Source organism: Porites lutea, chromosome 5 (assembly GCF_958299795.1).
Source record: "Porites lutea chromosome 5, jaPorLute2.1, whole genome shotgun sequence".
NCBI lineage: Eukaryota > Metazoa > Cnidaria > Anthozoa > Scleractinia > Poritidae > Porites > Porites lutea.
The window spans coordinates 14,490,386-14,620,275 of record NC_133205.1 but is presented as its reverse complement, the minus strand read 5'-3'; the positions used below and the strand labels follow the sequence as shown (position 1 = coordinate 14,620,275).

The 129,890-nt window shown below is 38.9% G+C and overlaps 5 protein-coding genes, 1 long non-coding RNA gene and 2 pseudogenes across 6 annotated transcripts; all 8 read right to left on the bottom strand.

Moving 5' to 3' along the window:
• Positions 1 to 12,095: 12,095 nt before the first annotated feature.
• Positions 12,096 to 17,007, bottom strand: LOC140937089 (UDP-glucuronosyltransferase 2C1-like; annotated as a pseudogene).
• Positions 17,008 to 23,202: 6,195 nt separating this feature from the next.
• Positions 23,203 to 44,651, bottom strand: LOC140937047 (UDP-glucuronosyltransferase 1A7-like). Its single transcript, XM_073386577.1, has 6 exons — positions 44,503 to 44,651; positions 38,612 to 38,618; positions 27,791 to 28,390; positions 26,154 to 26,363; positions 25,004 to 25,292; positions 23,203 to 23,703 (listed from the first exon to the last, which is right to left on the bottom strand). The coding sequence occupies exons 1-6, from the start codon at positions 44,644 to 44,646 to the stop codon at positions 23,421 to 23,423; spliced, it is 1,533 nt and encodes a 510-aa protein (XP_073242678.1). The 5' UTR covers positions 44,647 to 44,651; the 3' UTR covers positions 23,203 to 23,420.
• On the bottom strand, positions 35,065 to 37,719 carry LOC140937048 (uncharacterized). Its single transcript, XR_012165426.1, has 2 exons — positions 37,677 to 37,719; positions 35,065 to 36,329 (listed from the first exon to the last, which is right to left on the bottom strand). It is a non-coding gene; the product is annotated as an uncharacterized lncRNA (long non-coding RNA).
• Positions 44,652 to 47,170: 2,519 nt separating the features above from the next.
• Positions 47,171 to 64,675, bottom strand: LOC140939014 (UDP-glucuronosyltransferase 2A2-like). The gene is made up of 5 exons (XM_073388573.1): positions 64,515 to 64,675; positions 49,750 to 50,356; positions 49,057 to 49,266; positions 48,126 to 48,414; positions 47,171 to 47,591 (listed from the first exon to the last, which is right to left on the bottom strand). The coding sequence occupies exons 1-5, from the start codon at positions 64,656 to 64,658 to the stop codon at positions 47,309 to 47,311; spliced, it is 1,533 nt and encodes a 510-aa protein (XP_073244674.1). The 5' UTR covers positions 64,659 to 64,675; the 3' UTR covers positions 47,171 to 47,308.
• Positions 64,676 to 68,162: 3,487 nt separating this feature from the next.
• Positions 68,163 to 76,462, bottom strand: LOC140939013 (UDP-glucuronosyltransferase 1A6-like; annotated as a pseudogene).
• Positions 76,463 to 77,270: 808 nt separating this feature from the next.
• On the bottom strand, positions 77,271 to 78,705 carry LOC140938595 (beta-1 adrenergic receptor-like). Its single transcript, XM_073388090.1, has one exon. The coding sequence runs from the start codon at positions 78,653 to 78,655 to the stop codon at positions 77,738 to 77,740; it is 918 nt and encodes a 305-aa protein (XP_073244191.1). The 5' UTR covers positions 78,656 to 78,705; the 3' UTR covers positions 77,271 to 77,737.
• A 2,862-nt stretch (positions 78,706 to 81,567) lies between these two features.
• Positions 81,568 to 83,892, bottom strand: LOC140937941 (beta-1 adrenergic receptor-like). Its single transcript, XM_073387502.1, has 2 exons — positions 82,619 to 83,892; positions 81,568 to 81,680 (listed from the first exon to the last, which is right to left on the bottom strand). The coding sequence occupies exons 1-2, from the start codon at positions 83,508 to 83,510 to the stop codon at positions 81,568 to 81,570; spliced, it is 1,005 nt and encodes a 334-aa protein (XP_073243603.1). The 5' UTR covers positions 83,511 to 83,892.
• A 12,317-nt stretch (positions 83,893 to 96,209) lies between these two features.
• Positions 96,210 to 119,287, bottom strand: LOC140937940 (atrial natriuretic peptide receptor 2-like). The gene is made up of 21 exons (XM_073387501.1): positions 119,197 to 119,287; positions 111,800 to 112,512; positions 110,897 to 111,201; positions 109,437 to 109,578; positions 109,075 to 109,284; positions 106,902 to 106,992; positions 106,714 to 106,810; positions 106,224 to 106,316; positions 105,500 to 105,577; positions 105,078 to 105,182; positions 104,545 to 104,616; positions 104,114 to 104,279; positions 103,134 to 103,280; positions 102,655 to 102,832; positions 101,970 to 102,110; positions 101,291 to 101,414; positions 99,883 to 99,951; positions 98,870 to 99,044; positions 98,061 to 98,159; positions 97,259 to 97,350; positions 96,210 to 96,893 (listed from the first exon to the last, which is right to left on the bottom strand). The coding sequence occupies exons 2-21, from the start codon at positions 112,497 to 112,499 to the stop codon at positions 96,783 to 96,785; spliced, it is 3,195 nt and encodes a 1,064-aa protein (XP_073243602.1). The 5' UTR covers positions 112,500 to 112,512; positions 119,197 to 119,287; the 3' UTR covers positions 96,210 to 96,782.
• Positions 119,288 to 129,890: the final 10,603 nt, after the last annotated feature.

Genomic DNA, 129,890 nt, shown 5'->3' with positions numbered 1-129,890 from the left:
AACCCCACTGCCGTACTATCCATCCTAAAGGAGAAAGAGCTGCAGGAGCTGCAAAAACTACTGGAAAACTAGGAGCAGGAAGAGCTTTTGGAGAGAACAAAGGAGGAGGTGGAACAAACAAGATTGGTCTGCTGTGCGACTCCGTCAACCAAAAGTTAAAAAAAAAAAACTGGATCTTGCTGCATACGAATATACAGTCGCGCACTGCGCAGAGAAAATCTTTCAACGTCCCAAGAACGATCCTTTTCCTATCCCCAGTGGGGGAGGACGGTTAACAATAAACAGGAAACGAGGAAACGCCTGTTTGGGGTGCGTCTCTTCAAGAAGAAATCGAAAAAAGAGTCGCTTGGGAGCATAGAAGGGCGTCTGTATTGTAGACTAGTGCAAGAGAAGACCACAAAAAAGTAAAAAAAGTAAAGCCGCACCGCGTAGCAGTTTGCTGTCGGGGCCGCATGTGGCCAAACGTATCCAAGGCCTCTTGTGTATGGGAATTCCGAGCCACAAGACCACGAAGGGCGACGGTTTCCAAAAGCCCGACAACAATCCCAACCACCTCAAGGAGGGTATAGGCTGTATTGGTGGTAGAAACAACTTTGTCGGTATTTTCTCGCTTTTATAGGTTTACTACAAAATTTATTTAAAGAGGTTGTTGCTGAGTGAAGTCAAGAGAGAATGAGCTAAGAGAGCGAATTCCTGTGCCCCATAATAATTATTTGAAATCTGTTTAAGTAAGAATTAAGATAGCCTGTGTGGTGGTGTGAAATTCTGACGCTTAAAAGGCGTACAGCATTGGCCCCATGGGCACGTCACATTTCCCTCGCAAGACCCTCAGCGTCAAGCTTGTGGAACGTAGTTTGACCACTGCAGAATTTATCCAGTGCTTTTCACTGAATCAGCAGGCTTTCTTTATTGCTCTGCGATCCCATCCCTTTTTTAAAACAGAGTGAACTTCCTGGGGAACAACTGGGGCTTTGAATGAATGCAATATGCGAACAGTTCCCTTCAAACAGGCCTTGTAACCCTTTTTTGCTTAATCATTTAACAAATCTATCTTAGGGGATTGTAAACCTTTTTGGGGGATTTGGAGAGATGTTTCTCTTAAGCGAATACCCTTTGGAAAACCACTAACAGAGCCGTCTTTGAGACAGGAATAAACCTTTCTGAGTACCAAGTCACTATCTTCCGAAGCACCAAAGATGCTCATTGTTTCCAGCCCATGATGCATCATGGATGCACAGCTGAACTCCCTTGGGTACAGGACTGTACTGCGTGGATGAGGGCTTACCATTGCAGTTCCTCCTCCTTCTGTCTATACACCAACGATAAGTGCCATGATATCCCAGTCCTCTTAGGACTCTCGGTATCTTCAAGCCAGAAACTTCAAGAAAACATTTGTCTAACCCCCTCTCAAAATTCAAATGTTTGGGGGCCAAACATGGCATGTTTGAACCTACATAGAACCCATTTTCTCTTTACTTGTCCACTTTTGGATCCAAACGACGGTATCACAGCTCGCGGGTTTACCTGTTCATCGCCGGGATAGACCATTGTCATTTACAACAGTTACTACAGTCCTTAAACTTAGGTGGACGGCGACATAGAGGGCGGTGACTCTGGCTGCGGCGGCTTGGGGAGGGACGACGTTGACTTGGCGAGAGAAACAAACTTTTAAGTTTCAGTACAGGTGACGGTCAAATACTTTTTTTAACTTTATTGAAGGTTAGAGAGAATGAGTTCCCTGAAAGAGATCCGAGAGACTTTGGTCTACTTTTATATGGTGATGTCATATCAGATGAGGAATTCTTTCTCTTGTACAATGAAATCTAGTGAAGCGCTTTGTTACTCGAAAGCGAATGTTCGTCGTTTACGATCTACGTATTGCCACATTTCCCCACGCTCCACAGTTCTTAGGCTAACCACGGCTGGTAATCGAGCTTACACAGTTCTGGACTTGAAGCGGTAGGGCTCAGTTACAAGAATTTCTTTAGCAAGCTGAATATCGTGATCTTTAGTGCACTACACATTCTTATAATAAGAGCAAATTAATACGTTGGACAGGTTGCGCGCGATAAACAAGTTACTTCATCCTGCTTTATCAAGGGGTTTATTTCGTCCAATAAATGAACTAATGAACACGTAATTTCATTTTGACCTATAACTTAACCAGAAAAAATGAACTAAATACATCGTGAATAAAGAAAAGGGTAGAAGCCGATGTTCACATAATGCGAGAATATTAAATGTGTTATTAATGCTCTCAACCCATAACCCCTTAGATAAAAGCAAGTAACTAGACCAGAATTATTATGGAAAAAAGGGGTAAGGGATGAAGTACTCCAAATATGGACAGCAGGTCACTTTTCTCTACATATTGGTGTAACAATCCAAAATCTACAAGGGGAGAGGTGATAATCCTCTCAGGGAGTGATAATCCCCCAGGATAGTGAGAGGTGATAATCCTCTCTTGGGGTTGATAATCCCCCATGGTTGTGAGTGGAGGTGATAATCCCCATTGGGTACTTGAGAGGTGGAAAGACCTCTCTAGATGTCTAATTCCCCGGTTTAAGGAGTAACAAGAGTCTATGGGGCAAAGTGTGACCTGTATGGGAGCACTTCATCCCCACAAATACCCCAAAGGGGGTATTCCCCATAGACGAACAACAGGAATTGTAGGGCTATTTCCAAAGTCAAATGTCACTTGAAATAATGGTCACATGGTACTTGAACATTGCGTGAAAGGTTAGACTGGGCAAATGTCCCATCGACCAGGTATCAGCTGAGGACTTAACCAGGAACAGCAACAAGTTGGTCAGGGGCCTAAGACTTCCTCCACAGCAGATGAGGAGATATGCAATAACAAAGAAGAAAACAAAGGATCAGTCTGTAAATTAAGCACAATTAATTGACTAATTACACAAACTGGATGCAACTGGTGTATCTATCAAGTCAGGGCCAGATACTGAGATGTGAGAACCCAATATATATTGAAAACATTTTTAAACAATTCCTTATCGATAAATCGGAATACACATGCTCATGGTTGTTGTTTGTAAGCTACTAAAAGTAATTGTATTATTTATGGTTTCAACTCAATTATTGAAACAATGAAAACAGTACAACCCCAGGCCCGTTGGGGACAACCACAACAAGAAAGGTTAGCTCCGACAGAGAGGACTCACCAAATGAGAACATTATCACGCAACAACACAACAACCAGGTTAAAGAGAGATCCTAATCCTCTCTCGGGGGTCCTGATCCCCAGGCCCTGAGAGGTGGTAATCCTCTCCCTCCTTTTCATGAGTCCATCAAGTCCCAAGGCTACAGAGAGGTCCTAATCCTCTCTCTGGGATCCTAATTGCCAGGCCCCCTGGGGACAACCACAACAAGCCATCAAGTCCCCAGGCCACAGAGAGGTCCTAATCTCTCTCTGGGATCCTAATTCCCAGGCCCCCTGGGGACAACCACAACAAAAAAGGTTAGGTCCTTGTTACCATGTAACAAGGCTGTCTGGGGGCCCATTCTGCCACAAAAGCTGACCGTGTGAGTCTGTGGGGCAAAGGGACGACCTATATGGAGCACTTTATCCCCACAAATACACGAAGTGTATTCAATATATATATATATATATATATATATATATATATATATATTTTTGCTCTCACAGATAATCCTGAAAATTTTAGCTTATAATTCCTGTTTATGATCCGTAGAACTAAGGAAATTTCTGATTTTCGAATACTGTAAAACGCGCCTTTCGCAAGGAGCAGTCTGTACGTGCGAAGCATGAAACCGACCTTGATGATTTTCTGTCATGTATCATTCTCAACTCAAATATGTTAGATGTGAAAAAACAATTGAAACTGAAATGCAATCCATTATTTGAGAAAACCTCGAAGGCCCAGTCGTCACAGATTTGATTTTGACAGTTCGTATTCTTTCTTACTCCATAGTAAGAGCATAATAAAAGCACGGACATGCATGCTTGAATCCTCAGGACTTGAATAAAGTGAATTTCAGAGGCCGCGGCGCCAAGTCCTTCTTCGTAATACAGTAAGCTAACTCAAAAATAACTTTCCATGTCTCAAAGCGCTCAGTACAGTCACATGCACACAATATTGCAAAAACAGATGTCGTTCGAGGCACAATATAATAAGAATATTAAGTTAACTATCGATAAACCAGAAAAATACCGCACCTGAATAATGAGAGAGCAACTCTGATCCCAAAGGAAGACACATTGGCCTAAGATGATTTGCTGCGGAGGAACCTTGACTGTGAAGTGCCAGCCGAGAGAGTCGAAACGGTTAAAGTGACGGTACATGCGAGAGGATGTCGAAAGTTCAAGAAGAGGAGAAAGCAGCGACATTCGAGAGGAGGGTTGAACTATTGTAGATCAATGTTTCAAGGACGGAGTTAGACCAAGAGCGGCGGTGCAACATCTCTTCGTGGAAGGTCTGTCCAGAAAAACTCAAACGCGTAAGGCTTGTATGCAGTGGGAAGATCAAGGTAGCCCTTCCTAAACGGTGATCTCGTCATTACGGCTTAGCAAAAATTCCAATTCATGAAGGAAAAACCAGGCTATAAGTAACGAACATTTTGTTCCACGCAGAGAAGAATATGAAGTACTATTTTGCTGAGCTAGGCGCGAAAATATAAGCATCAACTGTACATGTGATAGCTCGCATCTAATTGGCTGAGCGAAACAATTAGTGTGACAGGGGTCGCCACAGGAAGTGCCCCTGAAAGGAAGTGAGCTGGTTCCATTACTGGTAAGGGTGGGTTTATGGTTATCACATTAACTCTAATTTATCCTGTTGCATAAATTAGCTTTTTCATCTCTGGGAATTCTAATCCTACAGTTGTACCATTTGAAGAAATTCAGTGTGCTATATTCCATCCTTAAATAGTGTTATTATTCATTCAAAATATTTCGCCGATTCTGATTGGCTAAAAGCACACGTTTAATTCCCCATAACCAGTTACTGATGACCAAATTTGGAAGAATTTTGACTTTAACGAGGAAATGACGTCAAAAATGCAGCGTTTTAGCAGGCTAAGGCACCGTTAACCGAGAAGACCTGGGGACGAGGTTGAATTGTTTTGGTTGTGAACTTGAAAAAATGGCGGACATTTCACTCGTTTCAAGAGTAAGAACTAGGCGAAAAAATAGCTAAAAACATGGCAAGAACAGCAAGAAGACAACTCGAAGGGCGACATCTGCTATTTGGAGAATATTTGCGGAGCTGGACAAACCTAAACGTACTCTATCGAAGATGAACTGAACATCAATGGATCGATGGAGGTAAGCATGTTGTAGCTATGTTTTTAAACTAGGAATTATTTTGAATGAATAATAAAACAGTTATTGAATTCGGCTTTCGTATCATATGAAGAATTATGGAGATCTCGGAGGGTGTTATCCGCCTCGGCCTACGGCCTCGACGGATAACACCCTCCTCGATCTCCATAATTTCTCATAAGATACTCAACCTTATTCATTTACTGTTAATTATAATAAATAATTGAAAAAGGCTTACAATTTGAAGTAAAAAAGACATTACAGAAACAGGTTAAAGCGGTATTCTGTTAAAATAAAGATATTTTGAAGACAAAAACACGGAGAGAAAACTCACGTTCTCGACACGCCGCCGCACTAAAGCCTTCTCACCGTCGCGATGTGCAATCGACGTAGGCTGGACGGGTGAGATATACGCAAATTAGCCCCAAATCTGGCAAATTTTATTTCCGGTTGTCGTACTCCACGATACCGTCCACCCTAACTTAAGGTCTGTAGTATGACTTACTCGAGGTTGTTGGTTGTTTACTTACTTATGTGTAGCGAAGACCATTATGAGCGGTTTTCGCCGAGTCGCACCGTCACCCGTTTTCTCCGGCGACTCTCGCAAGGCAGGACCGTTTTCCTCGTCGGCATGTGCTCTGGAAATATTTTTCCACGTAGAAATCTTTTGACTTGTCGGCGAAAGTAATGCCAAGTTCGCACGTCATATCACGTGCAGTGCGTAATCGGCAGTAAAATGAATTACCCGCCAAGTTTAAAATTACTTGACGCCATTCTGACCGACCAATAAGGAGGCGTTATTAAAATGACTACGCAGTATCACACATAACCAAGAAGAGATTTAAAATAATTTTTATGGAAAGAGGGCCATGTATGGGGGATTCGATCTCTTAGATCATTCTATCTTGGTGAAGTGGTTTACTGTTGAATCAATAGAAAAGGCAATGAAATATTGACGTATACTTCATTTATTTACGTTTTTCAGAGAAGATGAACTTGATCCTGAATCAAACTAAGGGCAGCTACACTTAGCAAAGTTTTCTGGCGATACACGTGTACTTAAAGAAGATATAGAAGGGCATAGAAGGGCTGGAATATTAAAAACACACGAGGGACGACTTTGCCACCATGTTGAATTTACGCTATGTCACATGGTGGCGTATCGACAAATCAGACATTTTACGCCAGTGAACAGCATTTGTTTGGACTTCCACTAAGAATGAATGGAATGCTTAGAACGCAATCAAGTCACAAGCGTTTGTACCTTCTATCACGTGTAATCTGCTCACCCGCATTTTAACGTTAAACTTACAGAAAGCACCAGTGTGGAGCAAGAGCGTTTTGATCTTCGATAAGAAGCCTGAAACTCGCCCGAAGTCCTCAACGTTTGGCTATATCTACTTAATTACTTTTCACACACGACCTTAACGAACCGTTAGCACTTGTGTTGCGTATAACCCTTAATTTTACCAAGGAGTAAGTCCTTTTTTTCATGTAATGATCGAGGGGTCACTTACGAGAACTCAAAACAAGGGAAACGACCAGCTAGTACTTCAAAAACGTGGACACCGAAGCTTACGGGAGCTTTTCATTATAAAGTTTAAGTCACAGTTCACACGGGGTTCCGATGCTGCTGTTCGTTACAACTTCAGAGCTAGTCATTGCGCCTAGAGTGGTTTGTAAGGAGAGCGTTGACTGAAGTTTCCCGCCATCTTTTCTGTCTGGAAAAAAAGGTATAATTAAGTGCTATCTTGAGTAGGAGTAAATTAACGCGAGAAACGACGATTGTCCATACATTTGCTTGCTTCTACAACTTGTTACTTCGAGAGGCCCTCTTTAGTGAGGTCAGTGTTCAGTGACTCAAGCAATTTCAAAAGTCTTCCATCAGCGTTCGTGTTGAAAGTGAAAGTTTTAAGTTTTTGCCGGAAAGTGCTGTATTATATACTTATTTTCTTGAATCCGGCGGGTCACAATATAACTGTAAAATTAAAAAAAGGAATGTTTCAGGTAAATCTCAACCTTTGATGATCTAACTCAGCTTTCAGAGTACATTTTACGTTGTTCTTAGTTTATTTAGCCTCCAGGTTAATACAATCGTTTAAAGGGGTATTGGTGAAGAGACTTTCAACATGAAAGAATGCTATAAACGTGAATTCGGAGTTAAAGAGTTGGTAAAACAAGAATTATCAACGCCAAAATACACTGGCTGCGAAAGCCGAATTCATTAATCACCTCATTTTTTAATTTAATATGTTTCTGAGCTCAGAGCATCCCAATACCTCTACGTAAAATTCTTGAAACATTTGCGCGTTCCTCGGCAGATTAAGGAAACAAAAGAGTTTTTCTTTTCCGCAGATATTCTTTAAAAGGCAGTTGTCATCCTTCGGGTGGTATTTTCTTGTGCTTCTCTTATGTTTTTGTGGCGGTAATATGGCTATTTCGTCTTCCGGGAAAGTGTAAGCTCTTCCACCATTTTCTTGCCAAAACAGCTTAGCCACCACGCCGCATTCTGCGGCACCTTTCAGTTTACCAGTTTACGACAGATGTGAATCGTAAAATAATAGGCTAAGCCCACTTCGGAAATGAGTGATAGCCTGGGACCAAACTATACGCGCGCGCGTTTATGGAATCGTTTGGGGGGGGGACAGAAAACCCCGAGCAGCCACCTGGAATAATGCCGGGACGTGTAACTTGCTGTGTGCCTTTGTGCCCAAATAATTTCAAGAACTCCCATGGTCTGGCATTTTTTCGAATACCCAAGGCAAAACGTATCCGGCGAGAATATGTACATTTGCTTCGGAACGATAATTTGAATCTGAACTCTGATAGCGCACGGATTTGCTCTCTCCATTGGGATGGTGGTGAAAAGCGCGAATTTTGAGGCTGACTCAGTAAATGAAGTGTCAGTTGAGCAGATTGACGTGGACACTCAAAGCAACAGTGTTTCACCGACTCTTTCCTTTTGTGACACTGAGACGCAAACTCGAATAAGCGCGAATTTCTCAATCGATTGGAATTTGAATTAAAATCGACAGGCGAGGTAAAAGGCAAATTAGCTAAAGAAAAAGACGAGTTGACTAGAGATTCAAAGAGACTTCAGCATGCACTGAAAAATCCGACGTTTGACATTTCAAAATTTAAGGAAAAGGATGAAGATATTGAATTTGATACTGTTCTTCTTCACTGGAATGCACTTATGCTTCTTAACGATATGTTACATGACAAGGCCCAGAACTTAAATTATGGCTCGTATGCGAAGAAAAACACCTGTCCTGAGCAAAATCTTGGAAGACCCAGATCAATGAGTATACTTGAAGAGTTTATTTTGACTTTGATGAGACTTAGGTTAGGTTAGGTTAATTAGATTCAATGTTTCAGAAACAACCGTTTCCACTCTGTTTAATACCTAGGTGCGGTTCATGAGCTGTTTCACGGTGCATTCTTCAGGTTTCTCTCGCGGTAAAATAGCCCCAGGCACATCCTCTTCCTTTAGCTTCACATTCTCATGTGTTTTTCTTTCATGGCCACCTTCTCTTTGGCTGTTTTGAGCTGTTTTAACCCCGCTACATTTCACTTTGCTTTCCGTCATGTTTTTTTCGCGTCCCCCCAAACGATCCAATAAACGTGCGCGCTTAGTTTGGTCCCAGGCTATCACTCATTTCCTAAGTGGGCTATAGCAAACAAACAAATTTAGTCAACGGTAGCTGGTTATGAAGAATTAGCCGAGGGATATATTTAAGGCGAAAATATATTTTAAATAAATCATAATTATCAATTATTGGGGAGATTATCGAGATAGAAAGATAACTGACTTTGAGTCCTTTCAAGTATGCTATAATGAACACTAACCTCGTAAAAAAAAGTTAACGTTATTCCAAACCACCTTGATTTGTTTTATTCCTTCCTTGTTTTGGTTCCTTTTCTCTTACAGCACAAACGGCTCAAGGATCTGCATGTCAGCCATATCGTCACTACAATCACAGTACCCACAGCAACAAGAAAAGTAAGACGTCAAGCAAGAAGTACTGGTACCAAGGAATGTTAAACACTTGAGGTCTAAGATGCTTGGCTCCACCATGCCTCAGGACATATTCTATCCAGTCACAAGTTTCTTGAAGAGGGGGGCGTCGCCTGTCTTTCAACAGGCTTGATATACGCATTGCAGTTTTTTTGAATCTGAAACCAAAAAAAATCACTCTCTATTTAACTGTTTTGTTATGAATTACGACTATTAACGTAAAAAGCTAGTCCATAGAACTTGCCCTAATGTATCGACGTATTAATCGTCACTTAGAGCCGTTATGCGAGAGAGAGCATCCCAAGTATGGCGCATTGGTGCTTTTGGTTGTCTCCTTCTCCACAACTTTTTTTTTTCTTTTTTTGTTTGTTTGTTAAAGTAGTGTTAGCTTATTTCATTTCATTATTTGCTTGTTATGCAGTGGAGTGAATCTGTAATAAAAGAGAGCAAATCTTAGGGTGTTGGCCGGGATATGCTAATTTCACTAAATTTATTTTTAGAGGTTTTACTTAAACGGAAGTCTAATACCTGGGACGTCCGCTCGCTTTAATCTATTGTTTGAAACGTCATCAAGTCCACGCACGATGACAAACAATGCAGAATGTTATAATGGCAACGTGGAATAATGAACATGACCTTTTCGAGAGAAATTTACAGGCGTCTTCATTTCGGCATGAATATTTTAGATTATCCTGAAGAGCGCATTTCAGTTCAAGAAATTGAACTTAGCGTTGCTACTCGCAAGCGTAGGATAAGCGATGATTTGTCCGAAGAGGACTCAAATTCTGTTTCCCTCGGCGAGCTCGAGAAAGCCGTGAGGAGAAGTCCGCTTATGAAAAGAGACAGACGAAAGTCAAAAATGCTTCAAATGCTTCTGGTTGTTCCAAATTTTTTTTCCCTTCTGGCGGGTAGATTATACTTTGGAGGGTTCTTAGTTTTGATCGAGCAAATGTGATTTTTGCCGCTTGTTCACGACACGCATATTGATTTTCTGTGGGTTTTGTTTCCTGTGTTTCTGGTCGGCAGGTTTGACCCTCTGATGCAAGAACATTGTCTTTTACCTCTCTTGAAACTTAACCCTCTTTGTTGCGGATAAATAAGGGTTTTAGGTCATTTAATTTTCTCTTAAGTTCCTCCTGGATCTGAATAACTAAAAGCAATTCCCTTTTGTCCGTGAAGGTGATGGTTTCCTGCAATGTTTAACGACGCTTGGCCCACGACCTCGAATGCCAAACGAGCTTGACGGCTTTTGTTTACGTCCTTTGCAACTACAGCTACAAGTTCCAGAAATACTGAGAAGTTCTGAGCGTCGAGTATTTCTTCGATTAGCCATAAGATTTCGACCGGTTTCCAAATTTTCATGACTTGTTGTTAGAGCTGTTCTGATACGAAGTTCTGACAGATGGGACGACGTTTACCTTCTAGTTCTTTTTTTATTAGCATCTTTGCTGCTTTCTTTTTTTTGATTTCTGCTGTGATTTGCTTGCTTTTTAGCGTTTTTGTTCCAATTCCGCGTCGATGTCGCTTCACTGGAATCGAGTCGGACTTTTAGCTGCTTTGATTGTTTTGTGCGACGATTATTCCCACTCTTCTGTTTTCTTTTTGCTGTGGTTTTTTTCTTCTAACTTTATTTGCTGCCTAGGTTCCTGTACCGAAATTGAGATTTCACCACAAGGATCGCTGTCCGCGGATTTAAATTCCTCCTAAAAAACTGATATGTCATCTAGCAAATCAGTCAACTCCAAAGAAATCATGGAATCTAGCTCCCAATCGGGAGAATCTTCCAAGATAAAACCATTTCCGTTGTTTACAAAATCGCTTTCGTCGATGAAACGCACCTCCACGCGGGACGCCGTTATCTTCTCCCCTCCTCTTTGACAGCGCTGAATAAAAAGTTTGCGGACCTCTCGGGAAACAAATTTCCGATTTTTTTTAACCGTTTAATTGGTCTAAAAATAACTTTGGTGAAATTATTATAAGGGCTAGTCTGGGCGTTTCCGTCCCTGTCCCGTTATGGCTCTTGTCTTTACCTAAGTAAAACAATATTGAAAGATTCTTACTATAGCGCAGAAATGACATGCACCTTTTAATTTGAACAAAACGACTTAAGGGATTTGTATTATTCTTATGGGCAACCCCACTCACGGACAATAATGTTTTAATCTTAAGCTGCTTATTGAGTAGCCGGAAATTTTATTTGGAAATTTTATCGTTTTTTGTTGGGGATATGGGTATTAACCTGACAAGGGGGGAGAGACATGTACAGTAAATGAACATGCCCCGGCAAATATCATAGTGCACTAACTGTTCATAAGAAGGAGACCTAAATTTCGTGCAATTCCGCTGTTGGTTTCGGTCTCATTAGAATTTCTCATAATTCTGTGGAATATATGTATCGTATTTATTCTATTAAACGCCGCATCTAATCAGAAGAATGTGGCGTTTTACTTACCCGAGGATAACAAGGAAATTTTCGGTACAACTTGGTAATTTACAGCATCCAGACATTTACGATTCTATCTCAGCAAAATGAGGGAGACATTGGAACCTTCAAATTACATAATATTTACAAACGATTTATTTTCAGTGATTTTAAAAAAGTGATTTCGAAATAAACACCGCCCTTGGAACACGCCGCATTGGAAGCGCTAAAAATTTAATAAACGCCGTGGCGTTTAATCGAATAAATACGGTATCTTTCGAGCGAGCGTAGTTCTAGGCGGGACCGTTTCTGACAATGACTGACGTTTCGACAACCTGTGTAGTAGTCATACACCATCAAATTACTAAATTGAGAAGAGCAAACAAATTTAAGATTAAATAAATTTAAAGTTGCCGCAAAGATTTCGCCGATAAGATCCGTAAATAAAGCATAATTTTTGGGAGACCATAGAGACAATAACATCGAGGAGGCTCAATACGACATGCACTACAAGGCTCAATTCGACACTACGTACAAGGCCTGCAAAAGATCGTAGAAAAATTTAGTCTGAATGGGCTGAGGGCAATAAATCTGACAATGGATTGGAAGGGAGGATAGCTATACAACTAGTTATTGTTACCAGAATACATTACACTGCATACTATCTGTATTTCGTTATCAATTAAATGAAACGGTAATTGATCACTGACTCAAAAATCCAAAGGAGTTACCTTACGCGAGCTTAGTGAATAATAATAATAAAAAGACCACCCGTATGTATTTTTATTATTACTTTGGTTCATTGATAACCAGTTCAATTGTTTTAGACAATTGCTGAGCATTAGTACGGTCATGGTACACTGCTAAGCCAAGACCAACATGTTCCGCTTTCTTGGCATTAGCATGCTGCTCTGCAAAAAGAGGGAAACAGACCAAAGGAACTCCATGATATGCAGATTCATACAGACTGTTATGACCCACGTGAGAAACAAACGCCTTGATGTCTTTGTGAGCCAATAGATCATTCTGAGGTAACCATTCCATAACTTTGATGTTTTTAGCAAGAAAGGCAGGGATGTAGCCTGCAATAAAGGACTTTGGTCAATAATCTTGAGAAATGTCATTACATTCATTCAGAGGCAGGGTTAGGGAGAGTTAGGGGAGTTTATTAAGGACGTCATGGAGTCTGTATTCTCAGCCTCGCCGTGAATGCCAAGGGCCATAAACTGGCAAATGATTCTTGTGCAGTCTTCCCCAGTCGGTCTCGCCTATTCAGTCTTTCGTTTCGAAAATATTGTTTCAAAGACCACCTTTTAAAACTGTCAAAAATAGTCTACTATCTTGGGTATGGCTTCTATGACTGCTAAAATTATTCTGAACTCATCACTTAGCCTATAATAGGTACAACTTTCTTTGGCATAAGTTAAGGTCTGTTTGGCATATTGATTTGTATGTGTATAAAGGCTCGGATAATTATTAGGATTTGGACAAAACGCAAGTGAAATTATTCCCTAATTTCACGAGTATACCATTTGATTACCTTTTAATAACATGGGTGACGAATTACCTTAGCAATCTTGGATTTTTGACATGTTTATCCTGGATCGTATCGATCGAGAACTCCACTCTCTCAAACGTTTAGACCTTAAATTTGGCTTACAAAGTTCAGACTTTTTCAGACTTTTTCGACAAAATGCCTCTTAGAATCCTTCTTGATGTTCTCTTGTGTGTTCAGGTTTTCTAAAGCGTCTTTTTGTGCCCTGACATCTTCATTCACGGCATTTGAAAACTTGGTCGCCATCTTGACACTGAGACGTACAGAGGGTTGCCATGGCAATTTTGTAATTTCACATGTGAAATTACAAATAAACGCTGAAATTTCGCGCCAAAATTAAGGAGTAATTCGTCACCTATGATATTAAACTGGAAACACTTCATCAGATAACGGCTTACATACCTGATAGGCAAATAGGAAAAAAGGATGGAAAATGGTCAGTTTGTCTATTCGTTTTCGTTTTTATAATGAGAACAAATTTGTTATTATAAGCGAATAAGTTTGACCTTTTAAAACAATAAATTGCACACGGAGGGCACGTTTATTATTATTCAGCTGCCCTTTAACTGAAATTTTTAGCCATGAAGGTGTTGGTGACGTAATAAGATACCTTTAAGTCTCCACACCACAAGCTGTTTTAGCTTTCCAAAAGCTGTTGCTAGCATGTCTACAATCTCTCGAGGAAGAATAGAAGCCACATTTGATCCAAAGGAAACAATGATAAAACCATGCCCTCCTGAATTGCTTATGAATGCTTCCAGATCACGTGGTAGAGGTTGAGCGGTCTCCCTGACATTCAATGGTCCTACCATACGGTTACCTGTTGAAGAAAATCCGATGCAATGTATTTGATTGCAATGTCTTGTGCTTCTATTGGTTTGTTTTTCGCCTTTAAGTTACATGTACCACAGCATGGTCAACTTTATAAAAAAGTTGTGCTTGCAGCTATAGGCGGGTGTCAGGTTTTACAGGACTTTGGAAGAGCGCCCAAGAAGCTAGAGTGACTAGAGTTGCTATCAACAGAACCTTGAGCAACTCTTACCCTTCTCTTGTACTCTCCAATTTTGTAGCCTAATTTAGCATGAGCCAATTGTTAAAAAAGTATATAATGTTTAGGAATTGTTTGGGTTTATTATAAAGCGCCGACGTTCTTATCATGGTAGTTAAAACACGTTATACCGACGCGAATAAGCTAAAACGCCGACTATGGGGAGAAGCGAGGGGACGATCCTTCCCGTCGCCCGGCCGCACGCTTACTATTTTTTTTTAAAATTCAAAGTGATTTTTTTTGTTGTAATACCCAGCTGGAGCCCCTGCAAAGGAGAGAGTCTGTACGCTAAATTGTTTTTAACTGGTGTAACGGAGATCAATTCTTACCTGGCAATAAAGGCTGAGGATACTCCAGTGCAAAATCAGCCGCAATCAAAACCAGTTCAGCACCAACAACAGCCTCCTCGTAACTTTCTTCAGATTTAATGTTGTACTTAACCTTGAGGTTATTCATTATACTACCGAATAAGAGATCCAGCAAAAGCTTTTCACAAAGATAGGAAACCAAATTAATAGATCGCTCCATAAACGTCATTCTATCAGTGAATCCTGACAAGTGAGACGGAACATAGGAGACAGGCATGGGAATCATGTGGTTAAAACTAAACGGGGTGTTTGGTGCAGACATCAATATTTCCACTCGCGGAGTACCAAGGAGTTCAGCAACCAACGGAGCACACATTCCCGTAGGACTGTCGTAAACAAGCAAGTCCAAATCTTTGACTTCTTCAAGCATTTCGATGCTCTTTAGAGCACTTTCGCACAAGATATTTAGGATCTTCCTTTGCCATGATATGCCCTGTAACCAGGATCCCTCAAAGTCAAGACGAATGAGATCATCGAGATAATCCGGTTTGAGAGGCACTTGGTAAATCCTGTGTGGAACCATGTCACTTGGTTTAATTTTCTGGGAAGATGGAACGAGCAGTGAAACCTGTTAGAATTAAAAACAAAAATTAAGTTAACCATTTGTTTGCAGTGAATGTACAAAATCATGAAAATCCTCAACGAAATCTGAGCCTGTAAACGAGCCAAAAGTAGACTATGAGCAACAACCAGTTGCAAAAGTACTTGAAACACTGTGCCGTATTTTGGCATAACTGGCCTGTCCATGATCTTGTGCTTGTGATCCCCCTCCACCCCTTATCAAAGTTGCTAGCAATACAAGACCATACTCAAGACTTGGAGGAACAACTTTGAATGGGAGGTAGGAGGGAGGTCAGTATTATATCTCACAGACCTGTGACCAGGAGGGATTTGAAGCAAGAAAGGTCGTGGTTCTTTCGTGGGAGTGTCTCAACTTAACATTTTTGCAACTGGTTGTAGACTTGGAGTACTTTATACTATTTCCGAAGGGGAATTAAATAGGAAACTGGGTTGGAAAATCAAATGTTTACGCTCGAACAAAACTAAAACGAACAACTTGCAAGAATAAAAGTATTTGATTGGTTTATCGAAGCGATGCAAACGCGAGCGGCGCTTGGTTGGGTTATGGGTAGCAAACATGCAATCGTTCAAGTTGGGAAAGAAACAACTCACCGTTCCATTTGAGCAGCGAGAATTTGTGAAGTCTTAATTTGGTTGAGTTCTTGTGAAGATGAGATTGTTAATTTCAGCTTCCCTTGATTCTTTACGAACAAGGTTTTTACGGATCCGCGCCCAAAGGAAGGCTTGGAAATTTGATTTCGTTTCGTTGAAAAATCCAAATCCGGATTCTCTCTCAGTATAAAAACGGATTTTGCATTTCTTTACAGAATTCTAAAAACAGGCAAGGATTTTAACCCAAGAAATCTAATCTCTGAGTGATCTTATTTATAGATCAGATAATTCCGAGGGGGAATGCAATAGCATCTAAGATCTCTCGTGACCTCTGATGTGTAGTTCTTAAAGTTGTTTTTTTTTCTTCTGTGAAACAATATCATTACCAGTAAACATATACTTGACAAAGTTCCATTGCTTTGTACGGATATTAGGATTCATAACCTCTTCGTTTCTTTTGGCACAAACAGTAAAAAGAGTACCTGACAACAGTCTGGTGAGACTCGTCACGTTCTTGCCTGTTTGCGGCAATATATTGCTGTCATGCTAACGGAGAATCCGTTCCGAATTTTTACGAATCTCCTAAATCATACCTAAAGACCACCCCTGATTGGTGAAGTGGTGAAATGGATTCGTTTGGAATGCGGTTGCTTTATATAATATTCAAATCCATGTTTTATGTGATTATAGCCAAAAAAAACCCTTTAAATTATTTTCCTTAGTATTAATCAGCTTGTATTTTCAGTACGTTAATTTAAAATAAGGCATTACACAGCGCCCAGTTTGTCTGGAGATCGCGTCAACAACCTTTGCTTGAACGTGACACAAAAATAAAGGACGTAGATTATATTAACTGTTTATCTACCTAGTGGCCCCGAGAAGCCAGTTCTTCCATGATTTGTTTCATGTTAATATACTGGGATCCTCCAAGGGCCATGAAGCCAGCGATACGTGAAGATGAAACGGAGCTAACAACCAATGCGAGCAAAATCAGTGGTGATAACAACGCCATCATTTAATTTCGTACATGATCTTTATCACGGATGAGGGAGATTTTTCTCGGATCACATGACCAAAACTGATCATTTGAGTCGGTAATTATATTATTAAGAGACAATAACTAAAATTATTATTCATTCAAAATATTTCCCTGATTCTGATTGGCTAAAAGCGCACGTTTAATTCACCATAACCAGTTACCGATGACCAAATTTGGAAGAAATTTGACTTTAACGAGGAAATGACGTCAAAAATGCAGCGTTCGTGCAGGTTAAGGCACCGTTAACCGAGAAGACCTAGGGACGAGGTTGAGTTGTTTTGGTTGTGAACTTGAAAAAATGGCGGACATTTCACTCGTTTTAAGAGTAAGAACTAGGCGAAAAATATCTAAAAACATGGCAAGAACAGCAAGAAGACAACTCGAAGGGCGACATCTGCTATTTGGAGAATATTTGCGGAGGTGGACAAACCTAAACGTACAGTATCGAAGATGAACTTAACATCGATGGATCGATGGAGGTACGCATGTTTTAGCTATGTTTTTAAACTAGGAATTATTTTAAATGAATAATAAAACAGTTATTGAATTCGGCTTTCGTATCATGTGAAGAATTATGGAGATCTCGGAGGGTGTTATCCGCCTCGGCCTACGGCCTCGACGGATAACACCCTCCTCGATCTCCATAATTCTTCATAAGATACTCAGCCTCATTCATTAACTGTTAAGTATCTCACTGCACGTCCACCATCCCTGTCCAGCCAGCTCTGAGACAGAATGATTCTTTACAGTAAATTCTGACGCGAACTGGAACACTTAAACAGAACTTTGTTTGGCCAGTTTTGGAGCCGACGGCCATATAATGCATGGTTCAATTTGACCGGTTACCATCCCCCAGGCGGCTCCAGCCTTTCGGGCCCGGGTGTGGGGAATTGTTAGAAGTGGTCCTGTCCGTGGGGTAGGGGGCTGGGGCAAATAAAAAATAACCTCTCTTTGACTTTTGCGAAGTACGTGTTATTTCTCACGTGTTTTGCACGAAGCTGAGGAACTTAAGACTACGTATATTCAAGGGTGGTGAGTTAACTCGCCGGCAAGAACTTGAACTTTCCAAATCTTGCCGCAAGATCTTGAATTTTCCAAAAGTGAATGGTGTTAAAAAATAGGAAAAGAGCAAGACCGATTCGTCATGTCGAGTTGGGATTCCTGTGCAATGCTTGGGAAGAAAATCAAACATGGCGGCTTTTTTCTCGGAATTCCTTTCTACCTAGTTTTCATGAAAAAGTAAATCGAAAACTGTGCCGGTAAATCGACGAGAAGCAAACCAGTTTTATGGGGATAAGATGCAATAATCGTTGGCACCACCAAGTTGCTGCTGTGTGAACCGTCTGAGGTGTCGTTTCCAAAGGATATAGCTCCAGATGATCTCGCCAATGGTTTCGGAAATTTCTTTATGCAGAAGATCGATAAAATTAATCAGTTAATTGATATGCAGAGCTCTTCGGAGATGTCAAAAGCCGGAGGAAAGGGGTACGCTGATTCTGATACGTTGTCTCAAGAGCAAGTCTCTGACATGCTCTGAGGTTATCAAGAAAGCTGCCAAGAAATCATGTCCGCTGAATCCAATGTCTACTTCGGTAGTCCTAGAGGTTTTTAACTTGTTTTTCGAATCTGGCGAATTCGCTAGCGATTGGAAGGAGGCTTTACTAAAACCGCTGCTTAAAAAGTGTGGACTTGACATTGCTTTCCATAACTTCCGCCCAGTAAGCAACCTCCCTTGTGTTTCCAAACTGTCAGAGAAGGCAGTGGCTAATCAGCTCATTGACCACATGACAACTAATGATTTGCATATGCTACTCCAGTCCGCGTATAACCAAAACCAGAGCACCGAGTCAGAACTGTTCAAAGTAAAGAATGATATTTTGTTGAATATGCATTTGCATAATATAAGTGGGATCCGTAGGTTTTTAAGTACAGATACCAGATACCCTCGTACATCCGTTTGTTACCTCGCGCGTAGATTATTGCAATAGTCTTTTATATGGCTTGCCAGCTTCTCACCTGAATAAGGTTCAGCGCGTTTTAAATGCCGCAGCAAGACCAGTTTGTCGCGCGCCACGCTACTGTCGCATAACGCCGTTGCTGTACGAGCTGCACTGGCTACCGGTTAGGCAACCATTAGTTTTAAGATTCTACTATTTGTTTTTAAGGCCATCTATGGATTCGCGCCAACGTATTTAAGAGAACCTGTGTCAATTAAAAGATCAGGAAATTATAATTTAAGATCCTCCTCGGATGGTTTGTTGCTTGCAACGCCAACTTATAGAAGTAGGGTTACATTAGGAGACAGATCATTCCACGTCGCAGCTCCGGCACTCTGGAATGTATTACCGCGTGAGATTCGTTCTATTACAGATCTAAGGATTTTTAAGTGCCATCTGAAAACGCTCCTCTTAAGGGAAGCTTTTTATTAATTTTTATCACGATAATTACTAGTGCCTTAACATTTCTTTTGTTTCATTCCCCTAAGCCTCGCAGCCAAGTTTGAATTTTTAATTTCTATTGCGCGACTCGACGTGTTTCAATAAAAGGCATTTCCAGCAAAGCCATTTCGTCTCGTGACAAGAGCAATTTCGTTATCTTCCTGAAAATTAGTGCTTCGAAGTCTTTTCTTCCAGAAATAGTATAAGTAACGGAACTGGCTCAAAACCCTTCCCAGCACTTGCGTTTCATTTAATAGCGGAGCTCCCGCGCGCGCTTCGCGCGCGCGTAGCGGAGCTACATGGGTAAGAAAATTTGGTAAACTATCCATCCGAGAAAATTTGGTTATGACGTAGCGTACGCCCGCCCGTCCGTACACACACTTCATGTAAGCCGATGTCAAATGTCACAATAGATCTTGCACAACTTGACTAGCCTCTTAGTTATGTAAGCCATCCGTATGAGTACGATTAGATTGACAGCTGTCAAAATCAGACATCCGCTGACAATTATCACATGACCGTCTCGCGGGCTCAGATAAAAGACCGGTCGTTTTGCTCCTATATATAAGCTGATATAAGTCACACTTACCAATTCAACATAAAAACGAAACTACGCCGGGCAAGGCTGTCAGTTGGCTGACAGTTGTTTAAAGTTACATTGGCAAGCCAAATTAAGGTCAATTGACAGCTGTCAAAATGGGACATGTGCAGACCACCATCAGAAAACTAATAACGAGGGCTCAGGTTCGCTCAGGTACACGATCTGGCATTTTCCACTACATGCCGGACGAAAATGTCCTACTCACACTTGTAGTCTGTTAATTCGAATATTCCCCCTTCTAATGAAGGTTAATTGACAGCTGTCAAACTAGAGTATACGCTGACTATCATCACCTGAGTGGATCGCGGGCTCATTTTTCTATCTATTGAGGTCACGTAGTGTTTAAAGTTTTGCGCTGATATTTTATTTGATCACGGGCTCAATTCGAAGCCCCATAGCTTTATAGAAAATCTATCCATCCTAGAAAATTCGGCAATCACGTGACCGTACACCGACCACCCGACCTTCCGTCTGTCCGCACCACAGGCATACCAATGTTTAATCTCACACTTTCTAGCTAGTCTGGGAGCCTGCGACCTGATATTTTACATCCATGTTTTGATTAACTGACAGCTGTCAAAGCAGTGTTTCTGCTGACCAGTATCGCCTGACCGAATCGCGGGCTCAGGTATCGACCCTCTGAGTTCGAGTAATATTTTGAAGGTATCCGCTGACAAGTTGCTACTTTTCAAATGATCGCAGGCTCAAGTTCATTTTTTTTAAAATGCATATGCAATAAGTCGTGTTTCATGAGCCACACTTTTAAAATGTTGATTTCGAACTGATCTCGGACACGAAAATTCAACCGGCTTTTACATTTACATGCAGGGAAGGCAATCGCTTTTGACTTTTCTCACTGTCACGCGTTGATCACGCTCTACTTCCAACTTTTATGTTCTGATTGGTCAAAATTTGACAGGTGAGTTTATGCGGAAAATTTATGCAGCGTCTGGAAACTTGCTTTCTGATAGCTGGAGCTGACAGAGTTTTGTGTCATCTTGTGATGTTTTAAACTGTCTTTTTCTACTTGGTGTACAAAATGAAATACAGATGCTACCAAGATTGTTCTGTAATTCGTGGCTGGTTTGTTTATTGCACTTTTTGTTGACAAATGCACCGCTTGTCAAAGTCATTGGAAATCCGATTTCGGATGGCATCGTTTTCAAAAATGAGCTTACCCACTTGCCCTTGCTTGAGGCGTAAGAGGGTTGAAAAGTCTCAAGCGATTCTGGAACACTTGATGACCTTCAGAAGCGGCATCTCGACTGGTAAGCCTGAGCCATTATTGTTTTTGATGTTTTTTTTTTTCGGTTTCCTGAAGTCGAGCGTATGGTTTATGCGGCTTAAGTTAAAACACGAGCAATGATCTAACCTACAATAATATCAGGTTTAAAAAGCCTTTAGACATTTTTTGACCCGCAAATTCAAAGAAAAGGTTCCGAAGATTATTTAGTTATGATTTTGCCTGTAAACAGAAAGCTCTGAGCGATTTTCTTGCCTCGAGTTCATCTTGAAAAAGAGCGAACACCGGGAAGCCGGCTTAAAACATAAATAAGCTTATGCTTGCCTGACTCATGATTTTCTGAGACACTTTACTCTCAATACTTCTCTTCGTGAATGAAAATTATTGTCTCTGTACATGTTTCACCGAATTAAACTTATTTTATTGATTGTTAGTAGTCCCTCTCGCAATTTTCATCGCTGCACCGGTTGTTTCCAGTCGAACATAAACATCGCATGTAGGAATACTCAAAACGCCGCGGGTAAATATCACTCGCTTTTAAAGATTACACATAACAAAATCATACACAGTTTAATGAATAAAGGGAAATAAAACCTAAACATAACAATTTCTCTATCATGTTGAAGCGTAAATGGTAACTCTATTAATCGCACTGCAAATTTGGTGCCTGTCAAAAGTGAGAACCCGTCCGGCTGGCCGAAAAGTGATTTTGGGAATTTTTTTTATGGTTTTCATTAAAAGCCCATAATTATTACCCTGCATATCACATAGGACCAGATTTTTCTAACAGAAAACGTTTTATAATTCAATGCTATAATTTGTTGTGCAAAGGAAGCGCGTGCTTTGATCGTCGTGGATATTGAATGAGTGCAAATTCTCTTGCAAAATTGTGAAAAACTGCAGAATTATAGGTTTAAATAGGGCAAAAAAGAACAAATTCTGTCCGAGGTCTGTGTACTGTTTACCTGAGACGTGATGAGAAAAGCATGTTTAAAAGGCTGGTTTACACGCCACCAGATTCGTCGCCAAGATTTACTAGTAGACTAAACTTGTCGGACACAAAAATCCGGCCTGATTTTTATTTTGGCCTCTCTTTTAGACAGAGGAATGCAACGTGTAAATTGGCTGCCACCAAGGACTATCGTGGCGCATGTGTTTCTTAAAATTATATTTCGGGGTTGTCCAATTATCCATAGTCTCTCTAACGGAGCAATGTTGGAGACACTGGTGAATGCCACATTATGATGCTACAGCTAATGCAAATACTATACACGAATAGGTCTATTTGTTTTCCAGGCCTAATCTACTGTGATCGCACATGATTGCTATTTTCGGTGTACAAATAAGACTATTTAATAACTCGATGTAAAATTTGTTTCACTCTTGGACGGTCAAATTCTGATTTTTCTCTTAAATCACTCAGCCTTTGCCTTAAAAGTCAAATGAATGTGCCCTGATCCGTGGATTACAAGTTTATTGTTTGATTTAAATTATGAATTTATTAACGGGAGCTTCGCTTTTAGCCCTGGCTAAATCTATATATTAATGGATTCTCTGCAAAACTTACTTTTATCATATTTGAGGTCTTTGTTATTTGTGCCTGCAAGATTAAATTAAGATAGATTTTTTTGCTGAAAGCACAGGAAACTCACGACAGAAACACTGGAGACAAATTATGCAAGATATACGTACCTCTGAAAAGTCTTGATCCATTTTAAGTGGTTAAACGGTCAGTGTTCAGATTCAAGTTAAGTTTTTTGGTAGACAAAATTCGTACTAGACGAAGCAGCTCCCAGTTCAGCTCTTACGCAATTTGACATCAATCAGGAGCTCGGGGGTGGGGAATTCTTTCCTTCTGCTTGCCCGGGGGTAGGCAATAGACCACCAGAGAAGGAAAAAAAATGCAAATCCCCAGGGGTATGCCCGGGGGGCATGGTAACAGGTCAATTGCACCATGCATTGTGCCGTCTATTTTAATCAAAACGCGACGAATACTACTTGTTAGGTAAATATAATTGCAGTTTAATTTAAAGGAACAACAGTGCTTATACAATGGTATGAATATACAGGTGGATATGATCGAATCAATCAAGGATATTTGTTTTCGATTTTATTTTAGTTGTCTGTGTTTTCCCTGTATGTAAAATGCCTTGATATTTTCTAAGTGTCATTTTCCATTGCGCATGTTCGTTTAGATTTCTGGGAATTGATTTTTTTCACTCCCTCTTCGGTTTCATTCCTTTGCTCTTGCAGCACAAACGGCAGAGGCTTCTACATGTCAACCATATCGCCACTACAACCACAGTAACCAAGGCAACAAGGAAAACAATGACATCAAGTAAATAGTACTGGTACCAAGGAATGTTGAACACTTGAGGTCTAAGATGCTTGGCTCCTCCATGCCTCAGTACATACTCTATCCAGTCACAGGCCTCTTGTAGAGGAGTGCGTCGACGGTCTTTTAACAGGCTGGATATACGCATTGCAGTTTGTTTGAATCTGAAAGACAAAGAGCCACTTGAAATTCATTTCAATCCCTAAATCGATAAAGTCAGGTTTCAGAGCTTCCTTTCATGACAATGTTTCATATGAAGTAAATTGAAGCATTACTTTCGAATATCATGAGTGAAGGATTCATTAGATTGCGCTCTGACAAAATTAAAACGAGCAAATTTAAAATGACACAGACATGTACAATTTGCATCTTTCAAATTTAACGAAAAGACTTTGGAACCAGCAATTCTTATGCGCCACTTCGAACTGTCGACTGCATTAATCTCAAGCTGATTAATGAGAGTTTGGGTATGGAAATTTTTCGGAGCTGGACATTAACTTAGCAATTCGAAGGGAAGAGACTGTAAGTAATTGCTGCTAAAGAATAATGTAAATGTAATAATCGTTCATCAGTGTAGGATGCCTAAAATGCGTGCAGTTTCACAATTCCTCTTGTTATAAACTTTATACGCTTAGCAGTTTGTTAAAATCTAAAAGAAACGGGCACCGATAATCCAACTACAGCTCTGTGCCATTTACACTCCGTTGATAAGGATCCAGAGAATTTTTTGAACGGACAAATTTTTAACCTTTGCAACCCGTTTACACGAAACCATGCAAATTCTGTTAAAGACTGCAGTACTGTTTGGCGTTCAAAAACTTGCACGTTTCCATCGGTCCCGTGTAAACGAAAGGCCGATCCGTGCAAGTTTTTGACCGATCAAAAATTTTTCCGGAACCGTCTAAACGGCACGTTAACCTATAAAGCTTGCCCTTCTGAAAAACAACACTAAAAGATTCACGACCAATTAATTAGCAATATAGCGCCTGAAAAACGTCGGAAAATTTTCTTTTCAGAAACTTAAATGTTTTCAGTACTTAAACTCGACATCATGCAGTCAGTTCTCTGTTTTGGTCCGAAATATTGCGAGATTTTTGGGAGAATTTGTTTTAGCAAGACTTAATATAGGTGTGGATTTGCAAAGGCAAGGTTTTTTTTGTTGTGGTGGCGGGAAAAATATGAATAACAAACAATAGAAAACAAGCGTACAGACTTCACTCAATGACGTTAACTTCTTGGTTTGGAAACGTTTTTCCGAAAACGTTAGTTACGTTCAACGGAAACTTCAATCAATTGTGCAAGGTACACAAAAATATCCCTTATATCTGCGATTTAAAGCCATTTTTGAATAGCACAGTATTCAGCACATTTCTGTATAGGTCTCCGAACAATCCAATAGAGCCATCTAAAAAAAAGGCAATGGTTTAAAGATCAGAAACAAGAGAAAACATGAACTATCAATACCTTGGTTCACTGATAACCATCTCTATCGTTGTAGACAATTCCTGAGCATTAGTACGGTCATGGTACACTGTTAATCCAAGGTCAAAATTTTCCACCTTTTTAGCATTTTCATACTGCTCTGCAAACAGAGGGAAACAGACCAAGGGAACTCCATGATATGCAGATTCATACAGACTGTTGTGACCCACGTGCGAGAAAAACGCCTTGATGTCTTTGTGAGCCAGTAGATCATTCTGAGGTAACCAATCCATAACTTTGATGTTTTTGGCAAGGAAGGGAGGTATGTAGCCTGCAAGAAAGTAATTTGTTAACAACCTTTTATAAGAACTGATCACCACCTAAAAGAGGCAATGCCACGTTTAAGAAAACCATTTATCCCCTATCTTGACCCAAGGAGTGAATGCTTATGCTGAGGGACCGCGAAGGGGGTGGGGCCCTTGTCCTTATTCCACTTTTTGACTCGGTCAAAATTAATCCCGGTTTTTATCTTGTCACATTCGTCATTACGAAACCTGGAATTGACCGAGACAGAAAGAAAGAAAGAATATCAATTTCAGTTAATAATAGGGAAAATTATAGGATATTGCATTTTAAGCCTCATAATAAATGCAAAGGCTTATAGGCCTCAATATATTTCCTCACTGGGGTCTGTGTAACAAAGGCTACCTTTCGAAATTGACAAAAATGATCAAAACTAGGACAGTTCCTTCTTAGGTATGGGGTTTTAACACACGTCTGTTAGTCTAAAACTGTTATAATCTGTAATGAGTGCAGATTTTGTTATTTAAACCACTTTGCCACTGTTAGTGTAAAACTATTAAAAACTGTAACGAGTGGTTGTGTTAGCCACTTTTTCCTCATCTGGGGTTAAGTTTCTTTGGTGGACTTATAATCAATAATGGAAAGGACTTCTTACGTTAACCGTTTTGTCCATTTCCTTAAAACGTGTTGAACACTGGAAATGAAAACAACCCCAAATCAAAAAGAAGGGACATTAAACTATCAAAAGAAGTGAAAACTGCATCCAAATAGCTCGTTGCTTTGATGAACGCGGCTTGCTAGATGGATATGTGGGAAATACATACGCACATGAACAGTTAGGGTAAACGTTATCATTTAACCAAGGAGAATGAAGCCGAGAATAAGTTACCTTTAAGTCTCCACACCACAAGTTGTTTTAGCTTTCCAAACGCTGTTGCAAGCATGTCTACAGTTTCTCGAGGAAGGATAGAAGCCACATTTGATCCAAAGGAAACAATGATAAAACCATGTCCTTTTGAATTGCTAACAAATTCTTCTAGATCACGTGGTAGAGGTTTAACAGTATCTTTGACATTCAGGGGTCCGATCATATGGATTCCTGTTGAAGAAAACTACCTTATCTTAATGGTAAGCTATAGAATTTTAGCCTCCCACGCAGGCGTTTTTAGGGGAGCTCGTTTTTCATCCCTTCCCACAAACGCCTGCTCAACCTTTCCCATGCCTAGCTAATCACATTGTACTTTCCAAATTCTGGAAAGTTGACCTTGACCGAAAGGTAATTTGATAATAGACCTTTTTACCGATACGGCGGCCATATTGAGGGGCATGAGCACATTTCGTTTGTATTTTCGAGCGCTTTTCGGGACATTTTTTCGTAAAGTTTTCTTAGAATAAGATTGTAATGGGAAAAAAGATCCTTGTGGCGTGTTTGGATGTAATAATGATCGCCTTTTTCCCGAGAAATATACAGTGAAAGACCATATTTCTAATACTAAACCAAAAAAGGGCGATCAGTATTACATCCAAACACGGCACAAGGGTCTTTTTTCCCATTACAATCTTATTCTAAGAAAACGTTAAGAAAAAAAGTCCCGAAAAGCGCTCGAAAATACAAACGAAATGTGCTCATGCCCCCCTGGGCATCCTATAAATCGAATTAACTCCTTAAATCGAATTAATTCAATATGTCCGCCGTATCGGTAGAAAGGTCTATTACTCGATCTGCAAGAAACACTGGGAAAGCTTTCTGACCTCTAATAAATGTTAGATTAAGAGCGGCAAAAATAAGATTTTGTCAAATTTTAGAATACTCCATGCACTGCATAACCTCAGCGAAGGAAAGAAAAGAAGGAAAACGGTAACTCTAGGGTCCCGTTTTAGTCGCGTTTAGCCTGTCAACACTTTATTGCACAACTGTTGATTGGTCACTTACCAAGCAAACAAAACAATGGGAAAGGAATGTTGTTTTCGGTTGAGGAGGCGCTTGTGGAGAGTGGTGAAAGACGAGCTCCCCTAAAAACGCCTGCGTGGGAGGCTATAAGGATTTCTGCTGTGGAACCTGTATTTACTTTTACATGTCACGTCAGAAGCCGACTTTAAGGTTAAGTTTATGTTCATATCAAATGATATTCTTTGCAGAAATCTAGCTACAGTAATAGCAATTTGGCATATTCCTTTCCCAGCAATCGGTATCAACAGGTTTTGTTATATGATAGACATTATTAATGCCTACCATTTTTAGGGAAAACTCGGTAATTCTGCTGAGAGTTCATCCCGATGGAACTTTTGCGGAGAAAAGGTAATACTACCCGAGGTATTACTTTTTCTCGCTTTTACTAAAACGACCAAAACCTTTCTGCACCGTTTGCGTGGATTACCAGAGTACCATGCTTTCCTTCGAGAGAAAGCGAGAAATTTCCTGTCATTTTGTGTTTTCGATGCGAAAGAATATACCACTATTATTTGTTAGAAATTTTTCACTTGATCATGAATGTCCGTACAAATGGTAACTAGCCTATATCAAACCTGGTAATAAAGGCTGAGGATACTCCAACGCAAAATCTCCTGCAATCAAAACCAGTTCAGCATCACCAACTGCTTCCTGGTAAGTTCTTTCAGGTTTAATGTTGTACTTTACTTTGAGGCTATTCATCATACCACCGAACAAAATGTCAAACAAAGGCTTTTCACCAAGGTAGGAAGCCAAATTGATAAATCGTTGAATAAATGTCATTTTATCAGAAAATCCCAAGTAGAGACGGGGAACGTACGAGACAGGCATGGGAATCATGTGGTCAAAACCTAACGGGGAGTTCAGTGCTGAGAGCAAAATTTGCACTCGCCGAATGCTAAGGAGTTCACCAACCAGCACACCGCACATTGCTGTGGGACTGTCGTAAACAAGCAAGTCATAATCTTGCACTTTTTTCAGAAACTCCGTGCTATTTAAAGCACCTTCGCATAAGGCCTTTTGGGAGTCCATTAACCTCACCATTCCCTGTTTCCAAAATCCCTCAAGTACAAGCCGTATGTAATCGTCCATGTAGTCAGGTTTGAGGGGCACCTGGTAAATGTTGTGTTCTATCCCATCACCTTCCTTGATTTTTTCGGAGGATGGAACGAGTACTGATACCCATAAAATAAATAATATAAAATAATATTATAAACCTCGGCTCCGGATGGAAGAAATAAATAAAATGATGTAAACAAATTAATAAATAATGAAAAATAGATAAGACCACCTTATCCTAACTAATCTCCATGCGTATTTAACTTCGCAAAAGTGTGAATAGGCCACTGGTCCATTTTACAGTTGTGTGCTTAGTGTTCTAGCCTTTGAGTGAACGTAAGTCTGAGGTTGACCTTGTTTTGATACAAACCTCCTACCTTTTCAAATGTAAATTGTGCTTAAAAATACTAATTAGCCTAAGAAAAACATGTTTTAAAAAACTAAGCAGGAGGGGTGAATCAAAACAAGGTCAAGTCCTGCCCCGTTTCCACTTGTAACTGTAAAATGGGCTATTCTTTGACAATCAATACACACACAACGGAAAACAATTTCCAATTCCGGTTGGCTCAACCTTACTACATCCTCCTCCTCCCCCCAAAAATCGTGGAGGATGTTTTGGATGTACACGAGCTGTCTATAACTGCATTACTAATCATCGGATTGCTGCTTTGAACCGTCACGCTGATGTGAAATACTGCTGTCACACAATCTGCACAGGTGATCGCCACATGTCACGCAAAATTGCCATTTAATGTTTTTCATTTATTCAAAAAATCACCACCGTAGATCGAGTTTTCATGCCGAACTTAGTAAAACTGCGAAGTTTCATTAGGGTTCGTCGCAAACTAACGGTAAAATGAGCTCCTTAACAGGCGAATAATGGCGAGCCGGACAAGACATTTCCTGGTAAAAATCCTCCAAGTTGCAGACACCATATCTTTACGACAAATCGTCATGAAAGTTCGCACTTTTACTAAATTCGACATGACAAATTAATCTAAAGCATTAGGGAGGAGGCGTCTAGTCATCAATGAAAGTGTGACGTCACATAGCAACGAGTCAGAGCTTCGCGTCGCTTGATCAGTTTAGCGTGGAGAAGTCATCGAAGTTAAACAAAGATAGGGCTAATACAGGCTTTTGTTCAGCGTTTGTAAAACAATTTGTCGTAAGTGTGCAAACTTTGTTGCTTATATTGTTTGTGTGTAAAAGCTGTGTTTGCTTTGTCCGCACGTTTGTGTTAAATTCTACTCCAATCCACTTCGGGTCAGTGGCGTGGACGCCATTTTGAACTCGGAACTAGATAAGACCACCCTAAACGTTAGCCGTTTTCTCTTTAAATTGCAAACCAAATCTCCTCAGAAGAGGAGGTTTAATTCATTAATAACAGAAGTTTGATACGATAGTTGATTTGTGTTGATGTAACGAGCCACTTTGCTCATCAATCCTTTTGAATGCGAAGATACTGTTTTGAATCGCGTGTGGTTTCTTGGCTTCTTGACTGTCTGGGGTATTGAAAAATTTTGAGGACTTGAACGCTGTCATTGTGGGTTAAGTTTGCTTGTTTGTTTACTGCTTGTGTCTAAGGTTTGCTGGTTAATCTGGTGCCCCTCTGTTTTGATCAAAGTAATTGCTAGCCTTTTCTGCTTTGAAAATTTACTGCTGTTGGTTGTTTTATTCTGTTTTGTTATTGTTGTTAAAATTTGCTATTTGCATTTGTCTGCCGGTTTTTGTTGGCTTTTTCCCCGTATTTTACTTGCTTGTGTCTTGTGTCTTAAATTTTTCCTGGTAATTGTTGTTGTTACTTGTTAGCAGTGTTGTTGGCTTCTGTATTTGCCTTCTAAAAAGATTATTCTATTAATTAATTTAGTGTGACTATTACTTGAGAAAAAAAATATATTAAAGACATATAAAAGAGACAGAAAAAAATATTTTAAATAAAAAGTACATAGCTTAATTCACGAAGATAGATTATTTTAAAAAGGAAAAATTAATTTAGTGAGAAAATTAATAAAGTAAGATCATATTCATAGTTAGATAACATATATATATATATGTTATTCACCGGCTGGGAGGTCCGTATTGGGAGAAACTGTGCCCTGGGTCTTGAGTACCGCCCGAGGCCGTACGCTGAGGGCGGTACTCAGACCGAGGGCTCAGTTTCTCCCAATACGGACCGACCTAGGCCGGTGAATAACATTTTTATTTTTTTCCTACTGAGATTGAAAAGTTTCAGGAAAATTTAACTTCAGCCTCCAACCTATGTATGTTGAAGAAGGACGCGTTCGTGTCGATGTTATTCGAAGCGCGCGATCGATTGAACACCAAAACAAAATATTACAACATCATTTTTAACTTGTAATTTATATTATCACAATTAAGCTCTCTTTTAGAATAAACAAAGGTTTTTGTGTCTTGGTAGACAATTCATAACCTGAGTGTCAAACAAGGATAAAAGAATTGACGAACTTAAAAGCCACAGGAAAGAAAATACATCAAAGATTTTCTTCGGCTGAATATTTACTTTAAGATTAATTCAATCGAGCGGGATAAAAACTGCACATAGGCTTTACAAAAAGAGCTAATTACACATACCAATCTTAGGGTTTTGAAGTGAATTCGAATAAAAGAAGGGGATGTGGTTTAACTAAACAAGTACATAAACAAAGAAATAATAACGGCGATAACCAACTGCTGGAAAAGTTGTCCGTGTTGTTTGAAAGCTACATGCAATTGTTGGCAACAACCTTTTCTGAAAAGTAGAAAACTAGCGTGGCAAAATTCAATGAAAACGGTAGAATCTAGACTCAGTCAGCAAAAATGGAAAACAAACTACAAACAGAGGAAAAATGTCGAATAAACAGTGCATAAGAGCAAGATTGTAGTACTTACAGCGTAGGTTATAAAACTAGTGAAGCGACATCACGAGCCGCCTGTTGTGCTTTACTTTAGCAGTTTTCCTGGCTGACTTGCTTGATTCTCCCTTCAGATGAGGCAGGTGCAAAAGTCGGACCGGATCAACTCGGACCCCCTGTCCCGGTCGGATCAGCTCGGACCGACTCGGATCGAATAAAAATATAAAAATACAATAAAAGTGGACTCGGATGAACTCGGATCAACAACAAAAAAATAATTTAATTAGCAAAACTGAAAGTTTAACCCATTTAAAGGGTAAAAAAGGCCAGATAATCCTTTTTTTCCCGTGGCTTTCAGCTGCCATTTTGTTTTACTAGTGCCAGTTCCTCACGGATCATGTTACGAACTCGCGGTTGCGTTACACGACGCGCGCGTTCTGTTTCAAGGACACAGATATAGATGACCTAGAGGAAGGTAAAATCTCGACCATTTCTTCATTCCAAAGAAGTCGCCTAGAATGCATATATTTGCTTATTTTTTAAACCTGGTCTCCTGATCGCATTTAGATAGTTTCCGAGGTGTCAGACTGAAGAGTGTTCCAGTCCTGTTTGTTTTTTTCTGCAGGACTTCTGAAACTTGATTTTAATGATACACTAGTGAGCAGCACACGTACATTTCCAGTGAACATTTTCAACTTGGAAGGAGGAGAAATCATGCTCGTCCGGGACAAAGGAAATTTTCATGCCCAGTGCGAGAATCGAACTCGCGACCCTCCGGTTCTGTGGTTAGAACGTCCGAAAAGTTTCGTTGTCCCGGGTGGGCATGGTTTCTCCTCCTTTCAAGTTGAAAGTGTTCACTGGAAGTGTGTGTGTGCATAGGCGTACGGGAAATTTTTTTACCGGGGGGGGGGGGGGTGGTAAACCATTTGCCAAACAAAATTCTCGCAAGTTGCCCAAATTTTTACGAAACGTACAGTCGACAAGATACGAGGGCCATACGATGCAACAACATAGGCCGTACTGACATATGAAGGTGGCTCGAAACCGTAACAGTTTTTCAGGGTCAATACCTCCCAATTCTGAGCATAAATACGTCGTCCTAGACAAACATTTGGAAAAATTGCCACAACAGTTTTATTAGGTAAAGATGAAAATTTGTTATGATCAGGAATGCAATGACATCGGAGTTGTCATAGCAACGAAATGAAGCCATTGCATATTGTATTTGCAGCAATATTTCTCGGCACTGGGAACTGTTCTTACAAATCGTTCACGCAAACGTTTTCCTCAAATAGTCACCTCGATGTTCGTGAAGTTAAAGCGGAAACTGTGAGAGTGTTATTGGGATATTTTGGCATGAAGTTTTATCGTTAGAAATATGGTAAAAATGGAAAATCTTGATGTCTGGCCGTTATCGAACTGAGAACTAGTCAGCCACTTCTTCATTTTCAGACCTATTGCTGATGCTATCTGCCATACACTGTTCTACGAGCGGAGATGATTCTAGAAAGGTATGCGGAAGATTATTCTAATCAACACACGACTGGAAAGAGCCCATTCCACTTCGTGCAGTGCAGTACAGTGCTCAACAATAAAAAACTATAAAATAATATGTAAATCAACAGATGATACCCTTCCCTAATAAACAGAAACTCATCACGTGCTAGGCAACCAATGTCTTGAGAGAATGTAACTGGATTATACACCGTATTCACAAATGGCGGACACGCGGGAAAAAACTGGTGCCTAGTCATGAAAGCGAGGCGTTGGAGGATAAACAAAAATTGCAAATGAAGACTTTCAGTGAACTTGCAGAGTGTTTAGCACGGATTCCACCTAAAATAACTTTTTACGGACTTCTTTATAAATACAATTACGTGGGATGTCTTCTGCTTTTAATGTTTAGTAGCGATTTGCTGTTTGCAATCAAAAGGGACGCGTATATCTTCAAGGAAACAGAATGATTTTGTAGGTTTCCGAAGCATCAGAAGCTTGACAAGTGGACGATGGCTGGAGAAAAGCGGCAAACATGTTGACCCAAACTTCACTTTGAAACCGAGTACGAAAGTCAGCTCACTGCAATTCGGTGAAACAGAAATATAAACAAATCTTGGTGGCAAGAAAAAAAGAAATAAGCGACAGATGTATGGCCTACTTGCAACTGTTAACGCAAGAGACGTCTGCCGTTGAACAAAACAATTCAAGTCGAGATGGAAAAAAGGAAGACAGGAAAGAAGAGGTGACTGAGGTTTCGATGAAGTTATGTTTGGTTTTTGTTTGCCAGGACGTTATTCTCTGGTCTTTATCAATGAAGAACATCAATTAGACAGCGGGGTTGACCTTTTTTTTAAGCGGTTTTTCGGTAATTTATTTTTAATGTGCAGAAGCGATCGAGAGGAGTACGCTCAAAATTTCAACTTGTTACTCGGCAGACTCGGTAAGCCGGCCACATATCATTTCAGCGAGTAATTTCGTATTTCTTACCTTTGGCTGTTAAGAGTTTTAACTTTATGTTTCATAATATTTTAAAGTTGAAGAATACATAAATAAATAAAATGATGGTCTTCTTAAACTGATCCAGACTCGAATTCAATTATTCGAAACAGAAGCTTGCCGTGTTCAGTCCTGACAAAAACATTGCCTTAAAATTTTAACCTAGTAAAATGTAAGCTTTATACCACTTTTTTACCAAGAGCTCTCTGAGATAATGCCCTAAAAGAAACCAGGCAAATAGCAAGCCATAAGATTCACACACTACAGCTTCTAATTTTGATAAAATTATTTTTAATTGTTTCGCAATGACAAAGAAATCATGAGATGTTTGCTAAGCTCTGCCAACGCACCTCTAACAATTCCCTCCAAAGCGACGGAATTAATCTAATCCAATACAGAATTGTAGTGATCTGGCTTTCGTATTCGGTTTCAGTGTGAAGTTGGGGCCAACATGTTTGCCGCTTTTCTTTAGCGATCGCCTACTCTTCGAGCTTCTGATCGATGCTTCGGAAACCTACAAAATCATCCTGTTTCCTTGAAGATATACGCGTCCCTTTTGATTGCAAACAGCAAATAGCTACTAAACATTAAAAGCAGAAGACATCCCACGTAATTGTATTTAAAAAGAAGTCCGTAAAAAGTTATTTTAGGTGGAATCCGTGCTAAACACTCTGCAAGTTCACTGAAAGTCTTCATTTGCAATTTTTGTTTATCCTCCAACGCCTCGCTTTCATGACTAGGCACCAGTTTTTTCCCGCGTGTCCGCCATTTGTGAATACGGTGTATTACGCCGACTTCAGGAGTTTTTTTTTAAATTAAAATAGAAAATATTTATCTCTTCAAAATAATAATAATAAAAAATAACATGGAAACGTCTTTAAAACCTGGGGTGTTTCTTGGTGTTGCGGAAACTATTGTCAAAACCTGGCTTTGCCCAAATTTTATTTTGCTGCCCAAAAAATCTGAGTTCGTGAGAAAAAACAAAATGGCGGGTGAAAGGTAAGTGACGCCGATTGATTTTATTTTTCTTTTTATGATCCGAGTTGATCCTAGTCCAATTTTATTTTATTTTTATTTTTTTTATTCGATCCGAGTCGATCCGACCCGGACTGGCGGTCCGAGTTGATCCGGTCCGACTTTTGTACCTGCCTCTTCAGATGTTTTGTCTGAGTAACAAAATTCACTTTTCCCCAGCTAACGTTAATAATAGCGCACGTTTCAAAAGAAAAATTGTTAAAAATCACCGGTTTTGCTCATTCACAATAACAAACAAACTTGTGAATGAAGCTGCCAACGATTCCGCCCGGGTTACCGGGCGAGATCGTAAAAAACTGCCCGCTCTCGGAACCAATCAGATTGCAGGATTTGAAGGATTCCGCCCGCTCGCAAGCTTAGAAAAAATAAATCTATATAATTATTTACTTTAAAAGAAGAAAACATCGTGATGAATAAAAATATTTTATTGTGTATATATTTGACACTGGGATTCTTGTTGTATGATTTATATTTTGACATTGCTTGGCTTTTTAGTCCTCACAATCATAAGATTGTGTATCTTGTGACGGCTATTCTGTTTGTTCATATTGTTTTTGCAGTGATTTCAATATCTTTCCTGTAATATATCAATCATGAGACGTAGTGTTTCATCACCAGATGAAACACCGAGAAGAGAGTTGAAAATACGACGCGCAGCGGAGTATTTTTGACGAACTTCGAGGTGTTTCATCTGGTGATGAAACACTGTGTCGAATGTTTGATATTTCTTCTCAAACAAAATCATTTTTGAAGGAGAAATTAAGGATGCAAAAATGAGCAGTTTTTCATCTGATATCCAAACACTCATTAAACATTAATTTCCTTTGAATTTTCTCTATGAATTATTAATGAGTTTGAGAAGGGCCTTTCAAACCTTCCATGTGCCCTCTGCATCCCTTCAAAGCCCCCATTTTCTTGGAAACACAAATCCCTCACTCCTTTGAGTTACAAAATAAGACTTTGCATTTAGTAAAAATGTTGGTCTCCTCTGCTTTGTCCTTTTTTATTATCCACTTCAAAGTGAGGGTAATTCAAAACTTAAACCTCTCAAACTTCCTTGTTTCCCTTTTAGCCTTAACCACCATTATTTTTACACTGACTTTTATGTTTTACAGGAAAGTATTGTGCATGGTTTCTTTAAGGCAAATGATCAAGTATAGATCAACTTTAAATTGTTTGTTAGAAATGCTTCTATTCGCTGCTGTTATTATCTTGAAATTATTTCTATTTTTGCTTGATCCAGTATACAAAGTTTTGTTACATGTAAAGCCTCAATTCAACTTTTCACTGGTACAATATTTCTGGAGATTAAAATCAGAGCTTTTTTTCTCCTGTCTAATGACCACCTGTATTTTTGTTTCTCATGGTTTTTTACTGAACTTTGGCATTACAAAATATTGTTCTCTAAAATGTGAGCTTCAATATCCTGTTTACTTGGCAACTGCTGCCTTTTCGCTGATAATTTCTGCACTCCCATTTTCATTCTTTGTGGCTTTATATGCTGTGACTATTATTATATTTGGGGAGACCTTTGATGACAGTTCCAGATCCTGTACAGAAATGCCACTCCTTTTTCCAATTTTATATCTCTCAATTGGTGTACTTCTAAGTTATCCCTGTGCCAAACTGCTTGAATTACATCACCCTGGTTTCCTCTTTACCATGTTGATAAGATCTAAAAGGTTGATAACAACAATTCAAGTTGTTGATATAACAGGCCAGCCACACACCCTCACTTTTGCACCATGTGCCACAATAAAAGATCTAAGATCTCAAATAAATACTAAATTCAGAATAACAAGTGATTTGTACTGGTTGTCATGCTGTGGAAAGCCTTTATTTGATTTTGTACTTTTGGAAGAAATAAGAGGAACAGTTTTTATGCATGGGCGATTGATGGAAGGTGTACAATGCTGTCTGAAGGGATGTGAAAATGATGCAGGATCAAGAAAATTTGATAGTATGGTTGGGCGGTATGAACTGAAATGTGCCCCTGATGATGTTACACCTGAAAATCTCAAAGATCTTAGGGTATGTGATAAACATTACAGCAGTTTATCAGCAAGAGGGCATAAACCTCCTAGCGGGAAAAGCTCCTCTAGATCACGCAGTGATGCCCAGCTGGGCATCCTGAAAGTTACACCATGCATAGTGACTTGTTCACAATGTGGCAACAAGGTTTGCCTGAGTAGTGATGTTCCCTGCAAGAAACACCACATAAATATTTTTAAAAATACGTTTTCAGTGGGATGCAATTTTTTGGATGAAAGAACTGGCAATAAGACTGATTTACATAATGACTTGTCTAGTGTAGATCCTTGTGATGGAACTTTTCCAGACTACATAATATTATGCATGTCTATTTAAAATGCATTAAAATAGAGCATGAGTACAAAGAAGCTCAAAACATCTTCCACCAAAAACAAGGTAGTTCAATTTCCACAATAACAACAGATAATGACAGCAACAAGCATGAGTTTTTTGAAGAAACAACTATTAATCCAACTAAAGGACAAGCCAATGTGTTATCAGAAAAAATGGTCTTGGATAGAGAATTTGCTGTGTCTGATGCTTTAAACTTTAAAGCAGGTATTTTTAAAGATGTGTTGAATGAAATAATGATACAAACTACTCCAAGAGAACCAGTAGATGCAGGAAATGACAATGAAGTACAGTCATCACCTCTGCCAGTTTATACAGTTCTTCAAACAGTTATTTCATGTATTTTTCCATGGATAGTGTCCTTTACTCAGCACACTACAGATAATACTATGAACGTTTCTATGTCTTTTTCTCTTCCAAATATCGGAAAAGGTGTTGTAATAACTAAGTGGAAAGAGTTAACCCTTTTTCTTCCTTCCGAAATAAAAACATTTTCTTCAAAGGATTTTTGTCCATTTACAGTAGAATTCTTGGGTAACAAAATTGACCGTGGGGAACTCCCACACAATATTTTTCAAGAAAACGTACATTGTATTAAAATCTGCTTTGGGTGTCATGCTTAAAACTATTCAAAACTTACCAGTTTGTCCTGGTATATATGATCCAGCCCTTGTCAATATGGCTGAAAGAAAAAGGGAAACAAATTTATACTTTGAGGATGCAAAAGGAGCAAATGTAGATGGAGAGATTGTCAAGTGCATCAGGAGCTTAAATTGCACCTACAAACTACCTCTCCATTCAAAAACCAGATGCAACAAATGTCAAGATATTTTACGATCTTGCTTTCGTTGGAAAACAAAACCTTTATCTGAATCATTTCAGTCTAAAACAGCCTATGATTCACACACTAAACTCAGTACTCTTTCACGTGCTGAACTCATAGCCAAAGCAAAAAATCTACACAAAGTGGTTGCCCAAAGCCAAAAAAAAGCAAAACGATATTACAGTTTGTACCTAAAGGAGAAACAAAAAAATGTAAAAGCACCAAAAAATTTTCAACCCAAATCATCTGACCTTGCTAAAGTAATGGATACTGCAATTGAAAATCATTGGCTTGTTGAAAATTCTGTTCTCTATGCTCTACTTACTGACACTTTAACCTCACTGAAGAAACAGGAGGAGGAATTTGCAAAAGCCCACCCTAAAGGTATGAGATATAACCCTCTTGTGATAAAGTGGAGCTGCATGATAGCAAGCAAATGTCACAAAAAAGGTTACGAGGTGGTCCAAAGCATTTTTCCAATTCTGTCCTGGGAAACCATCAAAAAATATTGGCAGCCGACAAGTACAACAAGCCCAATCTCCAAGGATAATTTAACACTTATGGTTCAAGAAATGACCAGAAGGGGTTGTAAGGGTATTGGAGGTATTCAGTGGGATGAAACGGCAATAAAGGAAGGGATTGTACTATGTAAATGGACGGGAGAATTGGTTGGATTTGAGGACTTAAATATCAGTCCTGAACTCACCACAGAACCTGAAGATCTTAATGATAATGAAGAAGATGAAAGTGACAGTTCATCTGAGTCATCAGATTCCCAATATTCTAGTGCATCTTAACAGGAATATGATTCCAGTTCTGAAGCTCCATTACTTGATGTTAAAGAGTCTCAGTCATCAAAAAAAGCCAAACTTGTTTGCCAGTTCTTTTTTCATCATAATTAGAAGGGGACTTTTCTTGGCCAGTTGCCTCCTTTCCCTTACACAAAATCAACCACAGAATTCTTTCTACCCTTCTTTGGCAAGTCTGTGAGTCAATAGGTGGTCTTAAATTAGACTGGGGGAAAAAAATAGAGGTTCTCTATGGCGTTTCTGATGTCTCAACATACTCTCATGCCTTCTTTAGTAGGAGTAGGGCACAGAATTGGGTGACTTACAATCCATTTAATGACAACAAACCAATTTGGTGGCTTACTGATAACCCCCATATGATTAAAAAACTATGAAATTTTTTAGTTAATCCTGATGGTCAGCTTCAAGTACAGGGAAAAAAAGTAACAGTTAACCATTTGATACCTGATGCTCAACGCCGTATGACTAAGTTGAACTGGAAACATAAACAATTAACACCCTGAACAAAAATGAGTGTTAAGAGAGGTACTACTGTGTGTTCTCTTGATGTGGCATTAGACATACTAAAGGGACCATTAACACCGGAAGATACAGTTGGAACCCGGACATACCTAAGGCAATGCCACAAATTGTTTCAAATCTTTAACAACAATACAGAAGTTGATCATGAAAGCTATAAACAATTGATATCTATTATGATGTCGTTTGACACCTGGTACAAGGAGGTGAAACAAAAACGTTTGCAATCAACCAACAGTTTAAAAGACCACTGGAAGCAATTTATACCAAGAATAACATATAAAGATCTCAAAAGAACTAATCGGGCTTTTCTGGGCATTGTCCAGTATGTGCAGATGCACCATCCAGAATTACACATCATACCTAAAACAATGTGTCAGGATGATGTGGAAATTTACTTTTCATTACAACGAGCCAGGATATCAGGGGGGAAACCAACCACACTACAATTTTTTGTGTTAGCTGCCTCCCTAAAAACCCAACTTCTTCTGTCCTCAGAAATGAAAGACTTGCAAGGAAATTTTGGCTCTTATGACTTAACTGTTCTCCCCAACCTTATTTCACTTCCATATCAAAACAAAAACCCTCATCTGGCGAAAACACAACAGTATTCAGTGAAAAAGAAGGTTGGGAATCAGGGAATCATTTGCTCATAAGCTAGATTCTGACAGTGTCATTAATGACAGGTGGGAATTTGATGAAACATTTCACAATGCTGCAGACGAGCGACAGCTGTCTAGACATGTGAAACAGACAGTAGAATACATCGATCTCCTCCCCCCAACCACACTTTTAAGAACTTCACAACCCACACTGACTGCCCTTCATGCCAGAGAGCATCATCCCCGTGCATGTTTTGTTATTTGCGAGAAAACTTGACTACTTCATAAGATCTTCTTTCTTTACTGGCAACTGGTCTCCTACCTCACTTCAGAGAGCAATAGAAAAATTGAAGGAGGAAAATGCCCTCTGTTTCTACTGGAAAGAGCTACTACAAAAATTAAACATTACATCTTCTCAAATCATTTCATCGTGTCAAGTTCTTTCTACATGTGTACATTTGTTTGTAAATTCACAAAGAGAAGGTGTGTTACATATTTGGCAAAAGATGGGCTTGCACCCAAACATGAAGAGGATGAGTCTGCAGTTAGACAAATGCTGAAAAAATTTGAACAAAACTGGACACAGGAAAGACATCATCCACGGCACAACCAACAGACACCTGTTTTCGTTGCCAAAAGCTAGGTCACTGGGCAGCAGAGTACCCTGAAGGACATGAACCAGAGTGGTTGGCACAACAGAAGTGCTTCTATTATGGACAGCAAGCCCACATAATTATGATCAGCACGCCCCAAGAAAAGTGACAAAACACAGCATTTGTCTAAAATCAAGCAAAACAAACCTCCACCTATAAAGCACACATGGTAACCCTGCTAGTACATCTCTGGCAAAGCTGTCAGGTACTTTAACATCTAAGAGTGTCAATGATTTTAAATGTTATCAACCCATTCCTACACCACCCCTCTCGTGATGATGACCCTCAGTTCTACAGAGGAGTGGTCAGTGGTTTAATTCTCGCAAAGGAAAAATTAATGGAAGCAAGGCTTCAACTGCCTTTGGAGGGTATGGCAAAAAGGCAATGCTTGATGACTGGAATCAAATTTTAAGTGATTTGCATGGCTTGCCAACTAAATCAGGTGAATCAAATCTTGCTATGCTGTGGGAATCTATTAATGAAGATAGTGCTCTTGTCACTTACCTTAAAAACTTCTTTCCAGAGGACAAAGATGGAGTGGTTATAAAAGAAACCGGAATTTGGCTTTTAAAGGATGGAGACAACCAAGAATGGTTAGGATCCTCTCCAGATGGTATAATTGAACACAATGGAATTTTAAAAACTGTCATTGAAATAAAATGCCCTTTCATGGGAGGAAAACCTATTCCTTACAAAAATGTTTGCATTAATCATATACCCCAAATCATGTTTGAAATGTTTTGCACATCAACAAAACGATGTCACTATGTTGTCTGGACACCAATTGGCACGAAAGTCTTTCTCATAGAATTGCTACTATAAATTTTGGGACCTTGCATCAAGAAAATTTGAGCCAGCATGGCATGAAGATGTCTCTGGGTTGAAGCAAAAGAGTAAGGAAATTGCTTTGAAAAGCCCTTGCATACGATTCATTTCAACACAGATGCTCTTTCTCATGATGACCTGAAGAAATTTGCAGGTGTGCCTAATGACAATAATAAAAAACAAAAAACAAAAATACCTCGGAAATGCCAGGGCTGTAAGGAAGATGAGTGGATTAAGTTTACACTTCCGAAGTGTAAACTTAGTCCCTGTGAGGTACGGTTAAAGAGGACAAGTATGTGTAATGCCTTAGCTGCATACCAGTCTTACAAATATGGCTCTAATGGCATACATAACAGCTGCCATCAAGACACTTTTCTTTAAGTAGCCTATCATGCATTCAAGCATCAATTAAATTGTCCTCCAAACAGTAATCTAGGGGAAGGCCTGACACAACTGCTCAGTTCATTTGCATTAAGGGAAAATAAAAAATTTCACGACAGCAAAATGAACTTGTGGAGGTGGCTAAGGGACAATACTATTCATGGCCATACCTATTATGCCTATGGAAAAGAGGCTGCCCTTGATTCCATTATATACAGGCTTACAGAAACAATGCCAAATCATCTAAAAGAAACATTGCATTAAAAACCAGATATGCTCAAGCTTGTACCAATGTGAATGGAAGTCACAGTTCTTGCCGCAGCCACACACATAGTGTTTTTTCAATTAGTACCGATGATGTTTTAGATAATCACTTCCTCTTGAACTCCCAAGAACTTATCAATAATAATTTTTATTCAAGTTATACAACATAAATTAACTTTAAACAATTTTGTAGGACTTTCAAAATGCTCTGTCCTGATGGGCAATGATTCAGTGTTGGCAATTAGTGCAGACTCTGATTGTACCATCATTCCTCAGCCTAACACTTGTAATGCCCCCATACAACAATATCAAAAACTGTTGTAAACTCACCTGATAATTTTTTGTGGGGTGCACACACAATCCTAGTAAAAAGCATATTCCAAGTTTACCAGTAGACAGCAAATGCAACATGGAAGTTAATCACTGCACATACCGAATTTCAGGAATAATGTTCACTATTTTTGTGAAGTGTATTCAACTCAGAGAAATTGTAAAAGTGGCTGGTACGTGTATAATGGTTTGTGGAATAATGGAAAAGCAACTTTTGTAGGATCAAGGCCATTATTTCCAGAAAAGGAGAGTCTATACTTGCTGATGCTTGAAAAGATCAAATCTAACAATCATGCAAATAATGATGGTGTTTCAACAACATTTTATACGCCAATTCATTCCAACAACAATGAAATCATGAAAGACATCAGAAACAAACACAAAGTTCTGCTCTCATTACCTGACAACAAAGTTAAACTTGACAACATCAGAGCAATTCGCCATTATCATAACATCTCTAAGTTGGAAGAACAGAAACAACTTCAGACATAAAAGGTGGTAAAAAATAGTCAAAGTGTAAATCCTTTAAAGAGTTGATTAAAAGCATGACTGCAGAGATTGACAGTGACAATAGTGATGATGATTTTGCAAAAGCATTTGAACCATTAATTGATACAAACATGTTCTTTGTGACACTTGATGAACCCACAGAAAGTGAAAAACATGCAATGCAGACCAAATCTTACATTTCTGATGCATTTGATTATTCGCATGAATTTCAAATGGTCAAAACACAAGATCTTTGGGAATATAGGGAATTTGACAGATCTCTCATGCCAAAAGCTGGCAATAATCACATCTTGAACAAGTAAGACGTTTCATTTTGAAAAATGGTTCTCAAGAACCAATAATTATATCATGTGATCTTACAACAGGAAAAGCCTGTATCACTGAAGGAAACCATCATCTTTGGGTGGCCATTCAGGAAGCTATACCATTCATACCATGTCGTGTTATTCCTCACTGGCTGCCCCCTAACGGCTCTTACAAAAAGCTTGAAATTGATTTTTCCACTTTAAAATTTGGGGAAACAATACTTCCTGAACAATTAAGATTGACTGTTGCACAGATTGGTTTCAATAAGTGAATAAAACAATAACCTTCACAAACGATGCCTCAAATCTATTTCTGTTTGTATACATAAACTTTAACACTATCATAATTATAGTGTTCTTAATTAAAAATAATTAGTATTAATTTGTTTATTTTTATATTTTGTACTTTGACAACAGAGATTCCTTGCACCCCTGATCAAACATTATTCAAAGGAATATTGCAGTTAATATTGTAAAATGCAATTGCACATAGATTCTAGACTAGCAGCGTTATCCCTCTAGCATTAATAATTATATGGAGAGACTGTTGAAGTCTAACCGTTTGCAGCCGTTTGTGGAGCCTGAACATTAAATTTATAAACTGCATCTATTTCAGGAGCTATCTATTTGCCACTCAAAAAATTACGTTTTCCTGATGTTGGCTCATGCACAAAACATGCATATAAGTCTCCTGTTGTTAGAAGTAAACGAGGAAATTTCAACACTTACCAGTGATCTCTACTGCCAACCTGTTGCAGCAGGTAGTGACTTGATGTAAGCAGATTACATATATGTCGTCTCCATATTTTTTCATTCCATCGACTTTAAAGGGATTGACGAGAAGAACTACGCACTTTGGCTCGCTGAAACTCGGCGTACATTAAGCTCAATGTATCATATACTAATCCTCCTATTCTGAGATCAGGATATTGCCACACCACCTCGCACGTTGCCCGAAAGCGATAAACGATCATACAAACTGTGCCAATTTATAGACACTTCGCGGTACCTTTCTTTGCCTCATGTGATGCTTTTGAAACTTTTTCCGACTGAACCTTATCGCGAATGTTTCCATGTTATTTTTCAAAAGCTCCGCCTTATTGAAGAAGGCAAAAGATGAATCCAAACATTCGGAAAATTGACATCCTTTGCAACGTAACGACCAAGAAATTTGCCCGCCATTTTGAAAATCACCGATGTATGACGTGACGTCATGTCTTTTTATTTATAGACATAAACTGGTCTTCGATTAGCATTGTATTACGAGCATATTTTTCTGTATAGACTACTAAAATATATCGAGTCCAAAGTTGTATTTTCATTTTATTATTATCCAGCTCGCTTTTCCGAATGAAACAATTATTTTTAGCCGTTTGTGGGAACACAATTCTTAAACTTGAACATGACAAAAGAATAACGTTTCATAAAGGTAGAGACTGGTTTACCTGGTGGCCCCGAGAAGCCAATTCTTCCAATACATTTTTCATGGTAATGTAGTGCGATCCTCCAAAGGCTATGAAGCCAGCAATCCTCGCCGAGGAGACGGAGCTGACAATCAGTGACAGCACAATCAGTGCCCCCAACGCCATGTCTTACAATATCTATGTCTTATTTACATTGTGCAAGACCCTTGTCTCGGATTTTCTTAGGATCACATCACCAGAAGATGACTAAAATAAGGAATTGACTCATATCGAGAGAATTTCTTGACTTCACACGTGTCCTCTGCAGCCAGCTTTGCAGGAGAGATGAGCTTTAACTAACACTAGTGTTAGACCTGTGAGCAAAATGAGGAAACCCATTTCCAATCCGTTTTAATCTTCTTCTCTATCTGTTTCTTTTGAATCTTCTTTTCTGCGTGCAGCTTCGACTTTCTTAAAAACTGCGCATTGAACTATGACGAACTTTTTGTCATAAACCTTTTCGGTTTTCACGCGAGGGTCACGAAAGAACTAAAGTTATCACTCAGCAATATTAAATTCTCCGATTTTTAACGGTAGTAATTTTTTTTTTTACGGAGTTTGCGCTAAAGTGGGTCCTACTTTCAAAGAAAATCTGTAATATTTTTTACTGAAATTTCTGGTATCAACCGGTATTGATAGTAATAAGTATGCAAATACAATTCAAAGAAATGGTTGGAGCAGAAGTCCGTAACTAAAATTCGAAAAGGAATTGAGAATTGAAGTAAAAATTGCTCCAAGCCTTGCTCTGAAGTCGAGTGATTTATTCTTCGACATTTTAGAAATATCCTTCCGCACTTGTGGCTCAAACCCCTGCTGCATATGTCACATGTATTGCAATGCATCTGCATCGCTTTATAAATGTCGTTGTTCGTTGCTTCCAATTCAAGATGTACAAGAAGTTGCTAATATAAGCTAGGGTGATGCTCGATATATACCAAGTCAATATGTGCACTATTGTGTGGATCTATTGTGTGAATTGTGCTGTGTAAGGGCTAGGGATCATTGTTGTGTTGTTGTGACGTTACTCGATCGAGACTTGGTATTCTCTTGGTATATAGGGTGTATCAGCTATGCGCTACCTTAAGTCAAGGCTGACGTAGAACTGTCGAACAACTAGTATTACGAGGGAATACCCTTAACAAATTCTTCAAGGTGAAGGAATTTCATATCCTGCTTCATTCCGTATAATGCGGGAGCCCAAAACTTTTTCAGCAAAACGTACAATTAACAATTTTTGAATGAGGCTGAGTAAATGATTTGAAAATTATACAGATATCGAGGAGATTGCAGCGCTCTGCACTACTGAGGCGGATATTACCTAGAAACGAGGTTGCTGGAGCATACCATAATATAATGCTTGCATCTTGCAAATTTGGTAAACGTAAGCTGTTTATGAAGTCTTAGCCGCGGGATTGGAGCCACGCAGAAAAAGGCGAACTATTTTGAATGATTAACTAATGTAATTAAAAGAGTCAATTAACGTACGGAGGGTATTCGAGAGGGTCCAAGATATATCAGCTACGAATAAGTTTCAGTAATACAAACTTACAGAAACAGTCAAAGCTAGTGTGCTTTACACAGAAGGTAATCTGGTTTGTTTTGTCTTGACAGGAACAAGTTCCAATTTGTCTACTTCTGAATAACCTAACTTAATTCTGTCTAAGTTAGAGTTTAAAAGTCCTTATTTTTAGTTGTAGGCACGAATAAGTTCTTGTAAAGTAAAGTTCACAATAACAAATTACAGACTGAGGCAGCTTATTCACTGTTTTCACTGTCACGCCATCAAAAACAAAAATGCAAACCATTCAAAATACACTCCTGCATCTGGGAAATAAAAGTTGATAAATATACGAGGTATTAGCAAAAAAAATGTTTTACCCAAACTTATAAAGCTTTGTATGAAGACGCCATGTAGGTGTCTTATTGAGGGGCAGAAATATGGCCGCTGGAAACCAACAGAAACATCTGTCCTTAGGATTTTTACAAAAGCGTGATTTCATTGCTTGAGAACACCCATCCCGCGGTGTCCTGGGGTTGACCTTTCGTGCTTTTTTTCTCATTTTGACACGTGGACTGGAACAGGTAGTTTGTCTCAAGTGAACAATAGCCCTCGAGCAAATGTATTTCCAGCAGGGGTGGCTAACTTTGGTAAAGCTATATATCAGTCCCTAGAAAGGTCAACTCAGGACACCCGGGATGGATTTTTTTTGTACAGTGCCCAGGCCTCATTTTCGTGGTCACGCGTTGATCTGGCCCGGCTACTTCGGCGAGCATATTCTCGGCCTTTTTGGATTACATCCTCCGAGTTTGCCAAAGTTTGCGGGATTCGTTTTTCTATCTGCAGCTGTATCTGGGAAAGCTTTATTGGTTTCTACATCTGCTGCTATCCTATTACTACGATCCTGGCATGTTTATTTGCTGTTGGAGTTCGAATTCCGTGAAAAGTTGTGTTGAATGAGAGCATGGCGGCGAAGATGGCATCTCTTGTCTCCTACCTTGTATGTTACAATTGTATATAGAGTGAATTTGAACAAATTATCACGAAACTTCGTTGGAGCAATAAGGACAACAACAACTAACTGCAGGGTAAGTTTCATTGACTTATATTTAGTATTTCCTACAAATTTCAGGATCGTATTTTACCCCATACAAACACTGTAATTTCACTAAAACCGTACTGTGGTACTATCACAGAGCCTGGGTTACCTGTGTTAATATACATTATATAGTTATATATACTGAAAGGCTCGATTGACATCAGTCGAAGTTGAAGCCTCTTTGATTTACCTCATTTCTTTTTCTTTTTGCTTCCTTCTCTCTTACAATACATACGGCATAGGTACCTACATGTCAACCTTATCGTCACTACAATCACAGTAACCAGAGCAACAAGGAAAGTAATGACGTCAAGTAAATAGTACTGGTACCAAGAAATGTTAAACACTTGAGGTCTAAGACGTTTGGATCCGCCATGCCTCAATACATGCTCTATCCAATCGCAAGCTTCTTGAAGAGGGGTGCGTGGACGGTCTTTCAACAGGCTGGATATACGCATCGCAGTTTGTCTAAATCTGAAAAGAGCAAGTTATCAGTAATTCAATTATGATATCAGTTAGCTTATAAGGCCAGCCCATAGAACCTCCCTTGATGTAACGGAGGATAAATGGATGATTTGAAGTACGACTGATCAAAAATATAGCGCATAAAAGATTGCAAAATATCTTATTGACGACCTGCATATTCTTTTACCTGTCTAATGTAATATAACCTGCTTAAGTGGTGAGTATCTTTTGCGTAACCTCACCTCGTCCATTCTATTTTTCTATGACGCTTTTGGCGAGAATGAGTGTAGACATCTTCAATAGTCGATAAAAAAATAAAAAAGGCAAGAGCAAATATTGTGGAAGTGAAAGGAAAATATGAATAACAGTAAATTTGAAAATTTAAAATTTACACATCAAGAATATTCTCGCTTTCCACATTTTAAATTTTTTGACACTTAAAAATATAATATTTATATGTCTTCTTATCGGTATCCAACTCTATAGAACCACCTTTACGAAAAAGGCATTTAGTCAATGATCAGAAACAGAAACTATTAATACCTTGGTTCACTTTCAACCAGCTCAATTGTTTTATACAGTTCCTCAGCGTTAGTACGGTCATGGTGCACTGCTAAACCAAGACCAAAATGTTCAACTTTTTTAGCATTAGTATGCTGCTCCGCAAACAGAGGGAAACAGACCAAGGGAACTCCATGATATGCAGACTCATACAGACTATTGTGACCCACGTGAGACACAAACGCCTTGATGTCTTTGTGAGCCAGTAGATCATTCTGAGGTAACCAATCCATAACTTTGATGTTTTTTGAAAGGAAGGGAGGGATGTAACCTGCAAGCAAGAATTTTGTTTAGTGACCTAAGAGAGCTAAGTGAATCCCATTTTTACGAAAATATGGATTCTGTATCTTGACATCAAGAGTGATTGCCAGATGATACAAATATATACGTTGCAGTAATTTTTTTTATCTGAGGTAATTTTTATTTTTCCCTTGTTTCAACTTCATTAGCCTACATTACCATAATTTTTTGTTCAGTTTTGTTTTTGGGTACCTCCTTGCCGAATGTTGATGTTCTGGCTATATGGCTCCATCTACAAACTAATCGCCTAAGTGCAAGTTTCTCTGCCACATTTGGCATTTTTGGACCGGTAAATCATTATGAACTGCTGACGTTCCTTAAGGTGAACCTTAGATCATTAAAAGACCCCATTCTTTGCCTGACAGTAAGAGAGACATAAGAAGGGGAGAATAATGGATTTTTTTCAACCTCCCACACTGATTTTCTGTTCTCTTTCATAGAATCTGTTGAATATTGGAAAAAAGCAGAGGTCATAAACTATCTTTAAAGAATAATCGTACGTCTATTGGTGCCCTTTGGAGATAGAATACATGCAAAATAAGAATGTACGGCATAAGCTGTTAGCGCAAATGTCCTTTGTATAACAAAAGAGAACGAACGAAGAATAAGATACCTTTAAGTCTCCACACCACAAGCTGTTTTAGTTTTCCAAAAGCTGTTGCAAGCATGTCTACTTTTTCTCGAGAAAGAAGAGAAGCCACTTGTGATCCAAAGGAAACAATTATAAAACCATGTCCTCCTGAATTGCTTACAAATTCTTCCAGATCACGTGGTAGAGGTTTAATGGTATCCCTGACATTCAGTGGTCCTACCATACGGTTACCTGATGAATAAAATCCAATATTGTACTTAGATATCCCCTCATAGTGATCTACAGTGCTACCGTGTGTGTGTGGTTTTATTCATCTTCAACCTTCCAGGATGATTTTTTTAAACAACAACAACAACAAAAAACTTCCAGGTAGGCAATTTAAAAAAAAACAACTGACTCATTCTTTCAGTTGTTCGTGCATCGAGCTCTGAGGCACTGGGAAAGTTTGGAGAGCCCTAAAAAACTAGTGCCGCTTACGACAGAGCTTCTAACAACTTTTTTTGGAGGGTACTAGGTGGAAAGTAGTTTCACAGCTACAAGGCAGCTACAACACTAAAATTTTCAGGTATTCAACAGCCATCTATAAAAAGTAGCTTATTAACTACGCATCTAATCCCAGGCCTCTCAGAACATTAAAAAGACACAAGCTAAGCTAAATGTCCCTAATTCATTTAATTGTTCTTTTATTGGTATAATATACATTATTACATATACCTGGTAACAGAGGTTGGGGATACTCCAACGCAAAATCTGCCGCAATTAAAACCAGTTCAGCATCATCTATCGCTTCTTGGTAGCTTTTTCCGGGTTTAATTTTATACTTAATCTTATGGTCATTCATAGCACTAGAGTAAACAAGATCTATCCAGAAAGTCTTGATAAGAAGATATGACAACAAATTGATAATTCTTTCCATAAATGTCATTTCATCGTTGAGCCCGGTAAAGAGACCCGGAACGTAGGAGACAGGCATGGGAATCATGTTATCAAAACCAAACGGGGAGTTTGGGTGGGCCTGAACTTGCACTCGCGGAATGCTAAGGAGTTCACTAACCAGGACGCCGCACATTCCCGCAGGACTATCGTAAACAAGCAAGTCAAAATTTTTCACTTCTTTTAGCATCTCTGTGCTATTCAAAACACCTTCGCATAAGGCATTTTGAAACTCAACTAGCCGTGCATAGCCCTGCATACGGGATCCCTCCATCTCAAGCCGTATGTAATCGTCGAGATATTCCGGTTCGAGAGGTACTTGGTAAATCTTGTGTGGCACCTTCTCATTTGGTTTAATTTCCTCGGACGATGGAACAAGCAATGATACCTAAAAAAATATATAGAACTTTAATGCCCTATCCTAACTTATTTTCACACTAACTTTAGATAATGATAATGATAATCTATGATAACCAGGAGCCCATGAGCCTCTATCTTCACTGATTTTTTGAGTCAACCCTTTCCCGAGTTGACTTATAAATAGAACGGCTTGCTTCCCGCGAAAGTGTCACATTTCCGTAAGTCTCGTATGTCAGCGTTAAAAAAATAAAGTTGGATGAAGGCTAAATCAGAAGCCTGTCCTTCGTCCGTTATCTTTTTTCCTATACGTCTATCTTCACTCACACTGGATTTTTGTCATCACCGTGGAGTGGATTTCGCCAGCTGAAGCACCGCGTGCAAAAGCGATTACCATAGAATCAACTAACGAGGAATGCTTTAGTTCCGAAATTGCAGTCTTCCTTCACAACTTGTATTACCATGAGGCTTGCCTGATAAAAACTAGCACTTGAAAAGTTGAACAGAACAGAACAGTTGCTCGACTGTAAAGCTAACTCAAAAGTAATCTTCATGACATCGCGCTCCAGTCCAAAGACCCACTTATCTCAAGAAAAACAAAATGGACTGTGCGTTTAAAGAATTATGACTGAATAACAGGACAGTTCTCAGCAGTTAGTGTAACTCCAGTTTAAGCTACAATCCTTTGCTTTAAATTCACATCTGTAGATCACTTTTCTTGAGGGCCCGGCGTTACAAAACATAGCAGGGAATCATCACACTGACAGACGAAACATCCACTAGTATTTATTCAGAAAAACGCATTTCAGAAAAACTCTTAAGAAACTAAAATCTTGATTAATATGGGGGGTCATTTAACCGAAATAAAAAAATTCACGTTTAAAAAATTGGCTGAAGAAAACCAGTGCTAAAATCGAATCCTGTCAGAACTATAGAGAATAAACTGCAGAAAATAAGTATTCAATATGCAAGGAACAGACCAGCTTCATGGGCTCTTAATGTGAGACAAACAGCCAAAATTGAGATTTACACAGTCAGAGTTTAAATTTTTCCACAGGATAATCTACCCGCTAGAAAGAAAAGATAGAAAATCTCTTAGGGATGTTCTGGAGCAAAACGATGAAGTCACGATTCACTAGCTTGTGGTTATGTTTGGCCTGTCAGCACTCTATTTCCTGCTGTTAGATTAAGAACAATAGCACCGTCATTACGTCGTTGTGCTTGGCTCTTTCCACTGTCGACATGAGGAGACTCCTCTGGGAACCGTTCTAATTGTAAATCTACTCGGGAAAGGGTTGACTCTAAGGCCTGTATGGGAGATATAGGCTTCGGGTGATGGGCTCCTGTGATAATGATAATAATAATGATAATGATGATGATGATAATTAAACACCATATAACATTAAGAATTATATCAATTATAAAAATTATAATCACTGTGTCAATTACGATTTCCCAAAATACATTCCTTGCAGCTCAGATGCGATCAATAACTCTTGCAGGCGGTCCAGAGTTTTAAATTGTCATTACAAAAGAGAATCATCCGTTTCTGATATTAAAAAGAAACAAATTATAGAGAATAAAGTCTCGTATTCCTGAATTCCTAATTCTTTAAAAAAAGTTCTTTAACAAAAAAAAAAATTAAGTAATTCGGGCAGGCTCTAATATTTTCGATCTGTAGATCTGAGCCAACAAAGTCTAGCTGTAGTCTTCTGGATCTTGAGCCTCTCAAGCATAATATCGCAGAGCGTACGATAGCGAAAGATACTTTAGCTCTTATCCAGGAAATTGCGCTTGAGTAACTTTCTCCCTTCTTATTTGCGATCAGCTCCGCAAGTCTTCTGTGGTGCTGCTGCTGCTGCTGATAATAATAATGATAATAATGATAATAATATTACTATTAATATTAATATTAATGATAGCGAAGCTCTCGCGAGCGAAGCGCGCGCAGCGGAGCACCTCCGCTAAGAAAATTTGGTAGCCTATGCAACCGAGAAATTTTGGTAGTCAAGTAACCGTATGTCCGCCCAACCGCGCGACCGCCAGTCCGTCCTCACCACAGGCACACCAACATTAAACAACTCAATCAGGTATGGCAACCCAAATGCAACTCAAGGTTTTATTTGGAAGGAAATCGCATGGCCGATCGGACTGAAGAGAAAAAAGAAAAACAACAACAACAACTGAAGTCATGTCTTTTTAGACGTTATTTTTGATGTTCACACTCACGTTGATAACAGAGAAAGAGCAAGAGCGAGTGACTGAAAACAAAGGAGACGAATTTCGTTATAAGAAAAAAATGAAAATTTCATACCGGCGGTGAGAAAATGAGAAATGACAGCGACCAGCGAGGTGAAAATGGACGGCCTTTAAAAAAAATAAAACGGAACATGAACACAGGAAACAAAATCTTTGGTAAGCACATACGACAATTCCTCCATGAAAATAATGTGTACACAGTAATTTTCAAGGAGTTTCAACTCCTCTAGTGGGGTTAATTCAACTCCTAACAGTGGAGTTATTTTTTGGGGAGTTATTTTAACTCCAAAAAGGAGTTTAAAGAACTCTTTTTCAGGAGTAAAGATGACCCCACATATTGAGGAGTTAAAACAATCCCAAAAAAGGAGTTATCCTGTACCTAAAATTTTTACTCCACTTTCAGAGTTAAAGTGACTCCAAAAAGAGTAAAAAAGACCCATGTAAGGAGTAAAAATAATCCCATTTTCGGAGTTATTTTAACTTCAGACTGGGAGTAAAAAGAACTCTTTTTCACGAGTAAAAATGACCCCAAATTTGGAGTTAAATTAGGAGTTAAAGTAACCCGGTAAAAGGGGTTATCCTGTACCTAAAATTTTTACTCCATTTTTGGAGTTATAATAACTCCCTAAAAATTACTGTGTAACTAGGAAGTTTGCCGTTACATATGTACGTAACGTATGTACGTACAAAACGTAATTGTAGTCGTGCAAAACAACGGCAAAGAAAGACAAAAAAGTGTGCTGCACGTGCTAATTTTCTTTTTTGCTAATTAGAAAAAAAGGGTGCTGATTTGTTATTTTTGCTTATTAGATCTATTGATTTGATGCCTTTTTTATTGCCGTCCCCGTTTAGCATTCGTGATTTAATTTTCCCTCCCTTTTCCCGCCCTATTTCTTCCCCCGTCAATTTTTCGCCGGCGCCCTAATTTTTTGCCCGCTCTCCACCATCCGAACGCCTGGAACAGGCTATTGGTTATAAGTATTATTGATCAGATTGTCTGTGTCTGAACCCACTGGCGTCGCTTCTGTGGGCAACGGAGGGATATCGGTTATCCAAGCCTATTGAAGTCAAAGTCACCGATCTCTTGTCTATCGACGACCTGAAGGTTTTTGCTGCCTCCGAGGGCAAGCTGAACCGAGTGCTGAAGGAAACTAGAGGAGCGATGCAGGATATCAGCCTCCACTGGAATCAGAAAAAGTACTCAGTGGTACACGTGAAGAAGGGAGCCCAAGTGCTAAACGAGTCTGGTATGAGGATGGACAAGACAACCACCATCATGGCTCTTGGGGAAGGAAAACACTACAAATTTCTGAGGTGCTAGAGAACGTTTCACAGGATGAACGGCTGGCCCTGGCGCGTGCGGCTAAAGAGTATTTATGCAGGATATGTAATATATAGATTCAGCCACAGCTAAAAGCGAAGCTCCCATTGATTAATTTATAACTTAAATCAAACAATAATTTTGTATTCCACAAATCAGTTAACTTAAGGGCACATTCATGTGACTTTTGAGGGAAAAGGTAAGTGATTTTGGAGTGAAACAAATCTTGTATCGCGTTGATATAGCCTTATATGTACACCCAAAAAATAGTCTTCGGTCACAAGAGCAATAATGGCTCTTGATCACAGTAGATGAGGCGTGGAAAACATATCAGGACGAATTTTTTGCGTTCGACAAGTTTACAAATTCTTGCCAATAAATCTGGGTGCTTGCAAACCATTCTTTTATTTTTTTTTATACACCACATCTGAGGAGAAAGAGTACTATGAGGCGCTGTTTTTATCATACAGACCTCGTACAAAATGCAGTTTTTCACAATTTTTCAAGACAAATTGCATTCATTCAATACTCAGGACCATCGAAGCACGCGTGGACTTTTAATTAGCGAAACCGTTCAAAAAATGTCCAAAATCACCTATACGGCCAGCCGGTTCTAACTTTTGACAAGCGCCAAATTTGCGAAGAAATTTTAAAAGAGTTACGCTTCAACGTGATAAAGAATTTATTGAGTCAATTTTTAATTAATGGGTTAAATAACGATGGGTAATCTTAAAAAGCGTTTGATACGCTCAGCATTTTGAGTACTCCTGCAAGCGATGTTTATGAACGCCTGAAAACGAACGGCAAAGCGATGAAAATTACACTTTTTGAGATTACCAACAATCAATAAAGAAATATAAATCGGTAGAACATTTACAGAGACAACAATTTTCATTCACGAAAACAAATGAGTATTTAAGTGTCTTTAAGAATCCTCAAGTCTTTACTAGTAAGCTTAAAGATTAAGTTTATGTTTTAAGCCGCCGATTTCCCGGTGTTTGCTTTTTTCAAAGATGAACTCACGACAAGAAAATCGCTCAAAGCTTTCTTTCTACAGCCAAAACTATAACTAAATATTCTTCGGAAAGTTTTTTCTTTCTATTTACGGTGAATTAATATCGACTAAAGGCTTTTAAGAGTTCTGTAAGCTTAAGCTTATATCAAACCTCATACTCGGTCAGATCAGTGTCTCAGTTAAATCTTAATACAAACGTGCATAAACTAGCTTCATAAACTGCGCAGCTGGACTTCATGAAATTAGATATAAATACAATAACTACTCAGGCTTACCATATTTCGAGATGCAGCTCCTGAAAGCTATCAAGTAAGCCAAGGATCGCTTGAGCCTTTAGAAATTCTCGTACGCATCCAGCAAGGTGAAAAACAAAAACGATGACATCCGAAATCGGATTATCGGCTTTGACAAGCGACGCATTTCTCAACCAAAAACCCAATAAACAAACCAGCCATGAGTAAGAGAACACTCTTGATAGCAGCTGTATTTCAATTTTTACATCCAGTGGAAAAAGACAGTTAAAAACATCACAAGTTGACTCAAAACTCTGTCAGCTTCAGCTGTCAAAGTAAACAATTTTCAACCAATCAGAGCATACAAATTGGACGTGGAGCGTAACCAACACGTGACCATGGTTAGAAAAGGTCTTCCCCGCCTGCATTTTTAAAGAACTGGCTGAATTTTTTCGTCTGAGGTCAGTTTGAAATCAAAATCGTAATAGTGCGGGGAGATACTGACATAAACACAACATATTTGATATGAATTTGAAAAAAAAAGTAAACGTGAGCCTGCGACAATTTGAAAACGAGTAAATTGTCAGCGGATAACTTCAAAAAAATACTCGACCTTGATGGGTCGACACCTGAGCCCGCGATACGGTTAGGTGATACTGGTCAGCGGATACCCTGCTTTGACAACTGTCAATTAAGGTGACTCGACCCAGTTTTTTTGGGGGGGTACCATCCTACTTTGAAGCTCTCTGGTATCCCCACCTTTACTTTTATCGTAAGTCTAACACATAGAATGGATAACATATAGATCAATCTACAATATAACATAAAATTTTTGGCGATCGGAGTAAATGTCACGTGGTTATAATGCCACGCCCCTTTGAGGTCTGAGTCGAAAATCTGCTGTTGCCAGCATTTTTTCGTGAAAATCTCTCGGCTACACATAGTGCGCATTAGTGCCTTGCGCTGAACAGAGTTTCACCAAAATCGCAAAGACCCAATTCGAGAAATTCAGCGGTTTCCAAATTTAGGTCATAATTTATGCGAAAATGATAAGCAAACTTTACACGGATTATATCTAAAAAACTATGAGATTCATCTCTGTATTTTGGGCATCCTTATAACAGATGGGTCCTTGCAAGTCAGCAAAACAATTTAGGGCCTTGTAAATGCGCGCGATTTCGAGCAAAGCAAACATATAGAAACTATAGTTTTCGCTATTTGTTGACGTTTGTCAGCGTTTAAGAGTCGTTCTCACGAAAAAAGCATTTTCTTAAAAATTCGTAGTTTTTTTTCCTTCAAATTTTTTCAGGGCCACAATTGATTAACTAACTACCCGGACTCTGAATTTCATGGTCATTGAAAAACTGTGACATTATCTTCTATAAGCCCAAACTTGAGTAAACATTGAAAATTTTTAGCGTTTTGGCTGAGTTTGTGCTTTGGGAGTTGTCTATTGTTTCTAGTCTGTCATTATACAGCATTCTTGTTCAGCACGCGTGCAATGACCACGCTTGGCTGACTTCCGAATGCTCACCGAGATATTCCCGTCACGACTTGGTTTAATTATTGGCTTGCATTAAACCTATGAAAAAATAATATTTTTTAATAGTAAATAGATTTAGTGTGTAGCACTTCTTGATTTTTTTGCAAAGGCACAAGAAGCACGAGAATTGATTAAAAATTGTGACTTAAACCTCTATGTATCAAGCGATGGCCTGTCTCACTGTACCAAAATTATTATATCTCGGAGAGCATTCGGAAGTCAGCCAAGCGCGGTCTTTGCACGCGTGCTGAACAAGAATGCTGTATAATGACAGACTAGAAACAATAGACAACTCCCAAAGCACAAACTCAGCCAAAACGCTAAAAATCTTCAATGTTTACTCAAGTTTGGGCTTATAGAAGATAATGTCACAGTTTTTCAATGACCATGAAATTCAGAGTCCGGGTAGTTAGTTAATCAATTGTGGCCCTGAAAAAATTTGAAGGAAAAAAAACTACGAATTTTTAAGAAAATGCTTTTTTCGTGAGAACGACTCTTAAACGCTGACAAACGTCAACAAATAGCGAAAAATATAATTTCTATATGTTTGCATTGCTCGAAATCGCGCGCATTTACAAGGCCCTAAAGCGTTTTGCTGACTTGCAAGGACCCATCTGTTAAAACGATGCCCAAAATAAAGAGATGAATGTCATAGTTTATTAGATATAATCCGTGTAAAGTTTGCTCATCATTTTCGCATAAATTATGACCGAAATTTGGAAACCGCTGAATTTCTCGAATTGGGTCTTTGCAATTTTGGTGAAACTCTGTTCAGCGCAAGGCACTAATGCGCACTATGTGTAGCCGAGAGATTTTGACGAAAAAATGCCGGCAACAGCAGATTTTCGACTCAGACCTCAAAGAGGCATGGCATTATAACCACGTGATATTTACGCCGATCGCCAAAAATTTTATGTTATATTGTAGATTGATCTATATGTTATCCATTCTATGTGTTAGACTTACGATAAAAGTAAAGGTGGGGATACCAGAGAGCTTCAAAGTAGGATGGTACCCCCCCAAAAAAACTGGGTCGAGTCACCTTAATGACAACATTGATGTGCAATCAGCTTTCTCCTGGGCTCCCAGAGTAGCTAGAAAGTGTGAGAGTAAACATTGGTATGCCTGTGCTGCTGACGGACGGGCTGCGGGCGGTGTACGGTCAAGTGATTACCAAATTTTCTGGGATGGGTAGATTTACTTACCCATGGTGCTGCGCAGGCGTGCTTCGCGCGCCAGAGCTCCGCTATTATATGCTCCAGCCCCCCGTTTGACTGTAACCGGGTACAGGCAACTAAGCTGTATGCACGCCCGGTGCTACGCCACTTAATGTAAACACAGCATTGGACTCTTACAGAGTGGGAGAAGTGGACAGAGCAGCTCGGAAGATTATCGTTGAGAACAGTAGGAAGCACACAGCTAGCCTAACTTCTTTGTTGTATCTACCGAGGCAGAAAGGGGAGAGACCCGCGATCAGTCGAACACGAGTACAAGCTCACTAAAATCAAATCGCCTCTGAAACTGTATCAGAATTCGGACCAGACTTTGGAATTAGTTAGAGAATTAGAAGAACATGCCATGGCATCAAGCCACCAGTCGCTTGTGAAGGAAGCAGCTACGTACGCTGAAGAACTGAACATCACACTTCAGCTAGATATCCTAAATCCCGTGTGGGTTACAACGGAAGGAAAGGTGGTGACTACAGCAAGATCTGGAAATCTGTTGAAGAAATCTCAAGGCATACAGTTCTTGGAGATCGCTGAAAACAAAAAGTGGCAAGGAAAGTTATTCCGTATCAGATGAGAAGACGAGAGCATAAGCATAACCAGCTGCTTTGCATGGTTAAAAGGTTGGGCTACATGCCCTACAAACACCATCGTGAGCATGTATGAATTGTATGAGCAGTTGTTACCTTCGAAGTTCTACACAAAGGGGAAGACGCAAACCTCCGCCGACGGCGAAGTCCTATGCAGGTTATGTAGGAAGGTAGCCGAGAGCGTTGCACATGTACTGGCTGGATGTTCCTCCCTGGCACAAACCAAGTACCTACATTTATAAAGCCATAATGCAGCTTTGAAGATTCTGTTTTTTGAGCTCATGCGAGAACATGGGAGAAGAGGTTTCACCATGGTACTCACCTGTGATGCCAAAACCAGCGTACCAGAACACCGCGAGTGAGGCGTTTTTCCGATATTCCCACCTATGCAGAGCGCAACGAAGTTAGAGCAAATCGGATCGACGCGAGCAAAAGAAGAAAAGAAAAGAAGTCTGCACAATTGAAATGAGCTGCCCATGGACTGAGAGTAGAGCCAAGAAAGATGTGGAAAAGACACTCAAGTATGGGCCCATGATGTGGGAACTGAAGAAGAGATACGGTTACAGGGTTGAACAGTACAGCGTAATAATTGACTTACTGGGTGGTTGCTCTAAACCCCTAGAGAAGTCGCTGAGGAAGCTACTAGGAGCGAGAGCACGGGGCCTACTTGAGCGGATGCAAAAGTCGGCCATCTCAAACACTTTTAACATTGCCAGAACATTTGAGATAAATGCTTAGTTAGGGCGCTAAGGACACCAGATTTTAAGTTTTACGTTATACAAGAGTTTGATATTATTCTAAATAGGCTTTTACCAGAGATAACCACATCATGATGGTCCCGTGTAGGTTTATAAGAGAAAATGAGAGTATAAGTAGAGAGAATCATATCATTAGGTATATTAGGGTTGTATTAGGTTTCCTTACCGAACTTTTTCTTCTTGTAAGTATAGCTTCTCAAGTGGTTTAGGTTATGTTATGCGCCCTATACTACTTATAATATAATGTGGACAGCATTCCAAAGTTCTCTACTGCGAGCTGCTGCAGCTCCAGCAGCTGCTGCTACTACTACTACTACTACTACTACTACTACTACTACTACTACTACTACTACTACTACTACTACTACTACTACTACTACTACTACTACTACTACTACTACTACTACTACTACTACTACTACTACTACTACTACTACTACTACTACTACTACTACTACTACTACTACTACTACTACTACTACTACTACTACTACTACTACTACTACTACTACTACTACTACTACTACTACTACTACTACTACTACTACTACTACTACTACTACTACTACTACTACTACTACTACTACTACTACTACTACTACTACTACTACTACTACTACTACTACTACTACTACTACTACTACTACTACTACTACTACTACTACTACTACTACTACTACTACTACTACTACTTCTACTACTACTACTACTACTACTACTACTACTACTACTACTACTACTACTACTACTACTACTACTACTACTACTACTACTACTACTACTACTACTACTACTACTACTACTACTACTACTACTACTACTACTACTACTACTACTACTACTACTTATGATAATGATAATGATAATGATAATGATAACGATAACGATAACGATAACGATAACGATAATGATAATGATAATGATAATGATAATGACATGGGGGCTCCAGTTTGAAGATGTTTGGTTTTGCTGATAACATCACCGACCTTGGGTCAACTCGCATTCACATGGGGAAAACCAACACGTATGCGGACAATCAACACCAGGGCTCTATCTCTATCAAAAGGCATTTTTTAAGTGGTTCAAGTGGTTTAGGTTATGTTATGCGCCCTATACTACTTATAATATAATGTGGACAGCATTCCAAAGTTCTCTACTGCGAGCTGCTGCTGCTGCTGCTGCTGCTGCTGCTACTACTACTACTACTACTTATGATAATGATAATGATAATGATAATGATAACGATAACGATAACGATAACGATAACGATAACGATAACGATAACGATAACGATAACGATAACGATAATGATAATGATAATGATAATGATAATGATAATGATAATGATAATGATAATGACATGGGGGCTCCAGTTTGAAGATGTTTGGTCTTGCTGATAACATCACCGACCTTGGGTCAACTCGCATTCACATGGGGAAAACCAACACGTATGCGGACAATCAACACCAGGGCTCTATCTCTATCAAAAGGCATTTTTTAAGGGGACTCCTTTTCGCCAGTTCTTTTTGTTATTACCTTAATACCGATATCGATGGTGTTGCAACAAGTAAGCATTGGGTATTGTTTGGAAAAAAAGTTAAGAGCCCTGGAGTAAACCATCTGCTATTTATTAATGATCTAAAATTCTTTGCAAAGAACGAGTCGCAAATTGACTATTTGGGCAGACTGTATGCCTTTATTGCAAAAACATCGGTATGGAATTTGGTATTGCAAACTGTGCTGTGTTGACATTAGAGGGAAGAGAACAGAAAATTGAGGGATAAATCTTCCAATAAGGGAACGTCCATAAGTGATCCAGAAAAGAGTGGATACAACTACCCGGGAGTACTTGAACTAGACTCTACCCTCGACAGAAAAATGAAGGAGGTTGAGAAAGATTCGTACATGAGCAGACTCAAGTTACTCTTGAAGTCTAAGCTCAACTGTGGTAATTTGATCATGGCGATAAACACGTGGGCTGTAGCGGTGATAAGATATAGTGCAGGCGTTTTGGGTGGACCAATGTAAAGCTTGAGGAGATGGACAGGAATACCAGTAACCTGCGTAGCTTGCGGGATGTAATTTTTTGGTTGAGGACTCGCGTGCCGATTGGGAGCAAGTCGAATTGAAACCTTCCCCTCGCGGTTTCACTATTCTAGGCTAGAATACCAGGCAACGTTTGAGACGTGTGGTCCATCCTAGAGCTAACGTGTTGCGTTTTTACACGTCCCGAAAGTTAGGGGGCGGGGCCAGTGAGGGTAGGTTGTTGGACCTATATGCTGCAAGAAGTGAAGCATGTAGGAGTATAGGAGAAAGATATATAAAGGAGAAAGATTTATATGGGGAAGGTTACCTTAAGGGAAGCTATACCACTGCATCGACAGTTTGAAAAGGATACCGAAACCTTGAAGACAGAGGAATTGTGGGACTGATTATCAAAGGGTAACTTGAAGCGCGACACTTAGAGTTTATTGACAGGCCCTCAGGACCAAGCCTTAAACACGAACTCTGTCCGAAAGAACATCTATTATCAGGTAGAGTCGGACAGGTGTAGGTTATGTGGCGAGACAGTAGCGAATGTAACCCACATCGTGAGTGGCTGCAAAATGCTAGCACAAAAAGATTACAAGTGGCGTTACGATAAAGTATGCTTCCATCTTCACTGGTGTCTCAGCAAGAAGTATGGGCTTGATGTAGATCCATCCATAGCAAGTGTATCACCGTAGGCCGGAGAAGGTGGTAGAGGACGATGTGGTGAAAATCTTATGGGATTATAACATCCAAACCGACCGGATATTGAACATAGCAAACAGTAATTGTTCTATTTCTGAGCCTGCAGTGAGGACTCTTAATTCTTTCACTGTTGTTTTTTTCTTTTCTTTAATCAATGTCTTAGTTATTAGACTCATAATCTGCAACGCGTTTTTCGCCGCGTGGGGTAGTCCCTTATATAGGCTATATAGGTATGTTCCACGCCCAGACGACGATCGAATAGTATCCTATGATGCATTTTTCCAGAAGTATCACGCAATATCGCAGTCATGGCAGATTCCATCGTGAAATAAGGTGGTTTTCTCGTCGGCTTTTTTCGCATTCGATTTCCAGTAAAATTAAGAAAATTGCATTACTTCGTTATTTGACATGATTTCTCCCATTTGCAATGCTTTAAGAGCGAAATTTCCACATAGAAACATTTGCTTTCATACTTTCAATTAGTCTTCCCATCACAAAGTGTTCAGTGACCCACAACAAGGTCATGAATATTCAAGAATTTTGGGAAAATATGTTGAAATCTTCCAAACGTGGACCTCACGCCAGAAAAATGATGTCCTGAATACTGTGCAGGCTAAGAAGTACCCAGAAGTACCCACATTTTGAAGACTTTTTCATCGACCAAAGATGGCTGAAATTTCGAATCTTTTATCACATTTCAGCGCCATGTGTGATAATATCACAGGTAACCCAGGCTCTGTGATAGTACCACAGTACGGTTCCAGTAAAATTACGGTGTTTGTATTGGGTAAAAATACCATCCTAGAATTTCAAGGAAATACTAAATAAAGATCAATGAAACTTACTCTGCAGTTAATTGTCGTTGTCCTTATTGCTCCAACGAAGTTTCGTGATAATTTGTAGTAATTTGTTTAAATTCACTCTATATACAATAATAATATACAAGGTAGGAGACACGAGACGCCATTTTCGCCGATATGCTCTCATTCAACACAACCTTTTCCACGAAATTCGAACTCCAACGGATAATAAACATGCCAGGATCGTAGAAATAGGATAGCAGCAGATATAGAAACCAATGAAGCTTTCCCAGATAAAGAAACGAATCCCACAGACTTTGATAAACTTGAAGGATATAATCCAAACAGACAGAGAATATGCTCGCCGAAGCAGCCGGGCCAGATCAACGCGCGGCCAAGAAAATGAGGCCTGGGCACTGTACAAAAAATTCCATCCCGGAATTTCTGAGGTGACCTTTCTGGTGACCGATACATCATTTGCCCAAAGCCACCCTACCCTGCTGAAAAAATACTTGATAGAAGGCAATTGTTCTTCGGCAAACCTTTACCTAAGCAAACTCGTCAATGAGACGCTCTGACAAATGTACAGTCTTTTATTTCGATTGTCGCTCTTATTTTGAAACAACTGGTCCATTGCCGTCTTGCATTTCTTGATCGCCAAAACGTCCGCAAAAGCAGTAAAAACAACATCGACCAAGTTTGTCTCTTAATGACGTCATTGCGGACACCCTCAAATATTATATACACAGACAAATATAAAAGAAATATTGTTCTAGACTTCAGAGGTAGTTCATCGCTTTATTGCGACGATATTATTTCGTATCAATTGTGTCTCGTATGGTCAAAAATGACCACACTCATCAGGCAATTACAGTGTTGTTAACTGAGTTATACAATATCAACTGAGCCAGAGGTGAATAATAAATATTCTTTTAAGTTACTCAGGTGATTATTGAGGTGAAAAGGAAAACCCACAGTTTAAATTGTTAGTTCCTTTGGGTCCAGAGTGATTTTGCTTGACTTGTGAAATAGGTAGTGGGATACTACGCACTATCATGCACTAAGAATATTGTATTCTTTTCTTTACCTCTTGCTATTGGACACTATTTGTTAGTATCTATTTCACGGTTCAAGTAAAATCACTCTAAGTGTAATATTAATTAAAAACTGTCGAATTTGACTGAGTTCTACGTATACTTCACGAACGCTTTTCATCCCTGAATTGTGATATTCGACGTCTAAACCGGATACAATTTTGGCTTTTTAATTAGAAATATGCTTAGTTGCACTACGTTTTGTAACTGAGAAAACTAATAAAAGTGATTATGCACATTTGCTATAACGTTATATAACCAAGAGTAGTCAATCGATAAAAATCGGTATCGGTTTATCCATCAATAAATCGATAAAAATCGGTAAATCTGATTTGGTTGATATCGATTGCATCGATCAATTAGTAGAAATCGATGACACACTTGTTTCGTTTATCGATTTTCACCGATTTCCGTCACCAATCGATAAAAATCACTTGATTGCTACCGATTTTTATCAATTGACTACTCCGAGTATATTGGCAGCACATCTATATTGAGTCATAAAATCTATTTGGTTCGTCTCTTCAGTGCTCCTTCAATTTAGCAACACCAAACTGTATCTGAACGTGAATAGGTTGTAAGAATAACGTACGAAAAAATAGTATTGTCTGTTCTACCTGGTGGCCCCGAGAAGCCAATTCTTCGAGGATATTTTTCATGCTAATGTAATGAGATCCTCCAATGGCTATGAAGCCGGCAATCCGCGCCGATGAAACGGAGCTGATCGGTAATGATAGCAAAATCAGAGCCAACAACGCCATCTTTATGCTTTTGTGCGTTAAGGCTACTTTTCACATACAAAGCTGTTGGAGTGGGAGTGGGAGTCGTTATGTGAATCAGAGATGGCAGATAGCTGATTCAATAAAGGTTGCTTTAGGCATTGGGAATTGGCAATTCGGTATTGTGCATTAATTTGGGCCGATACAGAACAATGCAATGATTTTGCAGTATATAAACGGCGATATAAAAAGGCGTGCATACTTCGCAGTAAATCATTTTTTCACTTACGGAAAAGTCTCACTCTGTATACAAAGCTGTTTCGAGAACGACTGTAGAAAAAAAGCGCAAAAGTGCTCGCGGCAATTCCGAAAGGTAATCTGGATTATTATCAATAGATTCTCCATATAAAAGAGGCCTTATATAGTTAAAAATTACGATTTTGACAAAATAATTGTTGAAACAGCTGTATACGACTTAATGAGGTTATACTCAGTATTTACAGTCTTTAGCCGTTAATGGGTTTTTGTTAATACAGAGCTAATAACTCGGTAAATATAAGAGGTTACCACGGAATCCATCAGGAAATTGAGTAATTTTAAATTTTAGTGGACAAAAACCTTGTACCAGAATAATTTAAAGCATATTGCATTCTTTTTTTACACTTTTCAAGGGCTATAGTAGCCTGCGAACCGAAGACGTATCTCGGGTCGTCGCTTCTCGATCTCCTTCCGAAAAGCTAGAAACTAAAGCCGAATAAACCGGATGCCCTCGCAGGCTAGGGCTATAGATATAATTAGTTATCTGAAATAACACGAAAGAAAATTTCTTATGGGAGCCCGAGAAACTAAATGTCAAATTTCCCAAAATGACATCTTACACATAAAATTTTCTGAATTTCAACTGTGTTTTCACAATTCTTGAGAACTTTGACATTTATTTTCTCGGGCTCCCATGAGAAATTGTCTTTGGTGATTTTGTAGATAACTAATTATGTCTATAGCCCTTGAAAAGTGAAAAAAAATGCAATATTGTTTAAACTATTCTGGTACAAGGTTTTTATACACTGAAAATTAAAATTACTGGTGGATTCCGTCTTAATTTGCACTTAATATTTTTTCAATAATGGCGATGCTTGACTCAGTAATGATTAAGTCATTAAGTATTTTGCAGCTAATGCTATTAAGTAACCACGAAATTTGACTTGGTATAAGTAGAAGGTGACATTATCATATAAATTCTGATATTTGCTTGTTCCAAATCGGTGATGTAAAAATCGTCTATATATATAACCGACATTTTGCTCAAATAAACAATATGGAACAATTTTCGAGTTCTCCGCAATGTAGGAAAATATAATAGTAATAACAATAATAATAATAATAATAATAATAATAATAATAATAATAATAATAATAATAATGACAATAATAATGACAACAGTGCATTTATATAGAGCACACATACATTAGCTACTCGACGCGCTTCACAAAGATTAAAAATTAAATAAAATTACTACACTAAAAACTAAGAATGATGAAGAATAAGCTAAAAGCATGGTTAATCTAAGAAAATGCTTAAACCTAAGACTTATTAACTCAGAATGAACATTAAATTTAATCTCTAAAAAGTGAAACTAATAAGCTAAAGAATTACTCTTAACAAAGTTATAACAGGGCTCTCTCGCGCGCGAGGCGTGCGCAGCGGTGCACCGTGGGTAAGAAAAGTTTGTTATCTATGCATCCGAGAAATTTTGGTAGTAACTTGTAGTCATGTGACCGTACGTCCGTCCGGCCATCTGCAACACAGGTATACCAAAGTGAAATAACTCAATCAACAGGTATGGCAACCCAAATGCAACTCGAGGTTTTTTGGCGGGAAATTGCATGGCCACCGGGGTCTTGTGAAGCAGAGACAATTAAAGAGTCAATAAAGACAAAACGGAAAGCGGAAATTGTTTCTGTATCCGTGTTGTCTAACGTATTAAACTTAGATTAATTGTCAAGTCCACAAATTTGGAACATGAGAAAAAGAAAGACAGAGAAAACGCGAAGGTAGGCGACATGCTAGCGAAGCTCAACCAGAAAAACAGCGACAGAGAGCTAGAGCGAGAGATAAAAAACAAAGGATTCAGACGAAATTCTTTGGAAAATCAGCATGAAAATTTTATAGCGGCGGTGAGAAAATGAGAAATGCTAGCGGCCAGCAAGGTGAAAATGAGCGGCAGTGAAAAAAAAAAAAAGGAGCAGGAACGTGTGACGAGGAAGATTCACGTTGCAACAACAACGGCAAAGAAATTTCCAAAAAAAGGGTGCTACACTTGCAAAGTTGTTGGTTTGTTTTTGCTAATTAGACCTACTGATTTTTTTGCTGTTCTTCGTCGCCTTCGCCGTTTGGCATTACACGATTTTATTTTCTGAGTAAATTATAATAATATCAAGTGACGAGAGCTTCGCTTTTAGCCCTGGCCAAATCTATAAATTACATGTATCTTATACATGTATCTCAGACTATATTAGGCCCATTTATATGGAGAGAATTTGACCCGAGAAAGAGAGTAAACCTCCCAGCCGAGTCAACTTTAGAGAGAGCTTCTATGAGCTCTTTGCCTGAGCCAACGCTACGCTCAGCTCGCACATGCTTCTGATCGTCCTGCCTTGATCAAGTTTGCCCAGCTGGGCGAGCGAAGATTTTTAAATGGAAAAAAGTTTGCCCGACCAGGTGGGTGACCCAACTATCGTAAAAGCTAGCCGAGCCTACCTTTTGTTTCTCATGTAAACGGTTTGCCAAGTTTTATGAGGGAATGTAGGAAAAGTTGGCTTGCCAGGGTAGCTCAAACAGGCGGGTGACCCTTCTACCTGGTGACACCTTTTCTCTACATATAAACGACGACGTTTTAAAGATTGTTACTTATTATTTTGTTGTAGGCTGTATAGTGATCTAAAAATAAGGAATCATCCCAAACGAGTCTAGTTTTTCGCGTTTTGCGGAGAATACGAAAATGGTATATTTGAACAAAATACAAAAAAATCCCTTAAAAGAGATGTACATATACTGTACGTAAAGTCTGTCCAAGATATATACAACACGAATAAGCTGGTGTATAACAAAATCCAAGACAACAAAATACAAAGGCATCTTATCCTCAGGAATTGTTCGTAGAATCATCCTAGCACAAGCTTTCCATTTTGTCGGACTGGGAATCTAAGTATGGCGATGAAATTGAAAGCTTGTGTTTTACGTTAAAATTTTTGCACTGACAAAGTATCTTGATTTGTGTTGTTTCAACCATGATGACAGGATCAAGTACCAATTTCTTCACCCAGTCTGAATAAAAATATCTCAGTTAAAGTTTAAACAGATATTAAATAAAGAGAAACTAATTATATTAGAAAAAAAGAAGAAGAACATTACAGCACAGAAAATAACCGGATGAAAACATGACGTTTCGGCGACGATAATTTGTTAATGGATTTACTTACGAAAATAAGTGCTTCTCCAGTCTACGCTATATGCTTTATTGAAGTTGTTCGCGATAAATGGTGTTTAGATAAAAGCGTCGAGCAAACTGAAAATGCATGGCTAAAACGCGGTATTTTTAAATTCGGGCTAAACCCCTTTAAATAACCGACCCTATCTTTAGGGACTTTATCAGGGAGTTTTAAAATGCAACTAAAAATGCTTGTATATATAGCCACAACGAACGTAATTTTACACTGGATACAAAACTCCTACGGATTTGTGTATAGGAAGGACAAACCACGTGGTAATGCGTCTAGGAAACAGGCGTAAAAATATTTTGCAAGGTGTGTCATATTTTATGCGTAATGTTATGTTAGGTAATATTTGCGATAGCTAAAACTGTGGGCACCAAAACGGTACCTAACATTACATTGCATATAAAAATGACACACCTTGCAGACAGTTGTCTCCGTTTTTCAAAGCCAAACCGTGACTACAATTATACCTTCTTAAACATTGACTTTTCAGTGTTCCAAGCCACTCTGATTCGTTTCACCCCCTGTTCTCTTTGCTTCCTTCTCTCATACAGCACAGACCGCAAATGAATCTACATATCAACCTCATCCCTATAGCAACCAAAATAATCACCGTAACAATAAAAGCAATGACGTCAAACAAATAATACTGATACCAAGGAATGTAAAACACTTGAGGTCTAAGATGCTTGGCTCCTCCATGTCTCAGTACATACTCTATCCAGTCACAGGCCTCTTGTAGAGGAGTGCGTCGACGGTCTTTTAACAAGCTGGATATACGCGTTGCAGTTTGCTTGAATCTAGAGAAGAGGAACTTTCTTTTAATATTATTGGCATGTTGTATCCGAACAAGTCTACTGTATGAAACCAGTCATATACTTCCTTTTGTGTAAAGGATTATGAAGCGTCCATGCACCATCCACGATCCACCTATGAACTATACTAAATGGTTGACGATTAATGTTTAAGAATTGCAAAATTTGGTGGTGGAGGTGGTGGTACAGTTTGTCTGGAAGGTATAATTAGAAATGTTTTAGCACAGTAGAATTGCAGGTTGGGCTGGTGCGAATAGTAGTTAACGGAGTTTTCCAGAAGGCATATACCTTACTGCAAAGCTTCCTTTGGGAATTGGTAGCCTTTAAGGCATAGGTCAAACGCCGTCCTTCAAATGAGTCGTGCTTAATTACAGCTTGAATCGACCAAAATAAGCGAGCAGGTCTATTTGTTTAGCGACTTGGCCAGACACAGAACTCCTCAGCCGATCCAAATCAGAATAAAAGAGCCGAACTTAACTGGGTCAACGTTTCACTTCAAATGAGTCGATTTCAAATTCAGCTCGCAGCTCATGTGAACTGATGTAATGAACGTAAGACAAGCAGTGCGCGGTCAAAACTCAAGACAAGTAACAGTTACTTTTGTAATGCAAACTATACACGAGTCTATCAGCTTTCACATTTCAAAGAAATTGAGGAGGAAATATAGAGACGGTAATAACGTTAAAAACGTAGCTGTGGAAACGGAGGAATAGAAAAACTTACTTCATCCGAAACTTTTAAGTGTATCACACGAGTTCTGTGTTAAAACAGCTGCTAATAGTAAGATACTTCGCAACCAAAGTGAAAAGGTTATTGGCCACTGAAACGTCCAATGGAGTCATCATTTAAAGAGTATTAAATTTAATTTCTTTATGACTAGACGTAACTATTTGGTGCAGTACAACGAATTCAGCCTTCGACACTCAAACGCTTTTGTCCATTCAAAGGACGAATCGTTAATAAATAAATTCAAAAGGAAATGGAAATTACCTTTGTTCGCTTACAACCAGCTTAATCGTTTCAGAAAGTAGATGGGCATTAGTATGTTCGTGATACACTGCTAAACCGAGTCCAAAATGTTCCACTTTTTTGGCATTTGCATGCTGCTCTGCAAACAGTGGGAAACAGACCAAGGGAACCCCGTGATATGCAGACTCATACAGACTGTTGTGACCCACGTGTGAGACAAACGCCTTGATATCTTTGTGAGCCAATAGATCATTTTGCGGTAACCAATCCATAACTTTGATGTTTTTAGCAAGAAAGGTAGGGATGTAGCCTGCAAGAAAGAATTTGCCAGTAAATTCTTGATGACCTGACAAGAGAATCTCATATCTTACTGATTTCACACAAAACCAAGGATAATTTACAAATATACATAAGTTACCTTTAAGTCTCCACAACACCAGCTGTTTTAGCTTTCCAAAAGCTGTTGCAAGCATATCTACAAGGTCTCGAGGAAGAATGGAAGCCACATTTGATCCAAAGGAAACAATGATAAAACCATGCCCTCCTGAACCACTAACAAATTTTTCGAGATCACGAGGTAGAGATTTAACATCACTTTTGACATTAAGTGGTCCAACCATCCGGTGAGCTGTTAATAAAGGACGCCTTCTATTTTAACCAAGAGATACGGAAAATTCAGGTATTTTTCGGGCGTACCGCTGGAAATTTCCTAGGGATGAGTGGAATTAATAAAACATAATTTAACTGATAGTCTTCTTTTTCCCCTGGAAACTTTTTCAGTGGAAATTCCTGTTCCATTAACGTGTTTTCCATCGTTTCACCAGTTTCGAGTTTTTCCGTACCATGTATGTACGGCCATTATGAATTTTAGTGGAAGGGAACGAATGGACCTTGAATAACACGCTTCCTTCATCCGATGGAGATTTCCATCGACATTTCCGAAATCATGGGTGAATAGCAAACGCCCCATCCCACAAAACACTTCAGGGAGAAGTATATATATCTAATACCGAAATAAGCTAAATCATAGTGAACGTCTACGGCTTAAATGAGGTATCACACCACCATCGACTTTTTTACTCCTCCAAATCTTTGAAGAAATAAAAAAACTATGACAATCAGAAACTTGGGACACAAATGGAGCTTTTTCACATGACGTCCCAGCGGCTATACTGGTGTGTTACAATTAGCAAACAGCGGCTATGTTGGTGCGCAAAGGTAAATCGGTAGAGGAAAGCACTCTCAGTACAGACTGGAGCCTGAATGTATGGGCCGCGGGTGAACGGATGTTATGGGAGCCGTATCTTGCATCCCCGTATATTTTTTTACAGGGATGAGTGATATCAGACGGGAGGTACGAAAAAAGAGAGACTACCCGCAAAGCCAGAGAGAATGATCTTTTTTGGTCTAGTGTTTTTTTGGCGTGAAAACTGAAGTGTTGACAGGCTAAGCAAGTGAAACGTGACCATAGAGTTTGCTTGAACATCAGAGGTTTTTTTTCTTTTCTTTTTAACGCGTGGCTGATGCAGTGCATAGAGTCGATTCTAAACTAAATGACTGAACAAATCTTAATTTTGGCGCTAGTCTCACATTTAGAGGTCATGAAGCTGGTCTATTTCTCGCATATTAATAAGTCATTTCCTGTTGTTTATGTTTTGAACCCGGGGCCTAGCTCTTTTCTTGTTTGCGGGATGTTAAATTCTCACCGGGTAGTGTTGTACATGTCCTAATACGGCTTAAACTAAAACTAAGCGCTGCGCTGCAAGTCACTCAGAATCATTCTTCGGGCGTCGATTTGTTTTTTGCTCGTTGACCTGGAGTGCATCCGTCGGTAATTAGTAGTGGGTAATTATTTGGTAGTAGCTTTTTAAAATAAACAGTCTAACAGTCTTCCAGTAAAAGCGCTCCTCGTCAACGAAGAGAGGCCTTGAGCATTTAAATTGCGATCACGTCACGTACCCGGAGAAATGAGACCTTCTAATGCTTCTTTTTGCTCTATATCTAATTCTTTTTTCTATTTTCGGGAACATGTAAAACATTCCTGCAGTGCTTCAGCCATCATCAACTTGTCAATGGTTTCGATTGTTGACAGTTCCTTGTCAACGCTTCACGCATCAGCCAATCGTATTTTGTGCTGTGAGGCCAACGCATATAGCTCATTTGCTCTGGCTATGCGGGCAGTCTCTCTTTTTTGTTCTCGGGCTGCCGCCCTCGTTTCTCGCGTCTCGCGGCTTCGCTGCTCGACGCTCGCCCGCGAGCGCACCCCGCTAACTAAATCTGAAGAAAAAGAGAGACTGCTCGCAGTCTAATGGAAAGGATTGTAAGCTTTTAAAGCCAGCGAAGGAATTTTCAATAACCTTTAACATGTCCTATTGAAGCCAAAGGGAAAAATTAATCGAGTATAGTTGCACTGTGGTTTACTTCGAATACGTTACTTATGATAGACGGCATTTCATACCTGGTAACAGAGGTTGAGGATACTCCAACGCAAAATCTGCTGCAATCAAAACCAGTTCAGCATCCCCAAGAGCTTCCTGGTAACTTCTTTCAGGTTTAACATTGTACTTAACCTTGAGACTATTCAGTATAGTGCCGAAAACAACATCAAACAATGGCTTGCAACTAAGATACGAAACCAAGTTAATAACTCGTTCCATAAACGTCATCTCATCAGAGAATCCAAGCATGTTCAGCGGGACATAGGAGACAGGCATGGAAAACATGTGGTCAAAACCAAACGGGGTGTTCGGTGAGGAGATCAAAATTTCCACTCGCGGAATGCCAAGAAGCTCACCAACCAGCGGACCGCACATTCCCATGGGAGTTTCGTAAACGAGCAAGTCAAAATCTTTCAACTTCGCCAGTACTTCTGAGCTGTTTAAAGCCCCTTCGCATATGATACTTTGGAGTTCCCTTCCTCTTTTAATGGCCTGAAACCAAGATCCCTCCATTTCAAGCCTGACGAAAGCGTCGAGGTAGTCAGGTTTGAGAGGAACCTGGTACATTTTGTGTGGCACCTTCTCACTGATTTAATTTTTTGGGAGGATGGAACCAGCAGCGACACCTATTAATAAGAAAAAAAGTATTTTACAGTAGCAGCGAAGCGTCAGTCATTGTCAACAACAGACCAATTCAGGACCACCTCCAGTGGACAATCAAGCTCCACCTATCTACTCAAGTTCATTTAAACGTAGATTTTTAATTCTTAAGCGCCCTCTGACCCAATTATTGTGGGTAGACACCAGCGCCACTCACGCTGTCTATAAAACCGGTCCATTGAACCACGTTCGCAGTATAGTTTATGGACAACAATATTTTACTTTCCAGTTACCATTCCTTAAATCATCTACACAAGCGAACATTTTGGCAAGGCTCGAATAAAAATTCAACAGGTACCAATATACAGTAGCACGAGTTACCTTGCTTACCTTGTCTTTTTTCTGCTGTGCTAGCCACCGTGAAATCATGATTGGTCTCCTTTTCGCGAGAGGAGTCCCTGTCAGCGATTAGTCACGTGAAACCAAATATAGGTGCTTTCATGTGTAAGGGGCGGTGCGCAGTGTGGCTCTGAATTTATACACGCTAATCCACCAAAAATACAGGCTCGTTTTTAAACAATAGATAGTTTTGTGTAGCAAGTATGCAAACGAAAAGTAATCTATGAATTACAAACGAGTTCTCCGATGATGCTTCCACTCACGCATTGACCTTAAATCAAAGTAAATCCAAATGTCAGGTGATTGGTTTGTTTATTTTCAATTTTGGGTATTACAACAAGTTATATTTCAGACACCAGTTATTTCAACTGAATGAATCGAAAGAAAGTGACTTATTTCTTTAAGCAACGTTTTTGATTCGCAGTAGTTCAAGTCAATAATTACTTTAGATAAGGCGGTGAAAAACATTTTTTCCTTGCATTGCGCTTGCGTTTATTTTTTCCCATTTCACAAGCGTGAAATGTAAACGCAACATTGCACTCCATTGAATTTTGTCCCTACATATTTAAGCCTGTAAGTAGCCCGTTAATTTTGTCTCCAATAGATTCAGCTTGCGGAGTAAATTATGTCATATAGAATGTTCTAAAAAATAATCAGTCTTGGAGCCAAACTTATGAGAAAAACCGACAAACATGTAGCGTGTGACTCAAGTCAAGCATTTACATTAAGGTGATTCCCTAGTTTTGCACTGCGCATCTCTTACTGCGCATAACAAGATGGCCACCGTAAAAAAGAGCATGTGAAGTAATATTATTAAAATGAAGTTGACTGAAGAGAAACGCTGTTGGAATTTTTGCTTGCTGTTGTTTCTTGCCGAGGTGAGACTCAATGTGTTGCGAATGTGCATAACGTAAGCAGTACGCGTGTTGCTGAGTTCGACCTCCTCTCGGAGAACCGCGATAGTGGTTGTTTAACTTGTGCTTACTCACTTTGATTTTCATTTAAACACTTTCTTTATCACATTGTGTCCTAAATGTGATATCTCGATGTAAATTCTGTAAAAACGGACTTTTTAATACTTTCTTCCCCTTTTCACATACATTCTATTTTGAAACTCGCCTTAGTCCTCTCTCAAAAATCGGAGAAAATGCGTTTGGTGCGCACTTTCTGCAGCTCTACCGCAAAAACGAGTACGGTGACCCCCATTTTTTATTTCATGATTTTAATAAGGACAGTGCTTCCTTTCGATGAGAAAAAAATTGGCACAAATCTATGTTCAGTTTTTTGGCAATTTTACTAAATTGTACGGATTGAGCCATCACGGGTCGAAAAGCGCGCGTCCAATTTAATTCTACTTTGGAGCGTGAAGTAAAAACAAGGGCATTAAAGGGCATTTTTCTGGTACGTAAGTGGATAAACAATACATAAAAGTCAAATTCTGTGTGATGTCACATGCATCATCGAAAAAATCTCTCCTTTTTGTCTAGTTTTGCGCTGCCCGCGGTTTTTGTAAAAGGGTCCTAAATAGCCGTATTTGTCAGCATTGTGACGTCAAAACGAGCACGGTGACCCCCACTTTTTATTACTTTTTTATCATCTTCTTGACTTGTTACATCAGTGTACCAAGTTTTAGCTAAAATCTATGTTACGTTCTTTTACTATGGAATCACCTTAAATGTCAGTACCGATTGCTGCTCTAAAGGTGATGTTACACGGGACGATTCGCAACGACGATTTTTAGCGCAGCCCAGCGTTGCAACTTTGTTGCGACATTGTTTCATGGTTGCAACACTGTTTCAACATTGCAACGCGGTTTTGCGCTAAACATAGTCGTTGCGAATAGTCCTGGGTAAAATCACCTTAAGCTGACCGATATTAATCATACAGATGCCGATATCTACATTGTAGTACGTTTATGGTCGGTGGCAATCATTTATTTGCGTGTGGGAAAACTTTTGCGTTGCCGACCGGTTTGTCACGCAAGATTGTAATTAATAATTAGGAGCACCTGTGCTGTTCGTACAGGGGCACCCAACGACAATTTTCGGAAAAATATCTGTTCGGAAGACGATTTGAGATCTAGAATTTTCGCACATTTGTTGTAAGATTTCTTGCTTGCCTGCCTCTCCTAAGATTTTCGAACATCTAAAATATGGTATAATTGCCTATTTTTAACGGATTTTTACCCTAAAAAGGTCACCTAGAATTTTCGGGAGCCTTTTTTCTGGCTGAAATTTTCGAAAAGGTAAGTTTTGATCCCTATAATTTTCGGATCACTAGACGTTCAGCTGGGAAATCCGAACAGATGAAAAATTTTTAGGGGATAAAAATATCCCTATATCTACCGTTTAAATACCAAAATACGTTTAACAATGCTATGTTTTAGCGGTTTTGAACTAAATTCTCGTTGGGTGCCCCTGTTCGTAGGACAAGGCATTAAAATGCTTTTAATTTTTACTTAGCAAGAAACTACTGTCCGTTCCAGTTAAGTCATGAAAACGCACACAGTCATTTGCATGAAATATGAGAGTAAAAACAATAGATAAATTATGCGATCGAATCGGCTTTCTGATGTTCCATAACCTGATCGATGAGTTTTTCATTAAAGTGGCCTTTCCTAAAATCAAACGTTGTTTACAAACCTTTTAAAATAGGAAAGAAATAATCTAACAAAATAATACCCCCTTTAGTATTTGGGACATCTTTTCAAGAGATTGTATCAATGAAGCCCTCTGCAGTATTAAGCTTACAACTTGAATGTGTCGCATGAATATTCTGGAATATTAAAACCACTGACTCTTTATCTACCTGGTGGCCCCGGGAAGCCAGTTCTTCCATGATATGCTTCATGTTAATATACTGAGATCCTCCAAGGGCCATGAAGCCAACAATCCGGGCAGATAAAACGGAGCTGACAGTCAGTGATAGCAAACTGAGCGCCAACAACGCCATTTTTGTTTTTGTGTGGCCCTGCATGCTGCTGACCCTAGAAACATTTGTCACGCAGGTAAGTAACGCTCGCTATAGAACCTTGAAAAGGTGCGTTTCTATGGAAAAATCTTGAATCCTATGAATAGTTACCTTGAATGATCTTATTTTATAACTACACTGGTGAACGACCCGCTGAAAGCATACCACTACCCAGCATTTGTCTTATCGCTATGAGTTAGCAACTGTAAGCTAAAATTATGAGTATCTGACTGGGGGTCTTTATCCCTTAAATATAACAAAACTATTATTTATTTAATTTGCCACACACAATGATAATGTATAACAATTTAAAAGAACAACAAAGATACAAAAAGGAGAAAATAATGGTGAGGAGGCCTAAAGGAAACTAATTATGTTATGTCATAATTTTACAAGATGAAATTAGAAATTACTTCAGTGAATGCAATTATTTACAATTTAGGACGGAAGTTTACTATAGTTAAACTATTAAACACTAACAGTTATTACAAAAAACTACGTATGTGAATGAATTTGTTATAACCTTTTAACAGCCCATTTTAGATAACTACTGATCCAGTTCGCAGTGTGGTACCTACCGACTTCACCCTAAAAACATCCGGACAATGCAATTGAGATTCACAAAAACGTGGATAGCTAAGATCAGACTCGGTACCTCAGCCTCAATCATGTTAACGTATGGCAAATTTTTTTTGGTAACGACCCCCCGAGTCCCTCCGCCCCCCGTCCCCACCCCGCGAAGATTAATCTGTTGTTCTTTCACTCTTTTTATGATCATGATTTAATCCACCGAACGAACAGCGACCTTATTTTTAGGGTTAGGGTTACATCTCAAGTGATATCTCTCAATCCCATGATTCGGTACAGGCACAAAAAAAATACAAGCACGCAAGGGGTGCGTACAATTAAATCAACCAAAATAATCCTAACACTTGGCTTAAAAAAATAAAATAATAATAATAGGTGGATCATAATTTAAGTGGATCACAGATACGTATCAATACTGATTCCACTTTTTTCTCGCCCAAGTTTTTCTCCTTCGTTCATGCTCATTTTAATACATTTTATACCCATGACCCATCACAGGAATCATTCGCCTCAACATTCATACAATGTAATTGGAGTGTAAGCCGAAAAAAAATATTAAAAAGCATTACTTCATATGAAGAATAATTAGCCCACACCTCTTAATCGATGTTGTGGATGGTCACATCCGAATGAAACCCTAAGATCCTCCTAAAGTGACGTCATTGTGAATTGTTTACTATTGACAATATTATTATACAAAACTACAATCAATGAACATTTAGCCACCTGGTTACACGAACGTGACCGACTGCATAGTATGGAATAAAATATTGCCAGCTTAAACCGCTCCTAGAATTGAAGAATTTGGTGCACGCAAGCTTCGGATCAATCTTATCAGTAACTATCTCTACTGCTGAAAGCATGATTTTGTTTGATGAAAACGATTCTGATCCAAAGAAATTTGTCTTCCTCGAGGTCGAAAGGTGGCAGTCAATGCTTTATAAAATTCGTCATGTCGTAAGCAATATACCCACGGGTTTATTCCCGAGGAGGAAAATGCAGTCACTTCTACGTAGATCCATACGGTGTTGTAATAGCAAAATAGACCACAATGAGTGAAATAATTCACAAACGAAGTGACTAGACAAGGCATCCAGCAAACCAAAAACAGACCCACCACTATGCAGACAGTCTTGGTAGCCTTATAATTCTTTTTACTTCTCTTGATTGCTTCTAGGCCCTGGCAAAAGTTATTCGTTATGATAAGCTTCTTGCACTGCCGTGCAGCAGCTTTTAAAATCAAAATTGAACTGAATGTAATAATCATCACTGGTATTAAAACAGTAACGACCGTGAATGACATCCACAATAACACTATAGCCGAACTCTTCATAACAATGAACCTCGAGCAAGGAAGGACTACGGACATTAACCATACCAGGGCTATTGCCACATGACACCGTTTTTTAGTAAGAAAGCTTTGGTATCGTAGAGGGTGGAAAATAGCAATATGCCTGTCCAGCGTCACACAGCATAAGTTAAAGGTTGTAGCAACCGTTGTATGAATCCAAAGATAGTCAATACTAAACGCATACTTGTGTTCATATTTATCCTTGTTGGATTGCGAACACCTAAAAATGATCCATACTGGAGCAATGATAAGTCCTACCAATAGGTCTGCCACGGCTAGTGATGTTATGAACAAATTCGCATTTGTTCTTAGTGACTTGTTCTTTGCTATCAACCACAATACAAGCGAGTTTCCAACTATCGCTTGCAAACTTAGAATACCACACCAAGTTGACATGATGATCTTTGTTGCCATGTTAAATTAGTATATACTCTTTAGAGTCGACAGTGGTTCTTTTATATAATATGCAATGAATATCTGTGGAAAGAAATGGGTGAATGAATGAAACCATGCACAGAAAAACGGTAGCTCTTTCAGTAGCTGTAGGCCCTACATAGGAGATAAAATGATGATAAAATGCAATGGTGAAGTGAAATGATAAAGTACAAGAAGATAAAATCTGGAGAAACAGTTATAATTAAAAGAAGGCTAATAAGAAATTTAATCAATTACCTCATCATAAAATCTTATATTTTGTACCCTGTAACTTGTAGAGGGGAGTTAAAATTTCTCACGTCTATTGTCGAGCTCAGTCGTTTGACTGTGATTCTGTCAATAGCTATATCTCTAATTTGTATTATTTTGTTCAGAACCGACAGTACTAACATTGCTAAAACTTACCTTAAACTATTTGATTTTAATTATGATTTACAATTTTTTGCCGGAAAATTTGCCTCGCCAGTCGGTAATGCAAGGGAAGTTAGATGCTTGCAACAGCCATCAAACATTTGCAGCTTCAGTAAAGAAATCGTCTCTGGTCAGCACCAGGAAAACTATTTTCACCAGTGATCTGTGGAGTATTTAAATGAAATTCGTAGCACTACCCGCGCAGGTCAAGGTCCAGTTTATTTGAGTAGTTTTAAAATTACCATTTACGCACGCTTTTGATGTTCTGTCAAATTAGCAACCCACAGTGCTAAACTTATGACTTATAGAAGATCCATAAGTCACGATATTTTCAGTTTTGAATGATAAATCTAAAGAAAGACACTTTGACATAACCATGGCCTGACATGAAAACAATCCGTGCTCCTTTTTGGCTCTCCTTTGCTTTTTTTTGTTTAATCTTATCATTTGAATTAGGAATTTTAATTTTTTTCTTCTGTCAATTCAATTCTGCAATGGAAAGGTAAATGCTGAAATTGGCACATAGTACCAATAAATTATTTAAGGCGCTTTATAACGACAAACTATTTTATTCAAGGCACGTTTGTTTGCTTATGTGGAGGTAAAATGTAACTCAGAACAATATTTGGATAACTGTTTTTCGATCTTTGCAGTTCCATTCCTTAGAACGCTTTTACATTTATTTTATTGCTTTGTTTCTCAGTAATTAATTTTCGCAGGTCCGTCATCAACTCGGCATAGGAAGTTTAACTTGCCTTAAGACAGCCGCGGGATTTGAGTGACAACTACTTAAAACGAATACGTCTTATATCTATTTATATTTGTACATGTGTGTGAGTGTTAGTCGATCACGTTATTATTTTACTGATTTTATGGGGCTTAAGAATCCAAAACTCATAAATTATAACGAGATTCTTTCTTGTTCATAACAACGTGATTTTCGCACATTTTTTCTTTAAATCTTACTATATTATAATCAAGGTACCTCATGTGCATAAATAATGTACAGAATTAAGCATTAAATCTATTAACATTATTTACATATGTGCATGGAAAAGAAAATGTAATTTCTTTCTGCTTCTTCAATAAAAAATACACGAGCAAATGTAGGAATGGCTGCAATAAAACGACATGAATATGTTTTTATTTCTACTGGATAATCAACAATTGTTCCACAAGCGCGCTGTGAATATGAGATGGTAAGTCGGCAGGGATTTTATGATAGATGAGGCCTACAGAGATTTAGTAAAATCCAACTAGTGGTCTATTATCAACGCTGCGTTCTGATTGGTTGAGCTACTACTAGGCTATATGTTATATCCCACTAGTAGCGAAAAGCGCAGGCAAAACAATGGCTTTTGCGTCGCGTTTTGCTAGCTAAAGTTGTTTTGTCTCGATATTTTTGACCAACTAGTTGGATTTTACTAAAGAATTATTTCTCTCGCCCTCATGGCCTCTGAGTCAATACCCCATTCGGCCTTCGGCCTCATGAGCCCATTTGGGCTCGAGGAATAATTGTTTAATAGTATAAAGTGGCAATATGGGCGCAAGAGCGCCATCAGGACTGCGAACGGCGCACTTTTCTAGGGAATTTTGGGGGACATGCTACCCCGGGAAAATTTTTGAGATGCAATCTAATGCATTCTGGACGCTTAAATTTAGCAAATGCCTAGATTCCATACTGAACATGTATTGCGGAAATATTTAATAACCCAGAGGTGTGGTTGTGGTCAAAGAAGTAATTAACACTTTACGATGCTAGCAGGGGCCGAAGCGATTGCGCTGAGAGCACATGCTCCCGGCAAAGGCGGCAACATTGTCTCCCTGAAAAATTGTCAAATCCAGTTTGTTTGAGACGGATGACTGCATACATTCCGGGAGCATTGGTCATTTGCGACTAAAAATGTAGGTTTCGAACACAGAATGATTCTTTTCTTCTCCATTTATTATTAAAGAAATATATTTAGGTAACAAAGCTCGAATGACTATCCGACTCACGTTTACACCCTTGGTGACTTTATTTAGCGAGCGAAGCACATGACAGTATTAACAACTTATAACCCAGTGGCCCTCGAAAAATTAAAAATAGTTACACTGATTCTGCCTATTATAAACGTAAGTCATTAAAATGTATTGAAAATGATATAGATACAGATTAAAATACAATATCGTGATAAGTTATGATGCAAAAATTATATATGTTAAAACTAAGTCCTTTTTCTGCGTGGCATAATTATATCTAGGACAAAGCAAATTTAAAACAAAATAACTTGTATTCTTCATATGCATGTTAGAATTGTAACTAGAAGTTCATTCACACAATTAGGAGTGTTTCCTTTAAGTCTCTTGTGAATGAGAGCGCATCGATCATCGAGTGGTTCTCGTTTACCGATTTTGAAAATTAAAACGGATTCTCAGGTTCTAGAAAGGCACCATCTTTCTTTTACCGCGCTTGAAAATATGAAAGCTGGTGAAAATGTTCAGAAAATCGCTGTCAAAAGTGACGTCCATACTGAAAACGACCGATTTTTCCGAATTTTCGGGTTTAAAAAAACAGTGTTTACATACTTCCTTATATTCCTTCGTTTAAGGCTTAAAGTGTTGATACATCACATGCTTTACAAAACGCCGTGCGTGAAAGTTAAGATTAAAACTTCTGAAAAACAGAAAAGCATATTTTACTAGCCCTACTCGACCAATTTGGGCTCTTTCTCTTCTAATTCTGGGCTATTCAAAGGACGCTCGCATTCAAATTTGCCGCTTCGATGACTATGAATAATTAATGATGTCCAGGCATTCTGCGCGATGTGATGATAGCCAGGCTGCAGTGAACTGCAAAGTGATCAGAAATGACAGGATCGTGAACCGATAAATTTAATTGAGACGGATGTTTCACCTGATCTTATGATAATAAGATCTAGAACATTATTGTTCTTGTGTTTTGGAGTACAAAGATTGCAAATATCCAGATTAAAACAATTTAAGAGGTCCAGGAATTGACTTGAGGTGCTGTCAGATGGATCATTAACATGGAAATTGAAATCTCCATTTAAGAATAAATTTGCAGGAGAGAACACTAGGAGTTCCAGTAGCACGGAAAATTCATAAAAAAAAGCGGCATGCGTAAGACCATTCTTCACAGAAATAGGAGGACGGTAAACAATAATAATACGTGTAATACTGACAATTGTCAGTGAGAGTGAAGCAATAGTTCTTTAAATTCAAATGATTTGTGGGGATCTGCGTTCAGTTGCTGAGCTTTAAGATTTGTCCTGTAAAGCATCCTAGCACCTCCACCAATTCCATTGAGCCTTGGGGAATAAACGAAAGTTAAGCACAATTACCACTCATCAGTACCACTGATATTCAAGCTAAGTGTTACAATCCTTTGTCTTTTATCTCTTCTATGTTGATCGTTTAATCATTACAATTCCATCTCTACACAGCGCTCACCTCCGTCACAACCCCCACCATTAGATATCCCCACGTTAGGCGGTGTACACGGTTTCGGTTGCATCCTATTTCGATTCCATCCAAAATGACGACTTAAATGTTGATAAAATTCATTATTTCGCAAGCAGTATACCCATGGGTTAATTCCCGAGGAAGTGAATGCAACCGCTTCTACCCATAACCACACTGTGTTGTAGTAGGAAAGGAGACCGCAGTAACCGGACTGAGTAAAATAATTTAGAAACGATGTGACTAAACTTGGTAACCAGGAGACTACAAACAGCCCTACTATTATGAATAGAGTCTTGGAAGCCTTGGTGTTCGTTTTGGCTCTTTTAACCTTAGCTTGGTTATGAGGCAAACTGTTCATATGAATTATTCTGTTCAATTGTCTGTTTGTGGCTTTCAAAATCCGAGCGGAACAAAGCAAAATGATAATCATGGGCACTAAGATAGTAATCACTGAAACTGACATCCATAAGGCCAGATTGCCTGAGCTATCATCTACCAAGAACCTCGAGCAGGGAAGACACAGGGACATAAGCCAAACTATTGCTATTGCTGAAAAACACCTTCTTTTAGAGAGAATGTTTTGGTAGCGTAGAGGATAGAATATAGCAACATTTCGATCCAGACTGACACACAATAAGTTAAATGTAGTAGCCACCGTTGTGTGAATCCAAAGGAAGTCAATAGCTTCGCCATAGCTTTGCACATCCGTGTACCAACATCTGAGAACGATCCACACTGGAGCTATAACTAGTCCTACTAAAAGGTCCGCTACCGCCAGCGAGGATATAAAAAAGTTCGAAGTGGTTCTCAACGAAGGAATTCTATATATTAAACACAGTACAACTGCGTTACCAGTCATAGCTGCCATTCCTGCGAGTCCATACCAAGTGGATAAAACTATCTTCTCCGCCAACGTGAACGCTGGAAGCCCATTTTCACATGTGCTTACGTTGATCATGCTAGCTCACTGAGTTAGTTGATGTTACTGTATGGAATCAATATTAAGCTGAAATTACATCTTTTTTATCTGAAAATAATCAAAAATCAGTACATAAGGTCTTTTTAACAACGAAAAAATCTGTGTAACAGTCAAACTTTTTCAAGGCAAGTTCAATATCATAAAATATTTTTAACCGCACTTACCTTGTAATTCGTGGTTGCGCTAACCGTTATTTACCCAAGATCCGGTGTTTACTTTAAAAGGCACTTTTTTGATTTCTCTGAGGACTTCTCAAATATGATTAACTTACATTAGCTAGCCGACTTTAACGTCTTAAACCATTGGAGAACCGTTAGATATTTTTCTTTTTTAACTTAGCTAGATTTAAATGATGGCTACTTTTTCGATCGCGATGCAAATATGTCACCCATTATTACAATTTAGCGTCTGGTTTGCAGCTGCTTTGCTTGAGGCTCGACAAGTTTCTTATCTTTGTCAAAAATCAATAATTTCCGTTTATCAGTCATTAATGCTGTCTGATGTTGTGGTTGTCACAGTATGGCACGGCAGTTTACAGAACAAAATATATTAATAACTCAGTAGATGTTACAAGTTTTAGCTGAATCACAAGCTAAAGTGCAGGTAGTAAACACCGGGCACTAACTACATCATAACTTATGATCGTAACCCTATAGAGACGATAATTTTGCACCTTAATAATGGTACCATATGTAACAACAATCAAACCGCCGTAAATTGAGTGAATGAATAGAAATGAGAGTTCAAACTAAATCTAATTAATGAAAGTACGATGTGCCTCCAACAGCGAAATAGTATTTCCTGGCCGACTGGATGCAGATTATGAGTTGTAGATGGCACCAGAGAATCATTTGTTTGTGCCCTTATAGTATTTTACGTTAGTGTCGATAAACGAATGCGCCACACTGGGAAATGATATAATTGAGAGGCAAGGTTTCGCAGCGAGCCTCTAAGAACATATTTAGAACTAATAATCCAAACAAGCAAAATTATCAGTGTTTTCTTAACTAAGGTTTTTTTCTTTCCTATTCCTTTTATCTGTCACAGTCTAGACTAGACTGTGACAGAAAGTTTTAACCCTATTAATATAGATGTATATAGACGTGACTGGCTTTTCGAACGAAGGCAGGTGTTGTTCCAAAAAAAACCCAAAAACTAAAAACAAAGCACCGGGTGTCAGTAAAACCATAGTTAATTGAGTGGAATGGTTATGAAACCCGTCAGACTCCTTTGTTATATGTTTTTGTGGACCTGAAAGTGCACAACGTTCAAAAGAATTCCTATCATTTTGATTGTATTGACCAATAAAAACGTTGCATTAATTTATTCCGTAACAATTTGCCAACAGAAAACAAAGGCTGGCACTTTCAGGGTGCTTCCAACATAAACTGCAGCACTGTTGTTTTTATCATTGATGTTTGCCGCTTTTCATAACCAGTCTCCTCTAATAACTATGGTAAAACGCGGGGTCGGGCCAGGGTCCGGGGTCTATCTTTCTTTTTTTTAAAGAATGCTGTTTTAGGGGTAGGTTAGGGTTAGGGTTCGTGTCAACCCTAACCCAAACGCTAACCCTAAAACAGCATTCTTTTTTTAAAAAAAAGATAAACCCCGGACCCCGGCCCGAACCCCGCGTTTTACTGACACCCAACACCTCACGCCAGTCAGTGGTTATAACTATATGAACTAAAACGAATTAAATCTTGCAAACTGTTCGGAGTTTACACAGAAACCCATAAGGGTTGAAACGTGTAACTCTCATATGTTTGCTTTGTCCGATGCTCGTGAGTATTCCTTTTCAAAAGTACCATATTTGGAACGAGAAGAAAAGGTAACCAGCCAATCAAACTTTGTAAACGACGTGATGAATTTCACCTCACGTTGTACGTTCCCGCGTCTGCTTTAAAAGATGGCCGACAAAAGGGGGAAAAACTCCCCAAAGACGAGTAAGCTTTTAAAGGTTGAAACCAGGAAGCTTACCGAAATACTGAGCGGGAAATTGGCTTACCACCCGGACCAAACGTAACATTATGAAACCCACTGTATGACGACCTCGCGACTTCCTGAAGTTATCACTTCAAAAAAAGATACCTCGGTGATCCTCTGCGCAATATTAAAACCTATTCTGCAAAAAGGCTTTTAAGGTTTTCATATTAAAAGTCTAGAATTAGTATTAAAACATATTTTCGAATAAAATTCATTAGCTGCGTATCGAAAAGTATCTTAAAACTTAACCAAATATCTTTGCAAAAGTGATGCGTTTAATGAATGTGAGAAGCATTAAACTGTAATTCAGCTAGCTTGGATGCTGTACAAATAATCACGATCGCGTTTGGAGCTAATTGTATGAATGAACAAACTCAAAACAATAGTCAGAGAAGCCGTTTCTTGAAAATTTTTATTCAAAATCCAAACAGTTAATCCTTTAAAGCAATTCACATAACACTATCTGGATCGTAGATCCGACACGGAAGTAAAATCGGCTGAGCGCATGGCAAATTCAACACAAAATCCTTCTCAAATCGCGGCGCATTTTGTAATTTTTCTTTAGCGCCGAAGAGAAAAATGTATAAACGTCTATGAAAAAATTAAGAATACATAAATTACCTTTCTAAAACGTAATTTTCGTGGCCATAGAGTGCAAAATGCAGGGGCACCCAACGAGAATATAGTTCAAGACCACTTAAACATAGCATTGTTAGTATTAAAACGGTAGATACAGGCATATTTTTATCCCCTAAAATTTTTCATCTGTTCGGATTTCCCAGCTGAAAGTCTAGCGATTCGAAAATTATAGGGATCAAAACTTACCTTTTCGAAAATTTCAGCCAGAAAAAAGGCTCCCGAAAATCGTAGGTGACCCTTTTGGGGTAAAAATCGGTTAAAAATGGGCAATTATACCATTTTTTAGATGTTCGAAAATCCTAGGAGAGGAAGACAAGCAAGAAATTTTGGAAAAAATGTTCCGAAAATTCTAGATCTCAAATCGTCTTCCGAACAGATATTTTCCGAAAATTGTCGTTGGGTGCCCCTGAAAATGTACCTGAAAATTCAGCAAAAACTTCGCTGCCTGGTTGCATTTCAAAACCGACCATGCGCTCAGCCGTAAACAAAAAACCCTATCGACGATTTCTTTACGAAAAGCTTCCCTTCCTCCACAAAAAGACAATTGAACATTCTTTTTAACTTTCTCCTTCCACTTTTTGTCTTTAAACGGTGTATTTTTAACCTTGAAATGTAGAACTCTTGTCTTAACACCACCGCATAAAAGTGAATATTCACGAGCACTGAACGTGAGTTACACGTTTCAACCCCTTATGAGTTTCTGGTTTACATCAATGAACATCTTAAAAGCCATTTTCTGAGAAAATCGAGAATCGCAAGGCACTCGTCAAAAAATTGAATTTTTTATTATTTTGCAAAAACATCCCTTTTAGTGACCTAATTTTAGGAAAAATAGTTTTCGGTTCAAACGATTCATTTTAAAGGAGAAATTAGGAAAAGTGTGCAAAATCGATATTATGCCTGTTTTTTTTTTTTGTTGTTGTTGTTTTTTGCACAAAACACGGCAGCATGCAATGGCAAATTCGAGAGAAGAGTGAACGCGTAAGACACATTCCCTGACATTGAAACTTCTGCGAATTATTATTTCGTTCTTACTCTTTAAAATCCTACAATAAAATTTGGAAAACAACGTTTTATATTTTTATAATCGATAAGTCTAAAGAGATCATATCTGGATCGTTAGACATGTTATAAAATGAAGGCCAACTATGACTATTATAAAAGGCCTCTGATCGAAGCTAGATGTGAAGCTAAACAAAGAGCCATTCAACAGTCTTCGGGCTTGGTCCATGTAAAGCCGTTGAAGAATTTATGAAATATTCATGCCTGAACCGTACCATTCTCCTTCTCCAGACAGTAGCAGCTGCTCCTAATTAAGGTGTCTTTCCATTGGTCGGAGAAAATATTAACACATTATTGTTCAATATTATTTCCACTGTTTTACGGCTAGGGTAGTAAACCAATTGGCTTTTAGGGTTAGAATAGCTGTTGCATGGCCTCTCTCTCTCCGGAAAGAAGAAAAACAATATGGCCACCAAATAGATCCTTCTGGCTTTTCAAAGTTGAACTTTTATTTGGGCAAACAAAGAGCTGGTAAAAATAGGATTAAATTCTACAAAACTCTAAAAATGCAGTCTCCTTTCAGATTTAAACTTGCAATATCGGTCAACTTACGCAGCTTTCAAACTTCCGACTAAGTTTTCGTTTCACTTCTTCTTTGTAAATGGAAGTATAATTACTCAGGGGCAATACAGTGTAAAGATTTCTAATGAAAAGCAACAAAAACTTGTCAATTTATGACGACAAATATACTTTATACCCGAACTCAAATATTCAAAACGCTCTGGTCAGGTGATTGATGACGTCATGTCCCTCTTTTGGTTGTTAAACAAATTTTTAGGTAGAACATTATATTCCTGCAAATTTCACTGCTTTGTGATGAAACGTCGACTCTCTATAGCCCTCGGCCTAGTCTCCCGACTTTTTCGCTCTTGTTCATTGCTTCCTTAAGTTTTATGTGCCGTAGGTCAAAAGACAAAGATAATTTTTAAATGTCCCCCACAACCAAAACCTTAAATATGCTATTTGTGTTTAACTCGATAATGAAATCTTGTCACAACAACAAAAAAGTCAATTTCGCAAAAGTCACGTGACTGATGGCGCCATTACCCCAGATGTAACATGGGAAGATATTTTATGGCAAATGGGATGTTGTTGTGGTTTTTCTTCTAGGTATAACATCGTCAAAGTTAGCTTTTTATTTTAATGACTCAAAGGATTCCGGGAAATGCTTTATCATAACTACAATTTACTTCTAATACATAGATTTAGTATATACCGAAACAGTGGATAGTGTTTCGCGCGCGCTCTGATTGGCTACTCAATCAGTGAATATTCTGATTCACCTCCAGTTCCTCCGGGCGAGCGACACCAAACTCGCGTAAGTTGGGAGCAAAATGCTTTCCCGGTTTGCTGCCGTAACAAACAAAGAAATTTCACAACTGATCAGGCAAGCTGTTCCCGAAATACACGAAGAAGGTGACGAAGTTCGGTTTGGAAGTTTTAACAGATAAAGCTTTGTCTTTTTGACTTGAATTTATCGATAAAACCGGTGAAAAAGTTTTTTGTTTACAAATACCAATTAAGCTTAAGTCTTGCATTACTTTATTTAGTTGACTTGTTCACAAAAAAGCTAAAAACTAAACTTAACAATCTTTTTTACAGAATGATTTTAAATACAAAAAGAATCCACAACTCCTTTTGAAGAAATTTCCCCGCAAGAGCTAAATTAATGCCTTCAAATATTTTATTTTTCGGCAAGAAAAAGCGACGACCGCGGCCGTTCGGTCATTATAATCGTTGGCAACAGTAAATGAGTTAAAAATCATCATTTTTGCGCTCAATCATCTCACTGTTTTAGTATACTGTATACTAAACCAATTATTCACCTCAGTGTCGGTGGCTATTGGTGCATATTTACCTCACCGTTCGCGGCCCCGGTAAATACACCACTAGCCACCTCTACTTCAGTGAATAATTGTTATTTATCCAAGGCTAAAAGCGAAGCTTTCGATAATATTTATAGTTTGTTGAAAAAAAAAAAAAAACTCGTGCAATGCTAAGCAGCGAAGGTAACGCCGAAGAACGGTGTAAAACAACAGTATGTCTAATTACTAAAAAAGCAACTTTGCACGTGCAGCACACCGTTTTTTGTACATTTCTTTGCCGCTGAGTTACACGACTACAACGTGAAACTTCCCGAAACTTCGTTGTTACACGTTTTATGGAGCAAATGTCGTGTGTTCGTGTTTTCGTTCACTTTTTTTCACTGCCGCTCATTTTCACCTTGCGTGGGCCATTTGCACGATGACGTCATTTTACTACTACGACCAGAATCCTTTTCGTTTTTCCTTTCATATTTTAATTTGGTAATCCCAGTGAGGTTTCGATAACAAAAGCCCTAATTTGCACAAGAAAGCAAAGTCCTGAAGGATTCTGGTCGTAGTAGTAAAATGACGTCATCATGCAAATAGCCTATTGGCAGCTGCTAGCATTTCTTATTTTCTCGCCACCGCTACAAAATTGCCATGTTGTTTTTATAACCAAAAATAATGTCTCCTTTGTTGTTTATCTCTCGCTCTAGATCTCTGTCGCCCTTTTTCTCGTTAAGCTTCGCCGGTCTGCCGCCTACTTTCTCTTTTTCTCTGTCTTTCTCTTGCTCTATTTTCCAAATTCGTGGACATGACAATTAATCTAAGCTTAATACTTCAGAAGACAAGGATACTGAAACAATTTCCGCTTTCCGTTTTCGTCGTTATTGACGCTTTAGTTGTCTTGGATGACTTGGGTGGCTATGCGGTCGCGTCATTACAAAATCTTCTAGGATGGGCAGATTTACTTAGCCATGGGGCTCCGCACGCGCGCGGCAAAACGGCAATTCTTTGGTGACTAGCACCCATCTTGCCATCCATCCGCAGCATGCTCATCGTGCGCGCGAGAGCTCCGTCAAAATGCAAATACCTCAGAAAATGGAGCTTTGAAAGGCTAGCGAACATTAGAGATACATAAGTATATTAGAAATATATGATTATATCTGATCGAGTGGGTACAGATCTTTTTTACCCACTCAGTCGAGACGCGTGATACTGGGTCAATAACTGTTAAATTTCATTACATCCGCCCTACGGGCTCATGCAATTTCGATACAGTGGAACCCCGCCTTACGGCCACCTCGGTAATACGGTCACTTCGTTATTACGGCCACTTTTTTGGCAGCCCGGAAAAACGACCATACATCTCCTTGTAAAGAAACCCTCGTTAATATGGTCACCTCGTTATTAAGGCCTTTTTTTTTCGCCCAACTTCTGAAAAACACATTCGCACTTGTAAATAAATGCAAATGTACAATCTTAATGTAAAAACGGCATTCAGAATACAGAAAAATATGATCATGAATATCTAAATGGCAATAACTACATATACCGCCGCCTGGTTAGATCAGTTAGGAGATCAGAGCGCCTGACTGCTGAGAGGAGGTAGCGGGTCCAAACCCCGGCCCGACCAACACTAAGGGTCTTAAATAACTGAGAATAAAGTGCAGCCTTTGTAAAAACATCTGCAAACGGTTAGCCTAGTCTTCTCGGATAATAAGCATTAGATATATAAGTACCAATCAGGTGCTGCAATCTACTGGCGGGAAGCTGGCAAGTGCCTTAAAGTTGTGAGTCACGTAAAATTGCCTGCGTACAAAGCTTATTTTATTACTATTTTTTGTAACAATTGTACAAAAGTGGGAGACGAGCATTTCGACCTCAACAAACTGCTCGGCCAAGCACTTCTACGCCGAGACTCACGAGTAACAAAAACGAATAAGAGGACGATTATGAGCCCAAAGGTCTCAAAGTTACGACGACACCTTTGGACAGTCAAGGAGGCGTCTCTGACCGAGTGGTTAACACCTCGAACTCCGGATCTGGATGTCCGGGTTCCAGCCTCGCCCGTCGCGTTGTTTCCTTAGACAAGGAACTTTACTCCAATTTGTCTCTCTTCACCCAGGTGTATTTATGGGTACCGGCAACACACTGCAGGGGGTAACCCTACGATGGACTAGCATCCCGTCCAGGGGGTAGTAGCGATACTCCTAGGTGCTTCATGCTGGTGAAACCGCGATAAGCTCCGGCCGTTTGGGTCTTTGGCTCGTGTGCGCCTTTCCCTTTTTTTGGACAGGCAATTAAAAGAGAAACGATATACCTGTTCTATAATTTATGGATAGACAATTCAGCTCCTCGAAGCAAGATTTTGATACTAAATAAGTCAAGCAACTACGCTGAAAGCGTCCAAACAAAACCAGGCAAGTATTTTTTTCATTTTCTATTATTCACGAAAACAATGAATAATCATACAACTTTTCTCGTTACATTTAAGATATATAGTATATCCCTACTGGCTCATTCAATAGCCCAGTTTCGAATTAAAAATTACTGCTGAATACAAACATCAACGACATATTAACACAGGGTTAGCCTCGATATAAAGTAAAACATGCACAAATTCCGGCAAGTAAGTGTTTGAAATTTGAATATACACAATAGACAGATTAATAAACTGGTCTTTTTCTCGTTGGAATTTGTGGATATATTTCTTCAGATGGAGGCTAAGCCTGTAAAAATGCGTCTTCACTTCTTTAATTCAGCGGTCATAACGAACTCGAAACTGGACTATTATGACACTTTTTGAAAAACACACTCGTGCAAATAAGTTCCAAATTGAACTCGAAGTCGTATGATTTTACAAACTACCAGATCTTAAAAATTTGAAAGCTGTTTGCACGTGTGGTCTTGTCAGCTTAGACTTTCTTGTTACGATTCACTTGTGTTACAAAAACTGAAAAAAAACCAACAGCATGTTGTTACATGTAACGGCTTGGAAACTAAAATTTCGAGGACGTTTTTGGACTATTTACATTTAGGGCATGAATTTTTCGTCATTTCAGGCCATGGAACCTAAAAATGAGCCTAGCTAGCTGTAAAAAGGGGCAATACGGAGGCATTACGTCCTAGCCGGCATGATCACATGCTGTTTACGGAAAATTCCCTCATTCATGTCAGGAAATTCTGTATTTTAAAGCCTCCCTAGGGCATGACTCAGCAATTGAGGAAATTTCTGCTACGTTTTCAACGTTAGTTAGAATGCAAGGATTTTTCCCATGCCTATCGTCAATGATTTGCTCACTGGTAATAGAGGGGGTGGCCCCAGAGTGGTTTTGCATTGAAATTGGCATGCAACAGAATTTCGCATGCCCTGTAAGCATAATTTGAGGTTCCGTGACCTTCTCACCCAGGCCGCGAGAGGCCTAGGTTTTAGTAATAAGTAATTCATACCCAGCAAAATCTCCGGCATGCCGGGCATGCCAAATTCTCTGGCTTGCCGGGAGTGCCATAATCTGGGTCATGCCGGGCATGCCAAAATCGGTCTCTAGCATGCTCTCAACGCACAGGTTATAATTCCTTGAATCTACAGATATTTTAAGCCTGGCTAAAAAAAAAAAAAACTAAACAGATCACAGTGCTTATCGTTTGATGTACGGTTTATAGGTCATTTACACAATGACGTCATTGCTATTCCTCTCATTTTTATAGATTTGGTTGTCCCAGCGAAGTTTAAATAACAAAAGCTCTAATTTTCACAAGAAAGTAAAACCCTGAGGGATTCTGCCGTAGTAATAAAACAGCGTCATCGTGGAGATGACCTGTTGGGGGATTGTAAAAACGGCCTCACCCCTTTTAATGAGTCTTTAATAGGATTCCCATTTCACATTGCGAATAAAATGGAATTGAGTGAAATCATTAAAAAATAGAGAGAGAGACTATTTTCATTTCATTGCATAATAAAATGCATCTATGTTCCATGAAAGCTTTTAAAAATACAAGGTTATAGAATATCTTTCAACGTTCATTACATTACAAACTGAGCTAAGCTCCAAAATCACTGTCCATTTTTCAGTAAATTATGATGTTCGACAATGCAATGTGCTTGAATATAACGTTGCAATTACAAATCTCTCTAACGCAATTTTCCCTACGTTAGAAAAGCTGTTTTTGTCTTGTTTCATATTTTGATAAGGAGTCTGAGTTCCTCTTTCTTGTTTTGTAGGCTTGCCAGGGATTATTGTTTATGTGTCATTACCAGAGTCTGTGTTCTTTGATTTTAACTCAAAATAAGTCAGTAATAACTGACAGTATCAAAGAATTGCTCTCTAGAAAAGTAATGATCTCCTCGTCATGTCTGGAAGTTACCTGTAACAAAAAAGAAATGGAATGTTAACACATGCAAGGGCAATATGAAAAAATGAAATAGAACGTGTAGAGCTCAGCTTCTCTTAAGATATTTTCATACTGACTTGTTGAGTCTGTTAAAGGTCGCAACTAATTGTCTGAGGCTAATTTCACAAGGTATGCAATTGAGATAAATACATGGTAAATAAAGTGAAAGAAACGTGGTTTCACATTAGCCAATTTACATTGCGTTGTTCGATGATGTTTACACGTTCTTCTATTGCGAAATAAACCTTTGCATTTGGGTTCGCAAGTCAAGATTATCCCGAGTTTGACTGACACTCGAACAACAGTTTCATTTTTAAGCAGGTAAGGTGTAGACAAATATATAAAGCAGGAATATGTAAAGGAAACTCATCGAAAACTTTTTCGCATCTTTGTGGCGATATTCTCTCATGGCCCGTCAACTGATTACTGGGGGTTGTGAAGAAAAAATAAATTAGAACCAAAGGTTAAAGCCTGTCCTGTTACATCATTTTGCATGTTACCTAGAGTTCTAATAAATAGGTCATAAAATAGGATTTAACGAGAGAGAATTTGTTTCTCAATCGGTGTATAAAAAAAGTGAAGCTATCAAATGAGAAGTTTATAAAGTATCAAAATTATTAAATTAAAAGCTCAAATAATTAGGAAAATTCCTATACGAAAATAATGCTAGAGACATTAAATTGATCAGATAAAATTCTCAGAAAATATGTCGAATAAAAGCCTCATTGCTTGCTTTTGTTTTTGCGTAAAGGTAGCCAAGTTGAAAAAGCGACTAAATCTTAGTTTTTTACGTTGAACATGTTTATTAGCTTAGTTTTCGTCCGTTTTAAAAGTTTTATAATAACCCAATCATAATTTTCGGGTTAAAATAGTACAAAGTCATTTCAAAAACTATGTTTATTTAAAGAAGAGCCGGCAAACGTGAACATTTTGTAATTCAGAAATCGGACCCAGCCAGGTTATTTAAGCTTAGAATTTTTTGCATTTTAGCGTCCTATAAATTTACCAGAATCGCCTCTCAAAGACTTACTGTAGTAAAGCATTTTGTAGTACACTCGTAGACAAGCAATGTAAGGCATAAGAGGTTGCTTGGATAAGACATCCAAAAGAAAAATTAGTTCTGTGGACCTAAACGCACATTCACAGACTGCTTATTGAGTTGTTTACAACTTTGCATTGACACCTGCAGCATGTTCATTTTTTGAAAGCGAAATCCAAATCTGATTTTGGCATTTGATTTACGGATATTTTATTTTGTCTCAAAAGTTATTGGTTTCTATATTTTGGAAGTTTTCTCTAGTCTTCTTAACAGCAGAAGAAGATTACAAGACGTAGAAACAGAAACAATCCGAAGTGAACGAGTTGAAAACCACTTATGCCTGAGAGTTCTTAGGCATGTTGAGCAGCAAGATAAACTGAATGCTAAAAGGATAATTCACGGGATTTGTTCGATATTCAGGCTTTTTCTTTACCAAATTAATACTAAATTTGTACTTACAGTCTCTCGCAGAATCCATTTCTTGTCCAGCATTCACCAACATCCCAACCATGCACCGCAAGAAAAAAAAAAAAGACAAACAAGTGCGAAGAGACATGACGACATCGTGACGCCGCAACTGCCACGCTACAACAAACTAAATTCATCGTCATCCGAAAACACTTCTGCGGAAATTCGGCCGATTTCGTGCGAGCTCGGGGTATCTTCGGATGGAGCAGATGACGTTGCTGAAAGGACTATCGTCAGCAAGGAGTAAAACAGTTTGCAAAATTCACATAGCCGACAAGAAGCGCACTGAAAACCTAAGCAAAATCTCTCTGAGAAGGCAGTCCAAACTCACCAAATCAGAACGTCTTTGCAGTATTGACGTCGTACTCTCGTACTGACTTGAACGTCCTGGTAAGCTTAATTTTCACCAGTCTTTTAATGCTGTTGACCGAGAAACATTCCGACGCGATAGAACTTAAGCATGGATATAAAGTTTATACTGACGGAGAAGATTTGTTATCTTATTGTTTAAAACGCTTTTCCGCGATCAAATTTAGATCTGGACCCAGAAATGTCAGTATCGCTTTGAAATAAAAGGATTAATTGATCTGTAATTGCAAGTGAAGTATTCTATTTTATGCATGAATAATGTTGTTTTGTTGTGCTTTTTATTTATAAATCCAGGCTTCTGTCTTCAGTTTTGCCAGTCGATCCCGTGACATACATTGTGTCGAACATAACTTTTTTTGTTATAATCTGCATTTATTGCCAGGCATGAAGCCTGTAACTTCAACCTTCTAAGATATATTTGGCGATCATGTGATTCTCAGGATATGATGCGGGAGCGAACATCAAAATCAGTCACGCTGGGCATGCCAATTTCATACCCGGCATGCCGAGCATGGCAAACCCAACTGGCTGCGGCACTGGCTGCACGATCTGCATGCCCGGCATGCCAAACCAGACGAGCAAAAACTGGGAATGAATTATCAACCCGGCGAGAGATCTGGGACCTAAGTTTAGCTAAGTCAATTTTGGGTTGCGAGGGCATGAACCCATTTTTTCCATGCCTATGACATGTAATTTCTAAGTACCAATGTTCCCTTGAATTTTGTCATGCCTAAATATATAAAATTTTCCCTCTCTCATTAATCCTCAGATTGAATGCAATTTTTACGCTCGCTAGGCATGTTCAACTGAAAATCATGCCCATACCCTCGTTCAAAGCAAAATGCTATCAAATTTTAGTTTCCAAGCCGTTATGTGTGGACATGTACTTATCAGGAATTCGTGAATACTTTGCCCCAACACTAAAGTAAAATCCCGGGAAGAAAGGCTACACTGTATATACCCGGCACAACCAAAAAGACCATCCATAAGATAAAAACATAAAAAAAGGAAAGGAAAGGAAAAATATCACAAACGTACACATTTTCTGTGTTTTAATTTATAAACTTTATTTAAAATAATTCATTTACTTGCTTATCTGTTTGTAATTTGCATATTTGTTAATGGATTTATCTATTTCCTTTTTAAGTCCCCTCACAAGAAAGTCAATTTTCTTGAGTTTCTTGGAACAAGAGAAGAGGACATTTTCTATGCCAATATTACTGTGATAGGGTGATTAAGTGCGATTAATAATGTTGAGTAAAATTTATATAACAAATTTACTTCTAAATAGCATAACTTTTATTTACAGTCTGGTAAACTCTGCTTTGATAATAAATATGTTTCCATAATAAATTATGTAATATCGCATCGTTTTGCGTTAATTAAGATATATTTCATTTCTTATGTAAAAGAGATTCTATTTTGGGAGATAAGTCGAATGATGATACGCTGTGAAGTGTCACATTTTTGTTTATAACGTTTGCTCCTCCATTATTGTTTAAATTCATGTTCTGACAAGGGTGCTGCATCTAGAAGGTTCGGTAGAGGTTTAGTGAACCCTTCCTTTCCGTTTAAGAAATAACTGATAATGGTTCCTTTTCCCTGAAAATAAAAGAGAACAACTACAGCAGCTCAATGATCTAGTATTCCAGTCAGTCCAACCAAAGCCAGGACCCATGCCAAAAAAAAATAGCTTTTCGAGAGTCTTTAAATTTCGTGATCAGGGGATAAAATGGAAAGGCATGATGCGTTTTCCCGAATACCCATTGTAAATCTGAATAATAAAAAAAAGGGATTCGTTTTTCAAAGGTGCTAGACAATGCCTTTTTACGGTCCCTGTGAACACACAAAAACTTTGACGGATTAATTAAGAGTAGCTGTTTCCAAACAATTTAATCGTGAAGTGAGAAATGTTTTAATGATGATGATGATGATGATTAGCGGGGTCACATTATTTCTCAACCAACCTTCAAAATTACAGGACCTCTCTCCTTCAAATAAAACCCTCCTATACGATCCAACGCAGCTTTGCATTCTGGGCTCACGTGAATTCTTAAGGCTGATCAACAAAGAAAATATTAACTTTTTAAATAAAAGAAGAAGAAAATCTTGTTTAAGACAACACTGGGTTTCACTCAATATAATTAACAAAAGAAGTACATTTTCATTATTCTTAATCATATTCATTAACCCAAGGTCCAGTTCAAAGTTCGAACTTTTCATGTACCGATTCTAATCCTTTTCGATTAAGTAAACGAAAAGATCAACGTTTTAATCAGTTAAGTCGCCCAACATATCTAATTTTGAGTAGACCCATGAATTAAGTTCGACTGGCCCATATGGAGCGACTTCGTTACAAACGATGAAACTCTCCATGTGTCTAACCTAATGCATAACTTACTTTATAATTTTTTTTCTCTAGCTGAAGCAATGTAGATCATTGTCAACATCGTGAAAATAATTAAATTCAAATTCGAAAACTAATTAAATTCAAATCAACCGTCGACCTTGTATGATTTGAAAAGTTCGACGTTTGAGCTGGGCCTAACTTTGATAACAGTGCACCGAATTCAATTGGGGCCGCCCAAGACACTGCTGCTTGCCCAACGAATCAGGTCACGATCCCAACAATAAAGTATACCTTGTGTAGTTCGTTATCAGATTAAAATGACAGTATCTCAATAAAATTTATATTTCAGGTGGCCCTGGTTGAGTTCGCTACAGGTGGAAGAGTCCCTTATAATCTCGTAATTAAGAGTATTCACTCACCAAGCCCAGTCGATTCCATTCTCGAGGCATAATTGACAGTATCTCCAAACAAGCAATATCTAGGCATTTTATGTCCTACAACTCCAGCGACGCAAGACCCTATAATTTAACATTTGAGGAAAAAAAAAAGTCTACACATGGTGAAAAATGTGATCAGCTTATAATTAGACTCAGCTGCTTTCTCTGATTTTTTCAAAACAACAGACGTGGTGGGTCTCTCAGTTTGAGTCAAGGCCTTGAAAAAGAATCGTGAAAGAAAACGTTTAAGTTTAAAAGCATACAAAAAATAAGTAAAGAGAGAGTCGTTTTGCTTATCAGCTTTTCTTATTCGTATTCCGGGCGTAAGCAGTAAGCATAGCCTGAGAGATGGACTAGAACAGGGTTCTTGTATTTTATTGATAAGCTTGTTTGCATATGCATAAATAACAAATCCGAGATAGAGGAATCTTATGTTGTTAATACAGGGCCGTTTTGTCGATGTGGTGAATGTACATATATTTGTATTTGAATTTGAGCCATGACGCGTGAAAATCTTTGTCCCACTGAAATTTTTGTATCTCTACAGTGGCAAAACATCTCTGAGAGAGCGCGCCGTATGCCCCTTCATTGTCGATTATCCTGAGTACAACTGACGTCAATCGTTAATCGTATGTCAATATCGGCAAGTATGCATCTTCTAAATTTGGTCAACACTAGCTGATTATGGAGGATTACCTGGAAGAGTTGAGCCACACGGAAACGGAGAAATAATGATATGTAAGATGTTTCATATTGAGTAAAAACTCTGATGAAAAAGCAAATCAACAAACCGGTATGAATTCCTAGACGCAGCTGAAGTCTGCTATTGGGTAGATTCTGGATTTTAAAGTCTCTCGTGAAACTCAGGAGGTGTAACGCCATCGTAGCTATCTCTCCCGCATGCTTGTTACCATTCCGAACAGGCAAACCAGATACCACCATGTATGCATCACCAATTGTCTCAACCTATTACCAAGAGAGGTACACTTGGAAATACATACAGGGAGCGTACGTTCCCAAGCAAAGTTGATTTCGATTCCCATAAACGAATTTAAACCTGCGATTCTGCTTCATGCTTTATTCTAGACTAGGCACCAAAAATCCCTACCCTTACCCAGACTCAGATTCAATTTTTGAAACAGCAACTTCAACTTCATACTACTGCATGGGCAATTTGCCATAAATGATACCCTTCTCTAGACCAAAATCTCCTGATTTTTTTATCCTATCCCTACCTCTATCCCATATTTTAGAGACGCTTACCTAATGTCGAGAACTTTATCGGTCAAATATCGATTGAGTTGAAAGAGTATTTGGAACAGCGCGGCGCGTACCGCAGATCGGACGTACACGATAATGCTCTCGTACAAATCGACAATTTACAAACTGAGCAGTGTGCAAAGGAGGTGTTTGTTACGCTATATGACCAGATACACTGACCTATTCGTCGTATCTGTTAAGAATACGCTATAGTAATATATTTATAGTTATATTACTACATGAGAAAATTCTGCAATTTGATTGGCTTAGAGCAGTGGTGTTTCAGCTTAATTTGAAACACCTACATGTGAAAATTACAAACCTTTTGCGGGTAGAAGTATAAACAAATAATAGCAGGATTTGTACGTGATATTTGGCATAAATACCACTCGTGATATTTCAAAATTGTCTCAAATTTCACTCGCATAACGGCTGGTGAAATTACGTATAACAATATTGAAATATCACTTGTGGTATTTATGCCAAATATCACTACAAATCATGCTATTACCTTTACTAATAGAAATATATTTTAGACTCAAACCTTGTAAACATCATGTGCATCAATTATGTTGTCAAAGCAGGTATATAACTCGTTAAGAAAATGCACCACCTGCAATTCAGACAAAAGATGAAAACTTGGTATGGTTCCCTGCATAATTATTGGCGATCAGCAATAATTATTTCCTTATTCATTCATTTACTGCCATTACCGTCCATAATTACTAATAGATATACAATCACAAATGACGAGAAAACGACTTCGAAATAATTATTATGGTTCAAAGTGCCTCAAAAGTGTTACTTTCTAAAGTGCTTTTCGGGCTCGGTTTTTAATGACTGAATGTTAGAAAAAATGTCAATGTGATGAAGAGAAGAAATTTTGTATGATTAAAGGAACCTCTCATCAGTCAGCAATATAAAAGTAATTTCACAAGCTACTTAACTATTAATTATGACTCATCCTCTCTCAGTTTTATGTGGCATCTATACGACCCAAACTCAGATTTCTCCAATTTACTTATTTCCCATAATATACCTTGTTTTCCCCACCCCACCCCCTCCTATTGTATCAAACACCCAAGAACAGTAGCCACCTCTAATCAGCCCCCCTTGGGAAAAGTAGTGCGTTCATTTGCATCTTTATTTTTTTTACCTTTTTTAGTTAAGTTTAAGTTCCAGACTTTAGCCACTTTTAAGTTTCACCTAGTGGAGTGCACATCGCGCAGTTTTTTCCTATATCGGCAGAGTTTACTTTCTTCATGGTTTACACTGTTACACAATGTACGTTTCAGTCCGTGTTTTAGTTTCATTTTCGGTTTATTTTGTCGCTTTGTAGCCGTTTTACATTTTGTAAGTTTATTTTATATTTTAATTTCAGTTTAAACCAACTATCGATTTAACAAAGTCATTAATAGCAACTTCATCGACATCCATTCTTGTTGTTGCGTTTGAATGCTGTCACATACCATAAAGAAAAGTCGCCTTCGGTAGTTACACCCCACAACCCACCCACCCCCCCCCCCCCCCCCCCCCGCCCCCCCAAAAATTGCATCATAATGTTTGCCTTTAGTGGTCCCAAGAAGAAAATTAAGACAATGCTTATGAGTGCAAAGTTTTGGGGACAAAAAAGGTGTATTATGGAAATGTGAAAATGGCAAATAAGATGACACAGATTGCTTGTATGCAAATGACCACGGCTGATCACTGAATAAACTTTGTTTGATTTCCAGTTCACGCGCTTTTGGTCAGTATTCAATTTCCGGTGTTGCGACATTTGTTAGCTACATTTTGATTGAGTGCAAAACGCGCGCATTTAGTTGATAAAACCATTTCCAGCCTCTTAAACGTTATTTAACCTCACTTGCACAAAAACGGAAAGGATGGAAGCTAACTGTGCAATAAGGTTCTAAGACCCGGCATGTAAATTAACCCCTTTCTGATTATTTTACCTGCATTGGTGTACATTGGGCGGCCATGGAAGTAAAGCCCACGATGTCACTGAAACAAATTGTTACGCTAGAAAAACTTTCAGCCGTTACAGATCTTCCTTGTTTTAGGTCGTCTGCAATTGACCTAAACATAAACAAGGACAGTGTTGGCCATAAATTAAATTATAAACTTGAACTGAAATTATTCAAAAGCCGACGAAGTGATTAGCTTTTTGAACAATCTTCAAACAACAGGGGATAGAAGGCAGAACGAAAAAAAACGGCCTAGAATTTTGAGCTCTGACAGTGAGCCTAGCTGTCAATATTTAAGCATAAGGGCTCCAGATGACGTCATGTGGCCTGGAATTACGTCGTGACTTAAACTGTCTGTCATCTCAGTAAGATTTGCCATGTTGGATTTTCATTTCGTCGTGAAATTGCCAAACGATCTGGGCCAACAAAGTACATTTACATGGCGATCAGGCTCAAAGACAATTATATCCCAAGGGTCCAAATCTAGACATAAACACGAGCTATGGACAAAAAGGATTTCTGAGTCATAAACATGCATTCAAAATCAGGGAGGCGCAATAATTTCATTTTAAAAACCGTCTTAATGAATCAAGTACAAAATGAAAAATTCTACATGTCAAACAAAAATTGAAAATACCTTAAAAACTATAAGAGTTACTGTACTCACTTTGGTAACATTTTGTAAAGTAGTTCGTCTGTTTTAGCCTTCTCGTGCGCCAGTTGCATTGTTCTCTCGTCCACAAGATGTTCAAGCTGGTCTGTATAGTTTTCCATCATGCGTATCATGTTATCAACAATGTTAGAATTCCTGAAGAAAGGAGACGCAAACATTACATCGCTCCACCATTATTTGCTTCAGAGTCAAAACGCCAACACTATTAGTTCTGAAGATACCACTATACAAATACTATATTTCCAAGATATATTTATTAAATACTATATCCCCTAGATCTTGGCCTAGTTTCACTTAATGGACTCGTCCATTTTCAGCACTCGATTCAGTGCTATGGGTTAGCCCACTTTGCAATAGGGAGGTGAGGTTTGGGGGGTGGAGCTAGCCTTACAACGTTTTCTCACGAATGAAAATTTTATAAAATCTTTTATATGAAGGAAGGGGTGATACGCTTAGCTGGGCAGATTTGGCATTAGACGAAGAACATAAATTCTGACAGGTTACGGATATGACGCAGGTAAAATATATATATAGCATCCGTCACACGAGCCTAGATCTGAATCATGACTTATGTAACAACAATTTTAATCCAGACGGGAACTGGACTGGTCAATATTTTGCACTGCGTCTAATGCTTATTTACATTGGCATTGAAGTTGTGATGAACGAAGAGACTTACTTTCCTCGATTAAGTGATTTCAACTTTGACTTTATCTCCGAAAATGTCGGCCTCATAAGAGGGTCGTTGTCCCAGCACATCTGCATCAAGCGAATGACGCCTTTGTCACCCGCTATGTCAGTCGGATATTCAGGTCTGAATTGAGGAATAAGCTGTTTTGCTACTTGTTTGATAATATCTAAAGAGGAAAAATGGTGTCAGACTTTCCAGTACGATCATTTGCGAACGTTTAAATGAGACGACTTCGGGGCTCACGAGTCTCACGAATATCCTTTGCTAAAGAAAATACTTTGTTAGGATAATAAATAATTCGTCCGCCACCTTCGGAGTTAGCCAATCCGAGCATGTGCGAGTAAAATATTCCACACTTGTGCGATGAATTTGACAATGAATTTGACAATAATGAATGAAAAGAAAGACAAGAACAAACTTTACTGAAATCATAAACTGATAAAAATATAATGGTATAAAGAACCTACCTTTGGGGCTCATATTATATGAAAAATATGGCATCTCTCTACTGAGTAGTTCGCTGAGGATAATTCCATAACTGTACACATCACCTGGTTGTGAAAATGGTAAATCTACATCCTCCCCAAGAAATTCTGGTGCTTTCCAAAAAAGTTCTAAACAGATAATAATAGTAATAATGATAATAACGATAATGAAAATGAAAATGATGATGATGACAATGATGAAGATAACATACAATTTGTTGTGTGCTAATTCCCAATGGATAATGTGCTCAAATGCGCATCACAAATCAAATTACGAATTAATAGTAAGAATTGCAAGCCTAAAATTACAGTTACATTCAGGAGCATATAAACTTGTTACCATAATTAATTTACAAAATGGGGGAGCGGTCAGCTCGAAAGATGAGGAAAAAACTGTACATTTTGCATTGATTCCACTTTAATAAACGCATGTAACAGCTTATCATCATGGACCTTCCATTGATGTTAAAACTCCGCGAGAGAAATTACTTTTGTTGTTTTAAAACTAAAATATATGAAGGACGGACTGACCTGTTTCGGAAAATGATGTACTCTGGAGCCTCTATTCAGGGGATACCCTCGGGACCAAAGCAAGTGTCCCGTTAATGGAGGTTTGGCTGGGGTTTGTTTATTATTAACCAAAAAATTTAACATTTTCTATTCTGTCTCGGAATTAGCTTCACTCATTATTTTAAATAGCTAGATAAGGTATAAAAAATCGTGATTAATTAACTTAGTTCTGCGATATTTTGTGTTGAATTCCCACAACTAGAGTACATATATGACGACAGATCAGGCGACGCAAAGGGTTCTGTTGTTTTAAAGGTTAAAGATGCTTTGGTTAATCTTTCCTTTTCAACTTTTTGCCTCTTAACGAATTTAATGCAAATTTGGGAAAGGGTGCATGAACAGTTTTTTTTTCGTTAGTTGATTATTTGAACTGTTCAAACCTCTCAGCTTACTTTGGTATTCAGTATATTCGCTAACATCTTCAGGCTTTTGACCAGACTTTAAAAGGTGCAGACCATAATCCGACACTTTACACACCCACCGGCTGTCAATCAAACACTTGGATGATCTAAGATGACCATGCACTTGTAAGGGAGAGGCATGTAACGCAGACATTCCCTAGGTGAAATTTGAAAATTGCTATCGTTAAAAAGATGCAACGATATCGCAATCTTTAATGATGGTAGTTTTCCTTTAATATTGTTGAAACTAAGAGGAACAGTGGGCTGCTTCGATTATCTTATAGTCTGATTTAGTTACAATTTATCAGTTTAACTACTAATCCTATATACAGTGACAAGGAAAATCAATTAAGGTAATATTCCTTGTTTTCTTTTCTTGAATGATGTTAAATGGGTTTTATAGCACTAAATTGAATAATTACCATGGCAATGTCTTGAGCAAAGGATGCACGAAAGAACCAGTCAAGTTTGATATTATCATTTGCCAATATTTCCTGAAAAGAAGACCACGTTAAAACGTTCCAAGGAAATCAGTCATGGTTAAAGTAAATTTAACGCTGTTCTTACTCTTTGTCACTTTCAGACCCTTTCATATTCTTCCAACCGCGTGACAGGACTAGCTCAGTCGGTGAAGCGTTAATTGACGGCACAGTGGAAAGTGGCGGCGGGGCCAGATCAACAATCAGGGTCTTAAAATAACTGACAAATGAAGGTTACCTTTGCCCCACAAACCGCTGGACTTTCCAGTAGCTCCGATGACCAGACAAATTAGGGGTCCCGTCTCCAGTAGAAGGCGTTTAAAATTGTCCTCAACTAGTACTTTCGCGCTAATTCAAAAGACAACAACTTCACATTCCGTTGGCCGCTAGGTAACCTACAGAAAAGATCACGTGATTGACCCTCCGAGTAATGACCCCTCCTGGCCGTTTTTATGACTTGTGGGGAACTTTCTCACCTCTAAGCTGCCTCTATAACAGTAGTTTGAGATTATGCAGATATTAGGACAAGTGACGCACACTCCAATGGAAGGGTTGAGGTTCGTGTGAACTAGGTCGCGTACCTTCGCAAACAAATAATAATAATTTAACTTACAATTAGTATTTTTCTGTAAGTGGAAATAAATGTCACGATTTTTTTCACTTGTAATAGAGAGTATCAAAAGCGTCTATAATCTGTCAGGCTAAACCAGAGATCTGCTCCTCTTCAAGATGATCGGTAGAACTGTGTTTGAATGCAGTGCCGCACAAAGAGCGCAGTCGCGGACGCACCTTTAGTAATGTCAAATTAGAGATCCTTCGGTAATTTAGGGCCGCTTGACTTATCGATGTTTAGTGTTGTACCTATCTAATTAAAACGTACGCAAGTGATTTATTTCACCTGTTTCAGCTCTATTAAAATGTCACGAGATAATTTGACAAAATTCTTGTGCAAACGTTTGATAGCTATCAGGTCTCCCTATAAAAAGACAAAAAAATACTTTACATTATAATCTCTTCGCATCGACAACTTACAGACAGCGTACTATTACGGACAGCTATTTTGTTCCTGGATGTTTCAGACCTCACACACTGTCATACAGAAGCCGATGTAACACGGATGCTTGCGGCGTTGTTTCTTTGCTGTCCGTTTTAACAAGTTTTTCTTTGGGGGAATTTATACCTACCGTAGAACACACTGAGCGTGCCATTTCTGGAAACATGATCTTTTGTAAAAAGAGACTGTGACAGTTTCTAGTCGAAGTACTTTAACCAGCCTGTTTCCTCGTAATGATAATAATAATAATAATAATAATAATAATAATAATAATAATATTATAATAATAACAACAATTTGAAAATAACAATAATAGTAATAATAACAACAATTTGAAAATAACAATAATAGTAACATATATATGATAAGAACAGTAATGAAATGATCAAACAATACAAGGAAGAAAAGAAAAGACCTCAAAGGACTAATTCCTCACTCCTTTACTTCCACTTTTTAGGTATCAAACTTAAACTTCAATCTCAAAAAGAATTTTTCAGTCTTAATTTTTTTCTTTAAATGATTGCATGATATTATAAAGGAAATGTTGTAAAAAGCTGTAAGGCTTTACCCTGTATCGACCGACGAGTGGTGTTGCTTGTTTCCCCGCAGTCCATTCAGTTTGGGCAGAATTTTGGGAAACGCACGAAAAGCTTTTAGCAACCTGCAACATACCGAAGAACAAGGAATAAGAAACATCGTTGTCACAACTTATTATGCAAAACGGTTACCTACGTCTTTAAACGTATCAAAACCTAGAAGGCCCTGGAGGCCAAATGCAATATCAAGTGGGGGATGTAGAGGAGGGGCAGTGGGGCTCGGAGGGCCCAATAGGCCAAACTGAGGCCGCACAGGTTGGCCAGGAAAAATTATTTTCGAGGCTTTGTGACCATCTTATCTTGGGTCTTGATGAGCGGGTCCCCTATTTAATTACAAATCTGTATCTGTGGCAATGATTACAAAACTGTCCGCTCCTGAGATCAGACTTGCAAATGATTTGAGGCTCGATACTTGCTCTTACCAATTTCTTGTTAGACTATTTCAGTATTCAGTTTACTTACCTTGCTAGCAAACCCGTTACCCACTGATAATGGTATAATTTCACTGAAGTCTATGATCCAAGCATTGTTAAAAAGATCCTTCTCGTATTTCTTGCGCCTAAAGGAACCCAGGAAAAGTCAACGGAATTTTTGAAATCAAAAATACTTCATCACATTTTATTAAAGAATGAAACATTTTAAATCGATACCTGTACAGATAGAGCGCCAAGAGAGATAAAATAACAGCAAGCGGAGAGAGAACGGCGACAACAATTAGGCGCCAGCTATCCAACTCCATTTCTTGAAAAGATATAAAGAATTAAATAGTATTTCAACCTCTTTTAGGCCGTTTGAAGAAAGATTGGCTGGTCATTGTTCTTTGGTGGGTGACAAAATGTTTCTAATCCCTATACTTCCAAGCTAATACCGCCTTGTGCCCTGGGGCTTTTTAGAATCCCTTGGAAGCGAATAATATCGAATGGTCACCTATCACGTACTTAAATGTGTACACCGCCACTGCCTCTTAAAATAAAAATATGGGAAAGAGATGTCTATAAGTGAGTAAGCGGATGTCCACAGGCTACGAGCTGTTAGATTCGTACCCGGTATAGGAAATCCAGCTGTTTTACATTGACGATACAAAATTCGTCCATTTATACTGAGATAGTCCTATAATTATTAACTTTGTTTAGGTAATTAACGGTATATACAGTACTGTGCAAAAGAAATGCAAACGAAATTTGCCGAAATAAGCGAAATTACGCGAATTTCGGCAATCAAATTGCGAACTTTCGCTTCAGACGAAAAAGCAGCGAAATTTCGCCAGCAAGGTGATTAATCGAAGCGAAATTTCTCTGCATGAGGCGAAATTTCGTTGCGAAATTTCGTTTCATTAGAACGAAGTTTCGCGTCGACAAATCTTTGTTGACATAATTGTTTACATTTTTGCTCATTAACATATGAGTTAACCCGTAGAAGATGTCGTCCTTTTTAACAAATTGGGTTCGAAAGTTGAAATTGCTGGTTAATTTGAGCAGTTTGTACAATTTACAGCTCTTTGCATTGAATACTAAAGGAAATAGCAGCAATCAAGAATTGCGAAATTGCTGGGTGGCGAAGACGCTAAGGAGGTCATATTCATTTTTTGAAAACTTTTAAGCATTTGGAAGAGAATTTCTCCGAAACTATTTGGTATACCGGGCTCTAATTTCCAGAGATAACTGAAATTGTTAATGTTCTTTCAATATTCAGAGTTTTCTTAATAAGTTGATTAGGGAATGAAACGCGTATGTTAATGAGGCAAAAACTGTAAACAAAGATTCGCCTATACGGTCTATCGACAGAAGAAGTAGTGTAAGAGAAATCAGTACTTTCACATGTTTACTAGGAATAACTACGGCCTCGTGCTTTCATCTGTTTCTCGGTGTCTCGAACCCGTGATGAAGCACTTGCTCTCGTTTTTGACATAATTTTTTCTTTAATGTCATCGATAGGGGTTAGGTTGAGGTAAGAAAAGGTTCTATATTCTCTTCCCAAGTTACACCACACTACTTTGCAGAAGTAGCTAAAAGTGAAGTTAGCAAACCTCACCAAAATTCGGCGAAATAAGCAAATTTCAGTGAAAAATACACAAACTATGAGTTTCTGATGAACAGGCGTGGCCAAATTTCTAGTGACGGCAAAATTTATCGTGCCAGATGTGTAGACCGAATAACCAAAACACTAAGTTTGCAGAAGACGACGTTTAATATATCGATGCGAGATTTTGTGTCGGTTAAGCAAAAATTCACATTTTCAGACAAATTAGTTTGTTTGGCCAGTAAACAAAATTTCGTTTCGTTAAAACTGTAATATTTCATCCGTGTGAATTAAAATTTCACCACTGACAAATTCTTACCCGCTAAAACCTCCACGCAAAAGTCAAATGAGAGCCTCATAATTCCTTTGGTTATCAAGAAAAGCGTTGCGATCGCTGAGAAAACTCCAGGGATCTGAACGATTCAGGCCATCGCAAACATTATTCGGAAACCAGCCTTAATATAGAATTTTATTCTAGACCTCAGCGAACAGCGTCACAAAGATCGCTTTCATCGCTGCCATCGTTGAAGAGCCTCTTCCATTTATTTGTTTTCGATCGCCGAACTTGAAGAGTTAGTTAACGGACAGATTTCCATATAATGTTTCTTTGTGTCACTCCAGGGAAGGGTTGCCTCTAAAGCATAACAAAGCTACTTTTAAAACTACTGCAAGCTGTTTAATATCAGAGACAACTGGGTGTTTTGGCCCATTTAAGGACTTTGAGATTCTTTTCAGGGAACTCCCATACAAGAGTTTCAAAAGTTCTAAGGGCTCCTAGCATTTACGTGTATATTATCTTGTTACCTTTACAGGGATCAAACAAACACTTCGGCTCATCATCAGGAATTCTGGTCGAGCCCCCCGGCCAAACGACCTTTGCTGTGTACTGCTTGACCTCAGTTCCGTTAACGTTAAGCTCCAAAAAGGGTAAATTTGAACTGCTTTGAATATTTTCAAATACGAAAGCCGGCACTCGATTTCCTCTCTTATCTATCATGACAGGTCCTGACATCCCTGCAAAAGTGAATGATACTTTCAGGTTATTGAAATTGACCCATGAGATAGGAACCACTTGTTCTGGTAACGGCTGGTGGCTACTTTTACAGTACAATTAATCGGAATTACTAAAAGACACGTGTAGTGGTAAAGGGTCAAGCAATATTTACCAGTGAACAATGGTTTAGTCGTCATGACATTTCTCAAGATTTCTGTACCGTTTGATTTGTTTTTGCCATCAGTGATAGTACGGTTCAGTGCATGTGCATAGAGCCATACAGCGTCATAAAGGTAAGGCGCGGTCTTGGCTGCCTGTTTCCTCGAAAGGAAAAAATCAAAATAAGGAAATATCTGTGGTATATTATCAGGATCAATATTGTTAGTAATAGTAATGATAATAGTAAATGATGATGATGATAATGGTAATGAGAATTATAATGACAATACCAATAACAATGACAAAGACAATGACAAAGATAATGAAAATGACAGCGATAATTGCAATATGGTAATGACAATGGCAATGATAATGATAATGATAAGACAATAATAATGATAATGATGACGATAATGATAATGATAATGATAATGACAAGGACAGTGACAGCGACTGTGACAATGATAATGATAACGATAATAATAATCATAATACCAAGATAAGTTTGAGAAAGGAGTTTACTTTCTGAGTAAGTTGACCTGAACGGCCACCCTTTCAAAATAGTCTGACTCAAGTGGTGTTCAGAAATGTAACTAAAACTCAAGGCAGTAAGTTTTGGAAAAAGTAGAGTTACGTTATTTTTATGCTTTTCATACCTGCGAACTACCAAATTCTATCACAAGGAATATAAATTGAATTAAATTAACATTAATGACCAATCCTTAACTTTTATTTGGTTCGATTTTATAATGCGGAGCCCAAGTGTTAAATTTGTTTCAGGGATTTACTTTTTGAAAAAGTTACAAAGGCTAAACTGCATTAGATTCAGATTCAAACGAACTGTCTTTGCCACTGATTAATTTACCATGAAAGGGGTTTTCAACTTAATATGTAAATACCTGGATTTTTAAAACCGGGTTAGCAAAGAAATCAACTCATTCTGCTACTTGGTAATTTAAAACAATAAAAAGTCATTCAAACGCCAATTAAAAGCCTTTATCTGACGTCGGGCAGTAAGTTAGTGCTCCCTAGAAGTATTTCAAGGAGTCCAAATTGAAAATGACGCAGTAATCTGACGCCGGGAAGTCTCAAACCGATGTCATTTCAGTCTGGAAATTTTGAAGTTGAGGAAACGGCAGTCAAAGAGTGCCTGGTTATAGCTAGGAAGACACTACCTTTTTCGCTGTGCGATAAACGACAGAATTTCGCATGGAACAGGTAACAAACTGATTGACACATAGACATGGGTTGGGGGGGGGGGGGGGGTTGGGGTGACAAAAATTCGCGAAATTCTGTCTACAGCCACTTCTATACAAATCTCTAACAAGAAAACAACCAAGGAAAAAGTACATAAGCAAGGAACACAGTAAAAAAGCTGAGACAGGGGAAGTTGAGGGAAATTACAAAATGTTTGCTAATCCGGTTGTCATAAATCCAGGGAGATATATATTTTTAAAATAACGTTCTGTTTACCCTTGAAGAAGCGGAGTGACTTTGGTATTCTGGAATTTTCTTTAGTCCATTATTCAGCCATTTTGTCAGATTATGTAGCTCATCGGATCTTGGCTTCTTGACAGACAAAGTTATTAATCCTTCAAATGACTCCAGCGTTTCATTCCTATTCAATGACGGTGACTGGTTTGCTAAAGACGTCGCTAGATATTCTGAGACAAAAAAGTCTAAAGTGATAAACGCGTAGTCGCCGTTTAACATTTCAAGCGTCCTAGCTACCATCAAATGGCGCATCACTTCACTTATGGAGCCCAAAATGAAGACAACTACAACAAAAGGAATAAAAAAAAAAACAAGTTATTAAATTTAAAACTAGGCTACAGTGGCGGTCACTGTAAATTTGATTTTAAGAACCTTCTGAGAAGCTGTTATTACCCAAAGTGCATAGGGCATAAACTTTTTCTTGTTCTAACTGGAAGTTAACTTCACAGTGAACACTGATCCGTCAAAGAAGGCAAGGTGAATATATTCTTAGCCATGTAACGGGCTGTGAGTCAAAATTAGGAAATTGTGGGGCTCCTTTTGAAGGTTAAACCATTTTTTTGTATTTCCTTAGATGCTTGATGCAAAGTGCAAAACCTTGTTGCGTGCATTAACAAGCACAACCAGCTCGGCGTTCAATTTCACTATTGATCAAGCCTGTGTAATGACTCAAGGAAGCACCTAATAGCCTGGCTAGTTTGGATCTATATCGTTACACATCTTAGCATATCATTCTCCTGTGCCTATCTTAAAGCCATCTACCTGGAATATCGCATTTTTTGTCTTTAAAAAAAAGCCGTTGAAGCCTCTTTGAATCTTGCAAGTGTAACCGCCTTACTTTTTTAATCTTTAGAGGTTCTTAACACTACAAATAAGGATTACCTCGAGCATTCTCCGCGGTCTCTTGCAGTACCATCTCAATCTCTGCCTGTCTACGTTGAGCTGTTATATCTCCGGTCAATTTATATACATTGAAATAAGAAACGGTTACGTTGTTTTCTTTAAAAACGTTCTTTAACTCAAAGGCAACTGGGGTCCAAATCTTTGTCGAAGAGTCGTCTGTAGCAAGTATGGCTGCTCTTTTCCACTGAAAGTGTAGCATGATTGTTAGTAGAAGCGATGGTGTAATTTGTGAGTACGTCCGGCTAAATGGTTGAGTTCTGGCAAATGTTGAGTACTTTTCTCTATCCTCTAGCTCAGATGACGAGCAAGAGAAGGATATTATTGGTTTATTCCAGTACTGTGCAAGAAGTCCAGCTGAAATACATGCTCTTGAACATCCGGGACCAATATAGGCATCTATGGAAGCTTGGGAGTGCATGAGGTCAGCAGCGATCCCCGCAGCTTTCACTGAGTTGCATCCACTGTCCTGAATCACATACGTCAAATTCAGACCAGACAGTATAGTGCTATCTTTGTTAATATCGTCAAAGGCGGCTTTAACAGCTGCTCTAATGCCTTCTCCTACACTAAATCCACCATTCAATCTTGGTGTTATTGGCACCAGGACGCCTACACGTACTTGCTTGGGTAAGTCGGCATCACAGCACCAAATTAAGAAAATAACGAAAACCAGTTTCATACTGTAGATCAGTCTAAAGTTAAAAACAATAACGTTAATACAATAAAAGTAGTCCTTGAAAATTGAAAGAAATTTCGTTAGACAATTAAAGTAGCTAGGTGCCCAGAGATTGGAGAATAGCGATAAAGGAAACAAAAAGCTCTTTAAAGCAATGTAATACAGAAAATGACCTGTTAATTTGGCTAACTGGCCTTTTTTGTCTTAAACTGAATGTTGCGACACGTTCTGCTAAACATCTGTGAGGAATAGCGCCTCGGTGGCCTCAACGAAATGTAATTGTCAAGACGTATGGATTTCAGACCCCTGTTTGTAGAATGACCGCTCATGATCAAAATGTTCGGTTTGGCAAACACCCTTATAAAAAAATATACCTTATTCGATACTCAATTGGAAAGTGATAAAAAAAAAAATTAAGGCTTTATAAAGCAAACGTGTTTGGAGACACGGAACTCAGCGATTGAAACTTGAAAGAACTGCATTATACTGCTTACCGGAACGTGACTGGAAATGTCGTGACATTCATTTAAACCGGATGTGACTCTTTTAGTATCGCATCAGTGTTATCCTTTTTTGATTGACATTTGAAATCGGAGTAGCTGACACAGAGAGTAGTGCAAAATTACCTTTTGTTGAGATTGGTCGGAGAGGAAAATGTACGAGCGGATGATGATTTAAATAAAAGAAGGATTTACGATTTAAGCGAGCTATTTTGTGCTCCACAAGTTCGGTACAAAGTGGTGCCGAGACCAGGATACTGCGGACTTCTACTGGTTATTGCACAACGAGTAAAGGAATTCGAAAACATGAGCGACGGCGAGGAAAGCGCAGACACGCGGCACATCTGTGAGGACGAACAAAAACTAGAAAAAGAAATAGACAAGGAAATACACAAACTCAAGTCCTTTCTGGTCGAAACGGACGAGCTAATTAAGCTAAGGGATTACACAGAAATGAATATTGCCAACAGACGAGCAGAGAAAATCGTGGGCACGTTATCGAATCTTATTTCGCAAGTAGAGGAATTAAAAATAGATCGTGGTGTATCTCCTCGATCGGTGAGACAATGGAAGAAGGACGTGAAGGCCAAGTATTCCACATTTCTTGTGGACAAAGAAGAGCTTGCGAGGTTCTTAAATAACAGACGAGAGGAAAAAGACGAGGAGATGGAAAGGAAACGATTGGAAGCCAAACAAGAACAGCAGCAAGAAGAGGAGCGCCGTTTAACTGAGTTAGGTTTGCGACAAGAAGAGCACGAACAACGTACGTGGGAGGAGAAAATTGATGCAGAATTACAGGTGACGCATCAACGGCTAGAGCTGGAGAAAGAAGCCCGTTCAACCACAGCAAAACAGCCCAAATTGATGATAACACCTTTCAAAGGAACGCCCACCGACTGGGTTAGATTCGAGAACATGTTTATCACACAAGTCCGCAACACATCGATCAGCGCAGAAGAGAAATTCGGCTATCTGTTGGAAATGGTTAATCCAAACGTACGAGCAAAGATAGCAAACCTAAAGCCTGGTGAAACTGGCTACAAAAGACTGAAATCTGAGTATGGCTAGAGCAAATTTGGTGTGAACGCACAAGAAGAGCGCACGTAGAAGAAATAGTGAACCTCCCTGTCGTCAACAGATCCAATTACTTGAAGATTCAGGAATTTTACGAGAGTGTGAGCAGAAATTACGATGCTTTGCTGACAATGGGCGAGGCCGACATGCTTAGGGGAATTCGTGATGTCCACTCTTGACAAAATACCGCAGCTGAGGACAGATATTGTGCGCACCGACGAAAATTGGGAGAACTGAGATATGGAGGTCTTGATAAACAACCTTCGGCAGTGGTTGAAAAGACACAAAGTAGATAATGCACCCAGAGACAGTGGAGGTGTACGACCGAAAAGAGAGAAGCATTGGTATAATAAGGAAAAGGGAGACCCGGTCTGTATCTTTTGTGAGGAAAAGCATTGGGGAGACGCATGCGAAGTCGTTAACACAATAGAAGCAAGAAGACAGTTCTTCCAAGAAAAGAAATTTTGTTTCAAATGTGGCCGCGCAGGACACTAGGGGAAACAATGTCAAAGCCGAGAATGTTTCAAGTGCAAGTCAAAGCATCATACAAGTTTTTGTGACAAGGATAAGAATAGACCACCCGGTGAGACAATGGAACTGTCTTAACAAGCTATTCTCCTTCAGCCGATGAATGGTCCATACCAGCCATAATTCCTATAAAGATAAAAGGAGAAGCTTTTTGGGCATAACTGGACACTGGAAATGGGGGGAATTTTATTACAAGCGAAGCGGCCAAAAGGTTAAATCTCAAGGCTGAACGTCACGAGGTAAGAGAGATTCCCACCGTAAACGGCTCAAAGAGACAATCTATGCCTATCTTTAACCTCTTAATTGAGTCACTGGATGGAAAAGCGAGTGAGAAGATTCAGGTAACTGGAACGAAGTTGCGAGACTTCACAACCGTACGAAGACCGGATATAAACAAGTTAAAGGAGCAGTACCAGCATACTAAAAACAACAGGTTCTAGAATCAGATTGACGACAAGTACCCTATACACGTGATTTTGGGAGACAGTAACTATTGTCGAATAAGAACCGAAGAAGTATACAAGGGACAGCCGGGAGAGCCAATTGTGGAAGGAACGACCTTTGGCTGGGTAATCCATGGTGGGAACGACTCAGATAGCCAGAGCTTCTTCAGCAGAGATACAAGCGACTATAAGCGGCTTTACAGCCTGGACGTCTTGTGGGTCAGGGACAGAGGTGAGGATGACGAGCTTGATGTCTACACGGAGTTCAAAGAGAGCATAGGAAGGAAGCACAAGGGAAGGTACGAGGTAAACATTCCTTGGATACCGGAGGCAAAACTAGATGGAACCAATGAAGAACAAAGCCGGAAACGCTTACGGAACATGGATATGAAACTAAGACAAAAGGAACAGTTAAAGGCTGAGTACACGCATATAATTGAAGAAGAGCTAGAAGAAGGGGTAGTTGAAAGAATCCCAATCAAACCAACGGGGAAACGAGTATTCTATTTGCCACATAAGGCTGTCGTTCGAACAGAAGCTGTCACAACCAAAGTCAGAATGGTGTTTGATGCCAGTGCCAAACCTCATTCCCTAGCTGCAAGCATGAATGCATGAACACTGGCCCATCCCTCGAACCCCTTCTGTGGGAAAGAATGATTAGATCAAGAATGTCTGAGAACCTTCTGCTGGGAGATATCAAGAAAGAATTCCTACAAATTGTAATAAAGGAGGAAGACAGGGACGCTTTCCGGTTTCTTTCACCCTACACGGAAAAAAGGAGCATCTGCGATTTGCAAGGGTGCCATTCGGTGCAGAAGCCAGTCCTTTCATTTTAGAGCCACTCTGCGATACCACATTGACCAACAGCTGGAAAATTTTGCGGAGACGGTAGAAGAGTTGAGAACTAACACTTACGTAGACAACCTTATGAAGACAGGAGGACAGATTGAGGAAATGAGGAAGTTTAAAGAAGAGACTACTCACATACTAGAAGATGCCAAGTTCAAAGTGCGCAAGTGGGAGTCAAACTTAACAGAGTTGGAAGATAAGAACATGCCAAACCCCAGCAAAATACTAGGGCAGGTTTGGGACAAGGAAGACGACACTTAAGAAATCAAGATTCCGCCATTCAGTAACGAAAGAAAACACAAAGAAAACCATCCTTAGTCACCTTGGAAAAGAGTATGTTCCGCTAGGCATCCTATCCCCTACCATGGCTCAGGGAAAACGCATCTACGGGGAGGCTTGTGATGAGAAATTGGGATGGAATGCAGTGGTGTCTGAAAAGCTAGGGAAAGCCTGGTTGAAGTTGATAGCTCAACTCTGAAGTGTAAAGGTCCCTAGAAGCCTTGTTAGACAGTGTAATGAAGTCAAATCTATTGATCTCCACCTTTTTGCCGACACAAGCAGCCTGGCCTGTTCTGCAGTAACAATAGCCCTAGTTAAGCAAGATACTGGCACAGTACAAGGAGTAGTGACCTCGAAGTCAAGAATCTCCAAGATAAATGCTACGATGCCCAGACTAGAGCTGGTGAGAGGACACATGGCAGAAAACATGGCCAATAACGTACGACACGCTCTAACTAGGTGGCTCGTTGTTTCCATCACCATATGGATGGACGGTATAGTGGCACCCTATTGGCTGATGAATCCTGGAAATAATTGGAAGGTGTTTGTGGCAAATCGAGTCCGGAAGATAGCAACAGTAACAGAGAAGCTCAATATGTCTTGGAAATATTGCCCAACAGACAAGAACATAGCCGACCTAAGAAGTAGAGGCGCGTCGGTGGACAAGATGGAGGAAGGTGTTTGGTTCACTGGACCCGGGTGGTTAGAGCACGAAGAAAAATGGCCAGAACAACCAACAATAGCGCATTTAACGGGGGCAAGCGAGGAAGAAAAGCCACTGAAAGAGGTCGTAGCGAGCGCTGGAACACAAGCCTTACGAGTGGGATCAGTTGTTGAAAGGCAAACCGTACTGGACTGTACTGAGAATCACTGCCTGGACCATAACATTCAAAGATAACACGTTGACAAAGAAACAGATGAGGAAAAGCGGAAAGGGGCGTTGTGCAGAAAAGAATTCCGCAAGAGACAGAGACACCAGGGTGGAGGTTGGTAGAAGATAAAGAAACGGCGTACTTAAGTGCGTTGGAAGGATTCCTGGTTACAGACTAACTTACCTCGAAGATTGTCTTTTTACACAGAAGTTAATCCAACATCTTCACTTAAAGATCAAACATTTGGGAGTGGCCAACACTATGGCAGAAATAAGAAAAGAATGGTGGATTCCAAAACTAAGATCGAAAGTGAAGAAAATGGTCAACACGTGCAACGTTTGCAAGGTTTTCAGCACGAAACCTTATGGAGCTACAGCAACAGCAGACATGCCACAGTTCCGCATGGAAGCCAGCAGACCCTTTGAGACTACAGGAATAGATTTTGCAGGAGCTATCGCTGTCAAGATCACAAAGAAGGAGCAGGGAAAGTGTTGCATTTTGCTGTTTACTTACGCCAAGTCGTGAGCGGTACATTTAGAATTGACAAAGACCCAGACGGCAGTAGAATTTCAGAGAAAGTTAAACTTGTTCATAGCCAGGAGAACAAGGCCCAAGGTCATGATATCAGATTACGCCTCAGTATTCAAGTCTACAGCAACCTGGATGAAAAACATCAGGAAAAGCGAAAGGTTACATGCCTACCTGGCCAGACAAGACATAAACGGACGATTCAACTTATCGAGATCCCATTGGCTGGGAGGCACGTATGAACGTTTGTTCAAGGACGTGAAGAAAACCCTTCACAAGAGACTAGGTCGGACACACCTTACTTTTAAGCAACTCGAGGCTGTGTTTATCGACGTCGAGAAGAATTTGAACAACTGGCCCTTAGCCTACCTTCACAGCGACGGAGGGGAGGAACAAGTGTTAACTCCAAACATTTTGATGCTGGGGCAAAATGCCCACCCCATTGAGGGAGAAGAAGATGAAGAAGAAACAAGTGCATTTAGCAAGCGGCTGAGGGAGGCTAAAAATCATGCTTGGAAGAGGTGGAGACACGAATATTTGAGGTTAATATCCACCACTAGCCACCGACACTGAGGAGAATACTTGTTTTAGTATATACTAAAACAGTGAGATAATTGAGCACAAAAATGATTATTTTTAACTCATTTACTGTTGCCAACGATTACAATTTTGGCGCGCGATGACCGAACGGCCGCGGTCGTCGCTTTTTCTTGCCGACAAATAAGACTTTTGAAGGCATTTGTTTAGCTCCTGCGGGGAAGTTTCTTCCAAAGGAGTTGTGAATTCTTTTTGTATTTAAAATCAATCTGTAAAAAAGATCATTAAATTTAGTTTTTAAGATTATTTATGAACAAGTCAACTAAATATATAGTAACCCAAGACTTAAGATTAATTTGCATTTGTAAACAAAAAACTTTTTTACCGGTTTTATCGATAAATTCAAGTCAAAAAGACAAAGCTTTACCTGTTAAAACTTCCAAACCGAACTTCGTCACCTTCTTCATGTATTTCGGGAACAGCTTTCTTGATTAGTTGTTAAAGTTCTTTGCTTGTAACTTGCTCGTAACGTACGCGAGTTTGGCGTCGCTCGCTCGGAGGAACTAGAGGTGAATCAGTGAATAGTGCAGGGTATTCACTGATTGAGTAGCCAATCAGAGCGCTCGAAAAACACTATCCACTGTTTTAGTATATTATACTAACTAGTAATATCCAAACGTTATTCAGTGTTCGACGTTTTGTTAAGTAAGTAACTGCTGAAATGAGGAATATATGACTCAGCAAAATTGCAATCAATAAAATTTACACATTAGGAAGACTATTGGTCTTGATATACTATTTCATAATAGTGCACTTCCCAGTTTCTCAGTTCCCATGAATCACAATTGACTGAAGAGATGTTTATCGTACTCCTTTCTTTTACGTGGGTGGCGGTGGAAAATATACCTCCGCACCCACATAGATTTTCTTTTGTAGATTTTTCATCAGGGGAATAATAGCCTTATAGGAATAATAACTTCCTCATTATCATTATTATTTATTTTACTTTGAATTTTATTCCTACAATGTAGCTTTTTTTATTTGACGAAAACACAGTCCAATGGATGGAGAGAAACTATACCTGGCGTACCTACGACTTTGAAGGTATACTTCATGACGACGCTTATTCACAAAATACAGTTCAGTTCGAAAATGTTGTTTTGGTAAGAATTCTCTTTCATTTCACCTGGGAAAAAATAGAGATATAAGTCCTTGGTAACAGGTGCTTGAATTACGTTTATTTTTGTTGTTAATTTTGTAATAGTTTTTTGGCATAAACGTGATGAACACGAATGATGATGGGTTTTTCTCTTTTTCCTAAAGAACACACTAATTATCTAAGATAACCTTACCTTTATACATATAAATACATATAAAATAACTACATTATGAACAACATCGTCTTTTGCGTTTTGAGACAAGATTTAACTAAGCACAGTTGACAGATACAGCAATTGATGTATTTGTAAATACATTGCTTAAGTGCAAATTGAAATTATCAGTTGTAAGCATCAGGTAAAGCAGTTGACTGCGACAACCGATTACTCAAGGAAATATAATTTTCCAAAATGTTTCAAGTACCCTACCTTGACGACGTCTTGTTATGTTCTTTTCTCTTTCGAGAAAGGAAAATTATGAACCTCAGATGGATTGACTACAGTGAACAAACCAATATTGCTCCGCAAATCTGCAAGTCATATTAAAGAAGGCGGTGGGTGTCAATTAAAGTTACTGATATCTAAACATGCTTGTGTCAATTGTAAGTCTTGTCGATTGCAGTAATTTTCATCTTTAGTGAAGGGAGAGGTTCGTGTCAACTGGTTGAGCGGTATTTGGCGGACCTCCGAAGAGTTTTTGAAGAAGGGCGTATCTCTTTTAAAAGTTTGTTGAAGAGGAAACGATTGCATTATTTAAGGGAGGTTTCAATAAGATTTACAGGTGTTATTCTGCGAATTCATTTGCATGGGTAATTGTGTTTTTCAGTTAATATTTATTAGCCTGGCGTAACTAACCTAGAATACTCTGAGTTGGAGTAAACTTCAAACTTAAAAAGTAAAAAGAAAACTCATCTTGATGATGCATTCTCTAGTTTTCAGACAGTCAGAGTACCTCATTTGTATGGCTATGATGAATTCAATTTCCACGTACAACCGGAAAAAAGTTTGCGCTCAACGCTGAATGATACTTCATGTAAAAGATGCTTAGTGACAGCACTTTGTACCCGATATACCGCTCAGCTCCAAGAACTCATCAACAAGCTTTCGAAGGTGTGTGTTTTTTTTAATTTTCAAACGCAGAATTCTGTCTTAAAGCTTATTTTCAACAGATATCTGTTCCAAATTGTCTAGCACCTATGACTCAAAATTCAACCCAGCGAAGGTATATATAACGAGCATTGCTGAAAAACGATTCTACGGGAGACTTCGGACATACTCTCTCGAGATAGTCTAATAATTCATCTAATCAATGCAGTGGGCTTTAAATCGTCTCAAGAAGAGACGCGTTTGTTCATATGAAAAGTAATTGATTGATTAACGCCAGAATTTGAGAACACGTTATGGCATATAGATTTAGACGTATATATGTTTTGGTGCAGGTCACCGAACATTCTATGAATTTTGAACTTAATAGCGGAGCTCTCGCGCGCGAAGCGCGGACAGCGGGGCACTTTGGGTAAGAAAATGTGGTAAACTACCAATCCGAGAAAATTTGGTAATCACGTGACCGTAAACGGACCGACCGTCCGTCCGCACCACAGGCATACCAATGTAAAATAACTCAATCACCAGGCATGGCAACCCAAATGCAACTGGAGGTTATTTTGACGGGAAATCGCATAGCCACCGGCGTCTTGTAAAGCGGAGACAACTAAAGAGTCAATGAAGAGGAAAATGGATAGCGGAAATTTTGTCTCTGTATCCGTGTTTTCTAAAGTATTAAGCTTAGATTAATTGTGTTGTCCACAAATTTGGAATATAGAGCAGGAGAAACACAGAGAAAAAGAGAGAGTGGGCGGCAGGCCAGCGAAGCTCAACTAGAAAAAGGACGACGGAGATCTAGAGCGAGAGAGAAAAAACAAAGAAGTTTTTTTTTGTCGAAAGAACAACATGGAAATTTTGTAACGGCGGTGACAAAATGAGAAATGCTAGCGGCCACCAATGCAAGATGAAAATGAGCGGCAGTGAAGAAAAAGTGAACGAGAAAACGTACATTTCCTCCATAAAACGTGTAACTGAGAAGTTTCTGGAAGTTTCACGTTGTAGTCGTGCAAAACAACGGCAAAAAAGAGTGCTGCACGTGCAAAGTTGCTTTTTTGCTAAACATTGTTAAACATCTTTGGTTTAGAAGAGGCCTTGCAAGATGCAGATAGACACCATAGAAAAGCATGGATGGAAGGATAGAGGGGTGAAATGAAACTACCTATTGCTCAAAAACAATTGATAGGTACGTTTGCGGCATTCATTTTTTTACTGCTTTTAATGTGCACTACATTACCTCTAGTTCTTTCTAGCTTTTTTGTCAAGGCGGCTTTGTGTTTGTTTAGGTTGACTTACAGAAGTATAACAGAGTTTTGGTTTCACGGTTTGCGATCGGGACAAAACGGAAAAGGTCAATATGTACAACGTGTCGAAGTATTCCCTCTATTTGTCGTTTACTTTTCATTATACTCATACGAAAATTAATAGTCCGACGGCAGATTCATCCATAGGAATTGCTTCGGACTGTTTATTTCTGCTCATCTGTCCAATATGAGAAATTGTCAACTTGAACGAGCAGGAGGGTTTTATCGGGGTATAAAGCCACGAGGTGAAGCTGAGTTGCTTTATACCCCGATAAAGCCCGACCCGCTCGTTCATTAAACATTACAAAAAGGATCATAAATTTAGGCCACTGTCGGGCTTTTTGTATTGTTTTATGTTTTAAAAATACATTATAAGTCATATATTTTAGAACAAGAGAGATAATTTCAATTGGAAAGTACTTTCGGAAATGTAAGCATTTACAAATCCGAAAAAATACTTTAAGTAATATGTTTTAACTTAAGATCTTGATGTTGGAGCTTCTTTAATAACACTCTGTCATCAGTCGCTAGGTCGTGTTGACGGCGCCACGATCATCCTCGGAGACCCAGGGGCAGATAGTGTGGGCGAGGGAAAGTCTAAACGGTTGGAAATATATGGCACGAAGGAAAGTAAAGAACGGCGAGAAGAGCCCCTGGGGACAATGCCTTACCAGACCAGTTCTAAACAGTCACCGCCGTTCTGGCTTCTGATTGGTGCCAGAAAACTTTTGTGTTTTTCTTTCATTGTAATAGTAGCCACATAACGTATAAGTATAAAGATTATTCTAAACGAACAACGCAAAATTAAGCATAAACAGGAGCCCATCACTATGGCATAAATTTCAATTTCTTCCTTCCGAGTCGTTGTGTCGGGTGTTCAGCAAAACAAACGTTACCGAGTCAATACATAAAGAAACCAGACATTAAACGGAACATTCAGACAACACTTTATTTTTAAAAGATCAATTCTTGATCATTTACGCTCATACAGCAAAGATACAAGGAACATTTCGTGTGAACCACATCGCTAAAGATCGCGCGGCCTGTTGTCAGTACTTTCTGGAAAAAAAAAAACTACGGATCGGAGTCATAAATCGAATGCCTGTTAAAACGTTTCATGTTCGATGGATTCTTTCCTCAAACCTCACACGACTTCCCGTACAACAAAAGATTGCTGGGTTTGCTCCTTCTGATTCCAGTCACTCGAGAGAGTAAATTGTTGTAGACAATTCATGTCATGTCGTAGATCAGCTTCACTCGCCACTGCGTCCTATTAGTAGTCCACGACTGTATCAAGGAAACTCTTCTCAACTTTCTTTACATATTTAACGTTGAGAACTATCCGGAAAAGGTAGATCGTTGACTAGAGAACTTAACAGACAGAAATGAAAGCCAGATGACCACATTACACGCCACACTTGACCCGTTTGTAGGAACACTGACAACAACGAACATGGCTTCGTGCACTTCTCCTCAATGACTTCGAATTTTCTCGACAATGCTTGCACACAAATACAAAATATGGCGTTTAATTCCAAAATGGACCAAATAGCTCTTTAATACTGATAACATAGCTTTCTCGGGCGTCTCAGGGTCGATGGAAGAGAAATTCTTCACCAAAAGCCAATCTTGAAAAACCGTTCGCCAGAACAGAAATAAAGACGCCCCACATGCGCAGAAGCGTGTCACAGTCCCTTTAAAAATAGGTTTGACAAAGAGTCGACTTAAGGTGGCTCCCTAGAGTATTTAACAATTATTCCTCGAGCCGAATGGGCTCTGAGTCAATAGCCCATGAGGCTCATGAAGGCCGAATGGGCTATTAACTCAGAGGCCATGAGGGCGAGAGGAATAATTCTACCTGAAGTTATGAAAACCGGGTTAGCAAACATTTTGTAATTTTTCTCAACCTTCCCTGTCTAATAGCTTGTTTACTGTGTTGTTTGCTTATGTCGTTTTTTTTTTGTCTTATCTTGTGGTTAGGGATTTGTGTAGAAGTGGATGTAGACAGAATTGCTATCTTACCACCCCCCCCCCCCCCCTCCCTCCCTATTTTTCCCTACCCACAATTCTTTCTTTAACACAAGTGACAGTTATCAGTTTGAAATCAGCGGGCGCCTAAAGCTGGTTTCGGTGCCGTTTAGCAGTTCAGTTTTATATATTGGTCACCTTGAGAAAAGTTTCCCGGAGAGTATCATGTAAAGCTCTGAGATGGGTCAAAGTTATTACGATTCGCAGAGTCTGCATCGTCCAATATCGTATTATATTCTCAATTCATTTGGCTAAACGGATCAATCACCCTGATCCGGGCTGAGACAGAAAGGTACGATATTGTTCGCTTTTCTAAGGTGACCACTAAGTCTTTGGCTTCGGTAACAGGGTCTTAGGAGAATTGCAGGTGAACTTTGACCCCGGCTACGACTACACTCTGGTGTGAAAACAAGGCCAAGGTGATGCGCCGACCGTGTGACTTTACATCCGGGAACTTGAATAAGACGAGTGTAAGAGAAAAGTCCAGAGCTGTTTATGTGGCAATAGGCTGATTTTTTCCGAGTTATTCGATGATATTTCGCTTATGCTAAACGTGAGAAGATTATCCGTGACCGTGGTTGTGGACAGTGCCGCGAAAGTGTGTGATTGTGTGATTTCCGCATGGTGTTGACAGGTATGTGATCGCGTGTTTGAACTGCGGTTTCACCAAAATATTCTGTGCCAGCCATTAATATTGTTTCGTCGGTGTTTAGCTTCGCTGATTGTACCTTGGAAAAGCAACTCTCGACTCAGAAAAATTGGATCTAGGTCTAGTTTCAGCGGGCTCTATTGGCATTGCCGGTTTTTGCAGATAAGGAGGTGATAATTTGTGCACTATGATTCATTCAGTTTGTTGTCTATTCCATGCGGAATCCTGTTGCTTATCGGACCGCGAAAAAAGTAGTGTTTTGCTAACTATTTAAGTTGTTATGTAAGCCTTAACTAGGCACTCTTTCGCTGCAGCTCACTCAACCTAAAAATTTATAGACTGAAATAACACCGATTTGAAACTTCGCGAAGTCAGTTTACATCAGTAATTAGTAAAATCCATGGCAACTAGTGGTCTATTATCAATGCTGCGTTCTGATTGGCTTAGCTATTACAAGGCTATATGTTATAGCCCACTAGTAGCGAAAAGAGCTAGCTTCGTAAACCAAAACAATGGCTTTAAGTCTAGCTTTAACTAACTAAAGTTGTTTTGTCTCGATATTTTTGACCAACTAGTTGGATTTTACTAACGCAATTATACCTGGATTTTTGAAAACCGGGTTAGCAAAAATATCAACTCATTCTACTAATTGGCAATTGAAAACAACAAAACTCTTTCAAAGGCCGATTAAAAGCCTTTATCTGACGCCGGGAAGTACGTTCATGGTCCCTAGATGCATTCCAACGAGTTCAAATTTAAAATGACGCTAATTTTAGAACTTTTATTCAAGCCCTATCAATCTAGCATACGTTACAGAAGGAAATCTAGTTACTCTGTCTTCGCGATTTTGTTCTCGAGATTCACCGCTAAGGTTACCCATATAAGAAGGCTCCTTCTCCTTCATTTTCTAGATAAAGGCCGTTGCCATGGCAACATTGCATCCTTGGACAGGCAGTAATTTTGTCATTTTTGCTCAGTTTTTCTTAATATTTCTTATTTCACTCGTTGAAATGTCTTTAAACTTTGCCACTTTATATTAACAATATTGCTTAACATTTTAAAGTGGAAAACACAGGAGGTCGTTGAAACGATTTTGCCAATATTTTGAAATTTGCAATTTTTCTTAATAGAGGAATTTAACCCTTACAGGTTTTAACAAAAAATGACAGTATAATGGTATCGCAACTGTGCAAATTGCAAATGAAGGAAACTCGAGAAAATCAAGGTTAATTAACGGTACTGAAGCCACAAAAATGGCAGAAACAGATCTTTCCACTGACCGTAAACCAAAGACCAGAAACAGCAACATTGCTTCCTTTAAGGCTAGTGTACTTACTTCTTTGTTTTCTTTGTAAAGTTTTCATTCACCATTTACTTCAAGTATTTTACTTTTGTCTACTTTTGAAGCGAAAGAATTGATGTATTTGGAAACTTTTGCTTATATCGTTTATACATACAATTTACTCTTATGGAGAAAGTCAGTGACTTGTAAACAGTGTAACATTGTCTCCTCTCAGAAATGTTTGAACTACACTAACCAAATGTTTTGCACAATGAGCTTCCCAATTGGGTGGGGGGGAGGGGGGGGGGGGGTTGCTTCGAAACTATGTTTGTTTTATTTTTGCATGGACGTCGCACGGATTTGAAAGCTCGTGCCATACTAGTGCTCAGGCTACGCACGGCCAGTTTACTGTAGGGAGCCACCTTAAATCCATTCCAGCGTGGTAACAAACGTCCAACTTGCACCGATCCTATTTCACAAGTTGCAATTCATTAAAACACGGGAATAAGCACGTGTCCCCGTGCTATTCACTCGAAGCGCGGCTAGTTACTGCTGGGACCTGCTAGCGAAATGCCGAAATACAGTGCTCGTCGGGCCTTTCTTTCTTTTACCGGCTGTCCATCCCTAAACGTCCTCGTTCAGGGTTGGACAAAACGCTCTGATCAAAACGCTCTGATCAAGTGACTGATGACGTCATGTCCCTCTTTTGGTAATGAAAAAAAAAATTCGGGTAGAACATTACGTTCCTGCAAATTTTCTCTGCCGTGTGATGAAACGTCAACTCTCTACAGCCCTCGGCCTAGTGGGGCCCAGGGGCTCTTCTCGCCGTTCTTTACTTTTCTTCGCGCCATATATTTCCAACCGTTTAGACTTTCCCTCGCCCCCACTATCTGCCCCTGGGTCTCCGAGGATGATGTTGGCGCCGTCAACGCGACCTAGCGATTGATGACAGAGTGTTATTAAAGAAGCTCCAGCATCAAGATCTTAAGATAAAACATATTACTTAAAGTAGTTTTTTTGGATTTGTAAATGTTTACATTTCCGAAAGCACTTTCCACTTGAAATTATCTCTCTTGTTCAAAAATATATGACTTATAATGTATTTTTAAAACATAAAACAATACAAAAAGCCCGACAGTGGCCTAAATTTATGATCTTTTTTCTAATGTTTAATGAACGAGCGGGAGGGTTTTATCGGGGTATAAAGCCACGAGGCGAAGCTGAGTTGCTTTATACCCCGATAAAACCCGACCGTCGAGTTTATTGGACGACTTCAAAAAACCTTCCTGGAAAGGCGTGTCTAAATAAATCATAACAATGACGCTTTTGTGAACGTTGGAAATTAGCATACGAAAAAAACATTACGTATGAAACTATTATGTAAGCCGAAAATCAAATCTCACACGTGTTTAGAAACTTCCAGTCTACGAACGATACTAACCGAAGAGGACATAGCGTATTGTTCGAGAGCTTTTTGGAAGCCTAAAAATGCCGAGGAGGAGTGGAAGTTAACTGAAAATTGTACCTACCCCAAAGTCAACTATTACACTGAAAAGGTATTCTTTTAAAAAAAATTTTCTGGAATGACCGAATGGTAGGTAAACAAAATTCCAGTACTCGAGTCTTGCAAATTCACAACTGGCAAGTCTTGAGTGCAAAGTTTGGACACTACAAAAAAAAAACTATAGCCAATATTAAATTACCGCCTTGTCACTGAACTATTAGCTGATTAAACTGGTGAAAGAAAAAAGTTTAATTTTTTTCAACAGTAAATTTACTGCGTCCCACCATTTGTTGTGTCAGTTGCTGTGCTGACAATTAATATTCATATGTCACGTGCAATGAAATGAAATGTCATCCTTATTAGTATTTTTTATATAAAGAATACTAATGAGGAGGAAATTTTTAAAGTTCGACAGGATTTTTAAAGTTTGACAGGATTTTAGAGGTCGTGATAGGTTGTTGAAGGCATGAATTATTTATGAGTTTTTGAAGAGATTAATGGTAATAGGCCATCTGCATGATGGCGTCATTTTACTACTATGAACAAGGATCCTTCAGCGTTTTGCTTTCTTGTGCAAATTAGGGCTTTTGTTATTTAAACCTCACTGGGGCTACCAAATTTAAATATGAAAAGAAAACCGAAAAAAATAATTCTGGTCGTAGTAGTAAAATGACGCTATGTGCAAATGCCCTATTGATTCATTAAATAGACAAGATAAAAACAAACCATATCCCGCAATTAACGAAAAAATCAATAATTCTAGTAAGCTACGATGCACGGGGCAAGAAAATGTACATTGAAAAGTAAAATGTGGAATAACAAAAGTAGTTCAGTGAATTAATTTTATGGAGTTGACTCCCAAACGTTTGAAGACATGACGGCCAAGACCGAAGCGTTTGGAAAACAACACAAAAGACACAACACTTTTTTTACTTTTTAATGAACATTTCCCTAAAACTATAACTTGTAATTTCTAAAATAAATAAACCCAACCAGAATAGACTTGTTTTACTTCTATCATTTCGATTTTGCCGAACGGAAAGCTAGCATCAAAGTTTTTCCTAAATTTATGAATTCAAAGGTTATATTTCGTATCCCAAACTCGTCATGCTTTTGAAAAACTAGCTCCATTCGGTTGCCAAGGTTTTAATCCTTGATTTCCGTAAAGCGAATTTTAATTGTAATTCATAATTTTTGCTGACACAGTGCGTGTGTAATTAATTTTTACATGATATCAAATGAAACTTTTTGGGCGACCTAAATTACCACCAGAAATTTTAAAACTGTTCTAGGTGACTTGATTCTCCACTTAATCAGTAAACTCGAGAAAAACAGGGTTTTTAGTTGAGCCATGGGGCAAAGTAAAATAAAGACTGCGAACTTTCGTTTTTAGGGTTTTGCATGGTGAAATCAATAGTCCGCAATCTGCGTTTTACATTGATGTGTTGAGTAATAGCGTTATTTACTAGATTTTCGTGGGGAGTCTGCTTTATACCCCGAACATTTTGCGATTTTAAACCATGATTGATTTGTTTGTATCGGAAATTTCTTCAGAAAAAAGAAATTAATCTTGTAATTTACCTCTACAACTGAATATCAAGTTTAGCTTACTTTTTTGTCTTCTATATTCATGCCGAGATTTTTTGGTTGCGTATGTAGTCAACACCTTGCTGTTTGCGGTCAATACTGTGTATATTATCTGGAGGTTTGAGCGTTCGTTATCTGCAGTATAATATATATGTCTATTAAAACCATCACTACCTTCTTGCAGCAATATTATTCATAACATGGAATACTCTGGCTAATACAAGGATACAGTCTTCTATTCCAAATAATATTTTTTCGGTAAACATAGCCAGCAAGCTGTAAATCACCTCTGGCCAAGACGTCAACAAAACAATTAAAACAACCTTAACGCCTTGTTTCTCAAAGAATGGGAAAATTTACCCCATACATTTTGTCTTAACTCTATTAACAGTCACTGTTGGCTTAAAACGGTCCCGTTAAATGGCAGTTTAGGTTCTACATCTTTGAAATGAAGGGTTTTGAGTGATGAAACTGTACGAGTTCATCTCGAAAACTCGAATGGGTTTAAAATAATGGCTGCCGCAGCGATCGGTTTTTTAAACTGTAATATAGGTAACAAAAATATATATTTTATGTACCTCACCCTGTTGTAAATCTCAAATGGGTTTTTCAAGTCGATGACCTCTTGCATTGTGCGATCCGTGAATAAATACTCCTCACAAGGACAATAGACAGAAACAATCAACATGCACACACCAAAAAAATATTTATAAGAAATATATGTCACAAAAACCACCTGTGCAACGCGGGCGCCGTAGGCGCGAGTGAAATCCATTAGAAAATTCTCGATTTTTTTTAACTTCGCTATTGTTCAAATGGAACAGCTGTTTTTTCCTTAAGCTAATACGTTTGTTTTAAAAAGCACATAAAATTATACACAAAACTTTTACAGCAATTATGTCGGATCTGCATAACCCTTTGATCTTAGATATGGCTTGCGTAACAGCTGGAAACAATTTTATAACCCAGGGCGTAAGGAGCCAGGGCGTCGAAACTAGCGGGGTCGAGCGATGTAGCTGTGATGCAAGGGTCTGGGTACTTAGAGACAAAACAAGATGGCGGACATTAATGGAACATCAGAGAGATTTATTTCCACCGAACGTTAGCCATTATCCCGTGGCATTCATTTGCTGCAAGTAATATAATAGCGAAGGAACAAATTATTTTTTCTC

What these genes read in the sequence shown, in the direction of transcription:
- LOC140937047 (XM_073386577.1), bottom strand. Translation starts at nt 44,646, where the DNA reads ATGGCGTTGGGGGCACTGATTGTGCTGTCACTGATTGTCAGCTCCGTC. An exon ending in TCCTCAGCCTTTATTACCAG is followed by an intron (nt 26,364 to 27,790) that starts GTTTGATATAGG and finishes TTTCTTCAACAG; the next exon opens with GAATCCATATGATCGGACCC. An exon ending in ATGGTTATCAGTGAACCAAG is followed by an intron (nt 23,704 to 25,003) that starts GTATTGATAGTT and finishes TTTGTCTTTCAG; the next exon opens with ATTCAAACAAACTGCAATGC.
- LOC140937940 (XM_073387501.1), bottom strand. Translation starts at nt 112,499, where the DNA reads ATGAAACTGGTTTTCGTTATTTTCTTAATTTGGTGCTGTGATGCCGAC. An exon ending in TTTTAATAGAGCTGAAACAG is followed by an intron (nt 105,183 to 105,499) that starts GTGAAATAAATC and finishes TTGTTTGCGAAG; the next exon opens with GTACGCGACCTAGTTCACAC. An exon ending in CGAATATACTGAATACCAAA is followed by an intron (nt 103,281 to 104,113) that starts GTAAGCTGAGAG and finishes TTATCTGTTTAG; the next exon opens with AACTTTTTTGGAAAGCACCA.
- LOC140937941 (XM_073387502.1), bottom strand. Translation starts at nt 83,510, where the DNA reads ATGATCAACGTAAGCACATGTGAAAATGGGCTTCCAGCGTTCACGTTG. An exon ending in TTTAAGTCGTCATTTTGGAT is followed by an intron (nt 81,681 to 82,618) that starts GGAATCGAAATA and finishes TCAACACTTTAA; the next exon opens with GCCTTAAACGAAGGAATATA.
- LOC140938595 (XM_073388090.1), bottom strand. Translation starts at nt 78,655, where the DNA reads ATGGCAACAAAGATCATCATGTCAACTTGGTGTGGTATTCTAAGTTTG.
- LOC140939014 (XM_073388573.1), bottom strand. Translation starts at nt 64,658, where the DNA reads ATGGCGTTGTTGGCTCTGATTTTGCTATCATTACCGATCAGCTCCGTT. An exon ending in TCCCCAACCTCTGTTACCAG is followed by an intron (nt 49,267 to 49,749) that starts GTATATGTAATA and finishes TTTATTCATCAG; the next exon opens with GTAACCGTATGGTAGGACCA. An exon ending in CTGGTTGAAAGTGAACCAAG is followed by an intron (nt 47,592 to 48,125) that starts GTATTAATAGTT and finishes TGCTCTTTTCAG; the next exon opens with ATTTAGACAAACTGCGATGC.